Source organism: Garra rufa, unplaced genomic scaffold, assembly GCF_049309525.1.
Source record: "Garra rufa unplaced genomic scaffold, GarRuf1.0 hap1_unplaced_010, whole genome shotgun sequence".
NCBI lineage: Eukaryota > Metazoa > Chordata > Actinopteri > Cypriniformes > Cyprinidae > Garra > Garra rufa.
In genome coordinates, this window is record NW_027394285.1 from 668,515 (window position 1) to 785,557 (window position 117,043).

A 117,043-nucleotide genomic window follows, 5' to 3' on the forward strand; every position below is an offset into this window, starting at 1 on the left:
GCTTTGTGCCATTAAACTAAGGTTAACTTTTATCTCTTTGTTTTTCCACCTTACCTTCACCTAACAGAGCTGAAAGAGGAGAGAGAAGTGCTGAATGAAACTGAAAAGAAAGATCAGTTTGAAAATCTTCATAATTTCGTATCTGGAGAAAAGTCTTTTTGTTCCATAGAGTCTGAAAAGACTTCAAAACAAAAAAGTGATCAAAAGACTGGAACTAGGAGTATTTCCACTTGCTGTCAGTGTGGAAAGAGTTTCAAACAACAAGGACACCTAAAAATGCACATGAGAATTCACACTGGAGAGAAGCCTTACACATGCAAACAGTGTGGAAAGAGTTTCATTCGTAAAGGATGCCTTAAAAGACACATACAAATTCACACTGGAGAGAAGCCTTACTCATGCAGACAGTGTGGAAAGAGTTTCACTGAAAAAGGAAGCCTTAACAGACACATGAGAATTCACACTGAAGAGAAGCCTTACACATGCAACCAGTGTGGAAAGAGTTTTACTCGTAAAGAATGCCTTAACATTCACATGAGAGTTCACACTAGAGAGAAGCCTTACACATGCAAACAGTGTGGAAAGAGTTTCAGTCAACGAGGACAACTTGAAAGTCACATGACAATGTGCAATAGAGAAAAGCCTTACAGATCCCCTCAGTCTGGAAAGAGTTTGAGTGAAAGTGGAAACCTTAAAGTTCACCAGAATATTGACATTACAGGTAGCCTTTTTACCTGCCAACAGTGTGGAAAGAGTTTCACTCATAAAAGATACCTTAACATTCACATGAGAGTTCACACTGGAGAAAAGCCTTACACATGCAAACAGTGTGGAAACCGTTTCAGTCAAAAAGGAAGCCTTAACAAGCACATGAAGATTCACAATAGAGAGAAGTCTAACAGATCCCCTTATCATGGACAGAGTTTCAAACAAAATGTCTAGAACGGACAGTTCCGGTCCTTGATTCTGATTGGCCACAATCAAAGCTGTTGTAAATTACTACACAAACATACACCTCTTTGTTTCTCGGCAACCACATTGTTGCAACCACAATTACAGTTGTGATAAAAAGTTTACATCCCCCTTTCAGAATCTGCAAAATGTCAAAACAATCCTAAAGGATTCCAATAAGAATCCTATACAGGGCTCCTGCAATGATAGTAATTCTAATTCACATTTTAAAGCAATATGTGTTGTCTATGGTACACTTTACCATGTCAACTAGCTATATTGCGTTGGACTGAGCTTAATGCATAAACATGCAAGGAATAATATGGACTATAGACAGTGTGTTTGCTCTGTCTACGATGTAGGAACTTCACATTTGTATATCATGAATTGAAGAGAGAAGGGATTGAATTTTTTGATTGAAGCACAATAAAGGACACTGTAAGCATTTTAACATCAGTGTACATGGATTTAATTTGCACACATCAGTTACTTGCTCATTTCTACCACCAACATTGGCATTTTTGTGGAAGACTGTAATAATCATGTTTTGGAACCAATTAGGAATTGTGTTATAGGATTTTCTTATAGGGCAAGGCATAAATATGCTGCATGATCATTTCTACAGGATTTTAATGGGATCCAATTTCCAATTTGAAGGATTGTACTTATTCATTGCATCTATTACTAAACAATATTTTTGCAGTTTACTTAAACTCATCTTGACTGAGTTAAGTGCAAGAATTTCAAAGAGACTTATAAGATTGATGAAACAAAAGACTAATCAACAAATGTTCTGTTTTAATTTCAATAGTGACTTAATTTAGTCTTTCTTTTACAAGTTCAGTCTTAAAGATCATAAAGTAGGTGTATCTGGCATGCTGTCCAGGAGAGGGCTCTGAGCTCGGCAGTAATTCCCGAGCCCAGGCTGAAGGTGAGGAGACGGTGTGGTGGATGTGGTGTGGTGCTGAAAAATGGGAGATGAAGAAGGTAGGTCTGCTTTGGTTATTTACAGGGATTCTTTCTCGTGCCGATTGGATAGGGAGTGTGATTACTGATGATGAATTGGCTGTGTTAATTATCGTGTGAGCTCTTCCCAAAAATCTCGAAACCGAAAGCCAGGATAAGCATGGCATCTAGGGTACAGGCGATGTGAATGGACTGGTAGACTTTACAAAGAGTGGAGATGCAAATGTTTAGAATTTTTAGGGTTATAGGTTGGCGGGTGTCCGGGACAGTGGGATGGGTTTTTTGGATTCCTGGAAAAAATTGGATCCTGCTTAAGCCCCTTTGATTGAGCCAATTTGGAGGTTTTTAAAGATGTTGTGGTAAGAGATGAACGTGGTTATCTATAGCAGGGAAAAATCAGGGAACGACAGGTTGTTATCGGAGTGAAATGTTTTAAAACATTCCATGCTTTTGGGTAAGACTGAAGGGTACTCGGGGAGATGGCTTGAAGGATGAAATTAAGAAAAGCTTCTAGGAGAGGGGGTGAGGGAGTGGGGGTGTCAGGGGTATCCATTAGGTGTGGGACATAGCTGGTAGATTTGGGCTGGGAAGGTTCAGGGCAGGGAGGAATAGGTGGGTTTATAAAGGAGCAGGTGATAGTGGAGTGGGAGATGGAGCTGCAGACTGCAGGATGGGTCGTGAGCTGAGTTTTAAGGGATACTGATAATTCTCCACAATTGATTTTGTGATCTGAGGATGAAGGAGAAATAGGAGATGGCAGGGGGAAAAAGTTCAATATCTGCACCTGACAAAATCTGGGTAATGATGGCATTGGGTAAGGGGGTTGGATCCAGAGCTATGGCACTCAGAGGAACTGACAGAGGCAATGCAAGTTTATTTATAAGGCACATTCATACACAATGATAAGTGCTGTAAATAAAAGGAATTTAAGAACATTTCAAATGATAAAAAAAAAAATTGATTTGGAAGAGGTTAGCGTGAAGGGAGGGCTAGCCTGGGAAGGAGGAAAAGAAGCTGCTGGGAATGATAGCGGAGGCATGCTCGTACTAGAGGGAAGGAGAGGGGGAATAGATGGCTCTGTAGCTGGCGCCATTAGCGGAGGCATGCTCGTACTATGGGTGATTTCTGGGGTGGAGGAAAAAATGGGAAGGAAAGGAGCTAGCGCTGTAGCTTGTGCAAAAGGCAGTAGCATACTCACAATATGAGTGACTTCTGAGGCACAAGTAGGGCTGGGCGATATGGAGCAAAAAATATATCTCGATATATTTTGCTGTATCTCGATATACTATATATATATATCTCAATATCTTTACAGGATAAATAACCCCCCAAAAACTACTGCAAAAACAAATATTCCAAATTTCTTCAAACTTTTTCTATTGAAGATTAGAGGTAGGCAGGTTAGAACAAAGTGCTTCTGCGAATTTTCTTTTAAAAATCCCTGTATACATATTAGAGCTGCACGATTCTGAATAAAATGAGAATCACGATTTTTTGGCTTAGAATAAAGATCACGATTCTGGAGAACTTTATTTTAAAGATTTTGCCATGAACATTAGGTTATCAAACAGCAGTAACATAGCAGTAAAATAAGACATAATAAACTTGGCTTTAAATTTAAAGAAATTTAATGAAAAATAATGTAATGAAAAAAAAAACCACCATTAAACATGAAAAAAACAAACATACAAAGTTATAATGTCCGAGAAAAGCGATTTAAAGATTCTTAGCTAAAAACGCTTGCCTGTCAACATTTTATGGCTATCACCGTCCTCTCTGTGTGATGCCCAAGTTTACGTCACCATTTTACAAATAAATCCTAATCTAATCATGACAAACCATATAACGCTGGAAAGGTCTATGGCTCCTAAATAGATATTTGACATTTTGTTGTGTTACAAATTGTAGAGTGCACTTTAAAAATCTACTTCATAACAGGAGTTTTGAACTTTTTCACAGACATCCTTGTTGCCTTTTTCCCTATTACACTTTTGAAATAATAAGAAATTATATATCAGATGAAAACTTAAAATTTCAAAATTCTTCATTTGAAAGCCATTTTAAAATCAGACATTGCATTCACATGGACAATGCACATCAAAATCATATTAAAAAATGTTTTTGCCCATGAATTATAAAGATTTAAGATTCAATTCTTCATTTTCACGTCTCTGTTCAAAAATGGGAGTAACAGTTAAGGGGTTAATGGATTGTCATGCTCATTTAGGGGATGTTCACATGAAGCGTCTTTTGCGCGCGCAAGTTCCTTATTTCAAATGGAGATGCGCGGCTTGCGGGTCCGCGCCGCATCGATTTAAAAACATCTCAACTTTACAGAATGTCGCAAGCGCACCGCAGGTCATGTGACATGAACTAACCAATCGGCTTCCTCACGTTTTTCCGTTACATTGAAACCTCAGCAGAAACATGGAGGAGCAGCTCATCATTGTGGTCCAGGGATTTCCTGAACTTTATGATTTGTCAAGCCCCCTTAGCGTTTTCCACGCGCTTTTAGGCGCAACATGTGAACCGCTCCTTATGGTTCCATTGCTGTGCCGGTCCATAAATCTGTCACGATCAAAGTACTACTCTTTTAATTTTCAAAGTGCAAATAGAGACCGAATTTTTCAAAGCATGATACAGAGAGTTATTATAGCCCAAATACTAATAACAGCCTAGATATTTTATGTAGCCTAATTTGCGTGCATTGGGGACTCGCTCTTTAAACGTGGGGTATTAAAATTGCTTTTGAATGCGCTTGCGTGTTTTACTTTGGTTTCGTTTTAACGATCGCCCGAAAATCTCGGTTCGTGGTGCTAGAAGCTCCATATAATGGAGCCAGTTGTCCTTTTTTTTTTTGCGACGAGTTCTGTAGCCTCCGGGCTGGTTGCGGGCGCCACCGTGTTGAATGAGACGACAGACGAGGGGAGGGGGAACAAAAGTAATGAGGCAGAGGCGAGCACAGCACAGGGAAGGCAAACAAGCAAAGTGTCGAAAATTTAATACAAACATTATATCAATATATACGATATATCAAAATTCATATCGAGTTTAAAAAATATCTCAATATATTTTAAATATCGAGATATCGCCCACCCCTAGAATACAATATGTCCATTACTGGGTTCTACAAAGCTAAGGCAGCCATGGAGCCATCATCTATATGAAGCCTTCAAGCAAAAAAATCCTTGCTGCACCCTCTCATTTAAATATCAACACATCAAACACTTGTGGAGTAGGAAAAAGAATTCTCCATTCATGCACATTGTGGCTGTCTGCACTTTTAAATCCTGCACTGCCAAATATATCTTTAAAATGAAATCAAATCCTTCCAAATCCATCAATAATGTGAGGATCTTTGTCACACAGAAAGGCAAAATTCAACACAAAATGAGTGAGAAAAAATGTAGGGCTGCTAGTCACATAAAAAGAGGGAAAATCGCACGATCGCTGATCCATGGGCCCAGCCAGTATTTTTACAGAAAGCTACGTTCTATACCCACAGAAGAGCTGTTGGCTGGAAATATGACCAGCTGTCTCAACAAAAAGGTCAGAGGTCAATAAAAACTACAACTTGCACAGTGGCGTACTCATTGATGTGCACATCATACAGACGACGTTAAGACAGTGTGATACAATGTATTACAGGATACCTGGCTACGTCCAACATTTTAGTATGGACCCTTTTGGTGTCCATTTATTTACAGAAATGGGGATCAGCATACTTGTTGAACACTTAAGAAAAGTCTCCCATCACCCTCTATCTTGACGCCACAGGGGGACTGGTTTCAAAAATTCCTGATCAGCAGAAAACCACCACTCCCAGTCACTGAATTGCTATCCAATGAACATTCAGTGCCCCCCATTACGTTCTGGCTAACGCAGTTTATGCGCCATTTATTAAGTTATACACAAATCCGCATCCAGCAAGTGGAAACTGATTACAGCTGGGCGTTAATGCAAAGTTTTTTGCTTGCATTTAATAAAGAAAATGTACCGTCATTTTTTGACAGAGCATATGCCATTTGTCAGGGCCAACATTTATTTGAGGAACCAAAAGGATTCACTGTTCTGCACATCTGCTCTGCCCATGTCTTAAAAGCTGTTCGTCAGGCAATGCTCAGGGAGACAGATGATAAGGGACTGGTAGAGTTTGCCACATTTTGCTTTGCCAGATTGCAGAATGCAAGCACAATGCCTGAGGCCACACAGATCTTCAGGTTGATGTGTATTGTTTTCACAACAAATCAATACACAAAACTTGTTCAAGAAAGTGTTTGTGCTTTGGGTTCCCTGATCACAAAATCAAAAGACAAACACACTGAAGAAACAACAGAACTGGAGGAAAACAAAGAATGGGACTTGGAAGAAAAAAAACATGCAAACACCATCATGGTTCAAGCTTCTCCTCTTATTTTCGGAGGGTGTTGGAAGAGGCTAGTGAGCAGGCAACACATGCCATCTCTGAAGATAACAATCCATACTTCTGTCCAGGGATCATCACCATTCTATTTGACACATATATTGGAATTTTTCCAATGTGGAGTGGATTGCTCCTGGGGGATCTTAAAAGACATGCCTCAAACCTTTCTCATGCTGAGGCAGAAAAGACACGGGACACCAACTGTCATGTAAAGAAGTGGTTCGGCATTGTCAGACAATCTATCATGGCCAAAATGAAAAAAATCACACCAGGAACATTTATCAGAAAAATTTTCACATCCCTGCAAGGCCGCTACAGAGAGCATATAATTGAGAACAAGCTGTCCCAAAGTTTACTGCTCAAGCCTGCGCCACCAGTAGACATTGAAGATCCCCAGGAATCTTGGATGCGGAAAAGGAAGACAAGGTTCCTGGCCAAAAAATCTCAATTCTACCCAGTGCTCCATCACAGTGCTTTCCAAACACTGAAGCCTCATGAATGGTTATTTGGAGAGGTATGCTCATCATGACAATCTTTTTTTTTTTTTTACTATATATACAAGTAAGAAAATATAGCATTTAGCACAGAATCAGGGTTATTTCAGTTTATATATTGTAAATTTTCTCCTTAGGCTATGGAGTGTTACATCCGAGCAATTCTTAATACTAAGGGACTGAATTCTCAGTTATACCAACTAAGTCATTACATCACAGGAGTAATCCTGTATGGTTCCAGGGAGCAGATGGCCAAACAAGGTTTACGAAAAGTAAGTAATTCTAGAATTTTTTTTTAATTCTGTACATCTACAATGTGCAATAGAAGAACCTTTTTGTCTAAATGGTTCCATAAAGAACCTTTAACATCTGATTAAACATTTTGTTTCACAAAAGGTGCTTTGTGGCAAAAAGGTTGTTCAGATTTAAAAAAGGGAAGCAAGAAATGGTTCTTTAAATATAGTGCAATATATATATGAATTTCCCATAGTTCAATTTGTATATAAACATATATTGTAAGCATTTATATAGTTAACTTTTATATGGTATTGCATGTTATGACCATATAAGTTTACAATATATATTAAAATTGTATATTGTATTATATGATATGATCATATATGTTAACAATATGTTCTATCTCGAGAAACATGTTAACAATATGTTCTATCTCGAGAAACATTGTTCTATCTCGAGAAACATGTGAGAACTTTTCACAGTTTTTTAATGAAAAAGTTTTGACGATCAAGGGCTCCATTAAGCCAGTAATATATACTCCACCTTTGATTTGCTCACCAATCGATTCACTAACTTGTTTTCACCCTGTTTCCTCTTCTCAGCTGGCTGATATTGTTTCTAGGGCAAAATGTTCCAGTTGTGAGTCTGATGTTGTTCCTACTCGTCTCTTTAAGGAAGTATTTGAAACTTTGTGCCCAGCTGTAACAGATATTATTAACAGTTCTCTAGCAACCGGAATTGTCCCTGCTAGTTTTAAACATGCTGTAGTTCACCCTCTGCTTAAGAAACCACATTTAGATCCTTCTCTCCTCAACAATTTTAGACCTATATCTAAGTTGCCTTTTATCTCTAAACTTTTAGAAAGAGTTGTGCATAGCCAGTTGAATACCTATCTCAGCACATCAAATATTTCTGATACTTTTCAGTCTGGTTTTAGATCTATGCACAGTACAGAAACTGCTTTATTGAAGGTCAACAATGACCTGTTGCAAATCCTGGACAACGGATCGCACGCAGTGCTTGTCTTACTAGATTTAAGCGCTGCTTTTGATACGATCGACCATAGTACCTTGCTGCATCGGTTGGAAAAAGTGGTGGGCATTGAGGGTGTTGCCTTGCAGTGGTTAGTCTCGTACCTCAAAGACAGAACCTTCTCAGTAAATATGGGGAAATTTACTTCTACATCTGTTCCCCTACTCTGTGGTGTGCCACAAGGGTCCATTTTAAGCCCGCTCCTCTTTTCGCTCTATATGTTGCCACTGGGTGCCATCTTTGAGAAACATAGAATATCCTATCACTGTTACGCTGATGATACACAGTTTTATCTACCGGCAAAATCTGATATGTCTTATCCCCTGGAAGCACTGTACGACTGTTTTGAGGAGATCAAATGTTGGATGGCAAATAATTTCTTACAACTAAATGAAAGTAAGAGCGAAATTTTGATTTTAGGCCCATCTACTTTCTCATCTACTTCTAATTTCGGTTCCTTCCCTGTCAGTGCTCGACCTCATGTAAGGAATCTCGGATTTACTCTGGATTCGGCACTTAATTTTGAAAAACAAGTTAGCTCAGTAGTAAAAGGCAGTTTCTTTCACTTGAGATCGATTGCAAAAGTAAAACATTTCTTGTCTCGGAAAGATTTAGAGATTGTAATTCACGCCTTCATTACATCACGGCTGGACTACTGTAATTCCCTGTACTGTGGTCTGCCTCAAACTACAATCTCTCGCCTGCAAGTTGTTCAAAATGCTGCAGCGAGACTTCTGACCGGTACAAAAAAGAGAGAACACATTTCACCTATTCTAGAAATTTTACACTGGCTCCCGGTTAAGTTCAGAATCGATTTTAAAATTGCAGTTTTTGTGTACAAAGCGCTATCCGGGAATGCACCAAAATACTTATCTGACCTTCTGACTCTTTACACTCCCCAAAGAACTCTCAGGTCTTGTAATCAGCTTCTTTTAACTGTCCCACGCTTTCGCTGTAAAACCAAGGGTGGGCGGGCCTTCTCTGCTGCGGCACCTAAACTCTGGAACAGTTTGCCCTTCACTGTGAGATCTGCCCCGTCATTATCCAGTTTTAAATCAGCTCTTAAAACTTATTTATTTTCTTTGGCTTTTAATTAAGTCACTTTGGATTGATCTTATATGATCTATTAAAGGGATTATATCGGGTGAAATCGTGTCTATAATTGTATTTTATCTTGTCTATTCTAATAGCTTTTATTTGCATTCTGTAGCTCTGTACAGCACTTTGGCGCAACTCTGTTGTTTTTAAATGTGCTATAGAAATAAAATTTGACTTGACTTGACTTGACAAAATTATATATGGTGCTCTATGTTTTGACCATTTGTTACTAATGTATATTGAATTTATGCAAGTTTATTAACCATTCATGCCTTAAAGATACTGCTTATTGTAAATCATATAACAAAAATTTTTTTTTGTTAACTTTATGGTTTCAATTCAGTTTTCTGGGGGAAAAAATAGAGATGAATATATAACCTGTTCAAAAAATGCCAATGTACTAGTTACTTGTGTGCTAATAACTGGCCAGTTTACCAGGCTCTGTATGATGTAATTATCTGTATAATTTCTTTGAAACTACTTACTGGGAAAAATACCATCCAAATCATTATTCTAATATAAATCTAACAATTACTTGAATTGCCCTAATACTGGCTGGAAAAGGGTACTGTCAACTTCAAACAAAGTTAATAAAAATTGTATTACTTTGTAAGCAACACAGTTCATGTCACCTTGCAGAGGAGAAGCAGGAATGTAAGGAATAGATGGATGTTGTTTCCATAATGTTGGTATAATTGGGTTTTATACATGCATAAAAATATAAAACTATAGCAATATTTAAAAATAGACAAGACTGTAACATGTTTCACTCTGATGTTCTGTAAAAACATTTTTATTTTATTTTATGCAATTAATAGAAAGATCATTTCTGATCTGAGATGAAGTAGCTTGCTGTTACTTGTTACCCTGTATGTTGTGTTTAACACTGTAATATGAAATTTAATACATATTTTTCAGTCAGAGATATTACTCATGTGATAGATAATTGTTATAATCTCATTTTAGCACAGGCTATTATACTTAATACTTTATATAATAATATAATCTATAATATAATCCTTTACAGTCATAGATTTTTAATTTCAAAGATAAATACATTGTCATAAGGATCCAGTTTCAGTTAATAATAGTTACATCTCTCTGCCAACACAAATTTAATTTTGATTAAAAAAAATCTTAATGAGTTTGAAATATTCCTATTCATTTTTTTATGTATTAGATATAAAATTGTATAATTAGTATCAATAGCTTTGCACTTTTGATAAATCTGCAGTTCATCCCTTCAATTCATCCCACGTACAGCTGTACAGTACTATAGGTGTTTAATAATCTAAAATTATATTGATTTCAGCGAACAAGACTTTTATTTTGATCTGGAGATGTGACGTCATAAGGCTGCGGCGCGCTCCTGCATCTGGATTCAAACGGAGAAAGGTGTGCTTTTAACAACTGAAAGTGTTTAAAATGAGACAACTCGTTTAGAGAAATGCATATAAAACTGTGAAATGAATTGTTAGCCCAATACAACTCTGTAATGCTCTATTTAGTGGCACTGTAGTCCCTATATAGTGAATATTTTTTCCTAACGAATTCGTCACTGGCGAGTAGTGTTGATAGAAACGGATCTTTCTGAAATTCCGAGTCAACTGAATCAATCGATTCACAAAATGATTCACTGTTTTGAATCACTGCACACTGACGACATCTGCTGCTCAAAACACTGGAAATGCCACGAGAACAACAAACACTTGTAATGACAACGTCTACAAACAGCAAATGTTTTCATGAAAGTGGAATCTGATAATGACTGCTAAACTAGGGAGATAATTGAGACGCACCCAGAGATTGAGTTTACATTTATTTTTCTTTCTACCAAACACAGAAAAACTCCTGCTGAATCAACTGAGATCCACGTGATACACTATTATAAAGATGGTATTTATTAAAGAGGAGAGTGAAGACATGAAGATTGAAGAGACGTTCAGAGTCAAACATGAAGATACTGAGGAACAAACAGGTTGGTTTTCATTCTCAAAGCTGGACTCACTTATTTGATCCTTATTAAAATGTCCAGCTCTACAGAAAAAAAAACATTTTGTGTAATATTAGACAGTATGTGCTTTTGATTAGAAAACAATGAAAGTGGTATCTGACAAAAAACTTTATTTTGCTTGAGACAAACAATGACACTTCAGTTTTTAACTTTGTTTAAATGTTTTAATCCTAAGTGATTTTTTCTGCTGTCATCAAAAGTGCGATATTAAAATTTAAATAGCACTGAATATTCATTACAACAAGCAATAAATAATCATATTTCAGAAACACCAGCTTGTAGCTTGTTAAATATATGTTCGGTTTCGTTGATGTAAGATGTAGAAGTACCATACCATAAAACAACCCAGATTTTAAGTTTATTAAAGCACCAAATAACATGACTTCAAAAAAATATTTGATTTTAAAAATGTGTATTTTTTTATTTTTTACAGACATTAAAACGAATAACATTTATTTGACTTTAACTAGGATAACATTACATTCGTTTCTTACCACTGAATTAACGATGATGTGCTTCCCTCTTTTGGTCACTAAATGAAAACGTCTCAGTTATCATTATGTTTTCTTCAATAAGACGTGTCTAATCTCCCTAAAATAACAATATTTACTCTCGTATATGTATTAGTTAAAAGTAATTATCCATTAAAGAGATCAATCAACAAACGTTATTCAGTCAGTAAAACGAAATGTCCGTTATTTTTTAAATTACGAGAGCGCGCCGCTTTATCTTGAAGACAGGAGAAAGCGCGTGATGGAAAAAAGTGTGTGCTGGAGTTAAGAAATAAACTTTATAATATGATTTTCAGACAGTTAACCTTGGCTTAGTTTAGCTATAAAAAAACTATATACTATAATGCTTATAATGCGATTTGACCATTTTGATGTCATTTATTAAAAGCTTATTTTGGACATTAGATTATAGTTTGTTTATGATGAAAAAAATATATGCCATTTCAGCATTAGAAAAATCAGAGTCATCTGAAAAGTTTTAATTCATTTACATGGTAATGTCTACTAAAAATAACCTGCAGGGAACGTTCTGGGAATGTTCTCATTTGGTTCCTGAAAAAAATAACCAAATGGGAACGTTAGGGGAACATTCTGTGTTTGCAGCTAGTAGTGCATTACAATAGTCTAGTCTAGACGTCATGAATGCACGAACTAACTTTTCTGCATCAGAAACAGGTAACATGTTTCCTAATAGTTTACCATAATAGTTACTCATTTTGTATTTTAAATATGAGATGATGTAACATGTACAGTACTTTGTTACTCTCCAACTCTTTAGCCAAACAATAAAAAAGAAGCCAAAAATCACTCATCGTAACTTCTGTCGGTTTAATTAGAAGATTTACTTAAAACCTGCTTTTAAATTCTCTAGCGTGAAGATAAGCATGACATATTATGTTTTTTTTTTTTTTTGTTTTTTTATAATTATATGGTAGTTGTAATGAAAGCACAACAATATATACAAATAATTGTTTTTAGTTAAGACTATAATTAATGGCTAAAATTGGAAGGAAATGCACTTAAAGGGATAGTTCACCCAAAAATGAAAATGTGATGTGTATCTGCTTACCCCCAGGGCATCCAAGATGTAGGTGACTTTGTTTCTTCAGCAGAACACATACCAAGATTTTTAACTAAAACCGGTGCAGTCTGTTAGTGATTTAATGGCAGTGGATGGGCACCAAACCTTTGAAAGTAATAAAAAATCACCGGAAGTAATCTGTCAAGTGTGTACGACACTCATTGTTCACACAGTGCACAGAGATTGTGGGTATAGCAGCTATTCAAAATGGTAAATACTTTGGCTTATCCTGATTGTTCAAACAGATTTTACGTTTGCTTGAGAAAACTCATCCGGGACTGTTTTTTATCACAGATTTCCCCTTACGGCGTTTGCGTATACTACACCAGAGCGCATACACGTGTAACGAGCCGGATGTAATTTGGATTTGTCTGTGCATGTTTTTGTTTACTTTTAAAAGTCTGATGTCCGTCCACTGCCATTAAATCACTAACAGACTGCACCGGCTTGAGTTAAAAATCTTGGTTTTTGTTCTACTGAGGAAAACAAAGTCACCTACATCTTGGATACCCTGGGGGTAAGCAGATTAACATCATATTTTCATTTTTGGATGAACTATCCCTTTAATAGAGACTGATCAGTTGCAGTATTTGTATTAATGAGACTGATCTTCATTAACAATAGGCTACGTGGTAAAATATGCCAATAAGCTACATATTTTAAATGTACAATCTTTATGTTGTTTTACATTCCATTTACATTGTTTAAATTGGAGATTTAATGCGAAATTGTTTATTGTCAAATTAAGCCGCGGTCACACTAGACTTTGATCATGCGAAATTCCCTCGGATGCTGCTGCAACGGTCGTGATATGACGTCATGCTATGCAGTCTTTTTAAAAAGTTAAATTCAGCAACTAATTGTACATTTTAAATGTAAAAATATGCAATCTACTACACTTTACTGCAGTACTGGAGTTTTAAATGTTTAAATTTAAGGTTATTTTCATTCAGCTAGAGGTCAAGCTGTGACGTATCGATCTCCTGTTGGTCACACTGAGTCACGTGATACAATTTCGCAGGTTAGAGTTCACCAAGCTTGAACTTTCAAACGCAGCGAAATGTTACGCACGGGCTTGCGTTTCCGGTCTAACGCATTCGCATGCGTATGAATGGAAGTCAATGGAACGAAAAGTGCAGTGTGACCGCGCCTTTAGTTAGTTTTTAATTAATTGACAGCACTAGTCTAAATGTTTTGATGTCGGTTTCTTTGTGCCATTAAACTGCTGTTAACTTATGTTTTTAATTTTTAACCTCAGACCTGATGGCACTGAAAGAGGAGAGTCAAGATCTCAATGAAACAGAGGAGAAAGATCAAAATGAGAAACATGATTTCAAAACTGAACAAAAATCAATTAGTTGCTCACAGAATAAAAATACTTCATCACTTGAAATAAACCTTAATTCTAACTTGAGAATTCACACTGGAGAGAGACCTTACAGCTGCCAACAGTGTGGGAAGAGTTTCTCACGAAATGGAGATCTGAAGAGTCACATGAAAATTCACATTGAAAAGAAGCCTTTTACCTGCCCTCAGTGTGAAAAGAGTTATACATGGAAAAAAAACCTTACTGTCCACATGAGAGTTCACACTGGAGAGAAGCCTTTCATCTGCCAATTTTGTGGGAAGAGTTTTACAAACAAACATTACTTTACTGTCCACATGAGAATTCACACCGGAGAGAAGCCTTTCATCTGCAAACTGTGTGGAAGGAGTTTCACATGTAATGGAAAACTTAAGATTCACATGAGAAGTCACTCTGAAGAGAATCAATTCCAATGTGATCAATGTGGAAAGAGTTTTACTCTAAAATATCATCTTAATATCCACATGAGAAATCATACTGGAGAGAAACCTTACTCCTGCAAACAGTGTGGGAAGAGTTTCACACGAAGTGGAGTTCTTAAGATTCACATGAAAATTCACAATGGAGAGAAGCCTTTTATCTGCCCTCAGTGTGGAAAGAGTTTCACATATAAAGCAAGCCTTAAGATTCACTTGAGCATTCACACTGGAGAGAAACCTTTCACCTGTGAACATTGTGGAAAGAGATTTGCGCGTAAAGGAAACCTTAAGATTCACATGACAGTTCACACTGGAGAGAAACCGTACAAGTGTCTTCAGTGTGAGAAGAGTTTCACACGTCAAAGCAGCCTGATATGTCATTTGCAAACTCATTCTGGAAAGAGTCTGCTGTTTTCTTCAATGCAAGAAGAGGTTTAGAAAAAGCACCAATTTCTACAATCATCTACACACTCATTTTGAAATACATTCAATTAAGTACTGAAACATTGTTTTTCATCACACTTACAGAACAATCATGTAAATGTAAGACTTTGTCTGTGTATTTTGTTCAAGAGTGTACTGAGAAAAAAGGTGTGTGAAATCAAGTCTATGTTCACACCGGAGCTGAATGTGGGCTACATCTGATCACCTCCATGCATCCGTCATCTCTTTTTATTTCACCATAAGGCTTTTTTTTGTTTTGTTTTTGTACTTCTGAGGTCATACCAGACCATTTGCTTTACTGTAGTTTCAAATCTATGTAGAGTATTTCACTCAATTCCATGTGTTGATTTCTCTGAATCAAAATATTACTACTAATAATAATACAGCATTTTTTCTGTTGCTAAATTACACAATTCGGTCATTTTTAACTATACACTCCTCAGACAGTGGGTAAAACTCTTCCAGTTTGCACTATCAAAGTCACACACAGTACTTTAAAACTTTTATAGCCTTATATCACTTTTACCTTCATAGTGTCACGACTGTGTGTGTGCAACGAGACGAGAATTAAACAAATTTTTATTTTTATTTTTATAAAATCCACAAAGGGTAATCCAGACAGATCAGGGAGCCAATGTTGATCATGGAGTTTGGAAAGCAATGGCGGAGCAGACAGTTTGGGCAGCCATGGCATAGTGGCCTATGGCTCAGCTCTTGGCCCAGCCCCTACAGCTGGAGTCATAGCCTGGGAGTCCTTAAGAAAACATACTACACAACATATAAAATATTTACATCATATTCTAACAAATAACAAATGTTACAGCCACACAATATATCATGTTTATAAAATATCTATACATTCCTACATATACATTATGACATACAACACCACCATATACAGTTCAGTGTTTCCCACACATAGACGAATCTGTGGCGGTGCGCCACAGATTAAATTCCGACCGCCACAGATTCAACACCGACCAAAAAAAAAAAAAAAAATCAATCAATACCTACCGTCACATATTGCATTTCGTTATTCTTTTGTACGCTATTTAAAACACACAGCGAATTCGTTCAACTGCATTTCCTTTCCATACTCTCTTCATCTCTCTGTCACTTGCGTCTCTCCCTCAAACACACACACACACACACACACACACACACACACAGACACACAGCCAGGGTCGTAGCAGCCAATTTAAAAGTGGGGGGGGGACAGTATGGTCATGTGACCCAAAGGTGATGTTCATACAGTACATTCATTCTGTTTACAAGAGCAACAAGATTTGAAGCTCATGGCAGACGCACAAGAGATTCGTGCTGTGATTGGCTAAATGTTACTTCACTCAAATCTAAGTAACAAATCAGAGACCAGGGGCGGGAATATTGGCGCTAGGTCAAAAAAAGTGCGGGGGAAAAGCCCCCCCGTCCCCCCCCCGGTTGCTACGCCCCTGCACACAGCCCCTCCCCTCCGTGCACACCACATCTGTCTGGATCATCTGTGTAGAGAAGACGGCTGGCGAAAGTTTGGTATCTCGTGAACACTTTTAACACACAATCACAGATTAAAAAGTGCTATAAAATATTTTATATTCGGAATACAATAGTTTCAGTGTGTTGATCTTACCGTAAGTCCCGACCCTTAGCAAACGCGATTGCGTCTTCTTTAGAAAGTTAACTAGTCGCAAGTTTGCGGTAAAATGTAGGCTAGCCTAGTTGGGTTGTCGAGGTCAAAACAATTTATGCAGCAGCTGTGAATCAAATAAACCTATTATAAATTATGTTGTTTCTTTACTCTTACACTGAATGTTTGCTGCTTCAATCCAGATGACTATTGAAAAGTATTTTCCGCGACTGAAAAAGGCACGTGATGAGGATGAGGACCATCTTGAACCAGAGGTATCAGTCTAAAACAGAGCTTAGTCCGACCAGTGTAATTAGTTATGTTATTGTTTACAATATTTTCAACTAGTGCTGCTCAAGCAGAAAGACAAGGTCAGGGAGAGAAAGAAATAGATGTGTTAAATATCAATAATATGTCTCAAAAAAAGGTGCCCTAACAAAAGTTGCAGACTGTGCAGCAAGTAGGCTGTTGTGTATGGTGTTAAATTAATGTAATAAAGTTCTGTTTAACTAATTATTAAGTTTTTTTTTTCATTATTAACCTTTAGGAATTCCCTTTTGGGGATCCAATCATATCCCTATCCAATCCTTCTTTTCATCTGCAATCCCAGAATCCATATGAGATGAGAGCGGGGAGAAAACATGAGGAAAGGCCAGGAAAACCAACGATCTGACAACACACGGCAAATAGAACAGGCATTAAAAAGCTGAGCTAATAAGCCGCAGCTGGAAACAATCAGCTCGTGAGCAGCAGCCCGACATGCCCACTACACACACAACTCACAGCAAGTGACAGACACAATGCAGGAATGAGTGCGTGAACCCATAAACTGTGACAACCTCAGTACGTCCAGAATCTTGTCACCCTTCTCGAACCCGAAGCCAGGTTTTGTGTAAAGCTGAACACCGGGTGGACCTTAAATTCAGGGCAAGTATTTCAGCTGTACCTTCTGCACGTGTGCCATGCTCACTGGGTTGATGAGGCGCAAACCAGTGGTGTCAGTATCCCAGTACCAAGGCACAAGCTGTTACCAGTATCAAGGCACAAGTTTCTTCAACTCCGTGTGTCCTCCTCTTGCAGTGACTGAAGTGTCTCCTGAGGTGACTTTTTTGCCTCTTTGAGAGAGATAGCTCTAAAAAAATACTCAATTTCTATTCTAAATTGTTATAAAAATATTTTTATGATTGCTCTTAAAGCAGGGGTGCCCAAACCCGGTCCTGGAGGGCCAGTGACCTGCAGAGTTTAGCTCCAACTTGCCTCAACACACCTATCTGGAAGTTTCTAGCATGCCTAGTAAGACCTTGATTCGCCAGTTCAGGTGTGTCTAAGGGTGTACTCACACTAGGCAGTTTGAACCGTGCCTGAGTGCGTTTGGCCACCAAAGCGCGGTTCGTTTGACTAGTGTGAGTGCTAACCGTGCTGGAGCATGGAACAGGACGCGGGATGTCACGCTTTTGCGAGGTAAATCACGTTTTTGTAGTCCGTAATCAAAGCTGCAAAGTCATTTCTGAGCTTCAGCAGGTAATTGAAAACCTCTGCACACGAGCAGCATGATTGCGTGAAAATTTCCGTGCCACAAAGGCGATAGACCTGTTTAACAACAGGCTGTGAGAGGACCACCGCGGACCAAACGATTTAAAATAATTATCCACGAAGTAAACTATTTCGCGTTCAGCGAGAGCGTTGCTCTTCCTGTTTATCCTGAAACCATCGCAACATAATGACGTAAGCGTGCTCCGGCACGAATGCTGAAACCCTATGTGAGTGCAGGCCAGAGGGGGAGGGGGGGCAATCGTACTCGGGCCCGGTTCACGACAACCGTGCCTAGTGTGAGTACACCCTAATTGGGGTTGGAGCTGAACTCTGCAGGACACAGGTCCTCCAGGACCATGTTTGGCACACCTGTCTTAAACAACATTAACAAACACATCACCCTCACTAGAAATCGTGATCGCTTGGAGGGCCCCCATTCATCACCCGCCCTTTGAATCATCCTTACTGTGCCTTACAGCGCTCCTTTTCACACTGGCTCGGATAATCTACTGTTTGTCTTGTCCTCTCCATGGTGTGAGTTTCTTCGAGCACTTGCTGCAAGAAACTGGAGCTGTTGCTGAAAGTTCAGGGCTTCAACAAAGTCACATTTCCTTTCAAAACCAGCCTGATTATGTAAGGGGCAGTTATTAATGCAGTCTACGGCAGGCTTCCACTTTTGTGTGTGTGTGTGTGTGTGTATATACATATATATTTATACTACAGGGCCGAATGCTTGAATCTGACTAACGTTCTAATGTTGTGTATTATTTTCAGAGAAATGCACGGCGAACATATTTTCAGGCAGGTCTTGACTGCAGTACGTCTATATCACTTTGTCACACGATTTCAGATATTTCAAAGGTCCTTACAAAATAACCAAAACCCATAATGACACTGGCCAAACAAATAAATACAGTAAACAATAGGATAAAAACGACAGATTATGTCCATGTTTTTGCCACAAAATTACGATTTATTATGTTCGGAAAGCACGTACTCTATTTCTCCCACTCTCTCTTCCTCACAGATGCACACACATACAGTTTACTCACACGTTAGCATACACGCTAATATTGTTAGCTCTGATCTGACGATTAACAACTTTAAAACGACATGACAGTTCTCACATGCGAGGTATCGGCATGGTCTTAAAGAAAATGAACTTAAAGTTAACTATTAGTAGAGACAATGCTGCCGGTCGCTTTTGAGAGAAGCACAGATTTAGAGAGGTAACGTAAGTCACAAGTTTTATATCTCTCTCCCCCTCTCTTGCCATCTGTCTTGCTTGTCTGTCTCTCTGTCTAAACCTCATTATTAACTGCATTAGTTTGCTCTCAAACGCTCAAGCGTCGTTGCTAGGTCTAAAATGACGTTTTGGAATTAGTAACGAATGAATTGGATGAGCTGCGTAAGAAATTAATCGTACTCACAATACCATTTTAAGGACAAAAACTGGACGAATGTCTTGAAATATATCATCTGATTGATGTCTTGAGGTGTGGTAAGCGTAGTATAAGCAGAATAATTGAAGAAAGAAAGACAAGAGAGACGCAAGTGTAAAATGCCATGTGGTATTCTACATATTTTTTTTTCATATAAAAACAGCTGAAATTATATCATGTTTATTAGCAACACCGTGAGAGTGATAATGTGATATCCGTCTTTGATCTCGCTTTGAGATGCGCCTCGACTGAAATATAGGTGAGAGAAGGCCGCTGAAATGAGGGAAGGAGTGAAATAAGCGCAGTCAAGACTGGTTCATATTAGATCACCTGTAATTAATCAGATGGATTATCTGGATTATTCTGTAAACAGATGCGTTCTTGTGATGTGCTGGTTGTCCTCAGCCCACCGCATATTTTGTATCTGGAGTTGGGAAACACTGGGTTATACAGTAAGTTACTTGGATGTAATCTTCAGGTGTTTTGTAGAGAGAGAGTCTGTGGATGCTGTTTCTGGGAGATTGAGTGGAGTGGGATGTTTGGTGTGGAGATATCAGTCTCATATAAGAGCATCAGCAGGAAAGGAAAGGGTGATGAATGTGTGTTTGGACGTAATGATCCTGGAGTTTGTTCTGCTCTCCCTCTAGATACTAATTTGTTCATAATAACAGACGGGCTGAACTGTCTGTAGTGTCCAGCAGGCCTGGACTGACCATAGGGCATACCGGGCAATGCCCACCGGGCCGACGCACATTTTTGGGCTGGGGCTGTCATCAGTTATATATATATATATATCGGTAGAGTATCTGAGATACAAATCTTACGAGTCTTAAAGGACATTGAGCTAGTCCAATGAAATCTCAGGCCACGCCCTGCTTCCCTCCTGTCCAGCCCTCATCTCCCCTTGACAAAATCTGCTATTTAGAGTTCGACCGGAGTTTGAGATAAGTCCGAAATATGAAGGGTACGAAACCCCTGCGATCACGGACAGGTATTTCATGATAGCCTACTGTATATGAACCAGGGGTGTAGCCTACTGGTCATCAGGAGCACCGGATATTTCCGGTGAGCCAATCACCGAAGCGAGGGAGACCTCCCCCATATTAGGCGCTATTTTAAAATTATAGCGCATTCAAAACCGCAAATAGCCGAAAAGTGTGAAGCAGTGGGATCAGTCACCCGCACAGAGCTGATAAACGCGCGCTGCGCTTCTGCCACGATGTACAGTGATAAACAGCGCAAGTTGCTTGATCCGTTCAGATAACACACAGAATTGTGTTATACAGTCATGTGATATGAGAACATTAAAGGGGCTATATGCAATTTTCTGAAATTTAAACTCACGACTGACACCTGTGGCCAAAAAAACAGAACTGCTCTTTCTTTCTGCTCGCTCTTGCAGCGCTCGTACGTACACACTTCACAAGTCATCCGCTGCAAAGAAGTCAACTTTTATACTTATACTAATATTCTAAGCAATAACTTCTTTCTTTTAAATGTTTAGTTGTAATTCATTTAATTGGACTAAAATATTAATTAAATAAGAGCCTGATTAAACAATTCAATATGGGTCGTATATAAATTAGGTCTTTACTATAGCCTACATAATAAAGTTCTTAAAGGGACACCATCCTGAAAAAAACAGCTAATACCAGCCTAGGCTGGCAAAATTAGCCAAAACCCCTCTAAATCCAGCCTACTGACCAGCTATGACCAGCTAAAACCAGGCTGGTTGACCAGCTGTTTTTTTCACCAGGGTAGTTCACCCAAAAATAAAAATTGTCATCATTTACTCAACATCATGTAATTTCAATCCTGTATTAACTTTTTTCTTTTGTGGAACATAAAGGAAGATACTTTCCTAAAATATCTTTTTTGTTCCACAGAAGAAAGTAAGTCATACAGTTTTGGAACGACATGAGTGTGAGGATTTTTATTACTGAATGTTTTTTTTTTTTTTTTTTTTTTTATTGCAGAATTTATGAGCAACTAATTTCCTGCATTCTAGCTCAAAATCAATGCTTTACTGCATGCATTTCTCTGTGGCAAAAATGCAATTAAGTCAGTTGCATTTGAATTCAGCAGTATTTATCATTATATGTTTCTCTCCTGTTTTATTCATTCATGTACTCCAATTAAAGACCATATAACCCTGCTCAAATAAACAGCTAAAACCAGCCTAGGTTGGTTGGCTGGTCTTGGCTGGTTTAAGCTGGAAGTAGCTGGTTTTAGCTGGTCTTTTAGTTGGTGGTTTCCCAGCCTGACCAGCCTGACCAAGCTGGAAAAGCACAGGCTGGTTTTAGCTTTTTTTTTGTTTGTTTGTTTGTTTGTTTGTTTGTTTTTTCACCAGGGAACCAAAGACAACTTTCATGTGGAACTTGTGGGCCGGATTGGCTGGATTTGTCCAGGGCCAAATTTTAACCCCTGTCCAGCCATAGAATAGGAGTGTATGTGGATGAGAGTGAACTCTGTCCTTCTCCAGCGTCTCTGACACAATGAGCCTCATCCACACAGAACACACCACATTCACTCAGACGCTCTATCCTGGGTTTATGTATTTATTGGATCTTCAGTGAAACTGTGATGATGAATCAGAATAGATTCTAGATATTGCTGTGTCATTTCTCTGTATGTCTCTGTTAAAAAAAAGATTATATTCATAATAGTTTGAGCTGGAAATTAAATGAGCGTTAATGATTTGTTATGGCCTTATTTTTAGTTTTGTGAAGATCTATTTTCTATTCTAAGCTGACACTTACTATTACTATTTACGATAATAGGTGAAATATGTTTTTGTCAAAATTCATTGATTGGATATGAAAGTGTTGGGTTTGTCAGAGGTCCAGGAGGTAACAAAGAAATCTCAGTCATTTTCTACCATTTCCATTTGATATTAGTTGCTAATTTCTGAATGATCAGCAGAAGATTGCCTTACACTGGCATTTTGAATGAATGCTGACATCTCTGTTTTTCAGATTGTCTCTGTTTCTGTGGTTTTTTTGGTTGGGTTTTTGTAGTTAGAAAAGCACTCTTTTAATTGTAAGTATCAGTTTGATCAGTCCCAGACAATTTTTTAACTGGTCCTGCTTCCTGATCAGATTCATCTAACATGCAGTTTTCTTGATCTTCAGTTCATTTGGATACTTCTCATCTTCTATCAACAGTTCCTTTACTGATGTGTCAAGCTGTAAAGTCTTGTTGAATAATTAATAGACGTATAGAAATATCCACAATAAAGGTAAAATCTAGTTTATTTAACAAATTGATGACTTAAAAAAAAATACTTAAGTAAAAAGCTATAAGAGTAATTTTTTTTACTAGACAAAAGTGTAATAAAATTGGAACATACATTTATCAATTTTTTTACACTTCAGTTTAAATCAGTTTTTCAACATCGTTGTCATGATATTACTTAATGAAGTCATTTGTTTCTTCACCTTTGAAATGAAAATATAAATGTTTTTTTTATAAATGTTTCATATCATATTAATTGCATGTTTGAGGATTCAGATGCCCCCAAATTTTTGAAAGGGGGTTGTTTTGGAAGTGGTTAAAAAAAAAAAAAAAAAAAAAAAAACATCCTGGAATCCTCTTAGGGAGTGTGTTTTCACATGCTTCACATTTTGGGTGCGTCACACTGTGGCCTCAGAGATACTCCCTTGCTGACAAAGAAAGGTCTAAATAAATAAATGTCTCAGTAAATGAGTAAATAAATGTAGACATGTATGCAGAAATAAATACAAAATTAAGTAAATATTAAATGAACATGGAAAGAAAAAATTGTGGACATGAACACTGTCAGAAATACATAAATGAATAAATGAAAGAATGAATGAATGCATTTTGGAAAAATACAATAATTAATAAATAAGTATAATAAATATCACCATTTGTAAATTTGTGTAAAATAATATTTTTATCATTTAATTCTTTATATATATTTTAATGTGTATTTCACCAAGAAAAAAACTCTTAATAACATTGGCATACGTTTTATAGTTCATATGTGTTTCCCTGTAAATATCAGTGCACTCTTTGGATCACAGACACATAAGCGCGTGAACGGGACTTTTATTTTTTGATCTGGTGATGTGACGTCATAAGGCTGCGGCGCGCTCCTGCATCAGTGAATGCTTTCAGTTGAAGGTTTGTTTTCTTAATCATTTAAAGTGTTTAAATTCATACGTGTTCACTCTATTTTATATGGTTTACAGGCGATTTAAACTTTATGATTATTGCATTAATATTGTAATATTTGATCTAATAATGAACGTTATTTTGAGAGAGTAAAGCGCATCCACAGATCAGTCTGATTTCTCTCTCAGAAGTGATTCAGATCAGAAACACGAATTACAAACTCCGAGTCAATTGAATCGGTTGATCCACAAAATGATTCACTGTTTCGAATCGCCGCTCGCTGAGAGACCTGCTGCTCAAAACAGTGTCAATACAACGAGAACAAACTCAAACATGAGAAATGACAACCTTTACAAACAATAGCAATTTTAAAGTGTGTAATCGATTAAATGTAATATACTAATCATTAAATGTTAATCAAAATGGAATAGTAAGTTAAAAGGTTTGAGTGTTTGTGAAATCAAATCATTTAAGTCCATTAACTATTACTCTGATTCCCTTACTAGTGCACTGACTACTGAACTAGAGCTGATTGAGATGCACACAGAGATTTAATTTTTTTCTTTTTTTATATTTCTGTTAATTACTCTCATCTTAAACAGGGCGTTTCCAAACAGAAAAAAAAAAAAAAAAAACTGGTGGAGCAACTGAGATCCACGTGACACTATTTTCAAGATGGCATTTATTAAAGAGGAGAGTGAAGACATGAAGATTGAAGAAACATTCAGAGTCAAACATGAAGATACTGAGGAACAAACAGGTTGGTTTTCATTCTCAAATCTGGACTACTCTATGAACTGTCCTGTACATCTTCTCAATTCATTTGTCTTTGTCAGGTGTTTTTCTGCTCTGTTTGCCCTCCTGCAGCTTTCTTTTTTGAAAGAATTTCAGCTTAATGTTTTTCTTAAAGTTCAGCTCTGATTTAAAAACAGCATTTGTAGACTTCTGTCTCATTTAATATGTAAATGTTAAGGTGCACCGCTAGGATTGAGTAACATTTTTCATATGAAATAGTTTAATAAAAATTTTGCATGTGGTCTAACTTGGTCTGATGTAATTGAGACATATGCAAAATAAGGTCTGGTGACAGCCATCACTTTCACTCGACTAGTGCTGCCCCCTTAATAGTTTACTGAATGTTAGTCGTCGAGAAGAGGATTAGTCGACTAAAATTTTGTTGTTTAGTCAGTCACAGTAAAAATGGTCCATGTCATAAATGAACAGATTGTTAACAGCTGCTTCTTGAGGTCGGCCTAATAACGGTATATCGGGCAGGAAATAAACACATTTTCCTATCATTCGTCAACCTCACATATGAATTATCATTTAAATATCTTGGGCCAAGTGGGGCTAAGGGAACAAAAGTGGTGTTAATCCAAGACGTCAGCAATGCTGTTTATTTCCAACATTTTCATATCAAGCTGCCAACTACCATCGACATTTCAGACATTTAAAACAATTTTAATGGCAAAACTCATTTTCAGTCACCAGCAAATTAACATCTGAATTAACGTACGATTGCGACCCGATGGGAATTATGGTCTAGGAAGATTTGTATTACACACAATGCTAAAGACTGCTTGATAAAGAACTTAAATAATATATGATTAAAATCAAGTATTTATTTGTTTTCAGTTTTGTGTCCTCCATGTGCTTTTGTTTATATTCTGCATCCGCATTTGTCATACATTTCATATAACGGTGATTTCTTGTTTGTGAGCTCCCTCTGTTGCTAAAAGGGTAACAGTGCAGTGAGACTCAACACCTCTTACATTTGCTTAGTGGATATAGACTGTAGTTGTATGTTAGTTTTGACAATTTATATGTTTGAATGTTTTTATGTCTGTTGTTTTGTGCCATTAAACTGCGGTTAACTTTTGTCTTTTTTCACCTTAGACCTGAGGGCACTGAAAGAGGAGAGTCAAGTACTAAATGAAATGGAAGAGAAAGATCATGATTTCATAAATGAAGAAAAATCTTTTAGTTGTTCACAGATTGAGAAGAAAAGGAAAAGGACTCAAAAGACTAGAAGTTATTTCACCTGTCAACAGTCTGGAAAGTGTTTCCATCAAAAACAACACTTTGAAGACCATATGAGTATTCACACTGAGCAACCCTACACATGCCCTCAGTGCGGAAAGAAGTTTAATTATAAAGTACGCTTTGAAGACCACATAAGAGTTCACACTGGAGAGAAGCCTTTCACCTGCCAGCAATGTGGAAGAAGTTTCAACCAAAAAGGATCCCTTAACAGACACATGAGAGTTCACTCTGGAGAGACCCAGGTGAAAAAAAAATATACTTAAATGCAATTAAAATACACTTAAATACCCGCAAATACATTTTTAGTACATTGTTTTTTTTGTGTTAAATAAAAGTTTGATGGTTATACACTATAAATTTACTAATTAAAAGTATGTTTATACTTCAGTAGGACTTTAGTACACTTGACAAAAGTATACTAAATACCAGTAATACTTAAATATTTTTTTAGTGTACTACAATAAAGTACACTACAGAAAAAACATCCAAAAGAGTTTTATTAGTGTTTTTCAAAAGTGTGCTTTAAATGCTTTAAACATTAGTTGATTTTTAGTACACTGTTTACATACTAATCTTGAGTTTAAAATAAGTTAATATATAAAAAATCTATTAGTAATGTATTGTAGTAGAAGTACATTTTCCCAAAAGTTGTACTTAAGTACACTTAATATGAATGCATTATTATCACTAACACTTAAATTGATTTTGAGTGTGGTAATTTTAAGTTTACATTAAATTGATTTTATTAAAAATCTATTAGTAATGTATTGTAGTAGAAGTACATTTTCTTAAAAGTTGTACTTAAGTACACTTAATGTGAATGCATTATAATCACTAACACTTAAATTGATTTTGAGTGTGGTAATTTTAAGTTTACATTAAATTGATTTTATTAAAAATCTATTAGTAATGTATTGTAGTAGAAGTACATTTTCTTAAAAGTTGTACTTAAGTACACTTAATGTGAATGCATTATAATCACTAACACTTAAATTGATTTTGAGTGTGGTAATTTTAAGTTTACATTAAATTGATTTTATTAAAAATCTATTAGTAATGTACCGTAGTAGAAGTACATTTTCTCAAAAGTTGTACTTAAGTACACTTAATATGAATGCATTATTATCACTAACACTTAAATTGATTTTGAGTGTGGTAATTTTAAATTTACATTAAATTGATTTTATTAAAAATCTATTAGTAATGTACTGTAGTAGAAGTACATTTTCCCAAAAGTTGTACTTAAGTACACTTAATGTGAATGCATTATTATCACTAACACTTAAATTGATTTTGAGTGTGGTAATTTTAAGTTTACATTAAATTTATTTTATTAAAAATCTATTAGTAATGTATTGTAGTAGAAGTACATTTTCCCAAAAGTTGTACTTAAGTACACTTAATATGAATGCATTATTAGCACTAACACTTAAACTGATTTTGAGTGTGGTAATTCTCCCAGGTTAAAAAAAAGTGCACTAAAATACACTTTATTTAAGTATACTTAGTACACTTTTCAGTAATGTACTAAAAGTGCTCTATTTTCGCACACTAATTTTGTACTTATTGTACTAAAAAATAGTATTAAGTATATGTTAAGATAAACTTAATACCATCTAAGTGTACTCAACTGTGCTATTTTGAGACACCATGAAATTGAACTAAAATGTGCTTTTAACATACTATATCTGTATTTAAAAAAATATATTTAGTTACAACTAGAAATACACTTGAACCCTACTTTTGAACATTTAGAAATATATTTATGACTAATTTAAAGTATAGCAATAATATATTAAAAGAATATACAAAGTGTGAAAAAAGTGTGCTAAAATACAATTTAAGTACACTTAGTGCACTTCCCTAATGTACTTAAAGTGCTCTATTTTCGCACACTAATTTTGTACTTATTGTACTAAAAAATAGTATTAAGTATATGTTAAGATAAACTTAAGATCATCTAAGTGTACTCAACTGTGCTATTTTGAGACACCATGAAGATGAACTAAAATGTGCTTTTAACATACTATCTCAGCATTTCCAAAAAATGTATTTTGTTACCATTTCTAATAGGATTGAAACATATTTCATAAACCTTTAAATATACTAATTATACATAAAAAATAAACTTACTGATTATTTAAAATACATGAATAATATATAACAAATGTATACAAAGCGTATTTATAATGTATTGCCCAGATATTTTTATCAATAAAAAATACACTTGTTGATTATTTAAAATACATGAATAATATATAATAAATGTATACAAAGCATATTTATAATGTATTGCCCACATATGTTTAATAATAAAAAATACACTTCTTAATTATTTAAAATACATGAATAATATATGATAAATGTATACAAAGTGTATGTCATGCCCTTGGACTGTTTGTCTTGGTTTTTCCCAGTGTTTCCCCCATTGGACTGTCTGTTTGGTTTCTCCCATGCCCTTTTTTGGTCTTCCTGCTCATTAGTGTGATCCCCTCCACCTGTTGTTGTAATTATCTCCCCTTTATAAGTTTGTTTGATTTCCTTGTTTCTTTGTCCGGCTACAAGCGTTACACCTATGTTCCTTCGTTGTGTGCGCGTCTTCTCCCGCCATTCCTGTCTATTGTTACTCTGCCTGAGGATTTATTGAAGACTTTTTATTGAAGACGTTATTTTTTGCTTCCCTACACGTTTCGTGACAACGTATTTATAATGTATTGCCCATACATTTTTATTCATTATAATACACTTATTAATTAATTAAAATATATCAATTATATATAATAAATTTATTCAAAGCGTAATTATAATGTCTTGCCCACATATTTTTATTAATAAAAAAATACATTATAAATACGCTATGTATACATTTATTATATATTATTCATGTATTTTAAATAATCATCAAGTGTATTTTTTATTAATAAAAATATTTGGGCAATACATTATAAATACGCTTTGTATACATTTGTCATATATTATTCATGTATTTTAAATAATCATCAAGTGTATTTTTTATTAATAAAAATATTTGGGCAATACATTATAAATACGCTTTGTATACATTTGTCATATATTATTCATGTATTTTAAATAGTCAACAAATGTATTTTTTATTAATGAATATATGTGGCCAATACATTATAAATACGCTTTGTATACATTTTTTTATATATTATTCATGTATTTTAAATAATTAATAAGTGTATTTTTTATTAATAAAAAACATGTGGGCAATACATTATAAATACGCCTTGTATACATTTGTTATATATTATTATTGTATTTTAAATAATCAGTAAGTTTATTTTTTATGCATAATTAGTATATTTAAAGGTTTATGAAATATGTTTCAAATGTATTATAAGTGGTAACAAAATACATTTTTGGAAATGCTGAGATAGTATGTTAAAAGCACGTTTTAGTTCATCTTCATGGTGTCTCAAAATAGCACAGTTGAGTACACTTAGATGATCTTAAGTTTATCTTAAGGAGTACTTAAGAATAACTTTTAGTATATTAAGTACAAAATCAGTGCCCGAAAAAAGAGCACTTTAAGTACATTAGGGAAGTGCACTAAGTGTACTTAAATTGTATTTTAGCACACTTTTTTCACATTTTGAATATTCTTTTAATATATTACTATTATACTTTAAATTAGTCTTAAATATATTTATAAATGTTTAAAAATAGGGTTCAAGTGTATTTCTAGTTTTAACTAAATATATTTTTTAAAATACAGATATAGTATGTTAAAAGCACATTTTAGTTCAATTTCAGGGTGTCTCAAAATAGCACAGTTGAGTACACTTAGATGGTATTAAGTTTATCTTAACATATACTTAATACTATTTTGTAGTACATTAAGTACAAAATTAGTGTGCGAAAATAGAGCACTTTTAGTACATTACTGAAAAGTGTACTAAGTATACTTAAATAAAGTGCATTTTAGTGCACTTTTTTTTTTACCTGGGAACTCTGTGCCGGCATATGTGCCACCGTCAGGAAACAGCAGAGGCTTTTTATGAAGCTCAACATAGTCTGGACCAGGCTTTTCAGGCCCGCAAATTGACTGAAAAGGCTATAAATATAACTGCACAAAATGAACAGGTAAGAAATGAAAGTTCACAATATAAGGCTATGAATTGGTCCTATATCAGGCTTAAAATCTTAAATTCCTAAAGTCATGGCATTAAAAATTGCATGCATAGTGAAAAATGATCTTCCTCAGTATTTAGGGCCCAAGCATTGCGGTGCAAGGACCCTCTTGGAATTGCTCTGTTTATCAGGGGCCACAAAGTCAAAATAATTTTTTTCCCTCTGAATCCTTGGTTCATGTCAAGTCTAATGAACACTAGGGCTGCAACTAACGATTATTTTGATAATCGATTAGTTGGCCGGTTAATTTTTCGATTAATCGATTAGTTGGCTTAATTTCCAATTATTTTAAATCACGCTATTCCACATTCTGAATGCTATGAAAACACAGTGCTTAACAATTTACAACAGTTCACTTGTCGTAATAAAGACAAAAGACAAATATCTGAAGAAAAACACACTAACAAGCATAAAATACAGTGTTTCTGCTATTTATTCTGCCGTGTCGGTGTTTAGTGTCCAGCCGACAGCAGCGAGCGCAAGAGTTCCGCGTTCAAATGCAAGCATGTGGATGGGGTAGGCTAGAATTTTTTCAACCAAATGATGTGAAAATCATCTCGTTCACTCGTTCAGAGAAAACAATATATTGATGTAAATTTTCTAAAACATGTTTTGTGATCGAAAGGGATTATTCATAGGTGTGGCAATGACCCATGAATATTTAGCAGTTCACACCTGAGAGACAAAAGAGCCCTCCCTAATGGCCCCATCAATGCCTGACTTTACTAGCAGGTAAGAAACAATGTGAGAAGATTCAAAGAATAGAGTTTTAGATTATTTGTATTTTATTTACAACACAGTATAATCAAAACATACATAATGAAGGTCAAAGACACATTATTGAGCTCCCTGATCAAACCACACAGATGTGCACAGACTTTGTGGCATTTCTGAAAACTTTTTCTGAATTCAGTTCAACAAAAGTAAGTCTTACCTGATATTAAAGTGCGTCCACAATTTATCTGTATTTGTACTGTACTTTTATCTGTATCATATGAAGTTTGTACAGCGCTCTCAGAGGAAAACAGTTTGAAGAGACTCAAGGGAAAGACAGCAGGATTCATCTGTTGAGCAGGTTTCAGATCACTAAAAAACAACAAAAACAAAACATCTGTGAGCCTATACATATCTAATAAATGAATACACACACACACACACACACACACACACACACACACACACACACACACACACACACACACACACTACCAGGCAAAGGTTTGGACACACTTCCCTTTTAGAATGGTAGAGTATATAGTCATAGACTACAGCATTTGTACTAATGTAAAATAGGACATGTAATATCTGAGAAACTAATAATTATTGTTTAGCACTATATTACTAATATACGTGATGTAAACATACATTCAGTGTAAGCACGCATATTACTTTTACATCCTACTGTTATACAATAAAATAAATAAATATGATCCTACAGTCATAAACATATCGTCATAAATGCATCTTACAATCAAATGCAATCAAATGTACTTCATAATGTTTCATTTAATATAGTCAGGAATTATAGTTTGGAATAAGTCTAACTAGCAAAATGTGTACACGTTTTGTCAAAGTAAATAACAGCGAAAGCAAGTAGGAAAATAAAAGTAAGAAATGTCTCCTCCTGCTGGGTTTGCGTCGCATCGTGTCCTTCTTCTGATCGAGGTAAATATAAGTCTAAAGGCCGGGACACACCAATCCGACGCCAACCAACTAGCACCAACGAAAGCCGACCGTCTTGTCGCCTCTAGTCGGCTGTGTCTGCGGGCGTCTGGGCGATTAAACTGAGCTCGAACACACCGAACTGATGAAAGCCGACTACAAACTGCAGATGGCAGTAGTCTGTATTTTCATTCCAAGAAGAGAACCCGGAAGAACTGCCGCACGGTTTGCATAGCGTTTTCCGTTATGTCGTACAGCGCTGGCCTGTCTTGGATCAAATTGATCAGCTCATCTTAAATAGCTTCGTTCCACACAGCCATAGTTGGTTTCGAGCCGGTTCCCTCTTGACTCTTTTCTTTGCTTGTTACATCACTTCACGTTCAAGTCCTCCACGCGCTCTGATTCGATGTCTGAACAGCCAATCAGAGCACTCTCTTTCTCAGACAGCCCCGACAAGCCCGACACCGATTCAACATGTCGAATCGGGCAAACTTTGGCAGACGTGAGCCCGATGAAAGCCGATGTGCGGAACACACCGAACCGACGCGCTTCACCGACGCCCACCAACCTCACAGCGCGTCTTCTTTCAGAAACGAACAGTAACCAAGATGAACTTGAAAAGTGGTGTTGCTTTGTTTGCAGTAATATGGGAGTTTCCTCGCATACAGATACTCCGGTCCTTGCTGCACTTGTAGCACATGGCTAATTTAAATATCAACAGATCTTAGCTCGTGGGCGGGATCACATTAAATATAATTAGTTGCAACTGGGTAGACTAGACATATCCTTGATTTCATATGGATTACTTTATCACATAATATTTGTTTTCAATAAAACTTACTTAGTTTAAAAGCATACATATCAAGCTTTCTGTAGATACCACTCTTCTGTTTGTGTGCTGAGTATTCACAGAGTTTGAATGATTTAACCCTCTGGGGCCGATGGTCACGCCGGCATGACCAACCTACTTTTTTAAGCTCAGTGCAAAATACACTAAAAATACTCTGTCGGTTTCAGTCATACAAATTAGAGCTATACATCATTGGAAACTGTTAAGTGTGTACTTTTATTTGTGCACACTCACAAGAGCAACAGAACACTATAATTTTTTTAAGAATAAAGAAAACAAACAGGATGATTTCTCTGTTTTCTCTGTCTCCGCGAACTGCTTTTAGAAATGCGTCACTTAATAAACACCATCTTTTTTTGTTCCTCAGTATCTTTCTGTCTGACTCTAAATGTTTCTTCAATCTTCACTCTCCTCTTTAATAAACACCATCTTTGTTCCTCAGTATCTTCATGTTTGACTCTAAATGTTTCTTCAATCTACATGTCTTCACTCTCCTCTTTAATAAACACCAGCTTTGTTCCTCAGTATCTTCATGTTTGACTCTAAATGTTTCTTCAATCTTCATGTCTTCACTCTCCACTTTAATAAACGCCATCTTTATTTGTTCCTCAGTGTCTTCATGTTTGACTCTAAATGTTTCTTCAATCTTCATGTCTTCACTCTCCTCTTTAATAAACACCATCTTTGTTTGTTCCTCAGTATCTTCATGTTTGACTCTAAATGTTTCTTCAATCTACATGTCTTCACTCTCTTTAATAAACACCATCTTTGTTTGTTCCTCAGTATCTTCATGTTTGACTCTAAATGTTTCTTCAATCTTCATGTCTTCACTCTCCTCTTTAATAAACACCATCTTTGTTTGTTCCTCAGTATCTTCATGTTTGACTCTAAATGTTTCTTCAATCTTCATGTCTTCACTCTCCTCTTTAATAAACACCATCTTTGTTTGTTCCTCAGTATCTTCATGTTTGACTCTAAATGTTTCTTCAATCTTCATGTCTTCACTCTCCTCTTTAAGCTGGAAGTGGCTGGTTTGCTGGTCTCCCAGCCTGGTCAGGCTGGTTTTAGCTGGTGGTTTCCCAGCCTGACCACCTAAGACCAGCCTGGCCAAGCTGGAAAAGTGGCCAAAACCCCTCTAAAACCAGCCCGCTGACCAGCTATGACCAGCCAGCCAGTCTAGGCTGGTTTTAGCTGTTTTTCTTTCAGTATGGATCAAGGCCGGCTCTACGCAGGGGCAAGATTATCAAATAAATGTCTTGCCCCCTCAAATCAAAATTTTGAAAACTTGAGAAAGCACATGTTAATATACCCACAAAATGAATATATTGCAAGTTGACAAACCTGCGGTAGTGGAAAAATCAGCCGAAAAAGGGACACTACACGGTATTAGATTTTCCTCATTTCTCTGTCCCTTATGGGGTGTGATTTATGCAATATTTGCCACTCGCTAAGCACACTAACAGGAGAACTAATGTGTATACGCTCGCCATCCGTCTGGCCAAAATCCTAGTTTTCAAGCGTCAGACGTAAGAAACGAGGCGTCAGACATAAGAAACGAGGCGTCAGACATAAGAAACGAGGCGTCAGACGTAAGAAACGAGGCGTCAGACATAAGAAACGAGGCGTCAGACATAAGAAACGAGGCGTCAGACGTAAGAAACGAGGCGTCAGACGTCACGGTCACATGTCAGAGCCGTGTCTAAATCGGCGTAGAGGCGGACGTAACTTCGATAGTATATTTTAATTACTTTGCGTCTGGATATCGTATGTGTGGATGAGCGTCTGAATAACGTACGTGTGGATATTAAATACTATCAGCATTATAATTGTGCCCTAAGTAAGGTTTTAATTCGGATATAAAACACAGTCTAATTAATTTAAACCAAGTTTGGATGAATGCAAAAAAAAAAATGAATACAACACCAAGTTTTCTGGGCAGTAAAACAATGTTGTTATTTATTATTTTTTTAAATGGTCATAGCATGGTTTTACAGGTTTCTTACCACTCCCTCCTGTTTCTTTCTTCTGCATGTATTTTCAATACTTTGGGTTTTCTCTGATTTCCCATGAATAACATGAGATAAGAAATGTTTTATTATAAAAAACACCATAATAAATACTTGTTTGAGGCCACTGAATATAATATTATATGAATATAATTTGAGGCCACATAACATAACTGAGGCCACTGTCTTGCTAAATTACAGTTTGCATTGTTGAACTGTTTACATCATGTCACTTCATACATGAAGAGCATATTATAGGAACAAAGCTGTGGCAGCAGTAGTCATTCAGGTTCCTGGGCACCACCATCTCGTGTATAATGATAATGATGACTTGTATAATGATATGTAATGGTGCACAACTGTTACAAGTGGGACGACTGACGGTGTGTTCACACGGGGCGTAAGCGTCAACACTTCCCATTGACTTTGAATGGGTGACGTCAAGCGTTGCCAAAGGAATTGTAGATCCGTCGGCGGCGCTTCACTGGCGTTGCTCGCGGCAGAAGTTGAGAATTTTTCAACTTCTGCCGCGAGCAACGCCAGTGAAGCGCCGCCGACGGAAGCTTCAGCCAATCAGGATCACTCTATGCAAATACAGTAGCCGGGCGAAGATCCAAATGCAAGGCTTTATTATGAAGATCGTAGTCAGACAGACAGGGTCGAACACCAGCAAACAGGAACATCCAGGGCAAAACAAAAGCGTAATCCGATAAGACAGGCGAGGGTCAAAATCCAGAAAACAAGAAACTAGGAAACTATGGCTAAGACTGAGAAAACAAAAACAGAACTATGGCTAGGGAAAAACAACAAGGAAACTAGGAAAACCTGGGAACAAGGAAAAAACGCTCGGTAGAGTCCGCTGGAGCAAAACAATACTTCGCAGAGTGTGTGTGCGCTGAGCATGCTTTTATGGCTGACAAACAGGAAGTAACCAGCGAAGCAGCAGAGGGAGCAGCAACAGTCAGTGAGGGGCAAGGCTCCCTCTGCTGGCCTGGTGTGACAACAACACAGGTAACTGTACAATTATTAAAAAAAGTCAACCTGGTTATGACATTGAAAGTACACAAATATAAACCTTTTAATTTTTGTTGCACTGTAATTATTTAAACTAATAAATGTGTAACAGTGTAAGTTCACATTTTTCCACCTGTTTTTATAGGTGGCAAATATTAACATAAAAGTAAATACTATAACAATGTCAAAATTATTGATAACAGCAATATTAAAAAATATACTATTTTATGTCACATAAAAGAGTAAAATGCCAAAATCACACAAAGGAAGTACAGTCTCTGCTGGGTATTTTTCACAATAGAGTCAATGTGAGTCTCCCACTTCAGATCCTGAGAGATGGTGGTGCCTAGAAACCTGACTGCAGGGGGGTTTCTCCTAAAGTCCACTTTTGAGGGTGTTCAGCTCAAGGTTGTAGTAACTGCACCATAGAGCCAGCTGCTCCACCTCCTGACTTTGACAACACTGTTGCTTCTTATTTACTTCTACATATTCACACATGCCACATTGTCAAGGTTTGGCTGTTCCTGTGTTCCGTTTGTGACTGTTTTTCCCCATGGACTCCATTTCCCATGTGCCTCCACGCTCCCTCACCTGTCTCTCGTTTGTCATCTCGTTGTGTCTTTGCTATTTTTGCACATTGTCTGTCTTGTATACTTGTATATTGCACACGTGACACACATATTGTAGTTCCTAGAACATATTCAATAGTTCAGCCTGTATTTGTCGATTAATTGTATTGATCTTTTAATTCTCTATGTCTTGGCAAAGAAATGTGTGCTTAATAATATCTGAAAATAGAGTTCTACTATTACTTATGTTGTAAGAAACAGAAAGACAATTTCAGACATTTAAGCATTAAGCTCATTCAAAAGGTTTTAAGATTGTGGGACATTTTACTTAAAACATAATTGAGTAATAATAAAAATATATAAGACACCTGAACAAGCTAATCAGTGTCTGTAGAAACAGACACATTCATCTTAATCTAGCACTGCAGAAATTTATCAAAATATGACATTAATAACTGCAAATGTCACACTGTAAATTTGAACTTGAACTTTTAACGGGTGAAATGTTTATCAGAATACATTAACATCACATACACAATTATCTTATTAATGTATCAAGAATAACACATTCATACTAACTCTGATAAAGATTCTGTTACTTTTATTTTGTATGTTACAGATGGACATGCAGCCATCCAGATCGAGGATGGGGACCTTGTCCAAGTCAAGTTGGAGGATGTGCTGGTGTTTGCTTCTGGGGCATCTGCCATACCTGCCTTTGGTTTCAAAGAAATGCCATCAATTGAATTTCTCCATGAAAATCTTCATGGCAGCAGGCGGATGTTTTCAGAAGCAAACACCTGTGCAATTACACTGAGGCTCCCAGTTAGTTTAAATTATGATGCGTTTTGCCAATATATGACAGAAGGCATCCTTCAGTCCCCAAACTTTGGGGTAGCTTAACACACTGTCCTGTGTTCTGTCACTGTTTCCTTCAAGTCTCCCCCAATCAGTTGTTTGTTGCCTTTAATAAACATTTAACAAATGTTACTTTATTGGTGTATGTTTATTTGGTTAACAACTCATTATGTCTATATTTCTGTTCTGTTTACTTTTGTGTATGGTGATGATCAACACCCAAGGCCACAAAGTTGCAGCAGCTTGATGAGAATCTTGATGGTACATCTATAAATTACATAAGCTGGATGGTGCTGAAAGGACAATATATATGCATTATAGACTTATTGTCTATGGTATCAGGTTGTAAATTTGCAGTCTATTTTGATTTACAGGTAGTCTAAAGGCATATTGGTTATTTGCACAATAGATGCTATTTATACTAAATTATAAATAGTTATTATAAAACTTTATAATAGTAAATTATAAAAATCAACAATAACTAAAACAACAATAATAATGATAATAATAAGAGCAAACATTTTGGTCATAACATGGTTGTGGCCCTTGGCTTGGTATTGTTGGTGGAATTTGGCCAAAGGTGAAAACTAATTGAGGTACCCTGCTCTATAGTGTGTAGAGTGTAAATCGTCGTATGCAGAAGTTACTTCTGCAATGCATCCATTTTTCAGAGCTTTTAAAAAGTGTAGTGCTGACAACATACTTACAACATAGCCAGTGTTATGATGGGGCTTCTGTGATGAGTGGGGTAAGAGGTGGTGTACAAGCTCTGCTCCAAAATAAGCTATCTAGATATGTTCCATATATCCACTGCTACAACCACCAGCTGCACCAAGTAGTTGTGCATGCCATGCAGAGTGAACCATGTGCAAAAAGATTTTTTGACCTCTCTAGTTCACTCAAGTTTTTCAGCACCACCATGTGTCTGAGAAATATGATGCACCTCATCTTAAAAGGCTGCTTGAAATCCGATGGACAAGCCACTATGAGGTGAAAAAGTGCATTGTTGAAAATCAAAACCATCTTCTCAGTATCCTATGTGAGATGACAGATGAAGAAGATGCTGCAGTTGACCTGTGCACTGAGGCATCGGGCCTGTTATGTCAAATTAGGAGGCATCACTTCTTTGAAAAGAAACTGGAGAGTTTCTAGTGCAGGTGCTTGGTGTCTTAAAACCAGCAAATGCAATTCTACAGTCTGAGTCTGTGGATATGTGCAGTGCTTCTGAGGTTGTTGCTGCAGCACTGGAGTCCCTAAAAAACATTCGTAAAGATGAATATTGGGCAGAGTTATCTGTGGCGGCTGCTGGAGATGATTCACATCTTCCAAAGAGAAGAACAATGAGCAAAGACCTCGGTCAAAGTGCTGTGCTCTCAACTGTGAGCCATATATGGCGCTTTTCCACTACACAGTACCAGCTCGACTCGGCTCGCCTCGGCTCGACTCGACTCTGTTTGGTTTTCCACTGTGTAAAAGTTGTACCTGTACCTCCAGCGACGCTGCAAGAAACTGCCGTGATGTAATCTTCTACGCGACACACACCCGCTGTCTGCACCTCCTCGTTTGACCACGGCGTATTCTTCCGAGTTGCCATAATATGTAATGGATTGGATATGTCACGCAATCTCTGGCCAAACTTTTTAAAAATGGCGGGGTTATTCTGGATACTATTGCTGGCGCGTGCAATGATGACGCAGTGAATAGTGACGATTCTCTCTGACCAATCAGTAGTCTGCTGTGTTTTCACGTCACATTTTAGTATCGCCTTAGCTCGACTCAGCTCGCTTGGAACCTCGCCTGAGGTGGAACGAAAAAAAGTACCTGGAAGCCGGTACAGGTACAACTTTTACACAGTGGAAAACCAAACAGAGCCGAGTCGAGTCGAGCTGGTACTGTGTAGTGGAAAAGCGCCAATAGACTCTGATAATCCTACCCTTAATCCCCATCAGTCTCTGAAAAGATCTCTGCTCAACATCCTTGACAGGGCCATTTCAGAAATGGAGACAAGATTTTCACAGAGGAATGTTGACCTAATGAAAGCCATCTAGTTCTAGTGCATTTCTAGATTCAACTCAGTTGCAGCCTCTTAAGGCGGCCGTACACGGTGCGAATTCGGACAGTCGGAAGACCGTATGGTCACGCACACGTCACGAGTGACTTTTTTTACGGACGCAGTGGTACACGGCACGATTTTAAAACCTACCGATTTCCGAGGTAATCACATTCTGAGAGGAGGGTGTATGTACTGTTCAATAAAACTGCTCTCTGTCTATCTCATAGCTGCATATAAAAAATATGAGCTGTGATACTTTGCTACACATGCAGGAACCGTCTGATCACCATTGCGTGTGTACACTCGTTGCAAACTTGACAAAACTTCACCTCTACAGCAGTGCTAACATGCATAAAATTAAAGACATTGGAACTGCAATGCTATAGCACTGTACAGTATTGTAATGTATGTTTTAACCTATATTATGCACGTCGAGGGGGCTAGTTGGCCACCACTATAGCTAGCAATAGCTGTAGCAAACAATAGGTGATCGATCACCGATCGATACCTCATACAGCGCTCGCTGACTGTTCTTGCCAATGTTCAGCGAGGTTATCCTCTTTCTCAATAGTCCAAGTCACCGTGTGGCGCTGTCATGTTCTTCATCTTCTGTGGTTTTGATTGGTCATTTGCAGTTTGCTCAACAAATCAGCTCGTTCAACAGCACACATGTCACGTCTTCAATCCGACAGCTCCCGAAGTTTTTTGACATGTTTAAAAATGATCGTGAGGTCGTGAAGTGCTCGTAAGGCACTCTGCTCGTCTCGTAAGTTGTCATACACCATACGAGCCCCGACCATACGAGAAGAGACGATTCCCTCCGATAACCACAAAAATCGCATGCGAGCTCGTACGACCTCAAAAATCGCACCGTGTACGCCCGCCTTTACTGTGCTGGTTGGGACAGTGGAAGACAATGCAAGTCTGAAAAATTCTTGTGGCAAAACATATGTTGCTCAAAAAATGATTTAGACCCGTCATATGTGTACGCTCAGAAATCTTTTGGATTTCATCAAAAAATATCTTCATTTGTCTCACAGGTATAAGCCTTGTCTTTACCTTTGTTTTATTTCATTGCCCAGGGTGTGTTCGGTTTAAATAAACAAAATTAATGTAATGTTTGTTGCATAATCCAACCTTTTTCTCTAAGTAAAATACTGCCCAAAGAAAATTCCATTCACTTTAATATTGACATAATTTAAATGACCATGCATTTTAATAAATGCATGATCCTCTTTGCCTTCTGCTCTGCTTTGTGTGACAATTAAAAAATGCAAAGAAAATCTGTGGTCTTCTGTCTCAAATACAAATCTCTTTATCAACAATTCATTAACTATTACCTTTTTTCCCAAATAAAACATTTGTTATAAATTCAAAACAATATTAACAAAAACGTGAAGCATGATAGAATAAATGTATGAAGAAAATAAATTTGTGGCCTTGTTTCTCGAAATAAAAATAAAAACGCATACAATCTCCGTTCATTTTTGGCTGTGTTTAGCATAAAGTAAATGTTATTTTACAATCAGCAAAAGTTTCAATCGAAGTGATAGCACAGCCAGGCTTGCCACGTCAAAACACTTCACAAATTTCATATTTCTTTTATAATCAAATAATGACGTATTTCCCCGAAATAAAACATTTTTCATAACTTCAAAACAACATCAACAAAAACGTGAATAAAAGAACCTACAAACATTATCAGAGAAAATCTGGCATTCCCCCTTAAAAAACAAACAAAAAAAAAAAACGATCAAACGGATCATATTAGCTACAAAACTTGTACACACACGATGAAAACATAATCACACTACCTCTGCTCATGTTCTGCACAAACTACATATTATTTGAAGAGGAACAGATGTTTTAACCGGAGCATGTGCACTGCTCGTCTTTCCTCAACCGCGCTTCACACAAACTGAAGGAGAAACGAGACAAACCCCAAAATGACGCTCTCTTAAAGGGGCCGCACCCCAGATTTGATAACCTACCCAAACCAAAGCTAAATGAACAAGTACTACATGAATATAAGATTTTCAAATAAAATAAAATGAATACGCTAAATGAATAATTTCCATAATATTAAAACAATTGACAAAAGAAGAGTTCTTTAGGGAAATCAATAAATTAATGTGACACCTCCCAGATATCACACCTATGTCTGTAAGATGTCAGTTTTACATACATTCTCATTCATAGACATCTTAAAGACATCTAATAGACGTATTGCAGATGAGCAAACTACATTTTGCAGCTGTCAAATAGATATCTCCGAGATGTATGTGCTATCAGCTGCAATGTGTATTTTCATGTTAAATATACCACATAATGCATTTCATTTGTAATTGATTTCAACTATATCAGTTTAAATTACACAAATGCAATTAGTTGAACATTTGAGTGATATTTTTGAACCACTTAAGTGGCACTTATATATTCCATGTATAGTATATTTTATATGTACTTTGAAATATGGTAAATGTGTACTTCTGAATGATAAGCAATTAGTGTAAATTAAAATTTACTTTAATGTTATTTAAATGTCTAATGATGAGGTTGTTTCATTTTTCATTCAAGCACAAAATGGAAAACCTTGTACATTTATTGGCAAAATCTCTAAAACAAATACACAAACCTTTTGCTGATGCACAAGAAAAACAAAAATACACAAACAGTGTACTTAGAAAGAATGTGGAGAATAATGCACAAGTACCTAAATCTTGCCATCACAGAAAACATCATTCTGTATGATTAATAAGCATCTTTTCTCATTGAGATGCTAAAATGTCTACAAGAGAGTCCGGTCTCATGAAAATGCCCACCAGTACCACGATTTTCTGTTTCTATTTGGCGTGTAATTAATACTCTAAAACTAACTTTGATGTTAGAATAACTTCACATTTTTAATCAGAAGTTGACATATATGTATTAAAGTCAAGTCGACGGCAACAATGATGTTAGCAAATGATGTTATTAATGAACAAATGCGCCTAAACCTTGAGCTGAGACTCGAAGCTTGTGCACAGCTATTGCATATGACACAGCGCTGCCTTCATGGCTATTGCTCCTATAATAACTCACTTTTATCATTTCTTTTGTCTTTGGGTTGTTATATTTTTCACAAATCTCTGCTTGTTCTAAATCAGATACAGATAAACTAGTACTGTAAAGATTAGATTTATATGAAGTCATTAGTGAGAGAGCGATTGCATGTGTGCATTAATTCTACCTGGCACTGTCTCATATCAAGCTTTCTATAGACATTGCTCACGTCTTTGTGTTGTGTATTGGCTGAGTTAGTCTATTTTAATGACACGTTTCTGAATCAGGATCACAGTTTTTTTTTTACAAATAATAATTAGTATATTAGCACAAACAATGTCAAACAATTAAAAAAATGATAATGTAATTAAAGAATTTAAATTTTGTAAACTATCCCTTTAATAAAATTTTTTAATCACTATGATCTTAATCTGTTTTATGTTTGCTTCATTTGCTATCTTCAGGAAAAAAAAATCTAACTCCTTTAAGGTTTTTCTTCATCAGAAGAACATCTCCTTATAGTCACTCCAGTCCCATCAGGGTCAAGTGTGTACAGAACCGTAGAAATGCAAAAACCCTAAACTTTAAGCTTGAAAATGGTGAAATTAGGCCTGGCAATCAAGAGATCAGATAACTTAGTGCACTGTCCACTGGTGGTCAGGTGTACATCACACAGTCCTCTTCAAAGAGGGTGTGACATACTACATAAAAAACTACACGTGTCCTCACGGTATGAGCAGGAACGTCTGTTCAATGGAGCCAAACACGACGACCAAAACTGCTCCCCTCACACTGACCTTTGATGCCGAGAAGATGGCCAAAGATGCCCTGATTCCACCATCTGTCTCTGTGACTGGGGATGAGCAGGACCTCTTTTCAAGAGGGGGCTACTTGACTCTGGAAGGAACAGTGGAACATGTGAGTGATTTAAACTCAATTATCAAACACTGCCCAAAACCTTATTAAATAATATTTAACAATTGATATTTTAATTTAAAATACCTTTATAGATGCAGGTTGCAAGGATGACAACTGTGAGGGATACAGAAGTCCCCATCTTGGATCTGGAGATCAAAAGCGGCTCCAGAATCCTTGAGGTGGACCAGGCCCTGACCAAGCTCCAAATAAATGATAAAGTCAACATCTGTCACCTCCGTAAAAATGCCAAGGCCTTAAAGTTTAATTCAACCATCTACACAACTGTGGAGGTATGCAACATACACAGTGCAGGGCAACTCTGGCCCTCTGTCCTGAAGCATAACCAAATATGCCTGTCTTTAATCTTCAGGAAATCCAGAAGACTCTGGCAAGGCTTTTTCAGTTGTGTACATTTACAAACAATTGAAAAATCATTAAAAATAATTGCATTTAAATAATTACATGAAATTCATTTTGAAAAAATGAACAGTTAACAGTATGATGCATGATTATTTTTTCTACTAACTTTGTCTGTTTCATACTCAAAATACCAATACAATGTTGTTTCTCTATGTATTTCATAGACATCCATTGATTTTTATATCAGGCTACTGATATCAGGGGTTGTCCAAACTCATGCACGGTTTAGCTCCAACCCTAATTAAATACAGCTGAACCAGCTAATCAAGGTCTTACTAGGCACACCAAAATCCTCCAGGACTGTTTCAAGAAATCCTAAAGACTTTGGCAAAATTGTTCAGTTGTGTTTGATTGTCATTTTTGTTATTTTCTCCTAAATTATCATGTGGGATTTTCATTTGGAGAGATAACATAACAACAATGTGAAATCATTGTTATGTTATCTCTCCAAATGAAAATCCCAAAACTTTGTGGTCTCTTACGTTTTTCATGAATGTCCGGTCCACTATATAGTCATTGATCCAGTGAAGTGCAACTAGAATTTGGTAGCACACACTGTGTGGTTATCTTCCCAATGTGACGCACATCTACTTGGTCCTGCTGCTGACCAGACAGACGCCGCTGTGAAATATCCAGCTGAAGATCCTGAACATCTTCCAGAGTGCCATGAATTGAACTGGCAGCCAAAAAAAGCTTCCCTTCACTGACATTCCTGGGCCTGTTGGTGATGCTGCTGCTCTTGATTCAATACAACCTTAAGACATTATTGAACTGTTTATTTTTTTGTACTAATACAGATCATTGTTGATCAGACCAACCTGTATGCAGATCATAGAATTGCTATGGACAGTACTTTACAACATGCTAGAATTCATGCATGGAAGCCAGTCACTTCCTGGGGCTGTTTTTACTAACTGGTTGATCATAGAAGCCTGAACTCTAAATGTACTCATTTACATATTAAATGCTACCCCCTACTTCAGCAAGGTCATGTCTTACATCAGGTTTGAAATCATATAGAGATTTCTTCACTTCAATGATATTACAACAAAGCCAGCCAATGACACTGACAGGCTGAACAAAGTCTGCACAAACATTTGCATTGATGGGTGGGAATGCTTCTATGGTGTGGGCGCCTAGCTTTCAAGGTGTACAATCCTCAAAAACCAATCAAATATGGAATAAAATCCTACATCTTGTGTGATTCTGAAACGGGGTATTGTTTAAAAAACATGAAGTCCTATTGTGAAGAAAGTGCTGCCCTGAAAGACATGGTTGTCTCTCTTTTTTATAGCCTAGCAGGTCATGGTAAAAGATTATTTATGGTTCATTTTTACAACTCTACCACTGTGTAAACATCTACTTGATTTGAAAAACCCATTTCTGTGGTTGGAGTATGACAAGAGGCTACCAAGAAAAGAAATGCAAAGCAAAACCAGCATGCATTGTGGAATACAATAATGCAATGAATGGAGATAACAAATTAGATCAAAACATTGGGTACTACCCTTTTGTCAGGAAGTCACTCAAATGGACAAAGAAATGTATAATTTCTGTTGCAGATCAGTTTGTTCAATGCTTTTGTCATTAACGAAGCAAAAAACTCACAAGATAATTGTTAAACTCTCCTCTCTTTCATCCAGTGTTATATAAAAATAATGGACCAGCCAAGAACAGGCTGGTGGCGGTGAAGAAATAGATGACACTTCAACTGAAAGCACTCCTAGAGCACCATACAACACTGACCCTAGAAATAGGGTGAATTACCCTTTTTTTTTTTTTTTTACCGATTGCGTCTAGTTGCAAAAAGCAACACTCAACAAGAAGATGCAGTGTTTGTGCACATGAACGGTTTGCGCAATGAGACCTCACTCTCTTATGAAAGCCTCCTTACATTCTGTTAATTTTTACAGTTTACCACTCAAAGATAAAAATACAGTGCCTAATATTTATGCACCAAGTTATAATTTTATTAATTTTTTAATGTTTATTTAATTTCGAAGATTTCTTTTATGAAAGAATATGAATGTATTTAGTTTGAAAAATACTTTGATAAAAATGCATTTTATATATATTATTTTTTTGTCAAAAATGTTGTTTCTGATGAAACCTATTTGAACTCAAGTGGTGATAAAACATAACTGTTGTTTTTAATGTAAAAGCAGTTTCGGTTCTTTATTTTGATATGTGATATGTTCATATATTCACAGCAGAAAATATTCCGAGGGCTGTCAAATTTAGGTGAAAACCATCTAAAATGTTGGTGGTTTCTGGAAAGTTAAAAAAATTGAAACTTTTTTGTTTCATCATTTCTTATCAGGTCCTTAGAAATTATTGCACTAAAGCTGTACACTAATGTATGTTACGCAACAGTGAAAAATGTACGTCAAGGTGAGTTTGGTCAGTCATGCATACAATGAAAAGGCAGTATTCTTCCAAAAAAATTTAATGATTCAAGACAAAATTGAATCCTATTAAAATCATGTAAAAATTATCCTACAGAATTTCTTGTCCTTTGAGAAGATCCTATAATTCTAATTGGAATCCTTTAGATTTTTTTGACAAGGGAATATTTTGGTTTTCTTTTGAAACTTTTCCCACACTGTTTGCAGGTGTAAGGCCTCTCTCCAGGATGCGGAGATGGAGACTCAAGTTAGTGACTTGGACTCGAGTCGCACTTTTATAGACTTCAGACTTGACCTGAAATGACTCCAGACTCGAGGAAAAGAACTAGTGAAAATTTTAAAAGCAACTTGAGATTTTTTAAAAGGCGTAGCCATTACTTACCCAGCAGGCACACAACGTCATATGACGTTAATATTAGGTTAGATTTAGGTTGTGACGTCAGGTGACCAAAATTCAATGTCTAGCCAACGTCTAAAGTCAACGTTATTTGACGTCCAATAACGACGTCAAATGATGTTGATGTTTGGTTGATTTTAGGTTGTGTTGGAAAGTGACCAAAATCCAACGTCGAGCCAACATCTTAAGCCAACGTCATATTGACGTCAAATACTGACATTTATTCATCAGGTATGGCAACCAAAACCCAACGTCTGATAGACGTCATAGTGGTAACGTCCACACAACGTCAAGCTGTAACATCATTAGACATTGATATTTGGTTGTTTTTAGGTTGCGTTGTCAGAGGTGTAAAATCCAGGTTCGGTGAGTAACAGTCCTCCCCAGTATTTAGTTCCAATCACCTGGATTTGCTAATTAGCACAGTTTTTCAGCCAGGAGGACAGAGATTGGACCAAGTCTCAAGGCAAAAGTCCTCAAAGAATTAAAGTTATTGAGATAACTGAATGATGATTGTGCATTAGTGATGAACACCTGTTGTTATTATAGAGTATCAGATGTTGATGTTTTATTGGTTAAAATTATGTGACCATTGTGGAGGTCAGTATTTGCTTTAGTCGTGCCCTTGACTCTTGTTAGATATCTCTCTGTTACAATGCATATGGTGTTGTAAAGCAGTGAGATCAGAGCTGTACAGCGAACAGCTAACAGATGTTTCTATATGAAGAGCATATACAAAATATCTTTCTTTTCTTCTTATGTTAAGGTTTTGCACTATCAAATCTGCAAAACTACCGCAGGTTATGCACCTCTAGTGTTCTTCCAACAGTAATAGCGAATTTAAAACCTGTATAACACATAAACATTTTTTTTAACATCTATACCACTTAGATACACATATCAAGAACCAGCATATGTATCTCAACAATGGTGACAATCAACAAAACGCTTCATGCTGTAATGCATGTTGGGTAACAGCATAGTAAACACTCCCATCATGCACTGCAGTATGAATAATTATTGTCACCACTGTTGAGGAGCGTATAAGTTTTCATGTCTTAAAGCCTGAGCTGATGCAGTTTTCTTTCTATACTTAAGCATTACAGTCACATTTGTTTAATTTTTTTTTTATTGCAGTTCTGCAATAGCTACATGTAACTCAATATATCAAAGAGAGAGACCACTTCCAGATGCTCATCTAAATTAGTTTGATGGGGACAGGGTGAACTTATCTGCTGCAAGCTTTCAATTCAACACACAAATGTTTGCTGAAAAACAGCATTGAAATTACTTCAATCCTGAAAATACTAAGTTACTCCAAGAGTCAAGAGACAAACTTAAGCAACCCTTGACCACAATTATGGTGACATTGTGTGTTTTATTTTTATTTTATTTTCTTGACCAATAAAACATCAACATCTAAACCAATTTCTTCAATGATGCTGCTTGTTAAAAGCAGATGTTCATCACTTATGCACAATCATCATTCAGTTATCTCATTAACTTTAACTCTTTAGGGGCTTGAGATTTTACTTCAGACTTGCTTGAGACTCAAAAGGAATGACTTGGTCCAGTCTTCTCAGTCCTCCTGGTTGAAATACTGTGCTAATTAGAAAATCCAGGTGATTGGACCAAAACACTGGGGAGGACTTTTACTCATGGAACCTGGATTTTACACCTCTGTGCATAGGAAAGTGACCAAAATCCAACGTCGAGCCAACGTTGGACATTGACGCCTGCCTGACGTTGGGTTCTGACGTCAACCCGATTTTCATTTCCAACCAAAATGCAACGTCATAGTGGTTGGGATACAACGTCAATCTGACGTCATGCTGACGTCCTGTGCCTGCTGGGTAGCTTGAGACTCAACTGAGACTCATGACCAAAGACTCAAGACTTAACTCAGACTCCAGCGATAAAGACTTCAGACTTGACTCAGACTCTGGCAGGATCTCATGTGGACTGTTAAGTTTTCCAGGATTTCTAAAACTTCTTCCACTCTATTTGCATTTTAAAGACTTCGCTCTAGTGTGAACTCTCATGTGGACTGTAAGGTTTCCAGGATGACTGAAACGGTTTCCACACTGACAGCATGTGAAAGACCTCTCTTCTGTGTGAATATTCATGTGGGATTTAAGGTTTCCTTTTTGAGCGAAACTCTTTCCACACTGTCGGCAAATGAAAGGCTTCTCTCCAGTGTGAATTTGCATGTGACTTGTAAGGTGTCCTTTTTGAATGAACATCTTCCCACAATGTTGGCAGAGGAAAGGCTTCTCTCCAGTGTGAATATTACTGTGAGTTTTAAGGGCTCGTTGTTGTTTGAAACTCTTTCCACACTGAAAGCAAGTGAAATTACTCCTAGCTCCTGTCTTTGGAGCTCTTTTTTGTGTAGAAGTCTTCGCAGACAGTGAGGAACAAAAAGATTTTTCTCCAGTTATGAAATCATGAAGTCTCTCATTCTGATCTTTCTCTTCAGTTTCATTCAGTACGTCCCTCTCCTCTTTCAGTGCTTTTAGGTCTAAGGTGGAAAAACAAATAAATAAAAGTAAAACACAGTTTAATGGCACAAAACAATTAATTTCTAAACACAACTGAATATACGTAATATGTAATACATGTATGCTAGATCCTATTCCAGGGTGTTCAAACCTGATCCTGAGTTTAAGCTGGCCATTATACCACTTAGACATACCACCAATTAATTACAAACAAATCTAGATAATGTAATGACAGAGTTGAGGAAATCTAGGTATTGACTGATCTCAGACAAGGAAAAAAAGAAGAGGGGATACATTCCCCACTCAACCTTCAGATGAAAATTGTATCTCTAATAATTTCCGAGGTTTTATTAAAGGGGAAAATGATGTTAGCCAGTCATAAAAGTGGCCTGTTACACTGACCTCTTAAATGTAAAACACCACAAAACTGATTGTTTGAGTCAGAATATGAGAAACAGGGTGGAAACGGCCATAAATCAGTCCATTTTGAATATATAACAATTACACCTCAGGAAACATAATATAAAAATAAATAAACACATCTGGACACGTCCTTTAAAAGAAAACAGGCAATATTTTTGCAACAATTGAAAGTGAAAAAGCAACGGTCAACTCTGTCAACTAATGCTGTTGAAAGCTGAAGGTTCAAGTTGCCAAATGTCAGCTTCGTCTTGGAGAGGATCTGCAAAGAGCATTGGGACAAAATCCCCCCTGAGATGTGTGCAAACCTCGTGACCAACTACAAGAAACGTCTGACCTCTGTAACTGCCAACAAGGGTTTTTCCACCAATACTAAGTCATGTTTTTAAAAGGGGTCAAATAATTATTTCATTATTTCAATAATTTAAATGCAAATCAATTTTCTTTTTTTTGTGTGTTTTTCTGGTATTTTTTGTTATTTTGCTTCTCACTGTTCAAATAGAACCACTATTAAAATTATAGACTAATCATTTCTTTGTCAGTGGGCAAACATACACAAATAACTATTTTACCCACTGTACTAATTTTAACATTTAAGCCATTTAAAAAGCATTGTTTGTTAAATCTTTGCTATTAAAGTCCTGTGAGAGACAGGGAGAGATCATGGCAAAATAAGACTGAAAAGGAAAATAGAAGTGAACGTGCAGTTCAGGAGAGGACTTTTAATTAATATGCATGTTGCATAGTCTAACAATTTAAACCTTTTTTATGTGATGGCCATATAAAAATAGGGTTGTCCATGTTTCAGAGATTATTGTGGGTGTATGAGATGGCCTGGAGGAGTGTGAGATTTCACGGCCTGAAATTTTGTCCTAGTCCACCCCTGGGCTCCAGCTTCAGAGAGCGGAGGACTCAACTCTTAGAGACTTGAAGGAAATTCTGATGCTCACCTTAAGAATATAGTACTCATAGACCACCCTTGAGAATCAAAGGAGCACTGCTGTGTTCAACCATAAAAGCCACCTAAACAGGGAGCCAAAGATGGACTAACACTTTTTGGCTGCCTCATGAAACACCAGTGAGCAGAGGACTCAACTCTCAGAAATAAAAAGAATAACTTAGGAGGCTCACCTTGAAAGTGGCATGTTCATATGCAACCCTCTAAATGGAGTTAGGATAGGACTGCCAACTAAACCATTAGAGCAGTCAGGAGTGGGAGCTCCAGGGAGAAGCATGCTCATAATTGACCCTATAATGAGCACAGAGGCGGTCATCAGGGAGGCCAGTCAAGGAAAGGCCTAATACACCTGGTATGGTTGCCTCATAAAGCTCCATGGAGCAGAGGACTTAATTCTCAGTGATGAGAGGGGGACCCAGACATTTTCTCTGGGAGCGGTGTGTTCATTGGAGACCCTCGAGAGTGAATGGAGCACTGTCAAGCTCAAAGACACACGGAGCCTAACAGAGAGGCAAAAAAAAGACTGCACACAGAGCTTTGAGAGAAGGGTCCTTAAGCCTGGCTCACACAACAGGAGTTTTAAAATCCTAACCGATTATGAAATCTGGTTGCAGCACACACATAAGGAGAATCTTCGCAGATTATCTTACCTGAAATCTTAAACATGCACACACTACAAGACTTGAAAATCATGGCTCATCACACACTACAAGATATTATTAGGATTAGCATGCCTCCTGATCTCACACAGCCAGTCTTCATTTCAGCAGCTACTGTTTACATAGGTTAACTAGTGCAAGCAGCTTTCTGAACTCACCTGGTATGTTCAACACTAGGGCTGTGATGGTCTCAATGGCCCCAGAAAAAGTAATTACCATGAATGTGTCGGGGGCAAAAATTAAGGAGATATTTGAATTAATAATAAAAATAATAATAATATAAAAATTTATAAATTTGTATTTTCTGAGTCAGTGTCGCAAAGATGAAGTTGATGATCTTGACTTGCCGTCTGCTCACTTTTAAAAGCCTAAATGCATCTTTATGGATTAGGCCTATAGCTAATGAAAGAGTTTTGTTTTCGATTTTAATTATTTCGTTTTATAGTAGTGAAGTAATAATTTAAAGCTTTCTATAGATATATTAATCGTGTCTGTGACGCAATTACTTGGGTTTCGGTTAATTATTGTGAAGTGCTCCTGTTTAACACCAAGATATCAGAAAGCCTATCCCTTTTGTTTTCTTCAAAAGCACGTTTTGTTAATGCTGTGTACACACAAACTAAGGTAGACCCTTTACGATTCTGGATGATATATTACTCTTGCCTTTATGAGCAAAAATGAAGATTCACATTGCACCGGCGAATCCATGTCCTAAAGTGCTCTCCAGCTTTCAATCTCCGCAAACAATTGCATACGTGCCTATAAGCACACATTTATCTACAAATATTGTGATATGCTTTAAGTTTATATATATTTATATATATGGATTTTAATTTAAATCGTGATGACTTGAGAAGGATAAATTGATCTGTTTGCCGCTGGTCGCTTCATTACTTAAAAAATAAAAAAAAACTTGAATTGAACAAACAAAAAGTGTTTCAAATATATTTCTAAATTCACTTTATAAACTAAAGAAACGGAAATAAATGTATTCACTTTGCTATTAAAGACAGCAGCTGTGTAATGGGGAAGAGAAAGAGGGAAAAAGACAGGTTCCAGTGGGACTCGGGCCAGTAGTTCTGATGAGCTGTCAGACATTTTTGCAATGAATGTTTGTTTAATAGCCTATTTAACATTCGTATTTAGGCTACTTTCTTATTTAAATATATTATTTCTTTAATTTATTTGAGCGTTTTTTCGTCTGCTTGTTCACTGACTAAACACTGCGCCACCGCTGTGGTAAAAATCTGCCTCTTCAAAACTGAGACAATTTTACCTCAGCACAGCTCCTCTTTCTCCTTATGGTTGTGCCACGTTTTCGACACATAATACAGACAAGAGTCAAGACAGTTACTACAAAGGCTACGTTTACATTAATCCGGATACATTTGAAAACGGAGTTTTCATTTTAAAACGCTCTCCGTCCACACTAGCGTTTTCCAAAAGTTTCTCATCCACACTGAAACGTAGGAAAACATCAAATTCGCCTTACTGCGCATGCGTAAAGCCTCCAGAATTATACAGACGTAATAAGTTTTCACGCAATTCTTCTGGCGGGATAATTTACGGAAACATCTCATTATCCACTGACGCGTCTATATCACGCTCATTCATATTTTATCTGAAAAGCAGTTGTCGTCATGTTTTGCAGGACAGCAACTGTGAGTAAATTTTCCGTCATCATTTTAGGACTGTAATTTGAAGAGTGTACAAGGTAAATCTCTTTAGCAGCAGTGTGTGAATAGCACAGGCACAATTACTGCTGTAAGCATAGATATCTATTGGTACAATATGCGTCACATGACTATAAATATGCGTCATCATTTTCAAAAGCCTCCGTTTTCACAGTCCACACTGCATTTGTTTTATATATATAAAACAAATGCACACTGTGAAAGCAAGATTTTCAGTGTTAGTATTTGTCACATGATCTCAACACTTCTGTTGAATGTCTCCACATTTCTACACTCCTGTGACATTATTCATAAATACAATTCATTTCAGCTTTGAGAATTAAAACAAACCTGTTTGTTCCTCAGTATCTTCATGTTTGACTCTGAAAGTTTCTTCTTCATTCTCCTCTTTGATAAACACCATCTTTGTTTGTTCCTCAATATCTTCATGTCTGAATGTTTCTTCAATCTTCATGTCTTCACTCTCCTCTTTAATAAACGCCATCTTTATAATAGTGTGTCACATGGATCTCTCTTGATTCTCCAGGAGCTTTTCTGTGTTTGAACACTTTGTCCTGTTTAAGATTAGAATAATTAATAGAAAGAAAAATGCATGGAAACTAAATCTCTGTGTGCGTCTCAATCAGCTCCTAGTTCAGACTATAGTCAGTGCACTAGTAAGAGGTTAGACTTGATATACAGTTTATACAAATTACACAGGACGTTCATATTTAGTTAGGCTATTTTTTATTTACATTCAGTATTCAATTATTTGTTCATATCTAATATATTACACGTTCATGAAATCATTCTCGGTTGTGTTTCACTCGTTTGTAGTCCGCGTGCCGCTGAATCGAATCACTGAATCATTTCACAAATTATTTGATTCAAATGATTCGGATTCTCAGTTTCTCTCATCACACGATTGATTCATGACATAGAGAGAGCGAAACGAGACGCACTTCTCTGTTACTAAAGGCTAACGCTTTGTTTAACTAAGTATCTAAATCACTAAACAAAGCATTGCAACGTTACATTAAACAATACTGCATTTATTTTACATAGCTTGAAAAAAACTCTTTAATTGATCTAACAGTTTGCATTATATTAAAACACAAAACTACAAACCTTTTTCAGATGAATCACAACAGACGAGGAGCGCTGCGCATCTTTATGACGTCACATCACCAGACCAAAATAAAAGTCCCATTGGTGCACTGCTGTCTAGAATCACAGATACATCATAGAAATGTTGAATATAAAATCGAATTTCGTACCCATATGAAGATGCTTTTCCAAAGATATTAACATTTTAAATCTATGAATACTTTTGTTTATTTATTTAGGCTATTATTTTTCATTTAATGTACATTTTAAACACTATATTTTCTGTTTTTATACTTTTCCATTAAATTCACATAAAACTAGTTAATGCTGCTGTGTAACTGTTACAAAGAGGGTGTGATAGCAAATCTGATCTAACACTCTTTTGACGATTGTAATCAATCTCTTACTTTTTTGTTTGTTTTTGTATTTATTCCTCTTTTGGACAGTCACTGAAACACTGCCAGGGATTTTATTTTTATTTTGCTATTGGAGCAAATAAGGACACAAAAACATATTTGTGGCAGTTTCCATTTACCACTAAAGAAGTTTACAAAACTATGACTATTTAATTTTTTAGAGAACCCCATAAATGTAAAAAAAAAAAAGAAAAAAAAAGGATCTATATACATATTAAGGCACAGTACAGTTGACCAAAAATGAATTAACCTGGCTTGACTAAACAAGGAATTAATCTGTGCATATCAGAATAGATTGTAGATATTGCTGTCATTTCTCTGTATGTCTGCACTGCAGTAGTATATTTGCACTGTCTGTAGGCACTGGAAACTGTTGCTAAAACAAATTCCTTACTTTGGCAACGAAGCTCTTTCTGATCTTCGAGAGAAAAAAAAAAGATTCTACCCATAACAGTTTGAGCTGCATAATAAATGTGTTAATGATTTGTTATGGCCTTATTTTTAGTTTTGTATATTGAAGATCTATTTTCTTTTCTAAGCTGACACTTACTATTACTATTTAAGATAATGATTATAATTATTAGTTGCTAATTTCTGAGTGATCAGCCGAAGATTGCCTTACACTGGCATTTTGAATGAATGCTGACATCTCTGTTTTTCAAATTGTCTCTGTTTCTGTTGTTTTTTGGTTGGGTTTTTGTATTTAGAAAAGCACTCTTATAATATTTTAAGTATCTGTTTAAATAGTCCCAGACCGTTTTTTTAAACTGGTCTTGCTTCCTGATCAGATTCATCTAACATGCATCTTCTTGATCACTCAGTTCATTTGGATTCTTCTCATCTTCTATCAACAGTTCCTTTTCTGATGTTTCAAGCTGTAAAGTCTTGTTGAATAATTAATAGATGTATAGAAATATCAACAATAAAGGTAAAAACTTTTAAAATTTAGTTTATTTAACAAATTGATGACTTTTTAAAAAAAGTACGCAAGTAAAAAGCAATAAGAGTAATGTTAATAGACAAAAGTGTAATAAAATCGGAACATACATTTATGAAATTTTCTTTTACACTTCAGTTTATATCAGTTTTTCAACATTGTTGTCATGATATTTCTCCATTCAAAAAGGGCCCTGCAGACATTTATTGCCATTTCATTGAGGATCTGAATTTGTCAGTCCACGTTTATCATTTTTAATTGCACAATTGGCATAAGTTTTATTATTCATGTGTGTTTCCCTGTATATATCTATGCACTTTTTGGGTTGTAGACACAGAATCGTGTGAACAGGACTTTTATTTTGATCCGGTGTTTTGACATCATAAGGTGTCATTAAAGCAGATATATTTACAAGTTCCACGAGTAGAACAGAAGCTAAATTGTTCATTAGGATATATGCACATTAGGAAATGGCAGATAGACTGGGATGGTATTGAAACAGGAAGACAATATTCAGCAACAAGTTGGTGCTTGTGTAGCGAGGCCACGGGAGGCAAATCAAAAATCACACTATAAATACAAACCCTTTAAATGAGGTATTAATGCTGACTACGCCACCCCTTTAAAGTAAGGGGAACTAACTATTTGATGGAGAACAGGTTCGTTACCATGAAGGGCAGAGACATAAAATATCAGTATACAAAATTTATTAAGTTCACAATTGAATAAAATATTTAAAACAGCTCAAACAAAATATGACTCAATGCCACACAGAACAAAGCACTAATTTAAGGCTCACCCGTAGTAGGGTAGGCTAGCTGCAAAGTGATTATTTGTAACCACACAGTGAGGTGAGTGACTGTAACGGCAATCCACACTCCGTGCTGCAAACACCACCACCAGGATAATAGAGCAGCTAGCCACCCAACTCAGGGGCCTAAAACACAGAAAACAAAACAATTAATCAAAATACAAACAACATCGTACTGAAAAAGACAATTTCCAAATGGTTGAAATATGTGCAACACAACTGACAATTGTTGCTATATAGGTAATGAAAAGACAAATTCTAAAAAAAGTTAGACAATCTGAAGTTTGTCAGATTCAACCTGAATAAAAAAAACAACATTAATAAAGAAAAACATACAATAAACGAGATAAATCGTTCGATAACAACCAAACCTAAGATTGAATTTCAACAGTAACAAAAGACAACCAAACTCCTAAACAAATGGAAAATCACAAGAGCAAATTTACACGCAGCCGGTAGTTCGTTTGACTAAAAGGCAGATCAGAGCACGCACCCTGACACATAGACGACCAGAAAATCAGGACAGCTACTGCCACAACCACCGGCTTTAGCGTGGAAAAAGAAAGAAACAAAAATAAACAAAACAGCAAAACAGCAGCGCCGTCTTAATCCTGTTCCATGCAGGATGCGATCACCCAACCCGCAAAAAGACGAAGCGCTCCCAATGAAATGGTTTGTCCTAATAAAAACAAATTGTTAATTAACTTAAATCCGAACAATTATTTATTAAAAAGGTACTATACATACCAGATATTAGTCACTGAGACGCACAAGTCATACAATTGCTCACAGCACAAATCTCAGCAGTTTACAGGGGGGTGAGTGGAATCAACCCAGCTGAAATAAAAGAATGTGAATTATGGCAAACACGAACGCTATGCAAACGATTAATAAAACTCAACCTACCGAGGGATAGTGACAGCCTGCACACCAACGCGAAGCCGTGAATAAGATGCTATTCCAGCTACAATGAATAGATTTTATTAACTGATATGCCCAACTCGCTGCAACATTAGCCAAACAGCTAAAACGTACCTTTCAGGTGGAAGTCTGCACGCACCAAGGGGCGGAGCTAGCCATGACGCATCCCAGGTAACCCAATCGCAGCCTTTATATAACAAATCCCCGGCTCTAAAAGGCTGTCAATCACAAATGCAGGGGAGGGAACTTGCCCACTCTGCCACACTTGGAAGAGAGAGAGAGCAGGAACAGAAATGAAGAGAATATTCTAACCCGTCTGAGAATAGGTCACACAGGATTGAATAGTAGGCCTACATTGTTTAAAATTGGCAAGCACCCAACAGGGGAATGTAATCACTGTAGTCAATAAAACACAGTTGAACATGTAATACTTCACAGCAGGAAATACAACAATGAAAGACGTCATTTTATTAAGTCACCATTTAAAGCTGAGCATAAAGATTTTTCTATAATAGGTATCCTACATGAAAAAGCTACATATGATACTATTATTAAGTTTATTAAAGATATGAAATTAAATAAAATAATTTAGTCTGTTTTTTTTTCTTGAATTCCCATACATCTTACAGTATGTTCAACCTACTGTATGGCATCAAGCACAAATGCACAAACGTGCGTGAAAAACATACATGAAATTTATAAACTAATGGTTGAAGATGAGACTATATTTAACATTTATATTTTAAAAACTTCATTTTTATATTATTACATATGTGTAGATGGTGTTTAGCAATGGTTGAAAATAGTGAGGGCAGATATGCTTCTCCGAATATTAAGGCATGTTGGATGCAGGTTTACCTTACCTTTCACATTTTGACCTTAATAGCATATTGTACATTTTTGTGTTTGTACTGTTCTAGGAATTACAAACCAGGCAACAGAAAGTAGCCAGCAACCTGAGGAAGCTACTGTCATTTTTCATTTAGAGACTACAGTCAATGCTTCATCAGCAGAACAAGGTGTGTTTGGCCTTGATTTGGCACCTCTACTTTATGTTGTTCCCCTTGAGATCTTTGTGAGAATGTAGTTTAGTGGGGGGGGGGGGGTCTCTATTTTCTTAACAGTTATCTAAGCTTGTATGAGAGAAAACACCATCTCTCACTCATCCTCAGATTCTACAGCTGCAGCGTGTCTGGACCAGGAGGCTGGGACAAGGGATGGTCCAGTCTTGCAGCTGTATCTGTTTTGATAATATCCTTGTGAGATGTCCTTCAACAACTGATCGAACTGCCTAATATTATGTTGAGTATGTATATCCCCCCTTTGCTGCCAAATCAGCCCTGACTATGATGCACCAAGTATTCTGATACCTTCGATCAGAGCTTGATAGATAAGTAGATAGTTGTTTAGCCTTCACAATTTGGCCCTAGTCAAACTCACTCATATCGTTACGTTTGCCCAATTTTCCTGCTTTTAACCCATCAACTTTGAGGACATTTTCACTTACTGCATAATATTTCCCACCCACTAACAGGTGCTCTGATGAAGAGATAATCTGTGTCAACACAATATTAGGCAGGTGGTGGTGATAATGTTATGCTTAACCGATGCATGCGTGTACACTTCTAAGAGACAACACCATCTCTCCACTCATCCTCAGATTTGACAGCCGCTACAGGCAGGGCCATAGCCAGTATTTTTCAAATACAGAGGTAATTTATAATAAAACTGGATTGTAACGAAACATTATTTTATTGCCACCTTTCAGTTATTTAATTTATCATAAAGTCAAACACAATGATAGGTTATTTTATGTTATAGGTTAATTTGGAGAAGGGCCCTAGCGATGTGTGGTGGTCGAGGTTCAAAGGCCCGCCATCCAGAATTAACCTCACGGACAGCAGATTCCCTTGACAGAGCCAGTGTCCATGGGGCGACACCAGAGGACATTGAAGCCTTCTTCAGGCTGTTTGAGGACCTTTACGTAATGCACGGTTTAGATGAAAAGCCACATCTCATCTACAACTGTGATGAGACTGGCTTTGGAGACAAGCCTCGGTCCAGGGAAAAGGTGTGCCAGACTGGAATGAAGCATGTTTATCAGCAGCAGCACACAACCAGGGAGCACATCACAGTCCAATGCTGTGTGAATGCAGCTGGGGACAGCATTCCGCCTTTCATCATTTACCCCAACTGCCTTCCGAGTAATGCCTACAGGCTGGATGGGCCCCCCAACGCCCTCTACAGTGTCCAGGATAATGGTTACATGGACTCGGAGCTCTTCTTAAAATGACTCAGCCATTTCATTAAATATGCTCCTGAGGAGAGACCACTAATTTTAATCATTGACCAACACGAGACACATGTTTCAAAAGATGTAATCATGTTCTGCAGGGAAAACCGAATTGAAATTCTCTGCCTACCTGCCCACACAACCCATATTCTGCAGCCCCTCGACATTGCAGTCTTCAACCCACTGAAGACTGCTTTCTCCACTATGGCTTCCAGGATGAGTCTGGTGCGAGGGGACATTGTTGTGGGGAAGAAGCAGTTTTCATCTCTCCTCAAACATGTTTACCCCACTGCAGTCACAGCCCAAAACATTAAGGCTGGGTTCCGCAAGGCTGGCATCTTTCCTCTCTCCAGGGCTGCTGTGGACACAACCCAGGTATTTTGACATTAATAATATGATAATTCATCCTCTAAGTTACTTACATTTCTTTCCAAGTGTGTTACTGAGTTTTACATACGTTTTATTTTATTAGGTGGTAAGAGTGCTTCCATCTGCAGATGGAAATGATGCCACACCATCCAGCGCTGCCTCCACTCCGTCAGACACACCATCCAGCGCTCCTGCCACACCATCTGCCACACCAACCAGCTCTGCCACCACAACATCCATTTCTCATTCACCCACACCATCCAGTGCTCACGCCACTCTCACCTTCATGTCCAGAACTCAACCTGATGACAGATTAAGCACAACTCAAACACCTTGCCCCACCTGTAACCGGGTGGCTCCCAAAAATTACCTGGTGGCAGCAGGTGTAATACCTGAGAGTCTGGCTAACGTCCTCATGAGTCCAGCCCTGGAGAGGAAGGAGAAGGTGAGGCGTCGCATTCCTTTGCCAGCCCGTGTCATCACCAGCGACAAGTATTTCAACCTGCTGGTAGAAAAAGAAACTGAGGGAAAAGAGAAGGAAGAAAACAAAAGAAAGCACAAGGAAGAGATGGCAAAAAAGAAGGAGGAAAAGAGACAAGCCCAGGTGGCCAAACTTCAAAAGAGGCAGGCACCTCCTACTCAGACGGAAGATGGGGAACACTGTGCTGTCTGCCGTAGAGTGGTCCCACCTGGCTCAGAAGATGAGGCCATTGATGAATGGCTCCAGTGTGATCTGTGCCAATTGTGGTTCCACTTGGTGTGTGCAGAAGTGGAGGAAGTGCCGTACACCGACTGGCTGTGCCATAAATGTTGTTTGTCAACATAAAACACAAACCTACACACACACATGTTTGTTTTTGTGAATTGTGGGGACATTCCATAGACGTAATGGTTTTAATACTGTAAAAACGATATTTGCTATCACCCTACACCTTCCCTACACCTAAACCTAGCCCCCACAGGAGACTGTGCATATCTTTACATTCTCAAAAAAACGTATTCTGTATGATTTATAAGCCTTTTGAAAAGTGGGGACATGGGCAATGTCCTCATAAGTCACCCTCTCCTTGCATACCTATGTCATACCCATGTTATTACACCAATTTGTGTCCTGATATGTCACAAAAACAAGGTACACACACACACACACACACACACACACACACACACACACACACACACACACACACACACGTACATAGTGCACACTGAAAATGAATGTTATTTGCAGTTATACTATTGTCAGTTTGGTGTTAAATGTTCATAGTTGTAAACACACACACACACACACACACACACACACACACACACACACACACACACCTGTATCCTGTTCATTTATGCCATAATATTGCGACACGATCAGGCCTAGCTCGCGTGGTCCTCAAGCTTATTTAAGTAGCAAATAACTTGACTTTTAAACAAATAAAAGGGTACTCACCTTCCTTATTAATTTAAATGTTGTTTTCTTCAGTAAAAACAAATAAATGGCACACTGTTGATCTGTTGAATGTCCATTTTTTCAAGATACGCCCTCTGTACGGAACACCATTGTAAGCCTGTACGGAACATCGTTAATGCTTATCATCTTCCGTACACGTGCGGAGGAGGTGCTTTTCCCCACTTTTCTCAAAAACTATTGGTCCAAAAGACATCAGTCAACGTGTTACTGTGTAATAGTATTCTCCCAGAGAATGTTCACACAAACATGCTTGTCAGGCTTTCAACAACGGAGGAGTGGTCATTGGCGTGCGATAAAAGACGAAAAGTGTACATAGTTAGTCTACGTTATACATATCTTAGTATCCTACCAGTGTGTGTTACTGTGTTTTGTTCGTATAAGCTAATACTGTTAGCTGCGGCTAGGCGGTAACGTTATATTTATGTCTTGCCGAATATATGTAGTGAAAGAAATCTGCACCTCACTTGAATAGTCAAATACAGACAGTTTACTTAAGATGTAATTGTCCTAAATACAGTCGCTATAATGTTTTGAGTCCAGGGCCCATATTTACAAAAAAACATCTTAAGGCTAAAAGTAGCTCCTAACTTGATGATTTAGGCGAAAATCTTAAAAATAATGGGCGTGTCAGTCCTAAATTTAGGACTCCTAAATTTTTGCTCTAAGAGTATTTCACAAAGCATTTTAGCGCTAAAACTAGCTCCTAAATCTGTGCAACGTAAAGACTGATTTATACGCGTCGCTTGGGTTTGTGAAATCACCCATTTCATGTGGCGGTGTGCAATTTGTTCATGAAAACAATGATATAAGGGACAATTTGGAGTTGGGATAACCTCAAAAACTAAAAAAGATGTGTGGAAAAATATATGTGTGCAAATAAATGCAGCTTTCCCACTTTTGTCCAGAAGCAAAGATTACTGTGAAAAGTGCTGGTATTCTTTGCAAAGTCAGGCAAATTAAGGCAGAGATTTAAGTGATAAACAACAGCTACAGCTAAACGGACATTACTTTCAAGTTGCCGATAATGTTTTCATGTAACCTTGTCATGCTATTGCAGATTGAAATCCTTTGCCTCATTAAAATATTTATTGCATTCATAAGGAGCTGCCTCGGAACTTAAACTATTTAGAAACACTCTTCCTGTATATGTACGCATATTCCTACACAACTTTTTTTTTTTTAGTCTTGGAGGTTATCCCAGCTCCAAATTTTCATATGATGGGCAAGAAGTAACAGCTGTTCTTGCGTCCAGTTTGGTTTTGTTTTACGTTTCCGTATCTCGCTATCAGCCATGATTATTCTATCATGAATAGAAAAAAAAAAAAAACTTTTACGTCAACACCAATAGCCCAGTGGTTAGTGCGTCAATATATAGCGTAACTCTGCTCAAAGCGCCCCAAGTTCGATTCCAGTTTCGAAATGTTTTGCTGCTCCCGCCCCCTTCCCTTCACCCAATGATTTTGTGTCAGTTCTCCGCTATTGTGTGTCATTAAAAGCATAAAAAACTCTTTAAAAAAGTCTGTTTATGTATAGCGACAGACCCAAGAGGTTGTAGCCTTTAGCCTCCTTGTTAGTGCATCCGCCTCACGTGCTGGAGACCCGGGTTCGAGACCTGCTTGGAGCGGGTGTGGTAGGACTTGGGTGTGAGGGGTTACATTTACATGCATATCAGCTAATTGTTTCTTATAAAAGGCTGTCAATCATTTTAACACTTGTTTAGTACGTGACACTTGCCCTGTATTTTAAATTCTTTATTTGAATATGGCCACATTTACAACAATATTTCTATGAATAAATGTCTGACAGAGACCCCCTTCCCTATCAGCCAATCACTGTATGCATGGTTAGTGAGCATGTTGACATCATCCATAGTAACGAGGTCAACCCCGCCCTTACTCTTAGCTTAAGACTTCTCTCTACGGCTCAGTAAAAGTTTGTCTCAGCAGCTTTGTTAGTAGGTTTTAAGAGAAAACTCTTAGCTAAAAACTTTTACTGCTATTTAGGAGAACTCTTAGTGGTAAGATAAAATGTTTTGTAATTACGGGCCCTGGTCTATATTTCTGGCATATCGTTCCCCTTCTGGAAGGCGCATCATTGCACTAATGGAACAACAGAAGGAGTAGAAAGGACATCTGGGAGGAGGATGACGAACAGAGTCCAAGGTGGAGATGACGGAGGGAGGAGCCTGTCTCTGTATGTCCTCGTGTTTCCTTCCCTTTCTCAGGGAACAAGGGTTGTAGTTGTAACCCGAAACGGTGATTTTAAAAATGCTAACAATGTCCTTTATTGTGCTTCAACCAAATACTGCACTTTCTGTGAGATCTCTTTTCAATTCATGATACACAAATGTGAAGTTCTTACATTGTAGACAGAGCGAACACATTGTCCATAATCCAAATTATTCCTTGCGCTTTTATGCATAACCGAGTCAAATAGCTATATTGTGTTGGACTGAGATTAAAGTGTGCAATGGACAAAACATAATGAGAAACATAACTAGAATGTTCCATTTTATACATTTAGTTTGAAACTCTTTCTACACTAAGGGGATGTTAGGCTTCTCTCTATTATGAATTTTCATGTGCCTGTCAAGGCTTCCTTTTTGACTGAAACAGTTTCCACACTGTTTGCATGTGTGAGGCCTCTCTCCAGTGTGAACTAACATGTGCTTGTTAAGGGCTCCTTTTTCATTGAAACTCTTTCCACACTGTTTGCATGTGTAAGGCTTCTCTCCAGTGTGGACTCTCATGTGAATGTTAAGATTTCCTTTTTGATTAAAACTCTTTCCACACCATTGGCAGGTGAAAGGGCTCTCCATGGTGTGAATTTTCTGGTGGACTTCAAGGTTTCCACTTTGATTGAAACTCTTTCCACACTGTTTGCAGGTGTAAGGCTTCTCTCCAGTGTGAATTCTCATGTGTGTGTCAAGGTGTACTTTTCGTGTGAAATTCTTTCCACATTGTTGGCAGGTAAAAGGGTTCTCCGTAGTGTGAATTTTCCGGTGGACTTTAAGGTTTCCATTTCGAGCAAAACTCCTTCCACACTGTTGGCATGTGTAAGGCTTCTCTCCAGTGTGAATTCTCATGTGTCTGTTAAGGCATCCTTTTAGAGTGAAACTCTTTCCACACTGTTGGCATGTGTGAGGCTTCTTTCCAGTGTGAAATCTCATGTGTGTGTCAAGGTGTACTTTTCGAGTGAAATTCTTTCCACATTGTTGGCAGGTAAAAGGGTTCTCTGTAGTGTGAATTTTCTGGTGGACTTTAAGGTTTCCACTTCGAGCAAAACTCTTGCCGCACTGTTTGCATGAGTAAGGCTTCTCTCCAGTGTGAAGTCTTATGTGTCTGTTAAGGCTTCCTTTTAGAGTGAAACTCTTTCCACACTGTTTGCATGTGTAAGGCTTCTCTCTAGTGTGAATTATCATGTGTCTGTTAAGGCTTCCTTTTAGAGGGAAACTCTTTCCACACTGTTGGCAGGTAAAAGGGTTCTCTGTAGTGTGAATTTTCTGGTGGACTTCAAGGTTTGTAGTTTGAGCTCTTTTTTGTTTAGAAGTCTTTTCAGACTGTAAAGAACAAAAAGATTTTTCTCCAGATACGAAATCATAAATATTCTCAAAATGATCTTTCTCTTCGGTTTCATTCAGATCTTCTCTCTCCTCTTTCAGCTCTGTTAGGTCTAAGGTGGAAAAAAAAGGAATAAAAGTTAACCCAAGTCTAAATGGCACAAAACAATTAACATCAAAACATGTAGATTTGTAATGCATGTATGCTAGATCCTATACCATGGTGTCCAAACCTGATCCTGCTCAGCCGGTACTAGGGATGCACCGAAATGAAAATTCTTGGCCGAAACCGAAAACCGAAACACCGAAAGAATTATGCCAATTATTAGCACCATTGCATTTATGGCTATGACTGTGTACCAATTTGACTAAAATCAAGGCATTGCAATTAAATAAATTAATATTAAAGTTTCAAAGAATAAATCAGTTATATTAATTTAAACAATTATTATCAATCAAGTATTATATAATAATAACATATACATATATTTTACTGCCTTTGTTAAAATTGTTTACATTTTATAACACATTATCCATCAGTTCACATTTACAAGTCTACGTTTTTCTCTTCCAGCAGGAGGCACTGTCAGAATGGTAAACAAAGCAGCGCAGCAAATGCCTTTGAAACGTGCAGCGCTCATATTTATTCAATAGATAGCCTTTTGAAGTTTCATTAAAATTAAGAGCTTTATTTAAGTCTTTCAAAAAAGGTTAGGATCTCTCTCTCTCTCTCTCTCTCTCTCTCTCTCTCTCTCTCTCTCTATATATATATATATATATATATTGTTTTGCGGTGCTCAATTTCCTACACCTTCTACCTTATTTTGTTTATTCTCAGGTTAGGTAAAGATAGTCGAATCTGCCCTATCGTATAAGTAATTTTCATACTCACACCATAGGCTTCAGAAGACTCCTCCGTGGTCTGTTCAGTTCAAGTCTATCAATCAGAGTCTTTTGGCAGGCAGGCTTCTTGGTTATAATAAAGTATAATTTTATTGTCTATAGGTTATATATTTTACATACAAATACTACTATATAAAATAAAGAAATATAAAAGAAAATAAATTGCTATCTTAGTCGTTCGAAGGCTTCAATGGCAGGTCGTCATGGCAGGTCGTCTGGCACCGGAGAGGCTGTTGCAGAACCAGCATCTGATGCCCTCTTCGTACTTCAGTCTTTTATACCCAGCAGGTGCATTCCAATGTCCTTTTTGGAAATCCCCTAAGAAAGTACCTATATAACCTCTCTGCATCTTCGCATTCTTTCTTCTCCGGATTCTTCTCCTCTGCTTCACTCTACGCCTGTCTACTACAGAACACTCGACGGTAACATTTGAATTCCTCTTGGTCATTCTTTTTAGCAAAGCTCTTTCTAATACATGTTTGTTTCCTATCTATGTTCTTGCTAGTACATGTTATAAACCTTTTCTTAATAAATGCTTTAAAACAACAAGTATGGTGTTTTACTTAATAAACTACTTTCAATAAAACGTATACAATACAAATGTGTCGTGTCTTTCTTAATAAACTACTTTCAATAAAACGTATACAATACAAATGTGTGGTGTCTTTCTTAATAAACAACTCTCAATAAAACGTATACAATACAAATGTGTGGTGTCTTTCTTAATAAACAACTCTCAATAAAACGTATACAATACAAATGTGTGGTGTCTTTCTTAATAAAGCTAACACAATACAAGTGTTATATAGAAGAAAAGGACATACTTGCAACAGGAAAATTGCATATTTCATTAACACCCCAGTCTTGCAAGTTTGTTCTGCATCTTGAAACCCATGTATGGCATGTAACATTTCTTATTCTTGACACATTTGCTTAGTCTAGTATACACTTGTCTTGACTCCGTAACAACGTTCATTTGGAATAAGGTCATATATCGATCCACCCAGGGTCATTTGTTCTTAGGCCATATAATTTTACATTCTATAATTTTTCCACTCACAATATCACCAGTTGGCCAAATTTTGATGTTTTGTTTTATAATTGTCAAATATTGCCCAAATTTTTGTCTCATCAATTTCCCATCAGTAATTTCATGATAACATGTTCCAATCAATTGTCCCTTAGAGTCTTCACAAATAAACGTGCGGCTCCTTCCATTAATCAGACATGTTCTACAAATGTCAACCAATGGAATTCTGGATCTAAGTACAAATACCGTCCCAGTGGCCGTCTACGTCATTTTGAAGCTCTGTCGAGACGTTTGTGTCTAGGGTGGCTGTTCTTTCATCTCCAGAAACTCCCTCAATGTTTTCATCTATGAAATAAACACTTCATCAAATTTCACTACTCTGTTAACATCATTGGTGTACTTGCCATGCAACACATGCGCTAAAAGCAAGTCATCATTTAGCCAACTTTTGTGAGCACTTAAGTCATTGTACCAGTATCTGGCCTCTGGGTGGAGCAACTTCAGTTTACTCTTGCATTGTTTAAATACATCTGTACTCAGGCATGTGATCAACTCGTGTGATCTTACACAGTATTCCATTGTTACACCATCATCATTAAACCAGGCTATCACTTTACATCTTTTAAAGCAATTGTTACACAGATCTCCCATAACAAATCTAGTCTTCTGAATAAATAACATCTGATGATAACACATGCATTCATCTTCTCTAACAGCAATACAGTAGTTCGGATTTCGTGACAACAGTTGACCTTGCGGTTTTTTTAAACTATAAAATAAAATATATTACAATTCAAAGTATCGCTATACATACTTTACTTATTCTTTTATTCTTAGTTACAATGTTCAGTTGTTGCTAATGAACAGCATTATTCTTTCTTAGACAGAATAAATATATAATTACCATTTGGTCTAAATGATCAAGTCGTTCTAAGACAGACTCTGCAGTCATCACTCTGCTATGTGCCATATATTCTCTTCGTGTTGGCAAATTAAGCCTTGGTGTGTCCTTAAGTCTTGAAGTGTTCTGTCTTTATGTTACTAGACGTATGAGGTCTTATAGGATCTAGGTTTGACAACACCCACTTTATCAGGTGCATGAATAGTTGAATGTAAATTAGTGTCGGGGTTATTTTACACCCTTTTTACACTTTTTCATTATCCTTCAGATTCTGAAACAAATCATTCTTATCAGTTTTCTCCAAAATTATTAAAACCAACAGTCCAATTATTGTGATTAATATCACATGAAAATTACTCATGATCCACTTCAAATTTCTAAAGGTACTTTTTGACATTCCTCAGAAATAAAAAAGTTCCTTTTTCTTCGTATTTGTATTTTTTATTTTTAGAGACCTTACTCTCTTCAATTCCCCTTCTGTACCTTTAGTTTTCTCTGGGTTACTACTTTCTTTAAAATAATGTTTTTTTAGCCACTATGAAATATATGAAATGTGGGCTAGCATTTGCATATATCGCCTTATCAGTGTTAATGGTCTTGGATAGCAACCTACTAATTCCCTGATTCATATTATTTCTGTTACTATCTTTTGTTTGCCCATCACACAATTCCAGTTTCTTTTATATCATAACAATATCTCACCATCCAAAAGAGTTTCAGATGAACTAATCCTTTGTTATGTCCAAATCACCTCTGAAACTTCTTATCAATTTAGAAGCCATATTTGGCTCATCTTCTTTCCTATAGGATTCTGGAATCTCTTCAGGAATTACCCATGTATTTATTTGTTTATCGTTCTTATCTCTTATTCAAACTATAGGTATTGGATATTCCTTCCCTAACTTCTTGTTATCATACTGTACTCTAGCTCGATAATTTCCTACTGTGGATCATTTTATTGGATCCTTAATTTTAATTGGAATTATCTTTCCATACTCACTCATTGCTACTTCTTGCAGCAAATCAAACAGCCTAAACTGTATTATCATCTGATCAGTCATCGTGTTATTCTTCGTTATCAGATTTCTCCACAACAGTGGTTGCTTTAACATTGTTAAAATTTTTACTCCTTGACTTTTAACTCCATCTCCATCTGAGAATATTATCCAATAACTGCCTTTGACTTTTGCCCTTATTCCTGCTCTGTGACTATAACTCTCATCACCTCTTCACTGCCCTGCCCATATACAGCTGATCTAATATATCTCTCTGACCGTGCAAGCTTGGTTTTTAAATTTCTTATTTAATATTTCTAGTACTTTAAAATGCTACATCCCATGTAATTTCCAATCAATATCTAGTCTTGGTTCATTTATTAAAACTATTGTCAGGGCACTCTTACCAGTATTTATCTATTATAATACTGATTTGATAAAAGGTTCTTTTCTCTTTTAAAATGCTTAACTTGTCCTAGAGCTATTTCAACTTCCCTAATAGATTGTCCATACCCTCCTAGACCGGGACATGGATTTCTTAACTTTTGCAAACTTTCATATAATGTATATATTTTCGTTTGTAAACAGCTCTTTACACTCTAATGTTTTTCATTTATCTTTTCTTGCTGTTATTCATCTAAGGGTAACATTTTATGATGTTCTATGTTAACCCCTTCTTTTTCTGACTTTTCAAGTGAATTTCTTTGTTTATCACTAAGGTTGTCAATTTCATAGTCTGGGTAAGTGGTACCTTATCCCTGTATCTTGATCCATTACAGTCAAATTTGTTCTGCTTTTTGCCAAATTCCAAAATACTATAAGTATAGCTATAGTTATCATTGTTACTACAAAGTTTGGTTTTCTTAAGCAGACCTTTTTCCATTTTCACACTATTCTGCTATATTTCCCTCTGCTCGTCCATTTTGTTTCAGTTCCCGTTATCTTGTATCATACAACAGAAAATGGAGTGCTCTGGAATCTCCCTTAGTCGTTAATCATTCGTTTCCTCACATTCCAGCACTTGCTTCTGGATCTGAAGCTTCAACTCTGAAGTTGTTTTGTGTGTTAGAAGACTTTTCTCTATTGACTGGGCTTTCTTCCCCTTCTAAAAGTCTGATCAACACTCAAAACATTCTATTATTTGTTCCCCTTCTTTGGGGGTTATTTCCAATTCATTATTTAATTGATGAATTGTATACTTACGGTGCCAGACGACCAGACCACTGCCGGTAAATATTCGTTGTTCACTCATTGCCTCTTTTTCTTGCTCTGCCATTTACTCAGACTCTAGTTTAGTGTTGAATTCTATTCTTCATTTTTCACTAAACATAGTTTCTCTTCACTTTGGTCCATCCAGAGACATATTATTATTGCTTCCTTAACTTACTAATTTCTGTCTTTCACATTTGTACACTAGAGTAAAGCTGCTCTGTTTCTTTTTATGCATTTCACTGCATTTACATTGCACTCTAGGAATAGGGTTATTTTTCTTTCTCTTGGATTTCTTTTCCAAGAATTTACTTAGTTAAAATTAAATTTCTTTTACTCCAAAATCCAGTTTCAGATGGCTCTATTGTTTGATTGCTATCCTACTCTTCTCACTATCTTATCCATTTTTAGTGTTAAACTTCTAAAAAGGATAAGCTGACTTCTTATTGTCTAACTTTATTATTATTATTAGACATTATCTCTAACTTGACATTTTATTGTTTTTCTTTCTTTGATTTTCTAAGTCACTGTAATACAAGGCTTCGTCCATATATTCATTCTATCTCACATAATTTTGATTTGATCTATAATAAGTATAATTATATACTTCACTTGCATACTGCCATTTCATTTAATTCAGGAGTACAGCATAAAGCTTTATATACAACTATATGTTTCTCTGAAAGTCAATCTTCTTACTCCCTTTGAATGAACTAAGTAGCGTAATTACATTTACACGGTTGAGGTCTAAACCAACTAGTTGTCTATTCTTCTAATGCTCTTATAATCACATTTGCAGATGCCTCTTTTAAGGATTTTGCCCAAATCCGACTTGAAAATTCATCTACTGCTATCAGCATGAATTTATTTCCTGACCTTGATTTAGGATTTAAAGGTCCAGCTATATCTAATGACCATTCTTGACTAACTCTTTCTGGTGTAATTTTACCATAGTCATTTCTTATAGCTTCATTGTATCTTTTTTGCATACAATTTTTACATTTTAGTCCTATTTGTCTATATTTTTCTTCTAATTCGCAATAGTTATATAATTGTCAGATAAAACTTTGCCTATTTAGGTTTATACTGGGATTTTTCATGTATTTTTCATGTATATGTATTTACTAAACAGTGTTATTCTTGTTTTCTATGACTACAATTATTCTTCTTAATTTTGCTAACTTGTCTACCTCTCGGTTTCCTTGAGCTACTTCTGTGTCATCTAAGGAATGTATAGTTTGATGAATAACTATCGGATCTAACTCTCTTATTAGATCATAAATTTCCTTCTAGTTCACTATGTTCAACAGGTTTTCCACTAAATTTTCCCTATATGTCTACGCTCTCATTTATTCTTGTTTTAACATATTTGCTATCTTTTATAAGAATAACCTAAGCTTTTATTAGCTTATTTTAATCTTACACAAGCTTTTAATAAACCTATTACCTCTGCAATTTGAGTTATTCCGAGGACACAGCTCTCGTCTCTTAACTCTTCTCCTTTCTTTACTTGTATGATAAATGTCCAATGAGCTATATTAGCGTCCACGAGAGTTTTTGACCTATCTGTGTACACTGTTATTCCTTTAAACACGTTTACTTTCATTTTCTGACATTTTTCTCTACCTCTATTTTATTTTATAGTTTGAACCTAACCAACCACTGTCATCTCAAATTCTGGGCTTTCGGATCTTTTATTTTTCATTAAATGTCCCGTTATTGCTTCATCTATGTTAATTAATATCTTCTGTCCTTGTGCTAGATCTTAACATTCTGCATATCTCTTACTAATTGCTGCTAGTTTCTTCTTGATAGGTAAAAACTTTTCTTTGGATTTTTCCAGCTTTCACATCTTTTACAAATTAGTATTTGTAATTACTACTTTCATTTTTTTGTTATTAAATAATAACCAGTTAAATCGCAATCTAAATTTACCTTTTAAGCCTTCTTATAATTTCATCCTTTCTCCTTTGACCTAAACTTAGAATTGTGTCTTTTAAGTCTTGTAGCATTTTCTCTGCTTTTTCAGCCCAACCTAATTTACTACCTTTCATTGTAGCATATTGGTTAAGCTTTTTACTAAGCTTAAGAACTATATCCCTTACATAATTTTAAAGTCCCATCATTTGTTGTACTTTTTTAACCCTTTCTAAAGTTTTTAGATTTGTACTTCACTTTTTTATTCTTTGTGTAATTTCTCTATTCTCTGCTGATATCCAAAATCCTAAAAATTCACCCTTATCTGTCATTACTTTCTTAATGTTCGGTTTCAATCCTGCCTCCGCTTGGCGATTCACCACTTTCTTTACAGTTTTTACAAGTTTTTCCATTGTTATCAATGATTAATATATCACCACCATAAATCTCTAATTGCTTTAGTATTTCCTTATGAATAGTTTAGTAACTTCATTACGGTTTACATATTACTAAGTTTGTTGCAATTGTTTAAAAACATAATGTGTATTACTTAAAGTAAAAGCAGTTTTTTTTTTTTTGATTCTTTTCTGTTAATGGAATAGACCAAAAGCCATTCGCTAAATCTAGCTTTAGTTAGAAATCTTCCATTTATAACCTTTCAACTGTGTCTCTAGCATTACTTACATAACGTCTATCTGGTTTCATTACTCTGTTCAATGCTTTACGATCTGTAACTAGTACGTTTTGTCTAGTTTTGGTACTAATTGTATGGGACTATTTTTTATCGCAGACTTAACTTCTTTAAGTACTCCCTGTTCTACTAGCTCTTCTATTGTTTGATTTAATTCTTCTTTGGCCATTTTAATTTATTGGATATTGCCTTTGAGGCTTATCACTTATTTTTCCACAATCATTTTTTTTTTTATCTTCCAAAAGGAGCTTCTCTCATGAATTGTATTAGTTCATTTTTTCGCTTCTTCTGATTCTATCATTTTGTTTCATATTCTATTTACTTCGTGTTCGATATCTACTTTTTTTTTTTTTTTTTATCTCAAGATCTTTTTTAGATCTCTAGCAGCTAATAAGTTTTCTATTCCTTTTAATTCTTAATGCCGAATTTATCTCCTATTTGTTTCTTTTCTATATTTCTATTATAAGCTTGAATTAAAATACTATCTTTAAATTGTATTGGCTCTGTTATAGTGGTCACATCTGCTCCTGTATCCAAAAATACTCTCCTTCTAAATCAACAAATAAATGTTCTTCACATGCTATTACTCTCTAGTCACAAATGTTCCGTTTTTACAGACCAAATGTCCTTCATTGTGGTACTAATTTTTTTTTTTTTCTATTACTCCTGTTTCATACCCCACATTTGACTTTATCTTTCTAGACAACTGTTGTTGTTCTGTCTAAGATGAGAAATCTACTACCTGAACACACATTAAATTTGATTTTTTCTGTTTTACGCTTTTTGAATTACATGGTTTCTTTCTTCTAGAGTAATTTTTCTCCATCTATTTTCTGGAATATAACTTGATTTTTCCAAGATTACTTCCTATATATTTTTTTCCTATTCTTGTATTATTTTTCTCCCTGATTTTCATACTCTGTTTTTTTTTCTCTAGTACCTCTGTTTTTTTTTTTTCTCTCTCTCTGTCTAATTTGAAAATGAGTATTATATGTTTTCCCTTCACTCACTTTTGTATTCTGCTTTTTCAACAGATTAACTTTTTGTTGTTTTTGCCTAAGTATATTTTGGGATTCTTCTTTTCACTATTCTTACATGGTGATAACTCAGATCAAATTAGCTAGTCTCTCTTCTATTTATTTCTTAGCTACAGTATTCTAAAATTGCTATTAACTTATATCCGCCTGGAATATTTCATCCTACATCTCTTAATAACCTTACTTTATCTGTCATAGGTATCTCTTCTTCTATCGATAACCATACACTTAACTCTGGAACTTGATCTTTGGACGCGTTTATTAACATTTCCTTCCATTGCGTATATTTGTCCTCTGTCACGGTTAAATTTCTCACCCTCTCTATAACTGTTGCTGAAATTGCATGACCTGTACATGTATGGACTAAAGCGAGTTATAGCTCCGCAACCTAAATTTGCATTTTCTGCCGCTTTTATAATCCGATCTGTATAAGCATTATGATTTTCTCCTGCCTTTTTAGATCCTATTTTCTTTCTAACTGCCTCTTTTAACTGAAGTTCTAATAATTTTGCCTGTATATCATTTTGCTCCTCTCTACTCTGTGTTGGAGTTGTAAATTCTAATCGCTTCGCTGGAGTTTCTCACATTCTAGTGGCAGGTGTAAAGGGGCCTCTGGTCTTTACTCTCTCCTGATCTGTCTTTTCGCTCTCACAACTCTCTGAAGTCCCCGATTTCTAGTTTTGCTATAGCCTGCCGACCCCTCACAGTATTCAACTCCCTTATTATTTGCCTTAGTTCTGCGTTTAACCTTTTTATCTCTCTAACTATTTTCTGTTAATTTCAAACCCTTTTGGCATATAATTTGTTTTCCTATTTTTGACCATTCATTTTACCTCGCTTATCTTAGTGGCATAAGGTGACTGGCTTGGTGTTCGCATTTGCCTGTAAGTTAAATTATTTTCAGGAACAATCTTCCTAACCCATTTTCCTCTTAAATCTCTTCCTTTCTTATTGCTAGTGGGATCTTTATACTTAGTTACTTTAATTTCTATTTCTTACTGGTTTTTCGGAGCTCCCTTCTATCTCTCTGTGGCAGAAACTGCCGTTCAGGGGTTTTTATTGCTCCCTTTCTCTCATTGTAAGTTTGTTTTTAATTTTCTCTATTCTTGTTGTTCATTAACAGGCTTATTTTATCCAATGCCTTTTCTACTTATTTTTTCTAGTTAGCATTCCTTTATCACTGCCATTCCAAAATGTCTAAACTGTCCTATTCTTATTAAGGTTAAATGTATTATTTTAACCTCTCTACTAATTGCAATTTCAATCAAGGACTACATTATTGTTTTATCTTTTAATTTTGAGTATTTTATACGCAACTTCGCCATGCAGTCTGTCATTACGGCATGCATTACAAAATTCCAGTAAGGCGATCCAGTCGTAATTCTAAAGGATCCTGGACTCTGCATACCTAACTATTTTTGTGTATTTTCTATCTCTCTTTTACGCCTGTTCTTCTAGCAGTCTAGAAACGGCACTTATCTGTACGGGTTCTTTTTCAATAACCACAATTCCTCCTCTAGTTTCTTCTATTAAACCATCATACATTATAAATTCAATTTTGCCAATTTTTAATCCCTGTTTATTCAGTCTAATTGCCGATCCTGGCTCTGGTATTATTAAGCTCTCTCTATTAATATTCTCATCCTCTTGTTTTCCTGAACGATTTTCTTCTTCAGTTTTTAAGCTAACTGTTTCTTTATCTTCTTTTTTACTACTCTCCATTTTTACCTGCTTTCTTAGCATTGTATTATACTCTATTATTACTATGTTATTTCCTATTGAATAAAAATTCAATATAATTAAAACTGAGAATCACTATCTCATTTTTCTTAAACTTTACAGTTTTTAATGTCTCTGGATGGTTACAAAATTATCCCAAATCGTTTTTTCTTCTTTAAACCAACATTCTCTTCTTTTAAGGCACTACTCTAACATACGCGTATTTAAGAATCTTTAGTCCTGCATACTTGTATGTTTCGGGGCTTCACCATCATTTAGTGGAGCGTCCCCCACTTGACAGTTTTATAGCCCCTTCTAAGTTTCACAAAGACTTAGCTAATCTCAGGAAGCGCTTTCCCTTCAGAGATTTTTAGTTTTGTGCGCGCACACAACCCTTTATGGGTCGTATAAATAACTCGTTTTGAATTATTTTTAGTTTTCGAGTTTCCTATAGGTTTTCCCTACCTATTAAACTCTATATTTTCGTGCCTAAATCGTATTAGCTGAGTTGAGCAAGTGATCATTGATCCTGGCCAGAAATCAATGGTCAATATGCCCCCCCAACACGTTGGGCGCCATGTTTTGCGGTGCTCAATTTCCTACACCTTCTACCTTATTTTGTTTATTCTCAGGTTAGGTAAAGATAGTCGAATCTGCCCTATCGTATAAGTAATTTTCATACTCACACCATAGGCTTCAGAAGACTCCTCCGTGGTCTGTTCAGTTCAAGTCTATCAATCAGAGTCTTTTGGCAGGCAGGCTTCTTGGTTATAATAAAGTATAATTTTATTGTCTATAGGTTATATATTTTACATACAAATACTACTATATAAAATAAAGAAATATAAAAGAAAATAAATTGCTATCTTAGTCGTTCGAAGGCTTCAATGGCAGGTCGTCATGGCAGGTCGTCTGGCACCGGAGAAGCTGTTGCAGAACCAGCATCTGATGCCCTCTTCGTACTTCAGTCTTTTATACCCAGCAGGTGCATTCCAATGTCCTTTTTGGAAATCCCCTAAGAAAGTACCTATATAACCTCTCTGCATCTTCGCATTCTTTCTTCTCCGGATTCTTCTCCTCTGCTTCACTCTACGCCTGTCTACTACAGAACACTCGACGGTAACATTTGAATTCCTCTTGGTCATTCTTTTTAGCAAAGCTCTTTCTAATACATGTTTGTTTCCTATCTATGTTCTTGCTAGTACATGTTATAAACCTTTTCTTAATAAATGCTTTAAAACAACAAGTATGGTGTTTTACTTAATAAACTACTTTCAATAAAACGTATACAATACAAATGTGTCGTGTCTTTCTTAATAAACTACTTTCAATAAAACGTATACAATACAAATGTGTGGTGTCTTTCTTAATAAACAACTCTCAATAAAACGTATACAATACAAATGTGTGGTGTCTTTCTTAATAAACAACTCTCAATAAAACGTATACAATACAAATGTGTGGTGTCTTTCTTAATAAAGCTAACACAATACAAGTGTTATATAGAAGAAAAGGACATACTTGCAACAGGAAAATTGCATATTTCATTAACAATATATATATATATACAGACTGATATCAATGTTTCTGTACCATTTTTGTCTCCTAGGCAATAAAATGCAACAAATTTAGAGAGAGACGAGGAAAAAAGATGAAAAATTCATCACAATTCTTTCTGAGGTTTTATTAAAGGGGCAATTATGTTAGCCAATCAAGAAACGGGCTGTTACACTGACCTGTTAGGTCAATGTCCAAGTTTATTTATCTAATTTAAATTACTTTTAAAAACAACAAGTGTTTACTAAAGTGATGTACAAGCATACTAAATTTAAAACAATAAACACACAGTGGTGTGGAAAAGTGTTGGCCCCCTTTCTGATTTTTTTTTTTTTTTTTTTTTTTGCATGTGTCACACTTTAATGTTTCGGATCATCAAACAAATGTAAATATTAATCAAAGATAACCCAAGTAAACACAACATACAGTTTTTAAATGACATTTTTATATTATGTAGGGAAATCCAAACACATATGGCCCTGTGTGAAAAAGTGTTTGCCCCCTAAACTTAATAACTGGTTGGGCCACCCTTAGCAGCAACAACTCCAATCAAGTGTGTGCGATAACTTGCAATGTGCGGTTACAGCGGTGTGCAGGAATTTTGGCCCACTCATCTTGGCAGAATTGTAGTAATTCAGCCACATTGGAGGGTTTGAGCATGAACCACCTTTTTAAGGTCATGCCACAGCATCTCAATAAGATTCAGTTCAGGACTTTGACTAGGCCACTCCAAAGTCTTCATTTTGTTTTTCTTCAGCCATTTAGAGGTGGATTTGCTGTTGTGTTTTGGATCATTGTCCTGCTGCAGAACCCAAGTTCGCTTCAGCTTGAGGTCACGAACAGATGGCTGGACATTGTCCTTCAGGATTTTTTGATAGTCAGCAGAATTCATTGTTCCATTGATCACAGCAAGTTTTCCAGGTCCAGAAGCAGAAAAACAGACCCAGACCATCACACTACCGCCACCATATTTTACTGTTGGTATGATGTTCTTTTTTTTTTTTTTTAATGCTGTGTAATTTTAAGCCAGATGTAATGGGGCACACACCTTCCAAAATGTTCAACTTTTGTCTTGTCAGTCCCTCATCAGAGTATTTTCCCAAGTCTTGGGGATCATCAAGATCATCAAGTTTTTGTCTTGGACCTCTGCCATGCAGGCCATTTTTGCCCAGTCTCTTTCATGAAGTTTTGCAGGCTCTTTAGATGTTGTTGTAGCTTTTGAGGACCTTTTGGTCTACTTCACTCAGGCAGGTCCAATTATGATTTCTTGATTGCCAACAGGTGTGGCAGTAATCAGGCCTGAGTAAGGCAAGAGAAACTGAACTCAGGTGTTAGGGGTGGGCGATATCTCGATATTTAAAATATATCGAGATATTTTTTAAACTCGATATGAATTTTGACATATTGTATATATCGATATAATCAGGGATTAAATTGGGCCGGGGCCGTCCGGGGCTGAGCCCCGGCACATAGATTGCAGGACTCGACACTTCATTAACGCTACAAGTACCCTAACCAGATTACAGTATCAATAACAAAAAATAACCAGCCAATCACCAAAACGCAAACCAAAATCACGACACTCTACCACATAAACAGCTAATTCAATTGCACGTGAATAGATGCAAATATTCCCTATAAACACAGAGTAAAGACACCATATGTTTCCATCCAAAAAATGTGAATTTAACTTATGCGCAAAACTGGAATATCACATAAAACATGTGCGCATAAAGCAACACAGGCAATACCGGTATCACCGAGGGGAAAGGATGGAGGTAAGTTAGTTCGTAAGAGTTTCCCCACATTCCCACGCTTTTCTTCGTTTTTGAATAGCTTGTAAATGCCGGTGCATGAGCATTTTACTTTTACTTTCGAATTCGGCGTCAGTTGATCGAATGGACGACAACAAAACAGTACGAGTAACTCACTTAGTCTATAAACACAGAATTATTAATTTATTAACAAAAATAAAATAACTGTTAAATAACTTACACAAAGTGTATTTGTATATATTAAAAAAACAGGCCTAAATCAGCAAACACAGTGGAATAAATAAGAATCGAATGTTCTTCCAATGAGCTTCCAAAATCACTTTATAAACGGCAACAGTCAACAGGCCTTTTTAAAATCCAAAATATACTCGACTCCAGCCACAGATCTGTGATGCGACTGTTGAGCAGACGTGTTCAGTTCAGTGTTTCTCTAACTGAACTAAATTATTTTTATTACTATAAAATAATCAAAACGCCGTGGTGGGCAAGTGACGAAACTGGTGAAGGAAACATTTCAGAATGACCAATACAACATTTCTGATGCTGTGCTACAAGATGGGTCTGCTGGTTAGTCGAGTTATCCTGTTCTATCAGTGCAGAGTCACATGATTTTTTTTAATACGCATGGAGGAATTTATTCGGTAAAAGTGTTTCCATCCTAGTTTATGCGCATTTATTCTTATATCGGATAAAAAGTTTATCCTACTCAGTTGTGCGCATATGTTTTTTATGCGGATTTTCGCGTTTCCATCCAGAGATTTTGTATGCAATGTTCCAAAATGCGCATAAAATATATGGATGGAAATGTGATGCGGTCGTGGCGTCGGCTTCCTTTTAAATATGTTTAATGATTGCGCCAGATGCGCCCACGCCCATTCAAACAGTAAGTTCAAAACGGCTCTACAGAAAAAAAAAAAACGAAAAAAGAAACGTCCGATTTCATGAGAGGTTGCGGAGAATCATTCAGCGTTCATTTCTATTTCAGCAGCAAAAATAATTTCAAAGACCGCTAACCCAAAGCGCATTTCAAAGCAACTAGACGATTCATTGCTGAATAATTAAGTTGGCTTGGGAAAGCCAACTTACTGAAATCCTATTTAAACTTATTATTATTCTTCTTCTTATTTTTCTGAGCGGAAAATATTTAGACACTATCTCCTCCTAGACCGTTCAAGCTACATACTCCAAACTCGGGTCAGATCTTCATACTGTTCAGACTTAGTGTGCTATATCTTTTCAGACTGTTTTGAGTTATGGTTTTCTTAAAAATTAATATTAAAAATCATAAAAAGGTCCCATAGACTTTCATTGACCAAAAGTCCATGTCTGTTTGAACTATGTTTAATGTAAACTGCTAGAAGCCATTGATACTCAATTAAGCTTTAAGCTATCTATCTATCTATCTTCAAACCTTATCTATCTATCTATCTATCTTCAAACTCTATCTATCTATCTATCTATCTATCTTCAAACCTTTATCTATCTATCTATCTTCAAACCTTTATCTATCTGCTAAAATCATGCTAGCGACTTGCTAGTCGTGCTAAAATCATGCTAGCGACTTGCTAGTCATGCTAAAATCATGCTAGCGACTTGCTAGTCATGTTAAAATAATGCTAAAATCATGCTAGCAACTTGCTAGTCGTGCTAAAATCATGCTAAAGACTTGCTAGTCGTGCTAAAATCATGCTAGTGACTTGCTAGTAATGTTAAAATCATGCTAACGACTTGCTAGTCTTGCTAAAATCATGCTAGCGACTTGCTAGTCATGCTAAAATCATGCTAGCGACTTGCTAGTCATGCTAAAATAATGCTAAAATCATGCTAGCGACTTGCTAGTCATGCTAAAATAATGATAAAATCATGCTAGCGACTTGCTAGTAATGCTAAAATCATGCTAACGACTTGCTAGTCTTGCTAAAATCATGCTAGCGACTTGCTAGTCATGCTAAAATCATGCTAGCGACTTGCTAGTCATGCTAAAATAATGCTAAAATCATGCTAGCGACTTGCTAGTCATGCTAAAATAATGATAAAATCATGCTAGTGACTTGCTAGTCTTGCTAAAATCATGCTAGCGACTTGCTAGTCATGCTAAAATCATGCTAGCGACTTGCTAGTCATGCTAAAATAATGCTAGCGACTTGCTAGTCATGTTAAAATAATGCTAAAATCATGCTAGTGTTGTGAACTTTTCTCAGAGACCAGGAGACGTTTTGGATATCTTGAAGCAGAAGTTTCTCTTTATTGAGATCCTAGCTGTTCGTTCGCTGCAGTCATCAAAATTCGTCTACTAAGGCATATACATTACAGTTTATATACCTTTCCAGGGGGAGAGGAAAACATAGAGGTGGAGTCAATCTAAACAAAGCATGCAAATGCAGTACAGATAGTCGGCCTAGTAGGATTTTCCCGGCTTTGATCTATTTAGCATACAAATGCAAAGGGAATAAACAAAAGGACACAGCTGTACTTTGAGCTTAGATTTCACACTTAATAAGAGAAACCTGCCAGATGTTCAGGAACTGCTTAAAGACATAAGGTTCCTGTCTCAGGGTCTGGTTTGTTTGCTCTTAGAAATCACAATATGCATTACTTTTCTGTTTAGGCAGTTATATTGGAATCTATGTTTAACCTTTTATAAATTTGTAATCCTACAATCCCCTCTTTGAGAGTTCTAATAACTCTCACATAATACAAATTTAAACATTTAAAAGTTCGTTCTTGTAACCTTTGATTGTTACAGGCACATAGTACTTGCTCTGTGGTGATTGTTTGTAACGGCATGTTGACACAGAAACCAACATGTAGCTAGGGCCCGTTAAGTTCTTACGGGTAATAGTCTTTTCTGGTTGGACCAGTAATTTCCTTGTGATGGTCGTGGGTCATTTGCTGAATGAAACACTTGATACTGTGGACGCATAGATAGTACACCAGTAGGAGAATCAATAGCAGAACTGCTATTTCTTTGATCCACAGCCAGGGTTTCCCTAACAAGTTTCCAAACCATGAAGAACTATCTTCAGTCATCTGATGTAATTTTGCTGAAAGATCAAGAATGTCTTGTTGGATTTTGTTCAAGTTCTCTGTTGGATCCATTAACCCAGTGCAGCATTCAGGGCCAATAATGGTGCAGGCTCCTCCTTGCGTTGCAAGAATGTAATCCAAGGCCACTCTGTTCTGTAGGATCATTATCTTGTGAGAAGTGAGAGTGTCCGTGATATTACCTATTGCCAAAGCTGTATCATTAGCTAGTTTCTGTACAGAATTCGATAAGCTTCTGACTTGATCCAGGGCCTGCATGACACCATAAAACGGGATTAAGGCTCCAAGAGTTCTTGACCACCATGTTTGTGCACAAGTGAGTCCGGGGATGCAGCCATCTTCTTTTTTTGGGGTAGGAGCTGAATTTAATAAATGTGGAGGGCTTGTAGAGGTGTGTGTATTTTCTCTGATAGCCGGTAGGACATAAACCAAGGTGCACCTGCCGTTGAATTGGCTCGGTAGGATATTGTAGACAGAGGTTCCACATAACCAGAAGGTGCCAGTTGGTGGAGGAATCATACACCACTGATTTATTGCAAAAAGTTTCGGTAGGGATGGGTTCCTGGAGAGACACTCGTTTAAGTCCTTTTCCTGTTTCTTCTCTGTAGTAGTAATGTACACATGGGATTCATCTCTTCCTCTTTCAATCACAAAACTGCAACGTTCACGGGGAATTTCACCCAGTGGAGTCGATGCTGGAGCATAATTTTCCATGCACCAATAGAACATCATTGGCAGGAGTAGATCTGTCATGATGGGAGTAGCTGAAGTTAGGTTGCAGGATGGTAGTCCAGGTATGCAACACTGAGAAGCTGGAGGAATGGTTACGTTGTGACATGTATCTTTGCTGAATACTCCACTGGTATGATGATTGAATAAGGTACACGTGTCACATTTGGAGATAGGGTGTGCCACCCATGGGATTCCTGCTCCTACAGACGGTGCGTGTGGCATGCAAACGTTCTTTCCAGCAAACAAGGCATTTCTTGACATATTCATCAGTTCTAAGAATATGTTGTTTCTGGAGTCTATAGCTTGTGCGATGTTCATGGTGATTACTAGAATGGCAATCTTGATCATGTTGATGGATGACTGAAGTTCTCTCATGTGATTCTCTGCGTTGTGTTTTTTTTTTTTTTTTTATGTTCTGTCTTCCGTGACAGTTGGTTTGGCCGTGAGTCTAGTTGTTCTTTATAGTTTGTAGATTTATACACAGGTGAGGGGGGTCGATGTGTGTAGGTCTCAGGATAGCCATCCAGGGGTATCTGCACAGATTAAGAAAGAAAACAAAAGACGACAGAGCAGTATTTTCTGTAAAAGACAGCAAACAATAGAGTTGTATCCTCTGTTCAATCTGAGTCTAGTCTTGTTGTTCCTTCTTTCCCTAGTTCTTAATTCCCGTGACACCTAAAGAAACAGTGAGGTAAGGATGGACTAGTGGATGGGGAAGGCCTATGAGGAAAATCTTCACCGCAGGGTTTAACCCCCGAAAGCTTATTGCATTCGGTTCTTCCCTGGGCTCCTCACTGGTCTGTGTGTCCTATCCTATCCCTGTAGGTGGGGGAACAACCTTACAGTGTGACGCATGAGTCCAGGTTTTCCTTCCCTGACACAAAACTGCAGCTGCTGTAATCAACATCACTTGATGTGGTCCGTGCCACTTAGGCTCTAATGGTTTGTTTCTGAATGATTTTATCATAACCCACTGACCTGGGACAATCGTGTGTCCACCTTCTGGTGGATTCTGCCAACATGACTCGACTCTTTCTCTGGAACTCTGTACTGCCTTTGTAAGGTTTTCACAGTAAGTGATCAGGGCATCTGAGGCAATGTGCACATCAGCATTTCTGAGATCAATCACACCTGGCATCTGCATTGGGCGTCCTGTAATAATCTCATGAGGACTTAGACCTACGGATCTGTTGGGTGAAGCTCTCATACTACACAGTACCGCTGGCAGTGCTTCGACCCATAATACTCCTTCTTGATGCATTTTGCTTAGCCTGGATTTGATTGATCTGTTTGCGCGTTCGACTTGCGCTGACGCCTGTGGCCTGTAGGGGCAGTGAAGATTCCACTTAATTTTCAACATTTTTGACACTTCCTTGACTACCTGTCCCGTGAAGTGGGTACCTTGATCTGAGTCAATGCTATCTGGTAATCCCCATCTTGGAATGAAATCAGAGACAAGACATTTAGCAGTATGTGCAGCTGTGGCACGCCCTGTTGGATAAGCTTCTATCCATCTTGAGAACTTGTCTATAACTATCAAAACGTCAGTTTTTCCCTTACACGGAGGCAATGATATGTAATCAACTTGCAGGTGGCGAAAAGGTCCTGGTGGAGCTGGGGTGTGTGTTGCTGCCGTAGTTGTTGCTGGCACATCATTATTTTTTTGACATGTAACGCATCTCTTGACTGTTTCAGTGGCTACATTTCTGAATTTTGGATTCCACCATTGATTTGAGAACCTGTGATTCATTGTTGCTGAACCACTGTGACCCAAATTGTGTATTTGTTGAGCCAAATATGGCAGCAGAGATTCGGGAGCAATATACTTTCCCCCTTTGGTCCAGCAACCAAATGAATCCACTGTGGCTCCTTTGTCTAACCACGTCCATGCTTCATATAAAGGAACATCTTTGTACAGATCAATGATTGATTCAGGGGGCAGAATTGTCTTCTGTGCTGTACTACCTGAACACACCTGTATATTTGCATATGAACAAGCCTGTTTAGCAGCTACATCAGCAAGAGCATTTCCTTTAGCTTCCGTAGTATTAGTTGTGAGATGTGCTTTCACTTTGATCACAGCTAATTTCTTTGGAAGTTTCATGGCAAACATTAAATCCTTCACTAATCCAGCATGCTTAATGGGGGATCCAGCAGAAGTTAAAAACTGTCTACTTTGCCAAATTATACCAAAATCATGAATTACCCCAAAAGCATACCTGGAATCAGTGTAGATATTTGCAATTGATCCTGACGCTAGCGTGCATGCTCTAGTTAAGGCTACTAGTTCAGCAGCTTGAGCTGAAAAATGATCTGGAAGACGACCTGAAGCTACGACTTCAGTGGGAGAAGTTACTGCATAACCTGCTCGTCTGTTACCTTCAATAACTTGAGCTGAACCATCAACAAACAACTCCAATTCTGCATTATCTAAGGGAGTTTCTTTCATTTCACTTGTAGGTGTGTATGTGAGCGTAACACAATCATGAGTGATTTCTCCTTCATCCTCTAAAACAACTTCAGTCATTGCAGACATCATACATGAGGATGGGTTCGTGATTGGTGCCCGCTGTAAAACAATGTTCGGGGCTGTGAGGGATGTCAGCCAATTTCCCCAACGAGAGGATGTTACAGAAGTGACTTTTGCTTGATTCATTAGTGCAGACACTGCATGAGGGCATCTTACATTTACAGTCTGTCCTAACACCATTCCTGAAGAAGCCTGAAGAGCTAGATGAACTGCCTGCACTGCTCTGAGACATGGGCCCATACCTTGAGCGACTATGTCAAGTTTACCAGAATAGTAATGAATTGGGCGTAAATTGCCCCCATGATCTTGCATTAGACATGCAGTCATAAAGCCTAAGTGTTCATGAACATAAAGCACAAAGGGCCTATCAGATTGTGCAATTCCTAATGCTGGCGCTTGACATAGTGCTCTCTTCAAATCATTGAAAGCTTTGAGATGAATTTCTTCCATACAAACTGTATCGGAATCTCTAACCTGACCTTTCAACAAGTCATAGAGTGGCTGAGCAATCGAGGCATAGTCCTCAATCCAAGGTCTACAGTAACCTGCTGTTCCTAAAAATGATCTTAGTGCTTTAATGGTAGTAGGCGGAGGTATTGCTTTGACTGAAGTGGCTCGATCCTGTGTAATAGATCTATTTCCTGTACCAATTGTTTGACCCAGAAATGTGACTTGATTTTTAGCAATTTGAGCTTTGTGAAAACTACATTTGTGTCCTTTTTTCTGCAAATAGTCTAACAATTCTGCCAATTCAGTTTTGTGTACCTCATGATCTGTTGAGGCAAACAAAATATCATCAACATAGTGAATCATAGTGGACTGTTTGACTGGGCATTCTGGGTCACACAAATCACGTCTGAGAGCCTGATGATAGATTGTCGGCGAATTTTGAAATCCCTGTGGAACACGTGTCCACTGGTATTGCTCATAGTCAACCGTGAAAGCTAACCATGGCTGGCTGTCAGAATGCAATGGTACCGAAAAGAATCCATTAGACATATCAATTACTGAAAAAATCTTACAATCTAATGGTAAGCCATTACAAATTGTAGATGGATCTGCTACTAGGGGGGTGATTTTTTCAATATGTTTATTGGCTACTCTGTAGTCTATTGTGAGTCTCCATGTCCCATTGGCTTTCTTGATGGGCCATATAGGTGAATTACAGGGACTGTTGGTTTTAACGAGCACTCCTTGTTTCAGCAATTTTTCTACAATGGTTTTGACTCCCTGAATAGCTTCCCTACTGATCGGATATTGTTTGGTAACAGGAGGGGCGGTTCCTATTAATCTGACTGGTTCCACACCTGTGAGAAACCCGCAATCATCCTTGTCTTTAGCCCAAATTGGGTGATTCTGTAAGAAAGCATACTCAGGAGTGATTGCATTACTGGTAGAAACTTGTGCTGAAGCAATTTTTATGCTAGCAGATTCTGAGGACATGTCTAAAGTTAGATGTACTTGTCTCAGTAGATCCATGCCTAGAATTGCACCTGTATTCAATGGAGCACACAGCAATTTTGTAGTCAGAGTTTTTGGGCCTAATTGTATCTCTATGGGAGGGGTTTCAAACAAAACAGAATCTTCACCTACTACACCAGTTAAACAAAGTTTAGTTTTCTTGAATGGAATGTTTAAATCTTTAGCCAATTTTGTAGGAACTACTGTAATTTCTGCACCTGTATCAAGCAAAAAGTCAATCTCTTTCTCTTGTATGCTACCTTTCACAAAAATTCGTTTGTCATTGTGATGTATTACAGGGGAAAGGTAGCTACTCACAGCCCCAACAATTAGTTTTTTTCCTGCTCTTTTTGTGCTCTTAGAAGAGCTTGAGCTAGCTGTCCTAACGTTTCAGTGGACATTGGTGGAACTACTTCAGGGTTGTAGGCTGGCTGAGAAGGAGCAGAATTATGCATAGTATTTCTTCTATTATCTTGCAACTTCTTCCTACACTCTTTCTCCCAATGTCCTAATTTTCCACAATAATGGCATTTACCTTCTTTTTTTGTCCATTTATTTTCTTGGTTTGTTGTGTTAAATGTAGCTGCTGCTACTCTCACTTTTGCCTTAACATCAGCATCTCTTTCCCAAGTAGCTAATGTGTCTAGATTATTTCTGATAGTTTTGTTAGACCAAGTTAAATCTAAGAATGGCAAGGCTTTTCTGTACTCAGCTACAAGGCCATCTGACCAGATGCGGACTAGGGGTCCCTTGTCATCTAACACACTTTCAGGATCATCAACTATTCCGCTGTAAGCTACAGCTGACTGACAAAACTTTTCAGTGTATTCACTCACAGTTTCCTCTTTCCTTTGTACACAGTTAGTGATTCTGGACCAGTCTATTTTGGGTCCCAAGATATTCTTTAGAATTTTCATAACACCTTCTCTCAAATCGGCTTTACTGGCATGTTGTAGTGCAGAAGTAACAGCAGACTCAAAACTGTTGAATTCAGATTCAGTTAGAATTTGTGACATCAGCTGTGTGACTTCTGCTAACGACATGTCGTAGAGACGCATCTTGCTAATCAGTGCTCTTCTGAATTCAGAAAAACTTGTGCGTGCTGAAGGTAAGCTCTGGGACAATCTCTCTATATCTTTAGGTCCAAGCATTCTTGCAATTGCTTGTACCTGAACAACAGAAGAGTTGGGAGGAACATTTTCAATTCCTTCAATTCCCTGGGATCGTCTTCTAGCACCACAAACCCTCACCGAATCTACAGGCACATCAGACACTGATTGGATGGCTACATCATTTTCAAAGAAAGCTTGTAAGTCAGGATAAATGTTATCAGGCTGACTAACTTCCATATCAGTTTTTTCTGAAGCTTTGTTGCGGTTAATTTTTTTAGTCAATGCGGATATTCTAGCCCGGAGTTCTTTGTTCTGTTCCTCTAGCTCTGAGTTACGCTGAGACTGTTGTGTAGCTAGTGCTAAACCAAATTCTCTGTGGCAGCAGATAATGCCTTTCACATTGTTCTTACGAATACATGCTCCAAGGACTTTCTTACACTCATCTACTGACCAAGTCTTGTCTGGATGGATCTCATATTTCTTAGTTAATTCCTGTCTAACTTTTTCAGTTACTATTAGGTTCATTTGCTCTCCTAACAGTGATTTGAATTCACTATCTGACCACAAAGGAGTTGCGAGACCACCCTTTTCAATTGTGGGGATCAGCCTAGCATTCTTTCTAACCATTTTGCGAGTTTCTTTGTTACCACACAATAACAACACTAAAACTTCTCTGATCAACAGAGGGTACGCTTGTTAACACAGATCAACTATTGTTAACCTTCCCCGAATTAACAGAGGACAACACAAACTACTAGCACTTTATGCTAAACTTCTCTGCCAAAACAGAGGATAACAAATTTTAGCACTTTAATGCTAAACTTCCCTGCTTAAAACAGAGGATAACAGATATTAGCACGTAATGCTAAACTTCCCTGGGTGAACAGAGGATAACCAATTCTTCCCTGCCAAAAAAACAGAGGGTGAACAAATATTAACGTAATGTTAACCTTCCCTGAGTAAACAGAGGATAACAACTTTAGCACGTAATGCTAAACTTCCCTGAATTAACAGAGGGTAACTTTTCATCTCTAAAAGAACACCTTTAGAGGATAACTTAGTTAACTAAACCCTACAGCTGTCTGTTAACTCTTCTCTGACGGCGCAGAGGATAACTATATGTACTGGTCTTTAGCGGTTCTTTTGGATAGAGTAGCACTCACCAACCCTTGGTTGTAAAGGAAGATTCATGGAAACCTTTGTTCAGCTGGAAGTTTCGCTCTGGATTCCAAAAGATGCAGTCTTGAAAGCAGATGTTCTGTTGAGCTTGCTGTTTTCAATCTGGATTCAGGTGAAGGAGCTGGAACTCTATCCGGGTCACAGGGCACCAAAACTGTTGTGAACTTTTCTCAGAGACCAGGAGACGTTTTGGATATCTTGAAGCAGAAGTTTCTCTTTATTGAGATCCTAGCTGTTCGTTCGCTGCAGTCATCAAAAGTCGTCTACTAAGGCATATACATTACAGTTTATATACCTTTCCAGGGGGAGAGGAAAACATAGAGGTGGAGTCAATCTAAACAAAGCATGCAAATGCAGTACAGATAGTCAGCCTAGTAGGATTTTCCCGGCTTTGATCTATTTAGCATACAAATGCAAAGGGAATAAACAAAAGGACACAGTTGTACTTTGAGCTTAGATTTCACACTTAATAAGAGAAACCTGCCAGATGTTCAGGAACTGCTTAAAGACATAAGGTTCCTGTCTCAGGGTCTGGTTTGTTTGCTCTTAGAAATCACAATATGCATTACTTTTCTGTTTAGGCAGTTATATTGGAATCTATGTTTAACCTTTTATAAATTTGTAATCCTACACTAGCGACTTGCTAGTCTTTGCTAAAATCATGCTAGCGACTTGCTAGTCATGCTAAAATCATGCTAGCGACTTGCTAGTCATGCTAAAATAATGCTAAAATCATGCTAGCGACTTGCTAGTCATGCTAAAATAATGATAAAATTATGCTAGCGACTTGCTAGTCGTGCTAAAATCGTGCTAGCGACTTGCTAGTCATGCTAAAATCAGGCTAACGACTTGCTAGTCTTGCTAAAATCATGCTAGCGACTTGCTAGTCATGCTAAAATCATGCTAGCGACTTGCTAGTCATGCTAAAATAATGCTAGCGACTTGCTAGTCATGTTAAAATAATGCTAGCGACTGGCTAGTCATGTTAAAATAATGCTAAAATCATGCTAGCAACTTGCTAGTCATGCTAAAATAATGCTAAAATCATGCTAGCGACTTGCTAGTCATTGCTAAAATCAAGCTAGCGACTTGTTAGTCATGCTAAATAATGCTAAAATCATGCTAGCAATTTGCTAGTCATGCTAAAATAATGCTAGCGACTTGCTAGTCATGTTAAAATAATGTTAAAATCATGCTAGCAACTTGCTAGTCGTGCTAAAATCATGCTAGAGACTTGCTAGTCATGTTAAAATAATGCTAAAATCATGCTAGCAACTTGCTAGTCATGCTAAAATCAGGCTAGCGACTTGCTAGTCATGTTAAAAATCATGCTAGCGACTTGCTAGTCTTGCTTAAATCATGCTAGCGACTTGCTAGTCATGCTAAAATCATGCTAGCGACTTGTTAGTCATGCTAAAATAATGCAAGCAACTTGCTAGTCATGCTAAAATAATGCTAAAATCATGCTAGCGACTTGCTAGTCATGCTAAAATCAGGCTAGCGACTTGCTAGTCATGCTAAAATCAGGCTAGCGACTTGCTAGTAATGCCAAAATCATGTTAGCGACTTTGCTAGTCATGCTAAAATAATGCTAATATCATACTAGCGACTTGCTAGTCGTGCTAAAATCATGCTAGCGACTTGCAAGTCATGCTAAAATCATGCTAGCGACTTGCTAGTCATGCTAAAATAATGATAAAATTATGCTAGCGACCTGCTAGTCGTGCTGAAATCGTGCTAGCGACTTGCTAGTCATGCTAAAATCAGGCTAGCGACTTGCTAGTCATGTTAAAAATCATGCTAACGACTTGCTAGTCTTGCTTAAATCATGCTAGCGACTTGCTAGTCTTGCTTAAATCATGCTAGCGACTTGCAAGTCATGCTAAAATCATTCTAGTGACTTGCTAGTCATGCTAAAATCATGCTAGCAACTTGTTAGTCATGGTAAAATCATAAACTAAAAGCTTTTAAAACTACTTAAAACTTACTGGCTAGGCTTTCTCAAGCCAACTTAAAGTTTGCTAACAAACTTTTTATCTAGTTTGTTCTGTAATTTGTCTTGAACAAATCAGTTGAGTCAAAGTTTCATTATCCAATGCACAAACATCTGATAAATCAGTCGAACTGAATCGAACAATAATGAATCGTTGAACAACTTATTCATTAGACACTTGCCGTCACCTACTGGTGTTTTAATTTGGTTTAAAAGTATAATCCCCCATAATTTCTTGTGTAGGCTATATAAAAAAAAAATACTTAATCTTAGCAACACTCTCAAAACAATCCTAACATTATTTAATTCAGTTGTTCATATTTCATATTATGTAATAGAATTTATAGATCAAATGTAAGAATTTTAAATGAAACATGAAGTATTAATGAAGTTAGGGGGGGGGGAATATAAATGTTAAAAAAATTCCCTTGAATGAAATATAAAAAAATATGCAGATTTATGTCACAGCTGATAGTAAACCGATGAGAATATTGCTTCAGAATAAATTATATATATATATATATATATATATATATATAGCCTGCCACCATAGAGCCCCCCCACATAACAAATCCCAATTTAACCCCTGGATATAATGTTTATATTTAATTTTCGCCTCTAAGATTGTTTGCCTTCTCTGTGTTGTTCTCGCCCCCGTCTCCTTGCTTTTGTTCCCTCTCCCCTCGCCTGTCTTCTCATTCAACATGAGTCTCCGCAACCTCCCCCGAGGCTACAGAACTCGTCGCAAAAAAAGGACAACCGGCTCCATTACATGGAGATACTTTGGTTTTAAGGCGTCGGACGTCTACTGCCGTGAATGCCGAAAGTTGGCCCCAACCTAAGCTTCTAGCACAACGAACCAAGATTTTCGTGCGATTGTTAAAACGAAATCAAAAGTCAAACCCGCACGTGTACGCACATTCAAAAGCAAATTTAATACCCCGCGTTTAGAGAGTGACTCCCCAATGCGCGCAAATTAGGCCTGACGATCCATTAACCCCTTATCTGTTACTCCCATTTTTGAACATAGATGTGAAAATTAAAAATTTAAACTTAAATCTTTATAATTCATAAACATTTTGTAATATGATTTTGATGTACATTGTCCATGTTAATGCAATGTCTGATTTTAAAATGGCTTTCAAATTATGAATTTTGAGATTTTAAGTTTTCAGCTGATATAGCCTATCATTTCTTATTATTTCTAAAGTGTAATAGAGAAAAAAGGTAACAAGGGTGTCTGTGAAAAATGTCAGAACTTCTGTTATGAAGTATATTTTTAAGGTGCACTCTACATAATTTGTAACATAACAAAATGTTAAATATCTTTTTAGGAGCCTTAGACCTTTCCTACGTAATATGGTTTGATTTGATTAGATTAGGCTTTATTTGTAAAATGGTGAAGTAAACTGTGTAGCTCTAATATGTATACAGGGATTTTTAAAAGAAAATTCGCAGAAGCACTTTGTTCTGAACTGCCTACCTCTGAGTTTCAATAAAAAAGACTTTGGAATTTGGCATATTTGTTTTTGCAGTAGTTTTTGGGGGGTTATTTATCCAGTAAAGATATCGAGATATATTTTTTTCTTCATATCGCCCAGCCCTATCAGGTGTGATAAAACACTGTTATATTTTAACACTTTTTCACACAGGGACATTTGGATTTTATTTTCCCTTCATTAAAAGAAACCGTTTAAAAACTGCATCTTGTGTTATCTTTGATTAATATTTAAATTTGTTTGATGATCTGGAATATTAAAAATCAGGAAGGGGGCCAACACTTTTTCATACCACTGTAAAACAGACAAGAGTCCAACACAATCATAAAAACTTAACTCTCATACTGTGTTGAAAGCCAACAAGTAAAGATGAGTTTTAAGACTAGGTCCCCCGGTTTTTAACCTTATGGCAGGAACAACCAAAAGTAAATGCTCAGTGGATCTAAGTGCTCTTGTTGGAGTGTATAGCTGTATTAAGTCAGAATATGCTAGTCCATTTAGTGATTTAAACACTAAAACCAAAAATCGATTAAAATCCATTATAAAATGAACAGAAAGCCAATGGAGAGGTGCCAGAATTGGTGTAATATGTTCTCATTTGTGTTCCTGTCAACATAAGAGCAGCAGCATTCTGTACCAACTACAAATGTATGAGAGAAGCCTGGTTAATACCTAAACATATGTATAACTCTTTCAAAGTCACTAAAAGTTAGAAAAGACTCCACTTTGGATAATCTAGATTAAAATGGCTAATTTAAATTCTGCTGAAGGCATTCAGAATATGTGTGCTACCCAAATAATGACTAAAAGTAAGTCTTTGAGAACGGGTTTCTCAAGCCAGGTGGCGCATTAGACCAGGCGCTCATCTCCTGTTTCCAAAATGCATTACAAACTGCTTGACAATTGCATTTACAACACAATTAACTATACAAACTTGTGTAACCAAGTACTTCTGCGCAAAAGGCTGTACGACGTGCGCGTTCCCGTAAAATACACAGGCGCGCGGGTATGGATAGCCTATCTGCGTGCATAGTCTTCCAATAAACTGCGTTGCTTTTAGAAGCGTCAATTCAGTTGTTGCATATAGTTTAATGTCTTTATTTCGGGATTATCAAAGTAAATTATAACTCAAACTTGAGATTTTACTGGGCCACAGCAGATTTTCACTGGGGCACGTGCCCCAGTAAAAAGGGTCTAGCAACGCACGCACCTGCCCTGACGCGGCTTCATAGCTGCATCCATGTCTGCGCGTCTCATTTGATGTGGTAATTTCACAGAAGTTGAAGACTTGTTCTCGCCCCCTACAGTGCAATTCAACTAGATATACGTCATCCGCGCTAAAATATCAAGGTGAAAGTCATCATATCTTGCGTAGTTTAGACCCAGCTCCCAACCCAACTTTGAGAATAGATTAACGGCGATATTTTTTTTATCGCGCGATATGAGTCTCACGTTAACGCAGCACGTTAACGCCGATAACGGCCCACCACTAGTTTTAATATTATAGCAGATATTGGGTTTAATATTACTGAAAAATGTTTAAGGCTTTTTTCCATATTATTGTTACAACATAAATGCATGATGTCATAATAACAAATGCTCAGTGTGAACGCAGGATATTGAAGGCAGGGTTAGTATTTGTCATGTGATCTCAACACTTCTGTCAAATGTCTTAATATTTCTACACTCCTGTGACATTGTTCATAAATATCATTCCTTTCTGAAGTGAATTCAGCTTTCAGAATAAAAACCAACCTGTTTGTTCCTCAGTATCTTCATGTTTGACTCTGAATGCTTCTTCAGTCTTCAAGTCTTCAATCTCCTCTTTAATAAACAACATCTTTGTTTGTTCTTTAGTTTCTTCATGTTTGACTCTGAAAGTTTCTTTGATCTTCATGTCTTCACTCTCCTCTTTAATAAACACCATCTTTATAATAGTGTGTCACGTAGATCTCTATTGATTCTCCAGGAGATTTTTCTGTGTGTTTGAACACTTTGTCCTGTTTAAGATGAGAATAATTAAAGATAAAATAAATGCAAACTAAACACACTCTGGGTGCGTCTTAATTAGTTCAGTTGTCAGAGTGAGAGCTACAGTAAGAGATTTGATAATAACTATACACAAGTTAAACATATCGTTCATATTTAGGTAGGCTAGTTTTAACTTACATTTGGTATTTAATTATTTGTACATCATATCAAATATATTACACTTTCATGAAATCATTCTCGGTTGTGATTCACTCGTTTGTGTTTGTTGTTGTCGTTTGTAATCCGCGTGTCACTGAATCGAATCACTGAATCATTTCACAAATGATTTGATTCAAATGATTCGGATTCTCAGTTTCTCTCATCACTTCTTTTCATCACACGATTGATTCATGATATAGAGAAATGAGACGCACATTCTCAGTTACTAAAGGCTAACGCTTTAACTAACACTAAATAAAGCATTACAATGTTATATTTAAGAATGATGCATTTATTTTACGTAACTTGTAAAAAACGCTTTAATTCATTGATTTAAAAGCTTTAAAACCACGAACCTTTCTTCAGGTGAATCACAACAGATGAGGAGAGCGGCTCATCTTAATGACGTCACACCACCAGAGCAAAATAAAAGTCCAATTCATTCACGCTGGCTGCGTTCGAAACCGCATACTCAATGAGTAGGTACTTAATTTCAAGAAGTACTTACTTAACGAGCGCTAAAAGAGTACGTACTCTACAGCCAAATCTCGTTGAGTATGGATGTGATCTGCACGTCTTCCGCCATGTTGACGTTATCATGTGACCAACGACGTTATAACAAGTGCAACAACTTAACATATAGCGACAGGTTTAATTCATCTTTCTATAAATATTTTGGTATTGATGAAATTTGTTCATTTTGTGGTCATGTTGAAGAAACAGCTGTTCTTTTATTGTGATTGTAGTATAACAGATACGTTTTGGGTTCATTTAGGTTTTTGTATTTTTTAATTCTTAAAGAAATAATTTTTGTCAGGAAAACCCAAATTCTTTATTTTTTAAATAAGTTATTTCTTTTGTTTTGTATTCAAAATTGTTTATCCACACGCAAAGCTAGCTTAAATTCTTGTTGAATTTCTCTTTTCATCCCTGAGGCTTATCAATAACAAAAACAAATTCAATTTTTGATTAATGATGATGTGAATATTTTGATTATTCAGAGATATTTAATCATATTTCCCCGTGTATATAATTGCATACTATGATGTAAGCAAGCCTAATAGTTATGTTTTTAGTTTTTCTCATTATGATTGTTCATTGTTAAAGATAAATACCATCTTACCCTGAGCCTGTAATTGTAAGTTAAGTAGTATTAGTAATAAAATGAAAATAAGCACAACAGGTGCTCAAACACCTCATAGCATCAGTAACACAACAACCCTACCTAGTACATCTTCCTCCATGTTTGCAATATCTGCACAAAGGAGACGTGGATCAGCTGCTCGAAAATCTTGTGTTTGGAGGTGTTTTTTGAGGATTTTACACTCAAAAAATGTAAGTATTACTACTTAGAAATTAAGATTACCTCAGAATGCACTGATCAATAATAATGATAAATGCTGACCTATAATTAATTATATTTTTTAGTAAAACAAGTATGTTTTTTTTAATCAAGTAATTAATTAATGCATATGTTAATGAAACTTATATTTTATTTACTGATAACAACATGGATATATGAGTAAAATAATAAAGTAACCATGAACATAAATAAAGACACATGGAACAAAGCTTTATTCAGACATATTGGTATTTTAGTCTTTCTCTAGATGCTCTCGCTGGCTCTTTGGTCTCTGAGGATGAAGAGACCACAGCAACATCTGGTCCAGATGAGACAAAGGGCAGGTGGAGTGATGGAGGGTCTCATCGATGGCACTTGACCATTTCCAGGATGCTGCTGTGGATTTCTCTTTTCTCGATGCACACACCAGTCTGCAGCAGACATTTCAGATCATACAAAGATGCACAAATACAATACAAAAGTTGTCATTTTAACAGCACAATTTCATTAGATCTCTGTATTAGAAGTAACAAAATTACCAAACTTTATATTAAGTTACAGATTTAACTTTTTTCCCCACAAATGCTGCTGTCACCTTTCCTTTCAGGTCCTGCTCCACCGCAAAATACCTGCAACAAAGGCACAGAAATCTAGAATCAGAAAAGTGCTTAAAGTTTTTTTTTATTATTAAAAAAACTGCAACTTAAGGTTTAAATAGATGTCTGTAGTGTACTCACTCAAAGCCTTTGATGGCAGCACTGCTTCATCAGTCACTCTTCACCGGACAAGCATACTTGTCTCATCTGTCCCTGTAACATCCACACAAGATTCAGTTCCCTCTGATTCATGTGCTCAATACTACATTTATGAGGTAGCTGTTGTGTTAATTGGCTTTTTATCCAATACAAATGCTCCTGAATATATCAACAGTACTATTAGACAAATGAAATAGATAACTCATGTTTACTTGTTTACTAACTATATGTTTATTTACATTACATTAATCTAAAGTCTTGACAACAGAGAATTCTACATAAACTCACATAACATCCATCACTCATTTAGATGTCTGTTTGGTGTTGTGCTGTGCTCATTTAATTCTCTCAGAACATGTTCCTGTCAGTTGTTAAACATTTAGTAATCATCTTTGAGATGTCTATGGATGCTATTTGTAATAAAACGTGTTTTACAGCGAAATCACAAATATACTTTAACGTTACACGTATTGACACCTTATGCAAATCAGCAGTTTACGATACAGTAGCTCAACAAATACGACTTTAAGACAGGGAACCGTGTTTTGGTTTGTAATACTCACATTTGTAAACACTCTCGTTGCGGTTCCCAATCACGTTCGATGATGACGTTTTAGCCTCCTGTGGCCTCCTGGGATTGAAAAGTGTGCATCAGATGAACACTTCAGAATCTGGGCTGAAGCAGTAGGACATCCGGGGATTTCTCGCCTACTCTTTTATGAATACTGAGGTTTCGAACGTACTTCTTTCTTCACGTAATCTTTTTTCCTACTATATAGTAGGTAAGTAGGCATATTCGAACGCACTTTAAGTAGACGTTCGTCCGAATCTCGCGAGAATTAGTGCACTCGCCTACTAATTCTCGCCTACTCTTTTATGAATACTGAACATTCAAACATACTTTTTTGCTCGCCTACTGCTTTTTGCCTACTATATAGTATGGAAGTATGCGGTTTCGAACGCAGCCAGAGACTCAGAATCCGAATCATTTGAATCAAATAATTTGTGAAATGATTCAGTGATTCGATTCAGCGGCACGCGGACTACAAACGACAACAACAAACACAAACGAGTGAATCACAACCGAGTATGATTTTATGAGACTTTAATATATTACATATGATAAATAATAAATAAATATCAAATATAGATCAAAATCGTCTACTTGAATATAAACCGGTGTAGCCTAATTTGTATTATAAATTTTATATAGAAGTCTGTTAACTCTGACTGTCTTACTAGTGCACTGACTATTGAACTAGGAGCTGTTTTAGATACAGATGTAGATTTAGTTTGCATTTATTGTTCTTTCTATTAATAATTCTTATATTAAACAGGACAAAGCGTTCAAACACAGAAAAACTTCTGGAGAATCAACAGAGATCCACGTGACACACTATTATAAAGATGGTGTTTATTAAAGAGGAGAGTGAAGACATGATGATTGAAGAAACATTGAAACATAAAGATACTGAGGAACAAACAAAGATGGTGTTTATTAAAGAGGAGAGTGAAGACATGAGTGAAGAAGCATTTAGAGTCAAACAGGAAGACACTGAGGAACAAACAGGTTGGTTTTTATTCTCATAGTTGAACTCATTACAGAATTGAATATACAGAAATGTTTTGACATTTTAAAGAAATGTTGAGATCACATACAAGTGCAGCTGAGAAGATCCGGCTTTCACACTGGCCATTTGTTAATATAACATCATGTATTTAAGTCAACAATAATATGGAAGCACTTTGGCTAATTATACAAAAGTACTAAGAAAATTATTTATTTTGCACAAAGCAAACCTTGAAATGTGAGTAATTACATTTGGCTACTGCATGCTGTCTACATGTTCATTTAAAGTATTTGGTAAGCAAATAAAATAAGGAAAAACACTTAGGCTAAACCTATATGAATCCAAATACAATTGAAAACAGACTTGTTGTTTTAAAATTTTCTCCATCCACACTAGCGTTTTCAAGCATTTTTCAAAAGTTTCTCATCCACACTGAAATGTCAGAAAACATTCAATTCACCTTACACTTTAGACTGTACAAATGGAACAGATGATACTTTTTCATGCAAATTTCCTTTAATTTACTGTTTTTTGTAGAACAAGACAATGTAGGACATACAGAAAAACAGTACAAAATAGGACAAAACAGTAGGGCTGGGTAAAAAATATCGATTCTCCGATTTTAATCGATCTTCAGTTGAACGCAAACGATATCGATTCGGGAAATCCCCGAATCGATTCTTAATGCACGTGCTTCACGTAAGAGGATATGAATATTCACCTCTCGTCCTGAAGGTGTCACTAGTGTTCCTGCTGAGAGAGTTTTCTCAATCGCTGGTGATCTAATCACAGCGCAAAGGAGCTGCCTTAGATCAGAACATGTTGATCAGCTGCTTTTTTTGCAGAAAAATGATTAGGCTGTAGTTAAGAACTGTTAGTTTTATGGACAGTTAGAATGTTTCGTATACGCAGACAAGGGCTTTATGATGGGCCTGTTTTGAACGTTTTGAATTTAGAAAAATGTTTTATTTCTTAAGCATGTTTGAAGTTCTTAATAGATTTCACTGTTGCACATTTACAGTCTTTTTATTTTTTACAGTAATGTGCATTTTGCAGTTTGTTTACATGGTGTACAATGGATGCACATATTTATGATTTCTTGTTACAGTGTTCATTTAAAATAAAAGTTGTTTAAAATAAACAACTGTGTGCACCCTATTATTAATGTAGATGTGTATTTCAGTAATAAACTTAAGTAGGAGAGTTTCAGTTACCAGCATTTATACCAGCATATATATTTATATTTATAATATGGATCACATGTCTGCAAAACTAACATTTTAAATGAAATATTGATAGCGAATCGATATCGAATCGAAATCGAATCGAATCGAAACCATAAAAATAAGAATCGAATTGCCAAATTGGTCACAATACCCAGCCCTACAAAACAGTGTTGTAAATATAAAGCAAGTCTGACAATAAAACAAACACAAAAATAATTATATCTTGTGTGTATATAAAGTAAAAAAAAAAAGCGAATAAGGAGGAAAATGAGGAAAAAGGGAAAGAAGAAGAAAATATATAAAGACAATTACTGGTTAAAGATTATTAAAATAATATCAATATAATCAAGTAAATCAATAGATGACCACTGTTCAGGAGGCATAGGTCAAACTTACACCAAGGTACTGTATTTTAAAATGAGAACGGTATAAACCAGTGGTTCTCAAACTGGGGTACGTGAGGTGATGGAGGGGGTTCAAAAAAGGCTGAGCTTTGGCATTAATTTAATTCTACCCCAACTTAAGGTTAAGGTGATGAGTAGGCATACTTTGGGCTCAGGTTGTTGTGCTGTGGTGTTTCCCATGCATTGATTTATTTGTGGCGACTCATATATCAGGACCACATTATCAAAACTGACCACAACCAATAGATTTTCCAAAAGGCTTTGACTTTGTTCTCTTTGTATCTCTTTGTATCTCTGAAGGAAACCTTCAGAAGGTTCAGAACCTTCTTTGGAAAATTTTCTTCAAGTAATGCCTGATAAAGCTACCAGTCTCAGATGGAACATGTGAGTTCTCTCGATCTGAGAGCTAAGGACTCTGTTCTCTTCTCTGTGTGCAGTCATATCAGGTTCTTAGGCCCTTTTTGCCTCCCTGTTAGGCTGCTTCTGTCATTGAGCTTGGCAGTGCTTCCCAGACTCTTGAGGTTCTCCTATGAGCAAGGCAGGAAAAGTGTCTGGGTCCCCCTCTCATCTCTGAGAGTTAAGTCCTCTGCCCCATGGAGCTTCGTGAGGCAATCATATCAGGTGTATTAGGCTTTTCCTTAACTGGCCTCTGTGCTCATTATAAGGTCAATTATGAGCATGCTGCCATCATCTTTTGTTTTATCATGTTGTTAGGTGCTAGGTACTTTTTGGAGCCTTGCCTGATTGAGCTGATAAAACTGTGATCTTACATACATCTAAGGCCTTGTCCACACAGAGATTAGCTGTATAGGCTATGCATAAATTGTATATTTTTATTGACAGATCTGGCGTTTTGGGAGAGTAAAACCAATATGTATTTAAAGGTGCCATAGAATGCATTGAGAGAATATTTTAAGTTGTTCTCTGATATCTACATAGAAGGTAAATGGCATAGGAAAGGGCAAAAAAATATCCGGAAATGGTTTTACAGGTCCATTTACTGTTATATGTGCTGCGTGCTGGACGGACGAGATCAGACGAGGAGTACGACAAACACTATTTTAATAATAATCTTCTCAATGCAAGGCAGGAACAGACAGGAACACAGATTCTTCCACACATGAATAAACATGTAACATAATCAAAGACCGACAGTGTTCTGAACAGAAAGACAGACTTATAAAGGGTGACTGAATAATAAAGCACAGGTGACACAGATGATCAATAATGACACACAGGTGACGGGGATGACAGGTGACATTTACAACCCTAGGATTTGTCCCTAGAATGAAATGCTCTGTTATTGCCTTATTTGGAAGCTTCATGAATATTAATGAGCTCTGCTCTGATTGGCTGTTTCACAGAGCTGCTCATCTCTATAGCGGGTACATTGATAAAAACATATATTTAATTAGGAACTCTAGCTGCTTTTAATATGTGGTTTGTTGAATCTGCCGTTTTGAATCTTAGTCTGATTACTGTGATGCATGTGCTCTGTGTAAAGTTATAATACAGAGAGAGTGCTTGTTTACCACACACGTTCAGCTGTATGTCAGTGATACTCGGGATCTGTAAATCATTCGCCATCATCAGCGCAGTCATCTCTGTTTATGTGGTAAGTGAAATCCTATGAATTGCAATGTAACAGGCTAACGCTAACATTAAGCTAACCGTGTCCCTTCAGTGACTCACCTTGTTTAACTGATGTACTGACGTTAATGATGTTTGGGCGATGCAAATGTTGGAGGCCTAACTATTAATGATCCCGGGGCATTTGCGTAACAGTCGGTGTTATGTTGGAAGTATACACATGTAAACAAGTGCTGACACAATATAATAGTAGTTTAGTATTTCTGAGGAAAACATACATTTGGTTAAAATATGTGTTGTTGGACATTAAATGTGACACAAGTATTATAAACTATAATGTAAGTGTAATTTTTATCATAGGAATAAATGGAAATCTATTGTAAGCTGACTAATACAGTCCTAATTACTAAAATAAATGTCTTTTCCTCTTCCCAGTTAAAATGTAGGCTGTTTTCTATCATTTCATTTTTAATTTAGTGTTTCAAAGACTAGAGATAGAGAGCACAGCTGTCATAAAACCAGAGAGAAAGGCTGTAAAATCAGTGCATTCCTATTGGTCCATGTTACAGGACTCAGCTTAGCCTGACGGTTTGCCTTCGGACCAGGTTAGTTTAACAGCATTATGCAGAGTTCAGACTGCATGATTTTAGCCCCGATTTCGACTCGCCGACAGGTTTTGAGAAATCGCCGAGAAATGCCCGAAATCACAGGCAAATCGGTGCTCGTTCACGTGAGTGACAATCACACAGTGTGAACTATCAAAGACGCGATCTGAGAGAATCGCAGATGAGTCGCCGACACCCGTGAGATATTTGGCATGCTAAATATCTGGACCTGTCGGCGATTCAAAATCATGCCGTGTGAAAGGTGATCTGACTGAAAATAACATCGCCGATTACCTACAGCCAATGAGAGAGCAACATCCAGGCCAGTGGGAAGTTGGGGGAGGAGTTACGAAGGTATAGACCACAATATCAACGAGCATGGTTTCGGCTTTTCTTTTCACTGCAGATGAGTGCACATGCAATTTGTATGACAAGCTTCTTGCGGGCTACCTTTTTTTTAAATAATAATCCCAGTCTCACGTGAGAACTTGCACGACTGACCTCGCGGTCAGTGATTCTTCCTATTGTAAAGTCATGCAGTGTGAAACCACTTTTCGCTGATCCATCGTGCAGCATGAACACAGCAGCGACAGAATACTACCCCAGATAGTCATACAGTGTGAAAACATCTGTGACACAATTGCTTTGAAAATCATGCAGTCTGAACTCGGCATTAGTTGCCCAGTGCTCCGTGTCCTAGAGTTTGCACTTGACTAACTAGGGCCCAGGGCCCGGTTGCATGAAAGCCCTTATGCTGCGTTCACACCAAACGCGAATATGCGTCTGGCGCGAGTGATTTCAATGTTAAGTCAATGGTAAGACGCGTCTACGCGCGTCTGGAGTTCTTGCGGCGCGAATTGGCGTTTAGCGCGGCGCGTTACGCGCGATACGCGCGAATTGTGCTTTTTGTGCATCACGCGTTTGACGCGAATTCGCGTCTGCCGCCCGAGTTGAAAAATCTGAACTTCTGCGTCAATTCGCGCCGCGTTAACCAATCAGGAGCCTGCTTGATGCTGTGGCGGCAGGCCCGCCCGGAGTCACTCATTCAAATATGAAACATGAATACTAAATGCCTAGTGCGGTTCTAATGCACAACAAAGCAAGTGTTTTATCACATATATGACACATATTCATTTTGTATTGAATGCTATTTATTCCATATCTAAATCTTAATTATATGAAACATTATTATAGTGTAGTGTGTATATGTGTGTATAGTGTGTATACACTATAATAACAGAACAATAATAACTATAATAGTGTATACTTTAGTGTGTCTGGACAGTGTTGTGTGAGGAAAATAAAGAAATCACAGGACAGGTTAAATACTTTTGGAGGCTGGCTCCATTTATCATCAAAACAAAAATAAATAACAGATTTTACAGTAATAACCTGAACAAAAAATGGCACAGACCTATAGAAAGAGGAATGACATAAAGGAGTAGTTCACTTTTAAAATGAAAATTCTGTCATCATATACTGCTCCAACGCACAGAGGGAAGTTCCACCGCTCCTGAAATCCCCTCGCTCCGATGCGGGAAAGCAGGTCATCGAACTGGGCGCGAGACAGGCGGAAGTACCGCTGAAAGCGGCCGTCATCCAGGCGCAGCTCCTGGAGCAAGTGATGAAACTCGCCGAACTGGGTTCGCCTCCGAAGGGTCTGGTGGACCCAAATACGGCGACGATGATCCCTACGCCGCTGTTCTGCTCTCCAGAGCAAATACAGACCGGTGACTCTCTCGATAAATGACCGATCAACAACAGAATCTTGTAAAAAGATGGCCGCCAACGGGGTTTGAAACTTTCGCCTCTGACGCGCGTAAATTTCGCTTCAAACTTTTGTTTTTACGCGCGTCGATTTCGCTCTTGACGCGCGAATGAACACAAAGTGGTCACGCGAATAACTAGACGCGGCAGGCGCGAATTTAGACGCATATTCGCGTTTGGTGTGAACGCAGCATTAAGGTGAGAAATCCCTTAGTTATAAGGTTAAGGGTACCCTCAGTGAAACATAGGTTGCAAGAAAAAACCTAAGGGTCCATTTAAGGGAAGTTAAGGGTGCCACTAAGTATTTCCCTTAATTACTGAAGTGTTCCCTTAAGTTCTGTTATGCGTTGCTACAAAGTCCTTAGTAACCTTTTCACCAAAAATTAAGGGACCGAAACAGCTCCCTTAAGTGAACTTCTACTCAAGCACGATAGCTGATTTCATGGTAATTGAAGAGGAGGGACCTAGGCACATTTTTAATGACCTAAATAATCCACTGGAGACTATGAATGATGTACAGTTATTGAGGGAATATCTGCAGCAAAAGAACTTCTCGTTTAAGTTCAACAAGCCCTGATTGCTCATCCTTTCTTCCTAATCCTTTCTCCGCAGAAAAATGTCTGAAAACAGGAAGAAAAAAACATTTTTGCTTTTATTCTTGTATTTGTTACTGAATGCAACACAGATCACTTTTAACCAAAATGTCGCTAACCAGCTCGTGGCTGGATGACTTGGGCTTGTCGCTCCTGAAACATTTTCCCAGCTTGTGGTCTTTAGGCTGAAAAGAAACACATATAGCCTATAAATGTGTGTGTGTGTGTGTGTGTGTGTGTGTGTGTGTGTGTGTGTGTGTGTGTGTGTGTGTGTGTGTGTGTGTATGTGTGTGTATATATATATATATATATATATATATTTATATACACGCATATACACATACACATATATATATTATAGCACACAAAACAAAATGCATTTAACAAAATGCATTAGCGTCATTTGCGTTATTTTACCTGCTTCCCAAGCTGCTTTGAGGAATGCCAGCAATGCCGACTAGAGCAGGCGAATCCTTCCCTATTATGTCCTGGACCAGGTCCTGTGGAGGCGGCCCTCCTCCTTCATACAATAACATTGGTTAAAAAGTGTATTAAACCAAGCGCTCTACTTTTTGACACAATATGTCCAGTTACGTATTAATTTAGCAGAAATAACGTTAACTCGTAACTCACCGTTTTTTCCAGATTCTTTTTTATAGTTGTTTATTTCTTTTTTTGAGTTCAACATTTTCATACTTTTTCATCACCTCTTCTACTGTCCGCTTGACAGCAAGATTTCTTGACTTGATTTTGTCCGTTATTTCCTGCCAGGCTTTCGTTTTGTGCAAATGAGTGATGGACGGGTTATATCGACTTTGCAGAGTGTTTTTTCTTTTAGCGTACTCTTCTAAAAGAATGGCCTTTTCGTCCTCAGTCCAGTTGGGTTTACGTTTTTTGTTTTCTGTCATGTTATTATTCTCCATGGCTTAGCTGCGGTTGTAAGGTAAGTTTTGCGGTCCGTTATGTTTATGCTGTGAGATGGAAGAGTAACTATAGCAACCGCAGCTTCCATTGCCGTGCGCTGCCAGAAACTATCGTGAAATGCTTAGAATAAACACTTAGGTAAGGGTGACTGTTAAGAAGTTTGTTGCAACGCTCTTAAAGAAATCCCTTGCCTCTGGGATTTTTTTCCTTTAAGGGATACCCTTACTTAAGGGTTTTCATGCAACCGGGCCCAGGTAAGGAAGAAGACAGACTGGCTAAACCGACCGTCTGCTAGCCACCTCACGTCAGAAATCTGTTAATTCTCAGCACATAGAGATCCCTTTACCTAGATATTAAACTATAGAGAATATGTCTGTTCCTCGAGCTAGAAAATACAAAAAACACCCAAACCAAATTAAGAGTAACAATTTAATTGATGTTCAACAAATAAAAAATGTATATAATACAGAGAAACAAACGATAAAGCTTGGCTTATTAAATATCAGGTCCTTTTCTACAAAAGCACTTTTTGTAAATGACATGATCACTGATCATAACCTAGATGTGCTCTGTAAATTCAACTCCTTGCTACAATTACGGTAGAACCATTATCTCTATTACAAAAGACTACTTTGTAAGTAATCTTTCTGACTAATCTGAATTGCTCAGCATATCCAATATGGTATAACGATCACACTCGCTCTCTAAAGAGAAAAGCACGGAAAATGGAATGCAGCTGGAGGAAAACAAAATGAGGTTTTTCGTACTGCTTGGTGTGAATAAAACCTATCCTATAGAAAAGCGTTATAAACTGCTAGATCAGATTACTTTTCGTCTCTTTTAAACGAAAACAAACATAACCCTAGATACCTATTCAATACAGTGCTTAAATTAATAGAAAATAAAGCAGTAACAGGTGCAGACATTTCCCAAAAGCACAGCAGTAATGACTTTATGAACTACTTTACTTCCAAGGTCGACACTATTAGAGATAAAATTGTAACCATACAACCGCCCGCTACAGTATCGCATCAAATAATGCGTTGTAGATCTCCTAAGGAACAATTCCATGCATTTTCTATTATAGGAGAGGAAGAATTGTATACAATTGTTAAATCATCTAAACCTACAACATGTATGTTAGACCCTATTCCATCTAAGCTACTAAAGAGGTGCTTCCAGAAGTTATAGATCCTCTTCTGAATATAATTAATTCATCATTATCATTAGGATATGTCCCCAAAACCTTCAAACTGGCTGTTATTAAGCCACTCATTAAAAAACCACAACTTGATCCCAGTGAGTTAATTAATTACAGACCAATTTCGAATCTCCCTTTTCTGTCAAAGATACTAGAAAAGGTAGTGTCCTCACAATTGTGTTCTTTCTTAGAGAAAAATTGTATCTGTGAGGATTTCCAGTCAGGTTTTAGACCGAATCATAGCACTGAGACTGCTCTTATTAGAGTTACAAATGACCTGCTCTTATCAACTCTATTAGTGCTACTGGATCTTAGAGCTGCATTTGATTAGCATAATGTACATAAATGTAGGGTTTGGGCACTCTCCATAGACAGCGCTCAACCAGAGGGGCGGGATAAACGGTTGTCTTTAAAACTCCCTCTCTACGCAATAGGATAGCGCTACAACCAATCAGAGCAACGAAGAAGGTGACGAAGTCAACTCCAAATACATCCTTTTTTTGTAAGAACAACCTCAGTGCCTTTTTTTGTTCTTTTCTCAGAGAAAAGCTTAACTCCAAGTCTCTCAGAGTGGCAGCCAAAGTCGATTCGAAACAAAGTTGTTCGCTAGCAGCAGCCATTGCTCTCTCTCACGCGTAATTCACGGAACCAGAGAACGTCTGACGGAACTTATGGTCGCGGGTCAGTCGTCATCATGTTAAACCCGCCCACTGACTTGTGATTGGCCCGGTCGATTTTGGATTTTTGGGAATCTCAAGTGAACGGAGAGTTACTAGACTGCCCTTGGAAGCAAATGTAATTTGCTGCCATTAGGGGCACGTCTAGATTCTAAGCTAGCATTTGATACTATTGACCACAACATTTTTGTAAATAGACTTGAAAATTATGTAGGCATTATTGGTAGTGGACTGGTATGGTTCAAATCGTACTTATCTGACCGCCATCAGTTTGTGGCAATAAATTGAGAGGTATCACTAGTGCAGTATGGAGCACCACAAGGCTCAGTACTAGGGCCATTTTTTTACGCTTTACATGTTGTTCTTGGAAGATATCATCAGGAAACATGGTGTTAGCTTTCACTGTTATGCTGAAGATACTCAGCTCTATATTTCTTCGCTGCCCGGCGAAACAGAATGCCTAGCTGATATAAAAATCTGAATGGCAAGTAATTTCTTGCTGCTAAATTCTGAAAAAACAGAGGTGTTAATTATTGGACTTAAAACCTCCACATGTAGTAACATAAAACACAGTCTAATACTAGACGGCTGCTCTGTAAATTCTTCATCATCAGTGAGGAACCTAGGTGTGCTATTAGATAGCAATATTTCCTTCGAAAGCCACATTTCTAGTGTTTGCAAAACTGCATTTTTCCATCTCAAAAACATATCGAAATTATGACCTATGCTGTCAGTGTCAAATGCAGAAACGTTAATTCATGTGTTCATGACCTCAAGGATAGATTATTGTAATGGTTTATTGGGTGGTTGTTCTGCAGCATAGACTGTAAAAAAAGATGGATGACGCATCTCCGCTTCATTTCACTACAGAAAAGTGAAGCTAATGCGTCTTAATATGGCTGCTGCCATCTTGGGGGAAATGACGTAAAAGAGAATGCGCAGTAGAGATTCGTTTGGAGCCAGAGTCTGCGCAGTAGTGTTTTGTCTGGAGCCAGAGTTTGCGCAGTTGTGTTTTGTTTGGAGCAAGAGTCTGTGCAGTAGGTTTGTGAGGTGGAGCCGCGGTATCAAAGTCCCACACAAACTCCCGCAGACCCAATCGCATGATCACAATCATGACACCACACCCCATTTTTATAGCATTAAATAATGACCTAAAAGTGAACTTATTAGAAAAAACGAACAATTGAACATGAATATGCAGTAAAAGAACTACCTCACACGATGGAAATCATCTTTGGAAAAAAAAATATTTGAAGTGTAATTCGATTATTTAGTTTGGCTCACGTCCCATTAGATTACATGGAGAGGGCGGGGTTTATGACCCATACTGCAGCCAGTCACCACGGGGGCAATCGAAAACTTTTGGCTTCACTTTTTGGGACTCTTACGGCACACTTGTTCTGCACGCTTAATATACAAACTCCAGTTGGTCCAAAATGCAGCAGCTAGATTTCTTACTAGAATCAGAAAGTATGACCAAATTAGCCCGGTTCTGTCAACACTGCACTGGCTTCCTATTAAACATTGTATAGATTTTAAAATCTTGCTAATTACTTTTAAAATAGTTTTGCTCATTGCTTGTTTTCTTTTACAGGAAGTTTAATTTGAATTTTTATATTAATTATTAGATTTTTTTGAGAGATTAATGACCATTTTCCACCATTTCTCATCCTCAGACAGTCAGTTTTGGTGTTTTTAATTTAAAAGGTCAAGTGTTACAGCCAACTTTTATGATTAGCTAACATAATTGCCCCCTTAATAAAACCTCAGAAGGAATTATTGTGTGATGAATTTTTCATTTGATGGTTGATTGGGGAGTTTGTCCCCTTTTTTTTCCTAGCCTCTATCTAAATTTCTCCCTAGGAGACATAAAATTGGTATATAATAGTTGAGATCAGTCTACAAAATTTTCCTAGATTTATTTAATTGTATAACGGCCGACTAAGATCAGGTTTGGACGCCCTGGTATAGGATCTAGCATACATGCAATATATTTCTTCATGTTGTGATGTTAATTGCTTTGTGCCATTAAACTGGGGTTAATTTTTATATTTTTGTATTTCCACCTTAGGCCTAACATCGCTGAAAGAGGAGAGAGAAGAACTGAATGAAACTGAAGAGAAAGATCAGTTTGAAAATCTTAATTTTGTATCTGGAGAAAAGTATTTTTGTTTCTTAGAGTCTGAAAAGACTTCTAAACAAGAAAGTGCTCAAAAGACAGGAAATATGAGTAATTTAATTTGCTGTCAGTGTGGAAAGAGTTTCAAACAACAAAGACACCTTAAAAGGCACATGAGAATTCACACTGAAGGGAAGCCTTACTCATGCAAACTGTGTGGAAAAAGTTTCACTCGTAAAGGATGCATTAACAGACACATGAGATTTCACACTGCGCCAAGGCTGGGGAACAATAGTCTGTTAAGGGGGGGAAGAAAAGGAAGGAGGGGAAGAAGGGGGGAAAAGAGAAAAAGAAAGAAAAGAGAGAGAGAAAAGGAAAAAATGAGGAGAAAAGAAATGAAAGGCATTTTTTCTCTTTGTCCTTTAAAGCAATGTTTTTGGAGTGTATATTTACAATAAATTATCTGAAAAAAAAGTTTTCTCTATTTTCCTGTACATTTTTATGGGAGTAAGGATTATCACAAGCTTCCCAGTTCATATTACAGTGTTGCCATACATTGAAGTGTTTACTGAATGTTTTATTTATCAGTAATTATCACATAAATGATGTCCAAATGAATGAAATTATTTCTGAAATGACAAATTAATATTTTATTAGATTTATATTACTGATTATTGATATCTTATTCAAAGGTTTTGCACTTTAAATATATTTCTGCTGTAGTTATGTTCTAAAACTTATAGTACAAAAAATAGTAAATTTATTTATTAAATCATCCCCAAATTTATCAACATTTTTAAAAGGGCCTATAACCGTTTAATGATACTGTAACAATGACAAACAAAAAGAGTTATTTAATCATGACCAAACTTTTATTTTTCAATCAGTCATAGCCAATTATTCATTATTCTTTTTTTTTTTTTTTTTTTTACATTTTTATTCTTATAGTTATGTTGCATGTGCAGAAAACAGAATAATACCTCTTAATAATACTTTCTATTGTCCATGGCTCTTGTGCATTAAATGCAAGTGAAAAGAACAGAAAGCACAGAACAATACAAATGAATAAAACTTTAAAATATTAATGACTCCTGTGCATGTTTTGCAAGTGCTAAAGAACAGAAAACAAAACTATACTTTTAAATAAAACTGTCTTAATGTCCATGGCACTAGTGCATTCATTGCCAGTGCAAAAGAACAGAAAGCACAAAACAATACACATAAATAAAACTTTATCCCCTTTCTTTTTTGGACTCTTATGGATGGCACAGGGCTTGAAATGGTCTCTATCAGGCGACAACAATCTGGCCACTGGGCAAGTGGGACAGTGGTGGTGAATGTATGTCTCTTCACGCTTTCCACCCCTGGAGTGAACCTGTGTCCAGCCTGCTCTGGTGTCTGGCAGCAAACATCACTCTCTTCTTATCGTAATCCAGCAGGATCTGCCAACTATATTGCTCACCTAAGCAGAGAGAGCATATAATACATGGCAAATGAGAAAACAAAACAAGTGGTAGTGTTAACATATGACAGGTCAAGAAGAAAAAGTAGAGAAACTGACCTGCTGGTTGGTGAGAGCCAAAGATGGCTGATTCCTGAGCTCCACAAGATACTCCACAAGGCTGTCCACTTTGTCCAGCACACAAGCACTATGCAAAGCCTGGGAGAAAAAATATAAAGAAAAAAAAACAGAAATGAACAACATTATGAGTACAGTGAAGTGGAACAAAATAAACAAACATATAAATATATATTTTCCTAGAAATGTAACAATATTACATGAAACACAATTACATACATGCATACAACAAGATATTTACATACCACAGACTTGTCAGGAGATGCTGAGGCACCTGGCGTGAAGGAGGCATCAGGCTGAGTGGAGGACAGAGAGAAGCTTGGGTCATCGGTGAGACTCGTCACAGTAATGTCAAGTGTTTGGTCCTCCTCGAAGCCCTCGTCTTCTTCATCCTCACCTTCATCCACATCCTCCAGCATGTTCTCTGTCTCTTCTGAGTCAGGGTCCACTACCAGGGGATGTCCAGTCTGACTCAGGAGGTAGTCACCACCAAGCAGCTCTCCTATGAAAAAAAAAAAATAATAATAATAATAATAAAAGAAAACACACAAATACAGGATCATTCAAAAGTTTGGACACATTACTATTTTTAATGTTTTTGAAAAAAGTGTCTTATGCTCATCAGTCCTGCATTTATTTAATAAAAACTGTAAAAAACATGAATAATATTATAAAATGTTAAGAGCCCAACTAATGCGAACACTGACCACTATAATGGTTGCTTAAAAATGTTGGTTTTCTCCTTTGGTGATTCTGCTTATTAACATCAGGTGTCTTTAATAATGATCAATCATCACTTTGTTAATCACCTAATTACCTCATTAACTTTAACTCTGCTTCAGTGTTACTTTAACACTATCTGGAGTGGGACCATATGTACTCTGAGCAGTGTTGATTTAACACTGGGGACTTTACTGTGTACAGTTTAAATTTACAGTTCCATATACTTTAAATTTTATTTATTTCTGTCATCAACGCTGAATATATTTAGCAATCATTTAAGAAATCATTAAAAAGTTAAATAAAGAACAGCATTAGAAATATAATAGAAAATCTTCTGTAACAATATACAGTACTGTTCAAAAGTTTTTTTTTAAAGAAATAATGCTGTTCTTTTTAACTTTTTATTCATCAATGAATTCTGCAAAACGTATCACAGTTTTCATTAAAAAATGAAAAAATAAATACAAATATGCAGTACAAATTATATTGCTGTTTTTTCTGTATTTTTGATCAAATAAATGCAGGCTTAATGAGCAAAAGACACTTCTTTCAAAAACATTAAACACAGTCATGTGTAAAAATGTTTGACAAATAATGTACACATACATATTCTACAATGAGATACAGGTAACTTTACCTTCTGATAGAGGTTGTACCACTTCTGCTGCCGTGGTGCTGGTCTGTTGCCTCCAGACGGACAAACCCCGGAGCTGGCAAAAGTCCTCAACCTGGCCATCCACTCGCCATCACCCATGGCCTTGTGGCTCTTTGGCTTAGTGCTCATCTAAATATAATAGGGAAATAATAGTTAGTAATGTGCATTTTGCAGGTATTGGACAAATACACAAATGTTTTTAATTTTTTTATAATGATACAACGATATATATTCAAGATGACTAAATAATGGCACCCATTACAACAATTAAACATTATTTTATTGCTAATAAAGCAAAACAAGGTTACACATTTAAAGGTGTTACACTACAATTAGACATATAAGTATTTGAATATGAAATTACTACATGCAGTTACGATAGGGATAAGATTAGTGTTTTGTTTGGTTTACAGTTAGTTGCATCCAATTATGCATAATTTACTGTTATTACTATAGTAACTACATATAGCATGTATTAATGACAATGTAAAATAAAGTACATTGTTAGTTAAAAGCTGTGGTTATACATATGATAATCAATCTGAGAAAAAAAAAAGAACATAGTAAGTACACTTTACTTAAACCATGGTTAATTTTTGTAAGGGATGTCTATATAACATTGCATTTTCATTTAAATTATTATTTGTAGCACTTGCATCTGTGTTTATATAAATAGTAATCCATCTGCAAACACAAAACTTGATTACTACATTCACACAGCAAAATCACATTAAATGTTAATTAGAAATGACAATGTCTACAACTAAACATATTTTTTACATCCAAATCAAACTTTAAATAGAACAGATGTGTTTACTATGCAAAACTACAGGCAAATGGTGTTTTATATGTGATATTATAGGCAAATCATGGAAACAAAACATGATTACTACACTTTCACTATAGTAAAAGCATGGTAAATGACTTGTTTTTTTTTTTCATTCATATTTTTATTTATAGTAAGACTGTGTTTACACTTAAAGAACGAGTAAACTGAGTTTAATAAGTACGATTACAGGCACAATTGTGTTTAATATGTGAGATTATAGGCAAGTAATGAAAAGCCATGGTAAATGACGACAAACACAAGCACAACGTTTTTTGTTGTTGCTGTTCATTCAGATTTTCATTTATAGTAAGACTGTGTTCATACAGTTGTAATCGATCAGCCAAAAACACAACATGGTTACTACGCTTTCACTATAGTAAAAACAAGGTAAATTGTCATAAGGGATGACTGCACTTACAGCTGAAACGTGTTTTTCCCCCCATTTAAATCGAACTTAAGAACGTGTAAATGGACTTTAGAAAGTTAGATTACATTTAAACGGTGTTTCATCATGGGCAATTCGCGAGTCAAAAGTTTGTGAACGCCAAACACGAATGAACGACGGACGAAAACGTAACGAGTTACCAATTGAGAACATTGTAAACAGAAAGGAAGAAAGTAGAAAACATGTATTACTTACTTTGAAAAGTTATCCTATATTCCGTTCGTCTGATTTTTGAACCTGACTTAGAATGAAACTAAGCGCGGTGAGTGGCTCTCAACAATGGAGCTCGAGCGATGCGATTGGCTCTCAACATTCTCACAATGGACGGTGAGCGACGCGATTGGCTCTCGTCCATTCTCACAATGGACGGCGAGCGACGCGATTGGCTCTCGTCCATTCTCACAATGGACGGCGAGCGACGCGATTGGCTCTCAACATTCTCACAATGGAGCTCGAGCGATGCGATTGGCTCTCAACATTCTCACAATGGACGTGAGCGACGCGATTGGCTCTCGTCCATTCTCACAATGGACGGCGAGCGACGCGATTAGCTCTCGTCCATTCTCACAATGGACGGCGAGATCGGCGATTGGATGAGGAGACGGCCGCGGAAACAGACGATCCTGCTCCAGGTAGCGCCACAGAGACAGCCGCTGCTGCTTGCTGCCGCCGGATCACCGGTGTAAAAGCAAGGGTTAGGGTTAGTGATAGGGATTAAAATCGCTCGCACTAACAGCGACATCTGTTTTGAAAGATGTTTCCGGAGCTCGCAAAATCCGCTCAGCTTGCGCGGCGAATGGGCACGCTGGAGCCCGCCACCCTTTTGGGAAGAAAGAGAGTCAACTGAGCCTCCCAACGTGGGGCTCGAACCCACGACCCTGAGATTAAGAGTCTCATGCTCTACCGACTGAGCTAGCCGGGCTGGTCGTGGGCTTCTTCACTGGGTCGGACCCAGTATTCATCGGCCCCCAAATTACACAGGCGAAACGGAGGCTCTCACGTTGTGCGAGACTGTCGAGCCCTCCCCGTGGGTAGGGCTTAGAGCAGGCTTAGAGTTTTCTTCTGTCGGTTTTGACCCAATCTGTTTTTGGGAAGCGCAGTTTGACCCAGCAGTGCGGGCCAACAATACGTTCTGTTTTGCCGCGTGAAGGCGGGTCAATGCTTTGGACAGCGTATGGTTGAGATGTGATTTTCCACCAATTTGGGGCACCTTTCTTAAGGAAATCAAGGATGATTTCATGGGAAATGGAAAACTGCTGTAGCGTTTGGCTAACAAGCCAAAGCTACAAAGGATGTACCGGTGCCCCGTCGTCCGAGCAGAATCCACATTCGGCCGTAATCGGAGGTTACTACTAACGTTCGATTGTGTCTCATAGGGAGTTTGACGCAGGGCCTCAGTGGAAATCAGGCCCTCGGCGGCTGAAACAAAAGACGAAGAAGGCATCCACATGCACATGATTCAGGAGTGTTAAACAAAGAAACCACGCAAGATGACGAGGTGGTCCAGCGGTTAAGGCGGTGGAAGGCTAATACATTGTGCTCGACAAGCACTGGAAGCTTTAGCGCCACTGAGAGCCCACCGGACCAGACAGGCCCAACCTGTTTACGATGGGTAACGGTGAGCCGTAATTGCGCTGCAGTTTAATGATACCCGTCTTGAGGACATATTTACAAAACAACAAGCCTTCTGGCTCTGGCGCTCAATCATCAACAGACACCTTTTTGACGAGAAACAAAACCTAAACGAAACAAGGCTACTTTTTCTCAACAATACTCTAAGCCTCCAGAGAGGCTAGCAAAAATGGCCAAAGCTGACTGTATTTCAAGTCATCCTGGCGGGGTATTGGGTAAAGTTTTCTACCAGCAATGATCGCGCCTCGGATAAACCTCATAGGCTACAATATTGCCTCTGCGAAAGAATGCCGGCGACGGTCGTGACCTTTTCAGGCACCTACGTGGATGTGAACCGACAAGGTGGTAGCAAGCTTTAAACTGCCGCGCAAACAGTCTCCTGGCACGGGTTGCTGCACCGTGTTTCTACGGAACAGATTAGAGGTGTGTAAAAGACGGCTCATTCACTATTCCCTCTGTGCTCAAAACAGCCTGCTGAAAGCACAGCAGCAGCAGCTGAAAAGGTCCGCAGCATGGCCTCTCTCAGTCAGCAAGGGGGCGGGGAGGCCGAGTGGTTAAGGCGATGGATTGCTAATCCCATCCTTGTCGTTCGGTTCCTTTAGCACTGGACCTTAATCTAGGTCCTGGGGACCCCATGCTGAACTTTTTGTGTGTCCTCCTTATCTAACACACTCAGTTCAGTTCTTTGAGTTCTCTACTAATGAGCTGATGATCTGAATCGGGAGTGCTAAATAAAAGACGCCACGTAATATGACGAGGTGGCCGAGTGGTTAAGGCGATGGACTGCTAATCCATTGTGCTCTGCACGCGTGGGTTCGAATCCCATCCTCGTCGTTCGGTACGTTTAGCAGTGATCCTCGGTCCTGGGGACCCCACTCTGCAATTTTTGTGTGTCTTCCCTATCTGACACACTCAGTTCAGTTCACTGAGCGCTCTACTAATGAGCTGGTGGTCTGAATCGGGAGGGTTAAACAAAAGGACCGCGCAAAACGAAAGGTGGTCGAGTGGTTAAGGCGATGCAAGGCTAGTCCGTTGTGCTCGGCACGCCTTGGTTTGTGTGGGTTCGAATCCCATCCTCTTCATTTGATGCTTTAGCACCACTGAGAGCCCACCGGAACAGACAGGCCCAACCTGTTGACGATGGGTAGCGGCGAGCTGTGATTGTGCTGTAGTTTATTGATACCTGCCGCAAAGTCTTGAGAACATATTGACAAAACAACAAGTCTTCTGGCTCCGGCACGCTACGATCGGTGGACACCTCTTTGACGAGGACCAATAACCAGCCACGCCAATAAAAGGAAACAAAACGAAGCAAGACTATCTTTCTCAACAAGCCTCCAGAGAGATTGGCAAAAATTGCCGATGCTGACTGTATTTCAAGTCATCCCGGTGGGGTATTGACTTTGTGGCAACATGGAACTTTTGCATCTACATTAATATTAGTCTGTTTCTTCTTATTCTGAGGTCACCGTAGCCACCAGATCCATTCTGTATTCCGATCTGATGGTCACTACAGTCCCCCGGTTCCAGTCCGTACCAAGAGCAGATGGTGGATCAGCACCTTCAGCCGAATGTCAGCGGATACTATGTCAACTAGATGAGCCCCAGAGACAGATCATCAGTAAAGAAGGCATCCACATGCCACAGCAAACTACTCGAGCTGGTGAAAATGTTCACCAAACACCCGCCGCTGAATTCTTTTAAAACAAGCCAGCTTATTGAAGGTGCACAAGATAAACGCCCTGAGAAAGCTGTGCCTCGCAACCCTAAGAATGGCATAGGCGTCAGTGGACACCTGACGCGCGTGCAAAACTCCGGCATTTCACACGTCCCTGGGTGGGCTCGAACCACCAACCTTTCGGTTAACAGCCGAACGCGCTAACCGATTGCGCCAAAGCTGGGGAACAATAGTCTGTTAAGGGGGGGGAAGAAAAGGAAGGAGGGGGGAGAAGGGGGGGAAAAGAGAAAAAGAAAGAAAAGAGAGAGAGAAAAGGGAAAAATGAGGAGAAAAGAAATGAAAGGGAATTTTATCTCTTTGTCCTTTAAAGCAATGTTTTTGGAGTGTAAATTTACAATAAATTATCTGGAAAAAAAAATGTTTTCTCTATTTTCCTGTACATTTATATGGGAGTAAGGATGATCACAAGCTTCCCAGTTCATATTACAGTGTTGCCATAGATTGAAGTGTTTACTGAATGTTTTATTTATCAGTAATTATCACATAAATGATGTCCAAATGAATGAAATCATTTTTGAAATGACAAATTAATATTTTATTAGATTTATATTACTGATTATTGATATTTTATTCAAAGTTTTTGCACTTTAAATATATTTCGGCTGTAGTAATGTTCTAAAACTTATAGTACAAAAAATTGTACATTTATGTATTAAATCATCCCCAAATTTATCAACATTTTTAAAAGGGCGTATAACTGTTTAATGATACTATAACAAAGACAAACAAAAAGAGTAATTTGATCATGACCAAACTTTTATTTTTCAATCAGTCACATCAATCACTATACATATAAACAAAACCGTCCAATGTCCATGGCTCTGTCTTGTGCATTAACTGCAAGTGAAATGAACAGAAAGCACAAAACAATACAAATGAATAAAACTTTAAAATATTAATGACTCCTGTGCATGTTTTGAAAGTGCTAAAGAACAGAAAACAAAA

The 117,043-nt window shown here is 37.2% G+C and overlaps 3 protein-coding genes and 2 non-coding genes across 5 annotated transcripts; 2 read left to right on the forward strand and 3 right to left on the reverse strand.

Moving 5' to 3' along the window:
- The first annotated feature begins 11,094 nt into the window (after positions 1-11,094).
- On the forward strand, positions 11,095-46,072 carry LOC141314572 (uncharacterized). Its single transcript, XM_073832661.1, has 10 exons — positions 11,095-11,179; positions 14,067-15,025; positions 17,588-17,761; positions 25,684-26,058; positions 33,994-34,135; positions 36,692-36,793; positions 42,687-42,943; positions 43,036-43,233; positions 44,161-44,183; positions 45,976-46,072. Exons 1-10 carry the CDS (start codon positions 11,095-11,097, stop codon positions 46,070-46,072), a joined length of 2,412 nt encoding a protein of 803 aa, XP_073688762.1.
- Positions 45,794-52,947, reverse strand: LOC141314579 (uncharacterized). The gene is made up of 2 exons (XM_073832666.1): positions 52,725-52,947; positions 45,794-48,683 (listed from the first exon to the last, which is right to left on the reverse strand). The coding sequence occupies exons 1-2, from the start codon at positions 52,876-52,878 to the stop codon at positions 48,166-48,168; spliced, it is 672 nt and encodes a 223-aa protein (XP_073688767.1). The 5' UTR covers positions 52,879-52,947; the 3' UTR covers positions 45,794-48,165.
- Positions 52,948-62,425: 9,478 nt separating this feature from the next.
- On the reverse strand, positions 62,426-93,527 carry LOC141314578 (uncharacterized). The gene is made up of 2 exons (XM_073832665.1): positions 93,289-93,527; positions 62,426-64,361 (listed from the first exon to the last, which is right to left on the reverse strand). The coding sequence occupies exons 1-2, from the start codon at positions 93,458-93,460 to the stop codon at positions 63,226-63,228; spliced, it is 1,308 nt and encodes a 435-aa protein (XP_073688766.1). The 5' UTR covers positions 93,461-93,527; the 3' UTR covers positions 62,426-63,225.
- A 20,981-nt stretch (positions 93,528-114,508) lies between these two features.
- LOC141314581 (U4 spliceosomal RNA) lies at positions 114,509-114,649 on the reverse strand. The gene has a single exon (XR_012350143.1). It is a non-coding gene; the product is annotated as a U4 spliceosomal RNA (small nuclear RNA).
- Positions 114,650-115,112: 463 nt separating this feature from the next.
- trnas-gcu (transfer RNA serine (anticodon GCU)) lies at positions 115,113-115,194 on the forward strand. Its single transcript has one exon. It is a non-coding gene; the product is annotated as a tRNA-Ser (tRNA).
- Positions 115,195-117,043: the final 1,849 nt, after the last annotated feature.

What these genes read in the sequence shown, in the direction of transcription:
- LOC141314572 (XM_073832661.1), top strand. Translation starts at nt 11,095, where the DNA reads ATGGTATTTATTAAAGAGGAGAGTGAAGACATGAAGATTGAAGAGACG. An exon ending in TTCACTCTGGAGAGACCCAG is followed by an intron (nt 26,059 to 33,993) that starts GTGAAAAAAAAA and finishes CCAAAATCCTAG; the next exon opens with TTTTCAAGCGTCAGACGTAA. An exon ending in ATCTGCCATACCTGCCTTTG is followed by an intron (nt 36,794 to 42,686) that starts GTTTCAAAGAAA and finishes ACTGGTGGTCAG; the next exon opens with GTGTACATCACACAGTCCTC.
- LOC141314579 (XM_073832666.1), bottom strand. Translation starts at nt 52,878, where the DNA reads ATGGCGTTTATTAAAGAGGAGAGTGAAGACATGAAGATTGAAGAAACA. An exon ending in AGATACTGAGGAACAAACAG is followed by an intron (nt 48,684 to 52,724) that starts GTTTGTTTTAAT and finishes TTTCCACCTTAG; the next exon opens with ACCTAAAAGCACTGAAAGAG.
- LOC141314578 (XM_073832665.1), bottom strand. Translation starts at nt 93,460, where the DNA reads ATGGTGTTTATTAAAGAGGAGAGTGAAGACATGAAGATCAAAGAAACT. An exon ending in AGATACTGAGGAACAAACAG is followed by an intron (nt 64,362 to 93,288) that starts GTTGGTTTTTAT and finishes TTTCCACCTTAG; the next exon opens with ACCTAACAGAGCTGAAAGAG.